At 45.3% G+C, this 144179-nt stretch overlaps 3 protein-coding genes across 4 annotated transcripts in view; 1 reads left to right on the top strand and 2 right to left on the bottom strand.

Annotated features, from left to right (window-relative positions):
* The window catches only part of LOC122932649, an 18282-nt gene extending 10955 nt beyond the window's left edge, over nucleotides 1–7327 (bottom strand). The window contains exons 1-2 of the mRNA XM_044287180.1: nucleotides 7173–7327; nucleotides 5480–5572 (exon numbers count right to left, since the gene is read on the bottom strand). Of these exons, the coding sequence (XP_044143115.1) occupies nucleotides 5480–5486 (7 nt within the window). The 5' untranslated portion in view covers nucleotides 5487–5572; nucleotides 7173–7327. The remainder of the gene's footprint in view (nucleotides 1–5479; nucleotides 5573–7172) is intronic.
* Nucleotides 7328–45020: 37693 nt separating this feature from the next.
* Nucleotides 45021–100049, top strand: LOC122932481 (RH-like protein). The gene is made up of 10 exons (XM_044286914.1): nucleotides 45021–45205; nucleotides 73526–73712; nucleotides 75302–75452; nucleotides 76612–76765; nucleotides 78861–79027; nucleotides 83142–83279; nucleotides 87131–87258; nucleotides 92890–92969; nucleotides 95238–95311; nucleotides 97024–100049. Exons 1-10 carry the CDS (start codon nucleotides 45067–45069, stop codon nucleotides 97048–97050), a joined length of 1245 nt encoding a protein of 414 aa, XP_044142849.1. The 5' UTR covers nucleotides 45021–45066; the 3' UTR covers nucleotides 97051–100049.
* TMEM50A (transmembrane protein 50A) lies at nucleotides 99772–118680 on the bottom strand. Of its 2 annotated transcripts, none has more exons than XM_044286915.1 (7): nucleotides 118561–118680; nucleotides 114859–114961; nucleotides 112858–112970; nucleotides 112247–112314; nucleotides 109336–109428; nucleotides 108816–108876; nucleotides 99772–100043 (listed from the first exon to the last, which is right to left on the bottom strand). In XM_044286915.1, the coding sequence occupies exons 2-7, from the start codon at nucleotides 114949–114951 to the stop codon at nucleotides 99998–100000; spliced, it is 474 nt and encodes a 157-aa protein (XP_044142850.1). In that variant the 5' UTR covers nucleotides 114952–114961; nucleotides 118561–118680; the 3' UTR covers nucleotides 99772–99997. The 2 variants fall into 2 exon arrangements, with proteins under 2 accessions (XP_044142850.1, XP_044142851.1); XM_044286916.1 differs by having other exon boundaries at nucleotides 118484–118619.
* Between the last annotated feature and the right edge of the window lie 25499 nt (nucleotides 118681–144179).

Below are 144179 nucleotides of genomic sequence, written 5' to 3'. Positions count from 1 at the left end.
ATGTACAGATACTCCCCCCCCGCTAGTGATCACTAGCGAAAGAGAGTAAGGCAAGTAGTAAGCACAATGACGCGCAACACTCCGCCTAAGGAAGGATAGTGCGACAGCCGGACCGTATCCAAACTGGCGCCACAGGCAGACACCCCACCAGGAAGGGGGGTTAATACCCACGGTGAAAACTAGTGCATATGGCAATCCTGTACCTTATGGGAGAGCAATTAGCACCCGAGAAAGGAGGTAATGGATACAGTACCCCTTGTAACCAGTGAGAATGGAAACACTCCACCAATGGAAGGAGCTAATGAATACGGCAGGTACAGAACCCAGTGGAGGTACAATTCCGCCACCTACAGAAGGGGGAATGCACTGAAAATAGTGTTATTGTACCTAGTCCACCTATGGCAGGGGACAAAGTATAAAGGTGAAAACCGGATCGTAGTAGTGCAATTACACCGGCTAAGGAAGGGGGTAATGCCCACGACGAGTGCTGCTGGCCACCGTAGACGCAACCTAAGGAGATTGATTCGGATTCACGTCAAGGCCCGAATCAGTGATTCTCCTCACCCCCCCTCCCTTGGGCGGACCCACTCCCGTGAGAGAGGGTGCACCTGAGCGTGACCCTGGGAGGAAGGAAGGGTGAGTGGAGATATCGAGGAGAAGACGACCTGCTGTGGTCCGCTTGCGCGCAGGTATACGCATTAGAAAATCGCCCCTAGCAGTCGCGGACTGCGCAGTTGGGGCTTATCAACCAAACTACCTGGGGGTGGATTGGGAACAGAGGTCCTGTATACAAAGGGAACCTGCGGAGAATTATCAACCCAACAACCCTAGAGGGTGGATTGGGAATTTCCAGTTTTTTTCCCCCACTGGAATCGCGCAGGTGGGGAATTATCAACCAAACGACCCCATGGGGTGGATTGGGAATTCCAGAGGTTCTCCACAGTATGGCTCAGGTAGATGAATATCGACCAAACGGCCCCGGAGGACGGATTGGGATCCCGCAGAGATCCTTAACTGAATTGCGCAGGTGGAGAATTACGGGAATACTTCAGCTGTCCTCCTGTGAGTTGCGAAGGTGGAGAGTTATCAACCAAACGACCCCGGAGGGTGGAATGGGAATTCCAGAGGTTCTCCGCTGTATTGAGCAGGCGGAGAATTATCAACCAAACAACCCCGGAGGGTGGATTGGGAATTGCGGAGGCTCTCCGCTGTATTGAACAGGTGGAGAACTACCAACCAAACGACCCCGGAGGGTGGAATGGGAATCCAGAGGTTCTCCACTGTATTGAGCCGGTGGAGAATTATCAACCAAACGACCCCGGAGGGTGAATTGGGAATTACGGAGGCTCTCCACTGTATTGAACAGGTGGAGAATTATCAACCAAACGACCCCGGAGGGTGGAATGGGAGTTCCAGAGGCTCTCCGCTGTATTGAACAGGTGGAGAATTATGACCAATGACCCCGGAGGGTGGATTGGTAATTGCAGCGGTCCTCAACTGCATTGCACCGGTGGAAAAGAATCAACCAAGCTTCCCCTGAGGGTGGGTTGGGAACTGTCAGAGGTCCTCCACTGGTCCACGCAGGTGGAGGATTATCAACCAAACGGCCCAGAGGGCGGAGTGGGAAACTACGGTAAGAGAGGTCGTCACATGTCCGGGGCATGACACGGGCCCATTTTCGTGCCGCACAGTCAGAGTGGACATGACTGAGTGGAGTAGGGCCTGAATGGAGGCAGACATTTATTTCCAGCTTCATTTAATTTTTTTTTTTTTTTTTTTTTTTTTTTTTTTTACTTTTTAAAAACTGGTCTGCCTAGCCTCAAGTGGATAAGAGGCAGGAAGGAGTTAACAGTGCAATAAGCAATTTTTCTAGGCCATCCAACCCCTGATAATCCGGAGCTGGCCCAACAGAAGTGGCTGGCCGGAAAGGGTTAACCAATAACGACATTAGGTCCAGGGGCGGTGCTGATGGGGGCGGGGCAGCGGCAGCTAGGCGGGAATTATTCGCGCCGGTCCGCCACCCTCCCCCTCTGAGTCGCGGCCTAGCAGGTCGCGAAACCAGGGCCTAAAGTTCCGATGCACAGCCACCCCGGACCCTCCCCCTCTGTACTGAAGTCAGCCGGAGGGTGGAGGGACCCGGAGCGGAGCGCGACACACATCCCGCCTGAGAAGCCGCACCGCGGCCGGGATGACAACAGGGGAAGGAAGCCTATAGGCCCCAAGAGAAGCCGGGGCCTAAATTTGCAGCGGCGCCCGGAGGACCGGGATGCTCACCCCGCGGCCGAAATCGTGACAGCCGGAGGTCCATGTTAAGTAAGTGCCCCGCGGCGCGAGACAACCGCAAGTTGTCAGATGTCCGCGAACGGCCAGGGGCATTAACCCTTTCGGAGCTGCGTGCTTGACGCCTGCTCCCGAAAGTAAAATGAAGGATACTGCAGCAAGTGGACGCCTGCTCCCAAGACGGACTGGGCTCCAGTCTTTTGCCGGAGGTGCCCCGGGAAAAAGATACATTAACCCTCTAAGAGCCGGAAGCAGTCGGCCTAGAGGGCAAGTGAGAGGGGGACCGCGTGTCGCATGGCGCCCGCCGGATTAAACCCCTGCTCTCTTTCAGGGGTCTTGCCATAGTTGAGTAAAGCCCCCTGGCCGTTAACCATAGGGTGACCCAGACTTTCAAAGATGGAGGGAGGGGCAAGGTGTCTTCATACTCACCTAGTCCCATGTACTCACCTCTCTCATCCTCTTCTCTTCACCCTCCCTAAGTGGACCTCAAGGTCACCTTCTCCAGCAGGGTCACCTCCTCAGCAGCTGGCACCGGAGTGGCAGGCGTCTGGTATGGCGGGAGGGTCTTCTCTTTGGCGGACCTAGGTGACCCCTTGGCTGGCGGGATGCAGGGGAGCGAGGCTGCCCTGGTCCACTTTGTCTTCTGTGGGGGAGGCAGCAGTGCGGAATCGGCACTGGCGCAACTCGACCCCGGGAGAACAGGGAGGCGAGGCGACCACTGTTGTCCCATCTGAAAAGGAAGGAAAAAAATAAAATCTTCAGGAGATCCCTGCAGAGCAGGGAGGTCTTGCCTCCTATTGACACTAGAAAAAACTGAAGCTCTCTCTCCAGGCTGGAGGGGGTATAGCTGCCAGGGGAGGAGCTAACAGCTTTATCTAGTGTCAACGCCTCCTAGAGGACATAGCTATACCCAAGGTCTCTGTGTCCCCCAATGAATATGGGCGAGAAAGCAGTAATAAAGATAGTCTGTGTCCTGAAAGGGTTAAGAGTGTATGTAATGCATGTTTACTGACCCAAAGATTGCTGAGACCTCATGATTATTTCTTCTGCCTGTCGTAAATCCACTGTCATCTGAGCTAGGTGCATCTAGGCCACTGTCTGGGATTTAAAGGGGTTTTCCAGGAATTTAATATTGATAGATATCGGTGGGTGTCTGACATCCCCGCCGATCGGCTGTTTGGTCAGAAAACCCTGCAAATCCGCAGCATTTCTTTGTGACGATTTCATTGTACTGCAGAAGCCAAATGTTGCATGGACCCCCAGTTAGATCCTCCAAAAGGACCCAAGCACAATGCGTTGCCATGGCAACTGTAGCACCCAGCATGTAGTATGCCCAATGTCAGGTAGGGCAGGAGGCACACACTACTGGTGCACGCCCTATGCAAGGCAATTTGTCTGGCATTTCTGTGTAAACTTTCTTTCCTCACAAAGTTAATGAAAAGCATATGAAAATGGCGAACACTGCGTTACCACTCCACTTTTCAAGTTGTTCCCATTTCCTAAAGCCTGCATTAGGCCTCATGCACACGACAGTTGTGTTCCGTTCCGCAAAATGGGGTTCCGTTATCCGTTTTTGTTTCCGTGTGTCTTCCTTTATTTTTGGAGGATCTCCAAACATGAAGGAAAGTAAAAAAAAAAAAATCTAAGTCAAGTTTGCCATGCAAATGATAGGAAAAAAAAAAACGGACACGGACGACAATCTAGTGTGCCTCCGTGTTTTTTCACGGTCCCATTGACTTGAATGGGTCCGTGAACCGTTTTCCGTAAAAAAAAATAGGACAGGTTATATTTTTTTGACGGACTGGAACGACGGATCACGGACGACAAACGGTGCATTAGCAGAAAATCACGAAAAAAGGACACGGAATAAAACAACGGTCGTGTGCATGAGGCCTTAGGCAGATCAGCAAGCGATTGTCAGGAGGGAAGTGTTCCCTCCCGGCAACCGCTTACTAGCTAGCGGAAGAGACCGCTGCTATTACATGCATCGATCTCCTCCGCAGCATGGAGTGGAGCGACCGCTTACTGTCTAGTTTGCTGGATTAGACAAGCGCTCATTTTTAAGCATGTTTAAAAATCTGAATTGCCCGATGGACAAGCGTTGTCGCGTTCATCGGCGGCAGTACTATACGAACACTCCTTAGTGATGATCAGCTGAAATATCAACCAGTGTAATACTGCCTTAAGGCCATGTAGGACGGAATTTTACATTGCACATTTCAGCCTATGCAAAGGGCGACATTCACAGTAGAAATCTCCTGCATAAATTGACTGAAAATCCGCTGCAGATTTCTTATACAGCCCATGGGTACTGTTTGTATACCGTATTTTGCAGACTATAAGGCTAAGTCTACACGACGACAATAAGTCGCGTGACAGATAGGGCACAACTACACTGCAACATTTGTAGCACCAATGTTCGCGCAACAGTTTTTATAATGGCAGTCTATGGTGTCGCACTGCAACATGCTGCGACACCATAGACTGTCTTTATAAAAACTGTCGCGCGACAAATGTCGTCGTGTAGACCTAGCCTAAGACGCACCTAGGATTTTGATGAGGAAAGTAAAAAATATTTCTCATCAGACCTCAGAGCACACCCTCAATCCTCATCAGACCTCAGATAAGACCCCAAAAATCAGACTGTTTAGGCTACTTTCACACCTGCGTTTAGGTGCGGATTCGTCTGGTATCTGCACAGACGGATCCGCACCTATAATGCAAACGTTTAGATCCGTTCAGAACGGATCCGTTTGCATTACCATGAACAAAAAAATAAATAATTTTTGTTGTTCATGATAATGCAAATGGCACCGTTTTGACTTATATTGAAAGTCAATGGGGGACGGATCAGTTTGAAAATGGAGCCATATTGTGTCAACTTAAAAACTGATCTGTCCCCATTGACTTACATTGTAAGTCTGGGCGGATCCGTTTGCCTCCGCACGGCCAGGCGGACACCCGAACGCTGCAAGCAGCGTTCGGGTGTCCGCCTGCTGAGCGGAGGACAAACTGTGCCAGACTGATGCATTCTGAGCGGATCCGCATCCACTTAATGCATTAGGGCTGGACGGATCTGTTCGGGGCCGCTTGTGAGAGCCTTCAAACTGAACTCACAAGCAGAGCCCCGAACGCTAGTGTGAAAGTAGCCTAACCCCCATCAGCCTAAGATCAGATGTAAAAAATAAAATAAACTTGCCTCGCATGCTCTGGACGGCGTTGCCACTCACTCACCGCACCCTGGTCTTCTAGCTCGCGCTGCACAGCATCAGGTCGTAGTGAAGAGCGGGGCCTGGAAGAAGACCAGGGAGGGTAAAGGGCCCGTGCAGCACTCTCACCGCTCCCCCCGCATGCGACAACTGATTCCATAATGGAAGCGGCCTTTAGTATTCAGACTAAGACGCACTGCCACTTTTCCCTCACTTTATATTTTTTTTTTTTGGGGGGGGGGGGGGGGGGATACAGTAAATCTCCACTTTACTGCTACTGCAAAAAGCTATGAATTTTCCACACATAATTCCTCTGTGGAAAATCCCCAGCATTTACACCACTAGTGCCCGTACCATAAGGGTACCTGCACATGGTACAGAATATGTGTAGAGAATCCACAGCGTAAGGGTTCATGCAGGCGAATATAAGGGCCCCATGCCTGTGCCGCAAATATTGGTCCACAATGCACAGTCACCGGCCCCATTTAAATGAACGGTCCACACAAAAAATGTGGATCACTTGCGGACTGAAAGTACGGTTGTGTGCATGGGCCCAATACTGACCCTCATCAGCAGGCTTAGGGCTCATGTGCACACAAACATATTTTTTCTGTGTCAGTTCCGTTTTGCGGACCATTCATTTCATCTGCGTGTGCATTTCGTTTCCGTATGTCCGTTCCGCAAAAAGAATAGAACATGTCCAATTATTGTCTGCATCACGGACAAGGATAGGACTGTTCTATTAGGGGCCAGCTGTCCCGTTCTGCAAAATACGGAATGCACACGGACTGCAAAATACATACGGCCGTGTGCATCACGCAAGCGTTCTGGTTGGCAATGTTCTGCTCCATTACAGAAGTACAAAAATAATGGGAATGTCAGATCCAACACATAACTGAAACTACCGTCCTCAGACATACCGTAGGGCTCATGCACACGACCGTATGTATTTCGCAGTCTGCAAAACATATGGATGACACCTGTGTGACATCCGTATTGTATCCGTTTTTTTGTTTGTTTGTTTATGTTTATCTATTGTAACAATTACTAAATGGACAAGAATAGGACATGTTCTATTTTTTGGCGGAATGGACTTCTGAACATACGGAAACGGAATGCACACGGTGTAATTTCAGTTTTTTTTGCAGCCCCATTGCAATAAATGGTTCCGCATACGGGCAGCAAAATACAAACATATCCTAAAAATAGAACATGTCCTATTATTGTCCGTTTTGCAGACAAGGCCAGGTATTGTTACAATGGATCCGCAAAAAAAAATGATGCAATGGGGGATGTCATCCGTTATTAGTTTTTTTGGGTGGACCGCAAAATACATAGTCGTGTGCATGAGCCCTTAGTGTGATCTATCCGACCTCCATTACTGAGTCAAGTGCAGCATATTTTGACACCAGCATGTGGACCCTACTTCATACTTTCTTTAGTGCCATGAAATACACTGGTACTATATGGGCATAAGTATGAAAAGGGATGGGGCAATACAATTATATATATTCCACAAAGGGCACCAAGCAGATGGCAGATTTACACCCATGTGACCCATTGTAGCGGGCTTCCCCCCTCGCTCCCATACACACAGGCGTCCAGGAGGGGACATGGTGTGTCCGCCTTCCTCACACGAGTTTACAAACAATGTGCCGGATTACACGCGATCAGAAAACTTACTGGAAGCCGAAGGTCCGACAGGATAAGGCTTGCGTGCACCACCGAGAATGGCGGGAGAAAGACTTTGTGCTGTCGCGTCAATGGCGTATCGCACGAGAGCCCAGAAAGCAGAGGAGGGGGCCCAGTCAAAAAGAGCGGAAGAGGAGGCAGCAGGAAGAAGGGGGAAGGGAGCCAGTGTCTGCTGCAGGAAGCAGGAAGTGAGGGGACGTCCGTATACAGGGACACACCGCCTTGTATACGGACTCTGCGCAGAAACGTACATAATGGCCTTATGAGAGAAAACTGGTGCGCGGAAACGTGTCATGGACGCCCATAGGACGGGCTCAGAGGACTTTCCACCCTGCAGAAAGCTGCTTCTTGTGGACACTGACGCTTCTTTGTCAGTACGGTTTTAATGCATGAGGCCAATGTTTAGCACAATGTCATAAGCCCCTGTGATGTCTCCTTCCTTCACACTGGGGATTTTTGTATATTTTATAAATATAAATAAAATAAAAATCTGGTTTTCCAGGATTTGGATATTGATAGCCTGCCTTTGGGTAGAAGATCGGTGGGGGGTCTGACGCCTTGCACGCCCACTGATCTACTGTTTTGGGTGGTGGCTGCTGGTGGAAACTGCCTGTGGCACCCTGGCATGGCCACTACATAGCAGACAGGACCCTGTGCTTACGGCTCCGTCCACCGTATAGTTTCCAGCCGCGGCACTACAGTTGATTGGTGGGGGTGTCAGACACCCACAGACCTGATATTGATGAGGATAGGCCATTAATATCGAAGTATTGGAACGCCCCTTTAAATCCACCAGAAAAAAAAAAATGAAGGTACAGGTTTTGACACAGTTTTGGCAACATATGGCAGCAAACGGTAAAAAATGCATGTGATTCTGCCAAAAATTAAAGAGATCGAAACTGTACATAAGATGCCACAAGTATGTATTGTGTGGATAGGAATCAGTAATTTTCCATGAAATCCTATAAGAAATTTCATTTACTTCAATAAAAATGGGAAAAACAATGTAGGGCAGATTTACTAACCCTGTGGACATGTACCTTGTCGGGTAAGGTGCAAAAAGTGTCTGAAACACATAAATTCACAAAGTATGTATGATTCAGCAAATTAGAGGTATTCTGGTTATACAGATATCTACAGCCACCACTGTGAGGAAGTCAGGTTGTTTCTGAATACAGATATATATACACACACAACCACCACTAGGGGGAGCTCAGGAGCCTGCTGCATACAGATATATACAACCACCTCTAAGTGGAGCGCAGGAGCTTACTGCATAAAGATATATACTATCACTAGGGGGAGCTCATGAGCGTATTGTATACAGGTATATACAACCACCACTAGGGGAAGTTCTGTAGCAGACTGCATACAGATATATACAGCCGCCTCTAGGGGGAGCGCAGGACAATACTGCATAAAGATACATACCACCACTAGGGAGAGCTCAGGAGTGTACTGCATACAGATATATACAACCACCACAAGGAGGAGCACAGAAGCTTATTGCATGCAGATATATACAACCATCACTAGGGGGAGCACAGGAGCTTACTGCATAAAGATATATACCACCACCAGTAGGGGAGCTCAGGGGCATACTGCATACAGTTATATACAACCACCACTAGAGGGAGTGCAGGAGCCTATTACTTACAGATATATGCAACCACCACTATGGGGAACTCAGGAGCTTATTGCATGCAGATATATACAGCCACCACTAGGTGGAGCTCAGGAGCGTACTGCATATCGATATATAAAGCCACCATTTGGAGAAGCACAGGAGTGTACTGCATACAGATATATACAACCACCACTATGGGGAGCTCAGGAGCTTATTGCATACAGACATATGCAGCCACCACTATGGGGAGCTCAGGAGTGTACTGTACACAGATATATACAGCCACAACTACGGGGAGCACAGGAGCTTATTGCATACAGATATATACAGCCACCACTAGGCAGAGCTCACGAGTGTACTGCATACAGATGTATACAGCCACCATTAGCGGGAGCTCTGGAGCTTATTGCATACAGATATATATAGTCACTACTAGGGGGAGTTCAGGAGCGTACTGCATATAGATATATACAGCCACCACTAGAGGGAGCTCAGGAGTGTACTGTATACAGATATGTACAACCACCACTATGGGGAGCTCTGGAGCTTATTGCATATAAATATATGCAGTCACCACTAGGGGAGCTCAGGAGCCTATTGCTTACAGATATATACAGCCACCACTAGAGGGAGCTCTGGTGCTTATTGCATACAAATATATGCAGTCACCACTATGGGAATCTCTGGAACCTATTGCATACAGATTTATACAGCCACCACTAGGGAAGCTCAGTATCTTATTGCATACAGATAAATACAGCCACCACTAAGGAAGGCAAAAACCCACAAACAATAGGAAAAAGAGACACTTAACTCCGAAGTATGCGGACGAGCAGGATCTCAGAGAAAAACCAACACCAGCGCTTCCACAACAAAAGGAGCTTTCAACCGCATAGCATGATGGGTGAGGTCAGACGAAATAAAGGAGTAGTAATTACCACTTAAGCTACACCTGAGACCAGAGGTGTGGTCATACCCAGCAACAACACAGAAGAGTGAAACCAGAGAGGGTGTCATCTCACGTGCAGCCAGTCTCCTAGATCTTCTGACCCCTATCCCAGTAGAGCACCGTGACAGTATCCCCCCCCCCCCCCCTCTTTCTACAGGTGGCCTCCGCACACCCAGGACCGACTTTCTCCAAATGAGCTCGGTGAAAGGCTTTCACCAGACGACTAGCATTAACGTCGGCCGCTGGAACCCACATTCTCTTCTCTGGTCTGTAACCCCTCCAGTGAACGAGATACTGGAGGGATCTACGGAGAATTCGGGAGTCAACTATCCTGGAGATCTGAAATTCCAGATTACCGTCCACCATGACAGGAGCAGGAGGCAAGGAGGACGGTACAAAAGGTTCGACACATCTTTTCAACAATGACTTATGGAAAACATTATGAATCTTCAAAGCCTGAGGAAGTCCAAGACGAAAGACTACTGGGTATGGCAGTGATCTTATATGGACCAATAAATCTTGTACCCAACTTCCAAGAAGGTACTTTCAACTTAATGTTTCTTGTGGACAGCCACACAGAATCACCCACTCTCAGGTCCGGACGATTAATACGTTTATTGTCAGCAATACGTTTATACTTGTTGCTCATTTTTTTCAGATTATTTTGAATTTTATGCCAAATAGATGACAAAGAAGAGGAAAATCGTTCCTCTTCAGGTATACCAGAAGTCTCCGTACCAGAAAATGTGCCAAATTGCAGGTGGAACCCATATGCCCCAAAAACGGCGACTTATCAGTAGACTCCTGTCTACAGTTATTTATGGCAAACCCGGCTAAAGACAGAAATGAGGACCACTCCTCCTGGTTCTCCAAGACAAAACATCTCAAATAAGTCTCCAGATTCTGATTAGTGCGTTCAGTCTGTCTGCTCGACAGGCCAGTGAAAGGCCGAAGAAAAGGACAATTGTAGCCCCAGACGAGTACAGAACGCCTTCCAGAATTTGGAAACAAAATGAGTCCCTCTATCAGACACCACATTAGAAGGAATACCATGTAATTTCATGATGTTGTCGACAAACACTTGTGCAAGAGTCTTAGCATTAGGTAAACCAGGCACTGCTATGAAGTGCGCCATCTTACTAAAGCGATCAACAACCACCAAAATCACAGTTTTCCCTGAAGAATTAGGTAAATCTGTGATACAATCTATGGATAAATGAGGCCAAGGTCAGGATGGGATGGGCAACGGAAGTAAAGATCCGGAAGGCCGAGTGTGTGTCACCTTCGCACGTGCACAAGTACTACAAGCAGGGGCGTATCTATCACGAGGCAAACAAGGCATTTGCCTAGGGCGGCACTTGCCAATGGGGCGGCAAAATGCCTTGTTTGCCCCTTATCCCATCAGACGCCTCCGGTATATTCAGAAGATCCGATGGTATATTCTAACCCCCAGGCGTTCCCATGGTGACGGGGACGCTTGCCTGGGGGTTATAATATACCATCGGATCTGAGTTTTCACGCTCTCAGTGAGAGCGTGAAAACACAAATCCGATGGTATATTCCAGTGATGGTGAACCTTTTACAGACTGAGTGCCGAAACTGCAACCCAAAACCCACTTATTTATCGCAAAGTGCCAACACGGCAATTTAACCTGAATACCAATACAGTATATCTTCCATGTACTTTATCATTTATCTATAATAGCCTGCCTACATTCAGTGCCCTGCCTGTGCCGTTCATAGTGCGCCCTGCACTGATGAGTGGCACGAAAAGTCTAAGGCATACTGGTACACCATAGACTTTTTCCAGGGTGTGGGTGCCCACAGAGAGGGCTTCGAGTGCCACCTCTGGCACCAGTGCCATAGGTTCGCCACCACTGGTATATTCTAACCCCCAGGCGTTCCCATGGTGACAGGGACGCTTGCCTGGGGGTTAGAATATACAGGGCCCCGCCGCTCACAGGAGAACATTTAAAAACGAATCAGTAACCTAAACTTTATTCATTAGTGATGTCTTTACTGTATACGTTACTCTCCGGTAACAGAAGGCAGTGCGGGCGGGCGGCGCTCACTCACTGACGTCACGCGCCTGCGCCGCCTAGTGGGAGGAGCAGGCGCGTGACGTCAGTGAGTGTCATGGAACCATGAACCAGACGTACAACAGAGATGAGTGGAAATAAGAAGGCTTTATTGGAAATCAAGCCTTAGCAAAAGTCCAAACGGATGGCTAAACCGAAGCAGGGTCTTGCGTAGACAGAGGTCAGGAACCAGGAGGGTGGTCAGACGAAGCCAGGATCAGGAACCAACGGGGTAGTCAGACGAAGCCAGGATCAGGAACCAACGGGGTAGTCAGACGAAGCCAGGATCAGGAACCAACGGGGTAGTCAGACGAGGCCAGGATCAGGAACCAGAAGCAGCAGCAGTCTTAGAAGCATGTGAACACAGGAGGACCAAGCAAGGAACTGAAGCCACAGACCTTCTATATATGTGAGCTAGGCATCCAGCTCCTCCCAGTGGGAAGGAGGAGCCGCAGGGTGGGAGGCTACAAGAAACCCAGAAACCAAGATGGCCGCCAGCACATGTCAAACGAAGGAGAACAGTGAGAAGGTAAGACCATGACAGTACCTCCCCCTCAAGGGCCCCTCCTCCGCGGAGTAAGGAACGGTTTCAGAGGGAAGCGTGCGTGGAAGGCTCGGAGCAACGCAGGAGCATGGACATCTGCGGAGGGAACCCAGGAACGCTCCTCTGGACCATAACCACGCCAATGGACCAAAAACTGCAACCGACCGCGGACCAGGCGTGAGTCCAGGATATTGCTCACCTCATATTCCTCACGATTGCCCACTTGGACCGGACGGGGCCGAGGAACCGAGGAAGTGAAACGATTACACACCAATGGCTTCAACAGGGAGACATGAAACACGTTGGAGATCCGCATGCCAGGAGGAAGCGCAAGGGCATAGGCTACCGGGTTTACCCTGTGAAGCACTCGGAAGGGACCAACAAAGCGAGGCGCCAGCTTGGGAGTGGGCACTCGAAGGTTGAGGTTGCGGGTGGACGGGCGCTCGTCTGCGATTAGCCTGGAGTCTCTGGCGTTGCGCAGAGACCTCAAGGGACCTCTGGATCTGTACCTAAGAAGTACGTAGGACGGAAAGGTGATCCTCCACAGCCGGAGTATCCTGGGGAGAGAATACCTCCGGTAACACGGCAGGTTGGAACCCATAATTGGCCATGAAGGGAGACGTCCCAGAGGAAGAGTTCACCGCCGTGTTCCTGGCAAACTCAGCCCAAGGCAGGAGGTCAACCCAATTGTCTTGGTGATCGGAGACATAGCAACGAAGGAATTGCTCCAAGGCCTGATTGGATCGTTCTGCGGCCCCATTGGACTGAGGGTGGTAGGCCGAGGAGAAAGAGAGATGAATCCCCAACTGGGAGCAAAAGGCGCGCCAGAACCTGGACACAAACTGACTCCCCCGATCCGACACAATCTCCTTGGGCAAACCGTGCAACCGGAAGACCTCCCTGGCAAAAATCGAGGCCAACTCTTGTGCAGAGGGTAACTTCTTGAGAGGAACACAGTGGCACATTTTGGAAAACCGATCCACAATCATGAGAATGACCGTATGGCCTCGGGATGCAGGGAGGTCCACAATGAAATCCATCCCCAGGTGTGACCATGGACGCTCCCCGGTGGCTATGGGTTGCAAAAGGCCCAACGGAAGGTGCCGAGGGGACTTACTCTGGGCACAAACGGAGCATGCCGCTACATATGCGGCGATGTCGGAACGTAGAGAAGGCCACCAGAACAGACGTGAAACAGCCCAGGACAGCTGATTCTTTCCAGGGTGCCCCGCGGCCTTGGAGTTATGGTAGGTTCGCAACAACCGAGTGCGCAACTCCTCAGGCACAAAACATCTGCCGTTGGGTCTCCCAGAGGGAGCACCAGATTGAGCCGCCAAAATCTGTTCACCCAGAGGAGAGGTCAGGCTGGTGCGAATAGCGGCCAGGATCTGATTCGGGGGTATGACCGTAGTCGGAATCGACTCCTCCCCGGACAGCTCGGAGTACTGCCGTGATAAGGCATCCGCTCTGATGTTCTTGGAACCGGGTAGGTAGGAGACCACGTAATTAAAACGTGACAAGAACAGAGCCCATCTGGCCTGACGTGGTGTCAATCTCTTGGCCTCAGAGAGGTAGGTCAGATTCTTGTGGACCGTCAGGATGAGAACCGGAACCACCGAGCCCTCGAGCAAGTGCCTCCATTCTTTAAGGACCTGCACGATGGCCAATAACTCCCTGTCACCAATCTGATAGTTGCACTCCGCGGAAGACAGTTTCCGGGAGTAAAACCCACAAGGAAGCAGAGGACCCTCTGGTGTTCTACGCTGAGACAGGAGGGCGCCTACTCCCGTCTCAGACGCGTCCACCTCGAGGACAAAAGGCAACCCAGGGTTGGGATGCGACAGAATCGGAGCCGACACAAAGGCGGACTTTAGAGTCTCAAAAGCTCGGATGGCCTCGAGCGGCCAGACCTGAGGATTACTGCCCTTCCTGGTCAGATCCGTGAGAGGCTTGGCTAGCATGGAAAAGTCCCTGATGAACTTCCGATAATAATTGGCGAAGCCCAAAAAGCGCTGCAGGGCACGAAGCCCACTGGGCTGGGGCCACTGTAAGACAGCCGAAACCTTCTCAGGATCCATGGAGAACCCCTCAGCGGAAATGATGTAACCTAAGAAGGTTACCTGGGATCGGTGAAATTCGCATTTCTCAAGCTTACCGAACAGCTTGTTCTCTCGTAAGCGTTGCAACACTCGTCTGACATCCAGAATGTGGGCCTCCATGGATGCAGAATATACCAAGATGTCATCCAAATAGACCACCACACACTGCTGCAACAGGTCACGGAAAACATCGTTGATGAATTCCTGGAAGACTGCGGGCGCATTGCACAACCCAAAGGGCATAACCAAGGATTCATAATGACCGGTCCTGGTGTTAAACGCGGTCTTTCACTCATCGCCCGCCTTGATCCTTACCAGGTTATATGCCGCCCTCAGGTCGAGTTTGGTAAAGACCGTGGCCCCTTTGAGGCGATCGAACAGCTCGGAAATCAAGGGTATCGGGTAAGCGTTCTTGATCGTGATGCGATTGAGACCCCTGTAATCGATGCAAGGCCTCAACTCGCCGCCCTTCTTTTTCACAAAGAAAAATCCAGCCCCTGCCGGGGACGAGGATTTGCGAATGTGTCCGCGTGAAAGCGCCTCGCTCACGTACTCCTCCATGGCCTCATTCTCCGCTACCGACAGTGGATAGACTTTGCCACGAGGAGGAACGGCACCGGATTGTAACTCTATGGCACAATCGTATGGGCGATGCGGAGGTAGGGCAACCGCGCGCACCTTATCGAATACATCCCGGTACTCTTCGTATTCAGGAGGCAACAGAGAGTCCGAGGAAGTACACAGCAACTTGACAGGCCCATGGATGCAACTAGCCCCACACTGCGGTGACCACGAGAGGATCTCGACCGATCTCCAATCGAAAGTCGGATTATGCTTCTGGAGCCAGGGGTACCCCAAGACCACCGAGTAGTGTGGAGACGAAATAACCTGGAGACAGACCGACTCTCTGTGAACGGCACCAATGGCTATCCCCACTGGAAGGGTCTCATGAGTCACGTGTGGCGGCAGAAGGGGTCTGCCGTCTATCGCCTCAAGAGCCAGTGGGGAACCTCGAGGCTGCAGAGGAATGGAATTGGCGGCAACGAACACTCTATCAATGAACAAACCACCAGCACCAGAGTCCACCAACGCCTGGGTCGTCACCGAGCCCCCGACCCAGGAGAGGACAACCGTGATCAGTGGTTTGTCAACACGGGAAACCGGGGACGAGGAGACTCCACCCAAGATCTGCCCCCGACAGGACCTCAGGTGCGAGCGTTCTCCCGGACGGTTCGGACATGCCAACCGAAAATGCCCACCGAGACCACAGTACATGCATCGGCCCTCGCGTCTCCGGAGTACCCTCTCCCCCTCAGACAAGCGAGCAAACCCCCGCTGCATGGGTTCACCCCCAGACAAGTCATCCCCAGGAGGCGTGGGAGGAGAGGGAGGCACGGGTGGGACAGCAAACGTAGGCGCCAATCTGTTAGGAGACCTCCGCAGGCTCTCCTTAAAGGAAGGTCTCTCCCTGAGTCTGGTGTCAATCAAAATCAGGAAAGAAATAAGAGACTCGAGCTCCACTGGTAGGTCCTTAGCTGCAACCTCATCCTTCAAGGCATCCGAGAGACCATGAGAGAAAGCAGCGACCAGAGCCTCATTATTCCAGCCCACCTCTGCTGCCAGGGTACGAAACTCAATGGCGTATTCAGCTACGGATCGTGAACCCTGTCTGATGGACATAAGGAGCTTCGCAGCAGAGGCAGCACGAGCCGGCACATCGAATACCTTCCGAAGAGAAGCAACAAAACCGGAAAACTCGGCAACCACCGGATTGTTGTTCTCCCATAAAGGGCTGGCCCAGGCCAAGGCCTTGTCCGAGAGCAGCGAGATCAAGAAGCCCCCCTTTGATCTCTCAGTAGGAAAGGCATGTGGCAGCAACTCGAAATAAATGCCCACCTGGTTAAGGAAACCTCGGCACTGAGTTGGCTCTCCCCCAAAGCGCTGTGGAAGGGGGGCAGAACCGGTCATACCCTGAGACACCGCAGGCGCAGCAACAGGTGTCGGGGTAGACTCTGGCGCAACAACCGGAGCGGCAGTAGGAGCGGGCCCAGGAGCGACAACCGACCCATCGGCAACGGAAGCGAAATGAGCCGTGCGTTCAAGCAGGGTTTGCAACGCCACAGCGAACCGACCCAACAGGTGATCCTGCTGATCAAGTCTGGCAACCAGCGTAGGTAGCGAGGATGGCCCTGTACCGTCAGAATTCATGGCTTGGTCCTAATGTCATGGAACCATGAACCAGACGTACAACAGAGATGAGTGGAAATAAGAAGGCTTTATTGGAAATCAAGCCTTAGCAAAAGTCCAAACGGATGGCTAAACCGAAGCAGGGTCTTGCGTAGACAGAGGTCAGGAACCAGGAGGGTGGTCAGACGAAGCCAGGATCAGGAACCAACGGGGTAGTCAGACGAAGCCAGGATCAGGAACCAACGGGGTAGTCAGACGAAGCCAGGATCAGGAACCAACGGGGTAGTCAGACGAGGCCAGGATCAGGAACCAGAAGCAGCAGCAGTCTTAGAAGCATGTGAACACAGGAGGACCAAGCAAGGAACTGAAGCCACAGACCTTCTATATATGTGAGCTAGGCATCCAGCTCCTCCCAGTGGGAAGGAGGAGCCGCAGGGTGGGAGGCTACAAGAAACCCAGAAACCAAGATGGCCGCCAGCACATGTCAAACGAAGGAGAACAGTGATAAGGTAAGACCATGACAGTGAGTGAGCGCCGCCCGCCCGCACTGCCTGCTGTTACCGAAGCTGAAAGACAGAGTAAGGTATACAGTAAAGACATCACTAATGAATAAAGTTTAGGTTACTGATTTGTTTTTAAATGTTTTCCTGTGAGCGTCAGGGGGAGGAGGAATCTGTGGATGGCACCGTTTAGGGAAGGGGGGGGGGGAAATCTGTGGATGGCACCGTTTAGGGGAGGGGGGGAATCTGTGGATGGCACTGTTTAGGGGAGGGGGGGAATCTGTGGATGGCACCGTTTAGGGGAGGGGGGGGAATCTGTGGATGGCACCGTTTAGGGGAGGGGGGGAATCTGTGGATGGCACCGTTTAGGGGAGGGGGGGGAATCTGTGGATGGCACCGTTTAGGGGAGGGGGGGGATCTGTGGATGGCACCGTTTAGGGGAGGGGGGGAATCTGTGGATGGCACCGTTTAGGGGAGGGGGGGGAATCTGTGGATGGCACCGTTTAGTGGAGGGGGGGGGAATCTGTGGATGGCACCGTTTAGGGGAGGGGGGGGGGTCTGTGGATGGCACCGTTTAGGGGAGGGGGGGGGTCTGTGGATGGCACCGTTTAGGGGAGGGGGGGGAATCTGTGGATGGCACTATTTAGGGGAGGGGGATCCGTGGATGGCACTGTTTAGGGGAGGGGGATCCGTGGATGGCACTGTTTAGGGAAGGGGAATCCGTGGATGGCACTGTTTAGGGGAGGGGGATCCGTGGATGGCACTGTTTAGGGGAGGGGGATCCGTGGATGGCACTGTTTAGGGGAGGGGGATCCGTGGATGGCACTATTTAGGGGAGGGGGATCCGTGGATGGCACTATTTAGGGGAGGGGGATCCGTGGATGGCACTCTTTAGGGGGGATCTGTGGATGGCACATAGGAAGGGGTGGGGTTTAGAGAGAAAGGGGTTTGGCCTTGACAGGAAGGGGTGGGTCACATTTATATTAGGGGGGTGCCCGAGTTTAGTCTCGCCTAGGGCAGCACAAAACCAAGATACACCACTGACTACAAGCTGACACATAGTTCTCAACACACTTGCTCAATCCCGACCACCAGAATCTACGAGAGATGAGATCAACAGTGGATCGGTTCCCAGGATGACCTGTGAGAACCGTACAGTGATGTTCCTCAAACACTTTGTGACGTATTTCAGAAGGAACAAACAACTTCCCTGGAGGACAAGAATCCGGAGCATCTCCATCACCTCTGCCTCAAGGTCCGGGATATAGGCTGGATATAACTACCCCCTCAGACAATATCGGACCAGGATCTTCCTAATCACCAACCCCCCATTCCCCCCCCCCAAGGAAAGCTATGTGACAAAGCATCACCCTTGACATTTTTGACCCCAGGGCGATAGGTGACGATGAAATGAAATTGGGTACTGACTCCAAGTAAGCCAATTTTTTATGATCGGTAAGCACAGTAATAGGATAAATTGCTCCCTCCAACCAATGATGCCACTCCTCGAAAGCCAACTTGATGCCAGCAACTCTCTATTACCCACGTCATAATTTCTCTCTGCGGCCGAGAGTTTCTTAGAGAAGACTGCTCCTACCCCTACCTCGGATGCGTCAACCTCTACAATGAATGGCTGTGAAACATCTGGTTGCACCAGTATAGGAGCAGAAGCAAAACATTTACCGATGAGAAAGCTTGTAATGCCCCATCAGACCAGGTTGAGACATCAAACCCTTCCTAGTCATGTCAGTTAAAGGTTTAACCACAGACGAGTAGTTCAAAATTAATTTACAGTAGTAGTTGATGAGCCCCAAAAACCGCATAAGCGCTTTAAAATTTTCGGTTGGATCCCAGTCCAGACCTTCTCTAGATCCATACAAAAACCTGAAGATGAGAGTAGGTACCCCAGGAATTGCACTTCCTGAACTGCAAATGCACACTTCTCCATCTTAGCATACAATTTATACTCTCTTAGCATCTGCAAAACCTGTCTCACATTATCCTGATGAGTCCCCATGTTTGGAGAATAAATGAAAGCACAAAGTATAAAAGTTCCGTGACGGTGCTCACCTGGTCAGTCTTGCAGTGGAAGCACGGACGGTGCTTGGAAGGGGCACCAGTTGCAAACTGTATGAAAATAAGACGGGATGTCCAGCTTTCCAAAAAAGACATTGTTCTTTATTCCAAAATAACACAGGATAAAAAACAATCCAACACGGCAAGCAGGTCTACATGTTTCGGATGCTCTAATACTGATCCTTATTCACCATGAATGTCATGAATAAGGATCAGTATTAGAGCATCCGAAACATGTAGACCTGCTTGCCGTGTTGGATTGTTTTTTATCCTGTGTTATTTTGGAATAAAGAACAACGTCTTTTTTGGAAAGCTGGACATCCCGTCTTATTTTCATGGAGAATAAATGAGTATGTCATCCAGATACACAACAACAAACCTCCCCACCAGATGAAAGATGTTATTAACAAAGTGCTGGAATGCAGCAGGAGCATTAGTTAACCCAAACAGCATGACCAGACTCTCAAAATGACCCTCTGGGGTATTAAACACATCTTCCATTCACCCCTTCCTTGATCCTGACCAGATTATATGCCCCCCTTAAATCCAACTTGGAGAACACCTTGGCACGAACAATCTGGTTAAACAAGTCAGGAATCAAAGTAAGGGGATACGGATCACAGACCGTAATTCGATTGAGCTCACGGAAGTCCAGTCATGGCCTAAGAGTTCCGTCTTTCTTCTTTACAAAGAAAAACCCTTCCGCCACTGGGGATGTGGAAGGTCTAATATGTCCCTTAGCCAAACTCTCGGCAATATAACCTCGCATGGCAGCTATTTCGGGTTCAGAAAGGTTATATAGCCTAAATTTGGGCAACTTTGCTCCGGGAATAAGATTGATAGGACAATCATATTCCCGATGTGGGGGTAACCCCTGGCAACCACTCTCAGAAAATACATCTGAAATATCAGAAATGAAGGAGGGAACAGCATTAGTGGTCAAGACAGAAAGTGATGTATTAACCACTTAAGGACCACAGGTTTATACCCCCCTAGTGACCAGGCCCTTTTTTACAAATCGGCACTCCGCAAATTTAGCAGTTTATTGCTCAGTCATGCAACTTACCACCCAAATGAATTTTACCTCCTTTTCTTCTCACTAATAGAGCTTTCATTTGGTGGTATTTCATTGCTGCTGACATTTTTACTTTTTTTGTTATTAATTGAAATTTAACGATTTTTTTTGCCAAAAAATGACATTTTTCACTTTCAGTTGTAAAATTTTGCAAAAAAAACGACATCCATATATAAATTTTTCGCTAAATTTATTGTTCTACATGTCTTTGATAAAAAAAAAATGTTTGGGTAAAAAAAAAATGGTTTGGGTAAAAGTTATAGCGTTTACAAACTATGGTACAAAAATGTGAATTTCCGCTTTTTGAAACAGCTCTGACTTTCTGAGCACCTGTCATGTTTCCTGAGGTTCTACAATGCCCAGACAATAGAAAAACCCCACAAATGACCCCATTTCGGAAAGTAGACACCCTAAGGTATTCGCTGATGGGCATAGTGAGCTCATAGAAGTTTTTATTTTTTGTCACAAGTTAGCGGAAAATGATGATTTATTTTTTATTTTATTTTTTTCTTACAAAGTCTCATATTCCACTAACTTGTGACAAAAAATAAAAAATTCTAGGAACTCGCCATGCCCCTCACGAAATACCTTGGGGTGTCTTCTTTCCAAAATGGGGTCACTTGTGGGGTAGTTATACTGCCCTGGCAATTTAGGGGACCATATGCGTGAGAAGTAGTGTGAAATCAAAATCTGTAAAAAATGGCCTGCGAAATCCGAAAGGTGCACTTTGGAATATGTGCCCTTTTGCCCACCTTGGCTGCAAAAAAGTGTGACACATCTGGTATCGCCGTACTCAGGAGAAGTTGGGGAATGTGTTTTGGCGTGTAATTTTACATATACCCATGCTGGGTGAGATAAATATCTTGGTCAAATGCCAACTTTGTATAAAAAAATGGGAAATGTTGTCTTTTGCCAAGATATTTCTCTCACCCAGCATGGGTATATGTAAAATGACACCCCAAAACACATTCCCCAACTTCTCCTGAGTACGGCGATACCAGATGTGTCACACTTTTTGGCAGCCTAGGTGGGCAAAGGGGCACACATTCCAAAGAGCACCTTTAGGATTTCACCAGCCATTTTTTTACAGATTTTGATTGCAAAGTACTTCTCACACATTTGGGCCCCTAAATTGCCAGGGCAGTATAACTACGCCACAAGTGACCCCATTTTGGAAAGAAGACACCCCAAGGTATTCCGTGAGGGGCACGGCGAGTTCCTAGAATTTTTTACTTTTTGTCGCAAGTTAGTGGAATATGAGACTTTGTAAGGAAAAAAATAAAAATAAAAAAATCATCATTTTCCGCTAACTTGTGACAAAAAATAAAAAATTCTAGGAACTCGCCGTGCCCCTCACGGAATACTTTGGGGTGTCTTCTTTCCAAAATGGGGTCACTTGTGGGGTAGTTATACTGCCCTGGCAATTTAGGGGACCATATGCGTGAGAAGTAGTGTGAAATCAAAATCTGTAAAAAATGGCTTGTGAAATCATAAAGGTGCTCTTTGGAATGTGTGCCCCTTTGCCCACCTTGGCTGCAAAAAAGTGTCACACATCTGGTATCGCCGTACTCAGGAGAAGTTGGGGAATGTGTTTTGGGGTGTCATTTTACATATACCCATGCTGGGTGACAGAAATATCTTGGCAAAAGACAACATTTCCCATTTTTTTATACAAAGTTGGCATTTGACCAAGATATTTATCTCACCCAGCATGGGTATATGTAAAATGACACCCCAAAACACATTCCCCAACTTCTCCTGAGTACGGCGATACCACATGTGTGACACTTTTTTGCAGCCTAGATGCGCAAAGGTGCCCAAATTTCTTTTAGGAGGGCATTTTTAGACATTTGGATCCCAGACTTCTTCTCACGCTTTAGGGCCCCTAAAAAGCCAGGACAGTATAAATACCCCACATGTGACCCCACTTTGGAAAGAAGACACCCCAAGGTATTCAATGAGGGGCATGGCGAGTTCATAGAAAAAAACATTTTTGGCATAAGTTAGCGGAAATTGATTTTTTTTTAGTTTTTTCTCACAAAGTCTCAATTTCCGCTAACTTGGGTCAAAAATTTAAAACTTTCATGGACTCAATATGCCCCTCACGGAATACCTTGGGGTGTCTTCTTTCCAAAATGGGGTCAGTTGTGGGGTGTTTGTACTGCCCTGGCATTTGAGGGTCTCCGCAATCATTACATGTATGGCCAGCATTAGGAGTTTCTGCTATTCTCCTTATTTGAGCATACAGGTAATGAGATTTTTTTTCCCGTTCAGCCTCTGGGCTGAAAGAAAAAAATGAATGGCACAGATTTCTTCATTCGCATCGATCAATGTGGATGAAAAAATCTCTGCCCAAAAAAAAAAGGAGGGGAAAGGCGTCTGCCAGGACATAGGAGCTCCGCCCTACATCCATACCCACTTAGCTCGTATGCCCTGGCAAACCCGATTTCTCCATTCACATCAATCGATGTGGATGAATAAATCATTGCCGGGATTTTTTATATTTTTTTTATATATACAAAGTGTTTGCCAAAGCATAGGAACGCCGCCTCCTCCTCAGCTCGTATGCCTCGGCAAACGTATCTGTCACTGCAGAGGAGAAAATCCCGTCTTGCAGCGCCGCATACACTGACTTTTGTGTAATCTGACAGCAGCGCAATGCTTCTGTCAGAATGCACATCAGTGCTGCAGCTGCTTGATCGCTTGGTCCACCTGGAAGGTAAAAAAAAAAAAAAAAAAACAGGCCGCAACGCAATAAATTTATTAACATTAACTTTTATAAACTTTTGAAACAGAACAATAACTTTTTTGCTTACCGTTGATTCTTTTTTTTTTTTTTTTTTTTTTTTACCTTTATTGAACAAACCTCTCCTTCCCCATGGGACAATGTGCAAAGCGCAAATCGCCCAGAGATGCGGCGAAGTACATTATGCACTTTGTCCCAGGTGAAAGGAGAGGTTTGTGGCAGCTCTGTGTGAAAGGGCCCTAAGACCCCTGTGTGCCTGTCCTGTGTACGCAATCCCTATGATAATAGTGTACCTGAGTGTGGAACTTGCGGAAACACTCCCCTATGCATAGGGCAGGCTGGTCAGGACAGTCAGGACAAAAAAAGGTGGTGTCACGCCTTATTCCACCCCTGCTACAGACACGACATCTTTTTCTTGTGGAACGTTGAGTTGGGGTACCAGGATAGACAGACGGGAAATGTCTGCCATGTAGCCGGCTCACTACATCAGGGCCTTGGGGCACGGACCCTCCTGGATACAGGATTTCCGAAATGATCTCTTCCTGGAATTTTAGGAAGGATCCTGTTCTCCCAGCCTTACTGTAGAGAACAAAACTATTGTACATCGCCAATTGGATCAAATAAACAGACACCTTCTTATACCAGCGTCTGGTTCTGCGGGAAACTAAATAGGGAGCCAACATCTGGTCATTGAAGTCCACCCCTCCCATGTGAAGGTTATAGTCGTGGACAGAGAGGGGTTTCACAATGACTCCAGTTGCCCGTTCAATTTGGACAGTCGTGTCTGCGTGAATGGTGGACAGAAGGTAAACGTCCCTCTTGTCCCTCCACTTCACCGCGAGCAGTTCTTGGTCACACAAGGCAGCCCTCTCCCCCCGTGCAAGTCGGGTACTAACGAGCCGTTGGGGGAAGCCCCGGCGACTAGGTCGCGCGGTGCCACAGCATTGAATTCCGACTAGATGTAAGTGCCGAAAGAGGGCCACGCTTGAGTAAAAATTGTCCACGTATAAGTGGTACCCCTTGTGGAGTAAGGGTGACACCAAGTCCCAGACAATCTTGCCACTGCTCCCCAGGTAGTCAGGACATCCGACCGGCTCCAGTTTTGAGTCTTTTCCCTCATAGACCCTAAAACGATATGTATAGCCTGTGGCCCTTTCACAGAGCTTATACAGTTTGACCCCATACCGGGCGCGCTTGCTGGGGATGTACTGTTTTATGCCAAGGCGCCCGGTAAAATGTACTAGGGACTCGTCTATGCAGATGTTTTGATTAGGGGTATACGCATCTGCAAATCTGGATGACAAATGGTCTATGAGGGGCCGAATTTTATGGAGCCGGTCATAAGCAGGGTGGCCTCTTGGATGACAGGTGCTATTGTCCGTAAAATGCATAAAGCACATGATGGCCTCAAAACGTGCCCTAGACATTGCAGCAGAGAACATGGGCATGAAATGTATTGGGTCTTTAGACCAATATGACCGCAATACATTTTTTTTAGTTAGACCCATGCTGAGGAGAAGGCCCAAAAAAAAATTAAACTCGGAAACGGTGACTGGTTTCCACCGGAAAGGCTGGGCATAGAAGCTTTCCGGATTGGCGGTAATAAACTGTGTGGCGTAGCGGTTGGTTTCTGCCACAACTAGGTCATAGAGATCCGTGGTGAAGAACAGCTCAAAAAACTGAAGGGCCGATCCTAAATGAGCCGTCTCCACGCGAACTCCAGACTGGGCGGTGAAAGGGGGCAATACGGGTGCGGCGGAATCAGGGGATTGCCAATTAGGATTTGCCAGCACCTCTGGGAGACTAAGGGTTCTACGGGCCTGTGAACGCGGTGGCTGCGACGGGGGAGTTATTGCACGTGCCACCGTACCAGCTGGAACTGCCCTTCTGGTGCTCGCCACTTCACCAGGGAATACGGCAGTGCTGGTAGAAGGTCCAGGCTGTGCTGCGCTGCTGGTGTATGCCGCACCATAAACAAGATCAGCGCTAGCACCACTCTGCTGCAAATGAGGATCATCATGCAGGGTAGGCAGAACTCTTACATGGGATCGGGTACGTCTGGCCGTAGCAGGGACCTCTACCTCGTCATCCTCACTAGCCGTTAGAGTGCCACTGCTGTCTACAGGTTCATATTCTGAACCACTGGATTCAGCGGGTGAGGCGTCCCCATCGCTTTCATCCATCACGGCCAGAATCCTGTAGGCCTCTTCAGCGGAATACCCCTTGTTTGACATTTTGGGTTCACTAAATTTAGGGGGTATTCCTCTGAGACTACCCGGGAAAAAGATCAAAACTGCTTAGTAAAAGGGAGTGCTTGCGAAGTAAAGCTGTGATCGCTAATAAAGATCCAAAAAGCTCAAAAGTCATCTTTTATAGCGCCGCAGCGATTTTACGGTGTTTTTGCAGTGATCAGAAAAAATAAATTCTGTCACTGCGGCGGGGCGGACTGAACGCAAGTGTGCGCACAAGATCAGGCCTGATTGGGCGAACACTGCGTTTTTTGTAGAACCTAAGGTGACCCTAATGTACTTATATAGATCTGATTGCGATCAGTATTGATCACTTACAGATACTATATAGTACTAGTGCTGATTAGCGACAGCGATGACGCTAATCAGCGACTAATCGGTGACTGCGGTGCGGTGCGGTGGGCGCTAAACTACCTAGCAAGTAGCTAACTACCTGGCAGGGGTGAGGGACCCTTACAGGGGGGGTGATCAATGACAGGGGGGTGGACAAGGGGGTGATCAGGGTGATCAGGGAGTCTAATATGGGTGATCAGGTGCTAAATAAGGGGTTAATAAATGACAGGGTAATATCTAATGTGTAGTGTGGTGTTTGGTGCTACTTACTGAGCTGCCTGTGTCCTCTGGTGGTCGATCCAAGTGAAAGGGACCACCAGAGGACCAGGCAGCAGTTATATCAGACGCTATTTTCAAAATAGCGTCTGACATAACCATTTCATTGGACGATTCAAAAATCTACAGCCTGCCAGCCAATGATCGCGGCCGGCAGGCTGCAGATGAACTTGTGCACTATGCGTTCCTGTGAACGCGCGCTCCTGTGCGCGCGCGTTCACAGGAAATCTCGGCTCACGCGAGATGACGCCAATCGGCGTTAGCGTAGCCTGGGAGCGCCGCAGAGATGACGCCTTTCGGCGTTAGCGTAGCGGTGAGTGGTTAAGGCAGTTGTCCATGCAATAATCACTCCAATCGAGAATCTGTCTTGCTTGCCAGTCAATGGTAGGATTATGTTTGCTCAACCATGGCAAACCCAGAACCAATGGAGCAGGCAGACCCTCCAGCAAAAAACACGAAATGGATTCCTGATGAAAATCACCCACTCTTAAACGGATGTCCTGCCCCATCTGTGACAAACATTTCTGAGTAAGTGGTGAGGAGTCTATTGCAAACACCAAAATATTTTTCTCTAATGCACTTGTTGTCAACCCATGCATACGAATGAACTGACCATCGACTAGGTTAACCCCTGCCCCACTGACAATGAACACCTCAATTCCCACAGTTTTGGACTCTAGCGCCACCTCGGCAGACAGGAGAAATCGGGTACTACCAGTCAATGACAAAAGTAAGTTGTCTGACTCCCCACCCACACCACCAAGAGTAAGATGGGAATTAGACGTTTTCTTTCTTTTGTTTTCCCCTTGACGCTGAACGTAAGGACAAACATTAACAAAATGTCCCATCTATCTATACGTACAGCAAAGGGACATAGCTGCTTCCAATGATTTGGGATTTTCGTGAAAAGCCAACGCGTCCTGTAGTTTCTCGGATAATCCCTGCCAAAATTGGCTACGGAGAGCTGGATCATTCCACTCCATATCCGTAGCCCATCTCCTAAATTCAGAGAAATAGATCTCTGCAGAACGCCCTCCCTGCCGTAAACCACATAACTTGGTCTTGGCCAGGGAGATCCAAACCGGGTCATCGTAAATAAGACCTAGAGCTCTAAAAAAATTAATCTACCGACTGGAGGGACAGTGATCCAGTCGGTAGAAAAAAAGCCCAAGACTGAGCACCCCCTTTAAGCAACAAAATGATAATATCAACTCTTTGACTCTCATCCCCAGATAACAGCGGATGTAACTTAACCTGCTCACGACTGCCGTACGCAGGATTGCGTCTTCTCGGCGGTCATGCTCTTCTGGGTGGACGCGCCGGTGCGTCCTCTCGCGAGACGCGAGATTTCCAGGGAAGCCGGCCCGCGCATGCGCATAGCGGGCCGGCAAAATTCAAAGAACAAGTTCGTCATCAACCTGCCAGCCACGATCATTGGCTGGCAGGTTGATGATTTTCAAAAAAACGAATCAGCAGCCAGATAACCCATCATATTAGTAAATATGATGTGGTTATATGGCTGCTGTGCTCCTCTGCTCCTTCTTTTGGTCGGTTGGTTCCAGCAGAGGAGCACACATCACTGTGAGTACCCACCAACACCACACTTAGCCCCCAGATCACCTCCCAGCACCCAATTAACCCTTTGATCACCCCTTCTTGCCCCTGTCAATCACTAGTGAAAAGGAAAAAAGTGATCAGTGCAAACTGTCACTTTTTTTTTTCACTGGTATTGACCGTTAGGTTTTAGGTATAGTTTAGGCCCCTTGGTTAGGTAGTTTAGGGATCAGTTAGCGCCCAGCCCACCGCACCGCAGTCCGTTATTCGCTGATTAGCGTATCGCTAATCAGCATTTGTACTTTTATAGTATCTGAAAGTGATCAAAACTGATCACGGTCAGATCTATAATTGTATTAGTGTCACTTTAGTTCGCCCTCCACCCAAAACGCAGTGTTTGCCCGATCAGGCCTAATCGGTCGCCCACACGTGCGTTCGCCCACGCCCGCCCCACCGCAGTGACAAAAAAAATTTTTTTTTTTGATCACTGCACATTCACTTTACACGCACTGCGGCGATAAAAAAATCAGTTTTGATATTTTTTATAAACCGCAGCGGCCTCCGGTACTTCGCTAGCCTCCCCTTTGTAAGACAGGCTTGCTTTTTTTTCTTGGGTAGTCTCAGGGAATACCCCTAAATTTAGTTGCCCAAATGTCTAACAGGGGGTATTCTTTTGAAGAGGCCTACAGGCTTCTGACCCAGTTGGATGAGGAATGGGAACCCTCATCTGACGAATCTAGCGGGTCAGAATATGAACCTGTAGAAAGCAGTGGCTCTCTGACCCAAAGTTCGGACGAGGAGGCTGAGGTCCCTGATAGCACCAGGCGTACCCGGCCCCGTGTCGCTAGACCGCAGGTTGCGCAGGATCCGCTTCAAGAGCAGCAGAGTGGGGCTGGTGCTGTCAGATTACGTGGTGAGGCATACACCAGCAGCCCAGCCCTTCCTGGACCTAGTACCAGCACTGCCGTACAACCTGGTGAAGTGGCGAGCACCAGAAGGGCAGTTGAAGCTGGTACGGTGGCACGAGCAGTAGTGACCCCGTCGCAGCCACCGCAAAGACGTGCCCGTAGAGCCCCTAGAATCCCTGAGGTGCTGGCAAACCCTGATTGGCAGTCCCCAACTTCAGCCGCACCTGTAGTTTTCCCTTTCACTGCCCAGTCTGGAGTTCGGGTTGAGACAGCTCAGATCGGTTCGGCCCTGGGATTTTTTGAGCTGTTCTTGACTGCGGAGCTCTTGGACTTAGTCATGGCCGAAACAAATCGGTATGCCACACAATTTATATCCGCCAACCCGGGAAGCTCTTATACCCAGTCTTTCCGGTGGAAACCAGTCCAAGTTTCCGAAATTAAAACTTTTCTGGGCCTCGTCCTCAACATGGGTCTAACTAAAAAGCATGAATTGCGGTCATATTGGTCCACGAACCCAATTCATCACATGCCCATGTTCTCTGCTGCTATGTCCAGGACACGAATTGAGACCATCCTGCGTTTCCTGCACTTTAGTGATAACAGCACCTCCCGTCCCAGAGGCCACCCTGCTTTTGACCGGCTCCACAAAATTCGGCCCCTCATAGACCATTTCAACCTGAAATTTGCAGATTTGTATACCCCTGAGCAAAACATCTGCGTAGACGAGTCCCTGATACATTTTACCGGGCGCCTTGGCTTCAAACAATACATCCCAAGCAAGCGCGCCCGGTATGGGGTCAAATTGTATAAGCTCTGTGAAAGGGCCACAGGCTATACCCACAAATTTGGATCTATGAGGGAAAAGATCAGACCCTGGAGCCGGTCGGTTGCCCTGACTACCTGGGGAGAAGTCGGAAGACAGTTTGGGACTTGGTGTCACCCTTATTCGGCAAGGGGTACCATCTTTATGTGGACAATTTTTACACAAGTGTGGCCCTCTTTAGGCATTTGTTTCTAGAACGGATTGGCGCCTGTGGCACCGCGCAAACTAGTCGCACGGGCTTCCCCCAACGGCTCGTTACCACCCGTCTTGCAAGGGGGCAGAGGGCCGCACTGTGTAACGAAGAACTGCTCGCGGTGAAATGGAGAGACAAGCGTCACGTTTACATGCTCTCCTCCATTCACGCAGACACGGCAATCCAAATTGAGCGAGCAACCCGTGTCATTGAAAAGCCCCTCTCAGTCCACGACTATAACCTTCACATGGGAGGGGTGGACTTCAATGACCAGATGTTGGCTCCGTATTTAGTGTCCCGCAGAACCAGACGCTGGTATAAGAAGGTGTCTGTATATTTAATTCAATTGGCTCTGTATAATAGTTTTGTTCTCTACAGTAAGGCTGGGAGAACTGGATCCTTCCTCAAATTTCAGGAACAGATCATCGCGAACCTCCTGTATCCAGGAGGTTCCGTGGCCCCATCCACCAGTGTAGTTAGCCGTCTACACGAGCGACATTTCCCCAGTGTCGTTCCTGGTACCTCAAACCGACCGCCACCCCGAAAAAAATGTTGTGTCTGTAGCAGGAGTGGAATAAGGCGTGACACCCGCTATTTCTGTCCTGACTGTCCTGACCACCCTGCCCTATGCTTTGGAGAGTGTTTCCGGAAGTACCACACACAGGTACACCTAGCATAGGGATCATCTCACCAGGACAGGCACACAGGGCTATTAGGGCCCATTCACTCACACAGCTGCTGCAAACGTCTCCTTTCACCTGGGACAAAGTGCATAACGCACTTCGCCACATCTTTGGGCGATTTGCGCTTTGCACATTGTCCCATGGGGAAGGAGAGGTTTGTTCTATAAAGGTAAAAAAAAAAAAAAGAAAAAAAAAAAAAAAACACCAGTAAGCAAAAAGGTTAATGGTTAGTTCAAAAAGTTAAAGTTTATGGATTCTGTTCCAAAGTTAATAAAATGATTGCGTTGTGGCCTGTTTTTTTTTTTTTTTTTTTTTTAGCTTCCAGGTGGACCAACCGATCTACTAGCTGCAGCACTGATGTGCATTCTGACAGAAGCATTGCGCTGCTGTCAGATTACACGCAAGTCGGTGTATGCGGCGCTGCAAGACGAGATTTCTCCTCTGCAGTAACAGATACGTTTGCCGATGCATACGAGCTGAGGAGGAGGCGGCGTTCCTATGCTTTGGCAAACACTTTGTATATAAAGAAAAAAAAAAATAAAATCCCGGCAATGATTTATTCATCCACATCGATTGATGTGAATGGAGAAATCTGGTTTGCCAGGGCATACGAGCTAAGTGGGTATGGATGTTGGGCGGAGCTCCTATGTCCTGGCAGACGCCTTTCCCCTCCTTTTTTTTTTTTGGCAGAGATTTTTTCATCCACATTGATCGATGCGAATGAAGAAATCTGTGCCGTTCATTTTTTTCTTTCAGCCCAGAAGCTGAACGGAAAAAAAAATCTCATTACCTGTATGCTCAATATAAGGAGAATAGCAGAAACTCCTAATGCTGGCCATACATGTAATGATTGCGGAGACCCTCAAATGCCAGGGCAGTACAAACACCCCACGACTGACCCCATTTTGGAAAGAAGACACCCCAAGGTATTCGCTGAGGGGCATATTGAGTCCATGAAAGATTTAAATTTTTGTCCTAAGTTAGCAGAAAGTGAGACTTTGTGAGAAAAAAAAAATCTATTTCCGCTAATTTATGCAAAAAAAATACATTTCTATGAACTCGCCATGCCCCTCATTGAATACCTTGGGGTGTCTTCTTTCCAAAGTGGGGTCACATGTGGGGTATTTATACTGCCCTGGCTTTTTAGGGGCCCTAAAGCGTGAGAAGAAGTCTGGGATCCAAATGTCTAAAAATGCCCTCCTAAAAGGAATTTGGGCACTTTTGCAGCCTAGATGAGCGAAAGTGTCACACATCTGGTATCGCCGTACTCAGGAGAAGCTGGGGAATGTGTTTTGGGGTGTCATTTTACATATACCCATGCTGGGTGAGATAAATATCTTGGTCAAATGCCAACTTTGTATAAAAAAAATGGAAAACTTGTCTTTTGCCAAGATATTTCTCTCACCCAGCATGGTTATATGTGAAATGACACCCCAAAACACATTGCTCAACTTCTCCTGAGTACGGCGATACCAGATGTGTCCCACTTTTTTGCAGCCAAGGTGGGCAAAGGGGCACATATTCCAAAGTGCACCTTTCGGATTTCGCTGGTCATTTTTTACACATTTTGATTGCAAAGTACTTCTCACACATTTGGGCCCCTAAATTGCCAGGGCAGTATAACTACGCCACAAGTGACCCCATTTTGGAAAGAAGACACCCCAAGGTATTCCGTGAGGGGCATGGCGAGTTCCTAGAATTTTTTATTTTTTGTCACAAGTTTTTGTCATGACAGGTGCTCAGAAAGTCAGAGCTGCTTCAAAAAGCGGAAATTCACATTTTTGTACCATAGTGTACCAACGCTATAACTTTTACCCGAATCATTTTTTTTTGCCCAAACATTTTTTTTTTTTATCAAAGACATGTAGAACAGTAAATTTGGTGAAAAATGTATATATGGATGTCGTTTTTTTTTTGCAAAATTTTACAGCTGAAAGTGAAAAATTTAATTTTTTTGCAACAAAAATCGTTACATTTTGATTAAGAACAAAAAAAGTAAAAATGTCAGCAGCAATAAAATACCACCAAATGAAAGCTCTATTAGTGAGAAGAAAAGGAGGTAAAATTCATTTGGGTGGTAAGTTGCATGACCGAGCGATAAACGGTGAAAGTAGTGTAGTGCAGAAGTGTAAAAAGTGGCCTGGTCATGAAGGGGGTTTCAGCTAGCGGGGTTGAAGTGGTTAAAGTACAATTTACACAACTCTCTGAATCATATGAAATTATCGCTTCCCCCAAAACATCGGTCCAGAAGTGCAACCTTAGGTTCATGACAGGCCTGGTAACTACTACGGGCACCAGCAGCCTGTGATCCCTGGATCTGCGTGCGGAGGTCAGCTACCTCGACAGACCCTGCAATTGTCCAGCCAGTGCAGCAATAGGATCCAAAGCCTCACTGGCACAAACAAAAATGATGGTTTTTGGCAGTTGATAATGTCATGGCGCGGTGTGGGGAAAACACTCCACACCGAACACAGGAGGGAGGGGGAAAGGTACTAGGCCTGGAAACTAGGGATAGGGGGATGGTCACCACCTAGTGAGTGCCTAATCCATGCCCTGACTACTAACAGTATGAACAGACCTTCATGGTAGGAATGTTTATACGCCGGAACCTAGGCCCTATCTCATCCTAACAGGGCCCTGGATATAGTGTCAGGAGAATGGATGGCCTGTTCCTTCCAAGCGGAAGGAACAGGAGACCCCCTCAGGCCTAATACCAAAAGGAAGGCAAAAAAACACAAACAAACAATAGGAAAAAGAGACACTTAAAGGGCTTCTGTCACCCCACTAAAGTCTTTTTTTGGCTACTTATAATATCATCTATAATGCTATTACTCATTTTGGTTCAGTAGTTAATTAAATAAACAGACTTTTATAATATGCAAATTACCTGTCTACCAGCAAGTAGGGCGGCTACTTGCTGGTAGCAGCTGCATCCTCCTTTCATAAAGACGCCCCCTCCTCATGTTGATTGACAGGGCCAGCGAGCGCTCTCCTCCTCTGCTGGCCCTGTCTGCATTCAAAATCTGGTGCATGCGCCGTACCTGTCTTCAGTCGGTGCAGGCGCACTGAGAGGAGGACGCTCGCTCGGCCGCTCCTTCCTCAGTGCGCCTGCGCCGGGTGTAGATGTGACGTCATCGGCGCAGGCGCATTGAGGATGGAGCGGCCGAGGGAGCGTCCTTCTCTCAGTGCACCTGCGCCGACTGAAGACAGGTACGGCGCAGGCGCCAGATTTTGAATGCAGACAGGGCCAGCAGAGGACGAGCGTGCTCGCTGGCCCTGTCAATCAACATGAGGAGGGGGCGTCTTTATGAAAGGAGGATGTGGCTGCTACCAGCAAGTAGCCGCCCTACTTGCTGGTAGACAGGTAATTTGCATATTATAAAAGTCTGTTTTTTGAATTAACTACTAAACCAAAATGAGTAATAGCATTATAGATTGATATATCGCAGTATAGGGATTATAAGTAGCCAAAAAATAAAATAAAAAATACTTTAGTGGGGTGACAGAAGCCCTTTAACTCCGAAGTATGTGGACGAGCAGGAACTCAGAGGAGAACCAACACCAGTGCTTCCACAGCAAAAGGAGCTTTCAACCGCATAGCATGATGGATGAGGTCAGACTAAATAGAGGAGTAGGAATTACCACTTAAGCTACACCTGAGACCAGAGGTGTGGTCATACCCAGCAATAACACAAAAGAATGAAAGCAGAGAGTGTGTCAGCTCTCCTCACGTGCAGCCAGTCTCCTAGATCTTCTGACCCCTGTCCCAGTAGAGACCGTGAGAACTGTACACAGATTTATACAGCCACCACTATGGGGGAGCTCTGGAGCTTATTGCATAAAAATATATACAACCACCACTAAGTGGAGCTCAGGAGCGTACTGCATACAGATATATACAGCCACCACTATAGGGAGCTGTGGCGCTTATTAAATATAAATATATGCAGTCACCACTAGGGGAACTAGGGAGCCTATTGCATACAGATATATACAGCCACCACTAGAGGGAGCTCTGGCGCTTTTTGCATACAAATATATGCAGTCACCACTATGGGTATCTCTGGAGCCTATTGCATACAGATATATGCAGCCACCACTATGCGGAGCTCAGGAGCATACTGCATACAGATATATACAGCCACCACTTGGGGGCTTACAGGATCACACTGCATACAGATATATACAGCCACCACTAGAGGGAGCTGAGGAGCGTACTGTACACAGATATATACAACCACCGCTAAGCGGAGCTCAGGAGCGTACTGCATACAGATATACAGTATCTAACAAAAGTGAGTACACTCCTCACATTTTTGTAAATATTTTATTATATCTTTTCATAGGACAACACTGAAGATCTGACACTTTGATACAATGTAAAGTAGTCAGTGTACAGCTTGTATAACAGTGTATATTTGGTGTGCTCTCAAAATAACTTAACACACAGCCATTAATGTCTAAACCGTTGGCAACAAAAGTGAGTACACCCCTAAGAGAAAATAGCCAAATTGTGCCCGATTAGCCATTTTCCCTCCCCGGTGTTATGTGACTCATTAGTGTTACAAGATCTCAGGTATGAATGGGGAGCAAGTGTGTTAAATTTGGTGTTATTTAGTATTCAGAACTGACCCATCACAACGTGTTGAGACACAATACTCTAAACATATTAACAAATGGTCACATGGACCAATAGTTGTCTCTAGATTTACATTTACGTGTGAATATTACTTAATATAAAACATAACGTTTATTGTCTTTTGATAAAACGTTGTACTGGACTCACACTTTAAAATTGTCAGCTATATCTGCGGTCTTTTTACTTGAACTGTAATCCTCCTTGTAGCGCTACAGGGTGGCTGGAGGTTCAATTGTCTACCCTGCCTCGCTATCTCTTCTCCTCTTTACTATAGTAAGTGCTGTAAACTGATACTACCACTGCTGTGTTCACAGTGTGTAACGGCTAGCAGTCTGAGGGGAACACTCTCTAAGGCGGGCCTCTCTGTCTATCTAGCACTGTGTATAGATCGCTGGTTGTTGGCTGCAGACATTAGCTGTCTAAAACACACGCACTAATTCGCTCTGCCCCCCGACAATGTTTCGCCAGACACTTAGCGTCCTCATGGGTTCGGGCAGTCTGCTAGTGAGGTCACGCCAAGTAAAGAGGAGAAGAAATAGCGAGGCAGGGTGGACAATTGAACCTCAAGCAACCCTGTAGCGCTACAAGGAGGATTACAGTTCAAGTAAAAAGATCGCAGACATAGCTGACAATTTTAAAGTGTAAGTCCAGTACAGCGTTTTATCCAAAGACAATAAACGTTATGTTTTATATTAAGTAATATTCACACGTGTAAATCTAGAGACAACTATTGGTCCATGTGACCATTTGTAAATATGTTTAAATTTGATGTTATCACTCTCACACTGGTTACTGGAAATTCAACATGACACATCATGGCAAAGAACTCTCTGAGGATCTGAAAAAAAGAATTGTAGCTGTACATAAAGATGGCCTAGTCTATAAGAAGATTGCTAACACCCTGAAACTGAGCTGCAGCACAGTGGTCAAGACCAGTTTAACAAGACAGATTCCATTCAGAACAAAGTAGTTGAGTGCACGTGCTTAGCGTAATATCCAGATGTTGTCTTTTCAAAATAGATGTATGAGTCCTGCAAGCGTTGCTGAAGAGGTTAAAGGGGTGGGGGGTCAGTCTGTCAGTGCTCAGACCATACACTGCACAGTGCATCAAAGTGGTTTGCATGGCTGTCATCCCAGAAGGAAGCCTCTTCTAAAGATGATGCACAAGAAAGCCAGAAGACAAGCAGACTAAGGACATGGATTACTGGAACCATGACCTATGATCTGATGAGACCAAGATAAACTTATTTGGTTCAGATGGTGTCAAGCGTCTGTGGCGGCAACCAGGTGAGGAGTACAAAGACAAGTCTGCCTTTCCTACAGTCAAGCATGGTGGTGGGAGTGTCATTTTTTGGGGCTGCATGAGTGTTGCTGGCTGCAGGGAGCTACAGTTCATTGATAAAACCATGAATGCCAGATGTACTGGGACATACTAAAGCCGAGCATGATGTCCTTCCTTTAGAAACTGGGACGCGGGGCAGTATTCCAACATGATAATGACCCAAAACATACCTACAAGATGACGACTGCCTTGCTAAAGAAACTGAGGGTAAAGGTGCTGGACTGACCAAGCATGTCTCCAGACCTAAACCTTATTGAGCATCTGTGGGGCATCCTCAAATGGAAGGTGGAGGAGCGCAAGGTCTCTAACATTCACCAACTCCGTGATATCATCATGGAGAAGTGGAAGAGGATTCCAGTGGCAACCTGTGAAGCTCTAGTGCACTCCATGCCCAAGAGAGTTAAGGCAGTGCTGGAAAATAATGGTGGCCACACAAAATATTGACACTTTGGGCACAATTTGGCCATTTTCACTTAGGGGTGTACTCAATTTTGTTGCCAGTGGTTTAGACATTAATGGCTGTGTGCTGAGGTATTTTGAGAGCACACCAAATTTACACTGTTATGCAAGCTGTACACTGACTACTTTACATTGTATCAAAGTGTCAGATCTTCAGTGTTGTGCCATAAAAAGATATAATAAAATATTTGCAAAAATGTGAGGGGTGTACTCACTTTTGTGAGATACTGTATATACAGCCACCAGGAGCATACCGTATACAGATATATACAACCACCACTATGGGGAGCTCTGCAGCTGCTTACATATAGATATATGCAACCACCACTAAGTGGAGCTCAGGAGCGTACTGCATACAGATATATACAGCCACCACTAGAGGGAGCTCAGGAGGGTACCACATACAGATATATACAACCACCACTATGGGGAGCTCTGGAGCTTATTGCATACAGATATGTACAGCCACCACTGAAGGGTTAAACAGAATTAGCTGTATAATCTGTATGAAGGACAGGAGGTTGGGTGACATCATATTGAAGGGTGACTATATATACATTTACCTCCTGTCTGTATAAAGGAAAAGTTTCTTGTCAGCATTATTATAACAAGAGCTGCCTGTCTGTATAAGGAACTGTAATTATTGTAATGAGAGCTGCAGCTATTCTTGTATGTATGCTTGAAAGTATATAAGGCCCTGTATGACAGAGAATAAATAGAACTGTTACTGACATCATTCTGCATTTGTCACTGACACGTTCTCCGGGCCTGTCTTCGGGGACAAAGGAAGGAATCAAGGTGCAAAGAGAAGGATAATATTCTTTCAACCATTAGGGGACATTCAGGAGCTTCTTTACAGGTTAGAAAGAAGCTGGAAATTCTCTTTGAAAAGCTTATGTCACCATGTACCTGAGTAATAAAACAAATAAACTTGTATCATGGTTTCCTAGTTTGTATTATACAAATTAGCTGTTTGGTGAAATGAGGGCATCACCGTTGCACCTCAACAGGCCAATAGCTCCCTTCCATATCACACGTATCTCCCCACTTATTAAAGTTCATTCCGGGGACCTTCTTTAAAGCTACATGCAAATATTATTTGCTCCCACATGGTTGATTATAGGGGTCCTGGCGGTAACCTTGAGAAGGCAGCTCCTTGAGGAAAGAGGATACTGGCTAGCCTGCCTCTGTACCTAGAAGACATCTTAGCCATCGGATACATCTATAATAATAAACCGGGTAGTTTTTTTAAGTAATTCACCCAGTTTTTATGTGAACATAGGCTAGCTGAGATTCTGTATTCTGCCTATGTTTAGTGCAGTTGCAGTACGCCAGTCACAGGGGCAGTTAACAGACCGAGGGTTGCTATTGCTACTCACGGTTTTTATATACCCTGGGCAGGCGTACAGCAATGATGGAGAGGCTGGCACATGGATCCTCTGGGGCACTCTCTATGTATAGGGACCAGGCCGGGTGATAGGTGAGGTGCCCTGGGTGTTGCAAGTTTAGTGTGCTGGTGGCAAGATCTCTTTAAGTTCGTGACGCCAGTGCTGGTAACAGTGGCACACCGATTTGTTGTAGGAATAATTGAGGAACACACGTTGCAGTGAACCAGAACTTTCTTTTACTGAACAGTTCAACTATTTACAGTCTTTAGTTAGTTCCACATGTATAAAGGTTGTGACAGGCAGGCTTTATATAAACGGCAGGCAAAGTCCTTGCAAGATACTCAGAGGGAATAACACTTACAGATCAGGCTGTATTTTCCTCAGTTCCTGTCTGGCTTTCTCCAAGGCCCGTATGCCCTATTGCTGGCTTTATCCTTGGTTAGGGAAATCTTCCTCTCAGTTATGTCTCCTTGCTGTAGAATATCCTTCTGCCCTTCAGCTCTCTGTTTGGCTGGAAATAAACTTGGCTCTGCACTGTACTTTTAAGGGAACTTCAGGAGGCAAACTCTTCCCCTGGATGCACGCTAGAACCCTGGACTATCTAGCTGCCTGTTAGAAGCTGCACCTCAGCTAACCTCTAGCTAAAGTGTCCACTGGCTTCTAACTACACACTCAACTCCCCCCTCTCCTGAACTGGACCTGACTATATATACTAGGGCAGTGATGGCGAACCTTTTAGAGACCGAGTGCCTAAACTGTATCCCAAAACCCACTTATTTATCGCAAAGTGCCAACACTTCAATTTACCCTGAATACCAGTATAGTATATCTCCCATGTACTTTATCATTTAGCTATAATAGCCTGCCTACATTCAGTGGCCTCCCTGTGCTGTTCATAGTGCGCCCTGCGCTGATAAATGGAAGGAGAAGTCTAAGGCATATTGGTAGACCATAGACTTTATCCAGGGTGCGGGTGCCCACAGAGAGGCCTCAGAGTGCCGCCTCTGGCACTCATGCCATAGGTTTGCCACCACTGTACTAGGGGGTTCCCTAGCTCCCTCTACTGTCTAGGAGGAGGAGCTACCCCTAACAGGCCTGGCACAGGAGATAATAGTAAAATACACATTAAAAATACCATATAAAATACAATAAACCTGTTCCACAAAAGGTGGGGAACAACGTGGCCCAATTGACCCTTGTGTAGTGCCAACATTTACCTAGTGGGACACTACACAGTCAGTCTACTGTGTCATGTGCCACTGTGTCATGTGGGTGGAGGACAGGGGGCCCACCTTCCTCAGGGGCACCCCAGTGGATTCACCTGTTCCCCTGTGGGCTAGTCTGAGCCTGGGTGCCTGTCATGGATGGTGTTGCAGAAAACAAGAAGTAAAAAATAAAGATCTGACTGACTTGATCCCAAACTAAGGAACAAAAGGGTGAGCCCTATTAAAGCCCTATAGCTCTCCCTGACTGCTCAGCCCATGCAAAGATCTCTGTGATAAAAAGTTGCATGTCCACGTACCTAGACTGAGTGACACCTGAAAACCCTATAATAGTGAGAGGACACGACCACCGGCTCCCTGCACTAAATACGGAGGGAGTCAGGGTCACCTAGAATCAAGCCAACAGGAAAACACAAATAAAGGGATAAACTTATCTGAGAAACCAGCAGTAGCAAACTTCTAGCAATGAGCACAATCCAGGAAGTAGTATAAACCGCAAAGTGAGGCAGTATGGAAGGGGATATAACGGGAGGCAATCACTGCTAATAGACGACAGCTGGAAGAGGGAGAAGAGATGTCAAAACGAAACCAAAAGAACATCATGCAGGAGGTACTGAAAAACGTCTGTCAGAACTTCTCAGAGATCTGGCGGTGACAGTCCCATGGTGGATAAACTGGATTTTGTTTCACAGAATTGCAGGTGCAATAATTACAGTACCCTCACGATGAAAAAAAATAGCAGCAAAAACTGACCTGTGATGTGGATTTTAAATCTGCAGCATGTCAATTTATGTAGAAGATTTCAAGTTATTTCAGTTTTTGACATTGCTCAGCAGTGGCCTAGCTACCATAGAGGCAGACAATGAGACTGCTATTGGGCCTGGGGGAAAGGAGGTCCCAGCACTGAAATGCTTCTCCTGTTATTTTCCATCAGCTGCCACTAGGGGGAGCTCAATACAAATAAATGATTTACAGCTAAGGGGCTCTCCGGGCATTATAAAAAATACAAGCATTCCTCGGGACTGTTGAAGAAAGATTGTTAGAAATCAGTTATTTTTCATAGTACAGTAAACTCAAAAAAACGGATCTGCTTTGTTTTTCCTGTTCTTCTGATGGATCAGAAGAACAGAAAGCTAAATGGTGATGTGAACTCAGCCTAACTGGTGTATGGGGGCGTTCACATCACAATTATGTTTCCGTTCTTCTGATCTGTCAGAAGAACAGAAAATAATGGATCCTGCAAAAAAACAAAACAAAAAAAAAAACGATCAGTTTTTAAGACAGAAAAAAGTACTACATGGATTGGTTTTTCTACATCTTAAAAAAAAGAATATGTGATGTAAATGACTAAAACGGATGCAATGGGATGTCTTTTTTACAGGATCCATTATTTTCTGTTCTTCTGACGGATCAGAAGTACAGAAACATAACAATAATGTGAACTCTCTCCCTAATTTGTATAAAATTGACTCCAAAAGTGTTAAATTACTAACTGGGAGAGAGGCGTCATTATTTGGTGGAGGAAACATTATTGGAATAAATAGTTATAAGATTAGGGGCACTACTGTGGTGGATGCAAACAGTAACATCTGACTAAACCCTCACACTGATATTAAAAATGAGACTTTAGCCAGTATATCCTTATATTAAAGGGAGTCTTTCACGCTGATTGACCCTATTAACCTATTAACAGACTTATGTCCACGGCATCCCCCCTATTAAAACTGTTCTTACCATATGTTGCTTGCTATCATCGTTCCTCCGAAAAACACTTTTATTCCGTATGCAAATTAGGCTGTGAAGGTGCCCAGGGGTGGTCTTACAACGGCCGGTGCCCAGGCCCCTGGGTCATTTTCATACCAATCCACTCCCCCTCCACCGCGTCTGCCCGCCCCTAGTCTCTGCTCTAACCTCCCTCCTCCCGTCCGTATTCCTGCGCATGCGCCGATGACCACGAAATCGGCACGTGCGCATTAAATGACCACAGTCTGGCCGGGGCATCACAGTTTACCGTGCGCATGCGCCGGCCCCGGCCTAACTTACGCCGTGATGCGCTGTGATAACGGCAAGAACGTAAGTTAGGCCAGGGCCAGCGCATTCGCACAGTAAACTGTGATGCTCCGGCCAGACTGTGGTCATTCAATGCGCACGCGACGATTTCACGGTCATCGGCGCATGCGCAAGGATTACGTTGTAAGGCCGCCCCTGGGCACCTTCACAGCCTAATTTGCATACGGAATAAAAGTGTTTTTCGGAGGAACGATGATAGCAAGCAACATATGGTAAGAACAGTTTTAATAGGGGGGATGCCGTGGACATAAGTCTGTTAATAGGTTAATAGGGTCAATCAGCGTGAAAGACTCCCTTTAAGGACATACCTGAGCCCGCACACCACGCCAAGGTTTCTCAAGTGGCACCGGACCTAACGCTAAACCTACCTGTACTGTATGGATAGTACCAGGAGCCAGTGGGCAAATTACAGCAGCTTAAGGTCCGACTCACAGCAAACAGCTCCCAGTTCCCTCCAGTGTGACCAGCCACACTTACAATGGGAAGAGGTAGGAAGCTTAGAGTCCCACCCATGGCTGGCTGATATGTTGCAGGCCTCACAGGTGCACCTAAATGCTGCCTATGGATGGTAATCAAGGCACATTTAGATTTGAGTTTATACACCTCCACATATACGGTAAATATACGATTTAAATGACAAAAATACGTGGTCTCAAAAGGCAGGAAATGCTGAACCCCAAATGCAATCACATGGCCCCCTTCCCTTTGGAAAAACCTGAGCTGAATTTAGGGACGGGCTGGGCCAGGGGGCAGGGAGGCAATTGCCCCCCAGGCCGCCCTAAATAAACAGACGTTTTATTTTTTATTCTTCAGGGCCGCACCGCCGATCACCACAGGCGGCGCGGCCCTGGATGTAATTTCGGCCGTGCTGTGTGCTGTGGGGCAGGGGAGGGAGAGGTGTGTCCCTCCCCTGTTCTTCTGATAGGCCGGCTCAGGCAGCGCGATGATGTCATTATCATCGCGACGCCTGAGCCGGGCAGCACACACACAGCAGGGACACAGGCCGGAAGAGGCTTGCATCGCTGCTGATGGAGGTATTAGTTGTTGTTTTTTTTTCTTCTTTGCGGGGGAGCTGGCACTATGGGGGGGCTTGCACTATAGGGGGAGCTGACACTATGGGGGGGTTGGCACTATGGGGGGGCTGAGACTATAGGGGGGGCTGGCACTATGGGGGGAGCTAGCACTATGGGGGGAGCTAGCACTATGGGGGGAGCTGACACTATAGGGGGAGCTGACACTATGGGGGGCTGGCACTATGGGGGGGCTGGCACTATAAGGGGGCTGGCACTATGGGGGGGAGCTGGCACTATGGGGGGGCTGGCACTATGGGGGGAGGGCTGGCACTATGGGGGGCTGGCACTATGGGGGGATGGCACTATGGGGGGAGCTGGCACTATGGGGGGGAGCTGGCACTTTTGGAGGAGCTGGCACTATGGGGGCATTTCTTACTGGCACATTATGGGGGGGCACCATGGGGGAGAGGAGCACTATAGGGGTATCTGGGGGCTCTAAAGGGACTTTTTTTTAAATTATTATTGGCACATTCTGGCGGGCACTATAGGGGAGAGCAGCACTATGGGGCATCTGGTGTTACTATAGGGGCATTATTTGGGGGCACTATGGGGAAGTGGGGGCTCTAAAGGGGCCTTTTGTATTGAAACATTATGGGGGGCACTATGGCATTTGGTGGCACTAAGGGGGCATTTTTTACTGGCACATTATGGGAGGCACTATAGGGGAGAGTGGCACTATGGGGGAGTGGAGCACTATTGGGGCATATGGTGGCACTAAGAAGGGGCATTTTTTTACTGGCACATTGTGGGGGAGAGGAGCACTATAGGGGCATCTGCTGGGGGCACTAAGGGGCATTTTTTTTACTGGCATATTATGGGGGACACTATGGGGAAGGGGGAGAGGAGCAGTATGAGGGCATTTACTGGGGCACTATATAGGGGTATTTTATACTGGCATACATTATGGGGACATTAGCTCAACTGCGGGCACTAAGCGGGGGTATTTCATGTACTGTCATATTATAGGGAAAATTAGTACTACTAGGGGGTATTATGGGGAGCTTTACTACTACTGGGGGCTATGAAGAACATGATTACTAGGGCACTATAGGGGCATTATTACTACTAAGTGTGCTCTGGCAGAGAATTATTTCTATTGGTGGGATTTTGGGGAGCACTGTTACTTTGGGGGCACCCTGGCATAGTATCAGCTTAGCACAATTATTTTTGGGGGACATTATGTTTATACTATTAGTGTCTGGGCGCAGTTATTTTTTAGAGCACTGTGTGCCAATAATTGTTTAAGGGGGCACTATCTGTGTGGTAGTAGTATTCCCAGGGGTACTGTTTCTGCAGTATAGTATTGGGGGCATAGCGGGTACAGTATTGGGGGCACTATCTGTGTGGTAGTAGTATTTCCAGGGGGACTGTTTCTGCAGTATAGTATTGGGGGCATAGCGGGTACAGTATTGGGGGCACTATCTGTGTGGTAGTAGTATTTCCAGGGGGACTGTTTCTGCAGTATAGTATTGGGGGCATAGCGGGTACAGTATTGGGGGCACTATCTGTGTGGTAGTAGTATTTCCAGGGGGACTGTTTCTGCAGTATAGTATTGGGGGTGGCAGGAAACTAATGTCTGTTTCTCAATCTCTGCAGAGACGGGAGATGGCTGAAAAATCATCATGGCAGACTGGTCTGAGTTGAGAAGATGAGGAAAGAGAACGTCTACAACAAAGGTGACATCACTGGATGTAAGAGGTATGTGGCGCTATGTAGGAGAGGAGATGCTCTGGCTCCTCCTGCCATTTGCAGAAGGAGGATTCAGAGCTGAGTGAGGATGGCGAAAGGGGGCAGCAGGCCACGGGCGGGTGGCAGATGGTGGGGGGAACCACAGGCCTCGAGCAGGATCTGGGGAGGGAGGAGAGCGGAGGAGCTTCCTGGCTGTAACTTGTTATATAAGCAGGCAGTGCAGCCAGGACAGACCTCCCTCTCCGTATGATGTGTAGACAGGCCTCAACTATAGAATGTCAGCTGTACAGTGTGTGTTGGGAGTGGCCTATTATATGTAGGAGGGGCTTTGATTAATGGGCGGGGCTAAAAATGGGCCACTTGACTAGATTTGCCCCCCAGGACTAAGGCTGCCAGCCCTCCCCTGGCTGAATTAAATTTTGTAGATTTCAAAATGGAGGCTGAAAACGTTTCCTGCACCAAATAATTTCGCCATGTAGCCCTAGCCTTATAGTAGCTCCCCAGGATGTGCCTCTTATAAGTGACTGGTAAGCCCTGGTCAGCAAAGACCTTATGTTGGTGGCCATATGCCACACATCACAAAAACAATAAAAAATAAATAAAATGAAACATAATTTCCAGTCCATGCATTTCAAACCAAAAGTTGGGTGCTGGATTTCTCCTCTTGTCTATGGTACACTTTTTCACTCTGCTGTGCACCGGACGGGGGGTCACCTGCAGCAGCCATTTCATTTTACTAATGTTATATGGGAATAGTGAAAATTCACAATGATCATGTTCCTTTAGGTCACATTTCCAAGAAAGTTTCTGTGCTGACCTATGTTAAACATTTGATGACATTTTTGGCAAATTCTTAATTAAGATAAAAGACACTACTACTATCACTAGGTAAACATGGCAGTTCTTCAACCGATCTTTCCTTCCAAGATGTTCTGAAAACAAAGTTGCTGACAAAGTATGGCACCCTTGTAGTTCCCCAGCATGCAAGAGATAAGGCGTCATCACATCATTTGGTTAACACCCATCAGCGTCATACTTCTCGTGTGTGTCCCTGCTTAGGCTGAGAAAAAGACTTTTTTTATTATTCTTTTGGCATCTAAAAATGGCACCAAGATATTCTGCCAGCCTGAGAGGTCGCCTGCCATGGGTACTTCTTCTGTTACAGTCACTTTTTATACTTGTTTTTATGGTCTTTTTCCCCCAAGGCTACAAATTGGAAAAAAGTGTGAATGGGTATTCAGGTAAGATTTAACTTCTATTGAAATGCATCAGTGTTATTTGTATTTTATTTTCTAATAGCCATATAAATCAAGGGAATTTGTCTGAGGATATAAATGTCTTTAAGTCCAAGTTGACTATAAAGCAGCCAATATATATGTTTTTGCCTTTTTTTTCATGTCATTGGACATTGCATGGTGTGCATTTAGTTAAAGTGTCTCTTTATCATGTGCTTTAAGTTTGTAGAATACTTTTTAATAGACAAATGTTATTTTATGTACTGTATGTATGCCTAAATTCAAGAAACTATTTTGTGCTTGAAAATAATAATCAAATTATATTTGTACATCACTTAGTAAATTGGGTAGATATATTTTCACTCTGATTCCTGTATCAAATATGATGTCAGGACGCTAAAAGATACGGAAAGCCCACTGTGTGCTGACTGCATCAATACGTTCGTTCAGCAGCCACACAAAAAAGGTAGAACATGTCCTATTCTTATCCGTTTTCTGGACAAGGATAGGACATTTCTACAGGAATTAAAAATGAAATGCTGGCATGCACGCGGCGAGATCCGTGTTTTGCCATGTGCACAAGACCTTAATAGAAGAACAGGAGTGTATTAGTTCCAGAGTAAGGAAGGCCAAATTATCTAGGGTTAAAGAAGATTTCAGAAACACGTATGGGGATAAGCGGCTTTTTGAGTCTGAGAATGATTCTGGAGAGTCCAGTAATCCTCAGCATAGGTCATCAATATCTGATCGGTGGGGGGTTGACTCCTGGCACCCAGCTGTGAGGGGGAGAGCTGACCCTCTTCCTAGGCCAGGGACATCACATTCATCGGTCACATGGCCTATGTGCAGCTCAGTCCCATTCAAGTAAACTACTAGTGAACTACTAGGCAGTCAAAATACAAACAGGCTGTATAAAGAAATGGAAGAATGAATATGCCTTTACTTAAAGGCTCCCATTCCAAAAAATAAGTAAACAAATGTTTTCATTATATTTTATTACTTTACCCCTTCATGCTGGTAACTCTGTCCCATTGCCCCTCCACCTTTCTGCTTGATAAATTGCAATTCTGAACAGACAACATTGAGTGATGTTCCTTACTGGCTGTTGAAAGTAAAATAAAAAAATAAAAAAAATGAATGCTTTTTTTGCTTTTGTTTTTACATATGTTAAAAATGACATGTTAACTTTATTCTGCTTTATTCTACTGATCATTATGATTCATGTCATACTAAACTTATATAGTTTATGATATGTTTTCTAATTATGTTTTTTTTTTTCAAAACGAATCTTGCATCTCCATATTCGGACACATATAATGTTATTTTTCAATCAATTGAACAGTGCTAGGGCTTGTATTTAGTGGGTTGAGCTTTTGTTTGATTGATACTAGAAATGAGCGCAGTTTTGAAAAATTTGGTTTGGCAACTTCGCTGAAGTTTGCCAAGAAATTCAATTAGTTCCTAATTAATTTGTCACAAATCAGGGATACCCAGGCCTCTGTGCTTTAGGGTACAGACACATGGAGTGGCCATGCTGTGGGCGGGTTGCGGCCATGCTGCGGTAAAGACCTGCGCAGCCAATAAGCCCAGGGCTGCCTTTAATTTAATAATGAAGACCGCACTGTATAGTCAGTCTTCATTGTTAATGGCTGTGTGGAACCTTTAATGCACCTTTAAACAGGGGCTGTTGCTGGTATGGGGTTTGGCTGATTAGGTGGCAGGACAATATGCATATTATTGCTGTTCTGGCCTGCAATCTCCTGCAGGTTACATGACAGAAACACAGAATATGAATCAGCTCTGGCATACCCACTTCTCCAAACCCGCGCTCACCTGCCCTACAGGTGGGAGCCCTTCTTCTGCCATCTGCTTTTCCCCCTTTTCCACATTATCTAATATCGATGGGAATATGTCATCAAGAACATCCAGCGCTCTGCATCTTGCTGACTTTTCTAGGACATGGAGACTTTGAAGGATGATTTTAAAGAAGTAAAGCCAGCAAAAAATTAGGATGGCCCCCCTAAGGGGGGCAGACTGGATGGGCGCTTGCCATGTCGCTCCCTATGCTCAGCTCACAGGACAATGGCGGAGACCGCACAGGATGAGGGTTTTATAGGGCTGTGACATCAAAGGGGATGGCTATGTGTGGATTGGCTGGCTGCACAGAATTATGGGTGATCTTATGTTCCTTGACTTAATATCGCTTTGTGACATGTGCAGCTGCCATTTTTTTATTTTTTTATCTGATTCATTACCACGAAGAGCGCAAGAATTTGGATTAGTTTAGAATCAAAGTTTTCCTAAACCGAATTCCGCTTTCAATGCTTCGCTCAACACTAATTGATACCACAATGAATGTACAACTTTTTGGTCACTGTTATTCCATTTTTTGTGGGTGGAAGGGTGACCCAAAAAAAAAAAGACATCTTAGCATTGTACAGTATATTTTTCTGTGTTATAGATAGAGATAAATACTAATAGATAAAGAGAAAAAAAATATGGATTTTCTTGCTGTAGTGTAGGAAATATATTCCTTAAAACAATAATTAAAATAGTGTTTAAAAATAGTTTCAATATTGTTTAAAATGTAAAAAAGCATTTCAAAGGTGTGCTACCTTCATCAAACACTGAGAACAACACAGTTCTCTCAAATTATGGTAAATAGAGGAATGTTCAAAAGGAGGAAATACATGGGAGGTGCAATACACAATTAGAATTCAAATCACTGGAGTACAATTAAGATCTGTGTAAATGAAGACAAAACACAAATATTCGTAAGAGGAATAACGAATAACAAAAGTCCAACCTGAGGCCCCCCAGATGTTGCAAAACTACAACTACCAGCATGCCTGGACAGTCTACATTTGTCGGTCTACAGCAGGGTATTGTGGGAGTTGTAGTTTTACAACAGCTGGTGGGCCACAGGTTGGGCATCCCTGTTCTAGTGGATTCTCCTAAAATAAAATCCATATTTGACATGTTAAAATTGATATAAATAATGAAAACAAAAATAATTTAATATATACAGTATATATCTAATATATAAAGCTATATATAAAGCTGAGTGAATCTGTATGTGTGTGTGTGTGTATGTCCGCAAAAGGAATCCGCACCGTCACATTTACAATCACGAAATTTGGAACACAGGTACATCAGGTGTCCGGGAAGGTTTTAGACCAAGTCTCAGCACTCTATATAGTAAGATAGGGCTGTTTTTTTTATGGTAGCTTTCTGGGTTTGCTTTGCAACCCTTTTTGGCTCACTCAGGGATCCGTAGCTCCTTCTCCTCAGCTGTTCCTTGTCCAGCACTCCCAACCTCCTTATATTCCCCTCTCACACTTCTCTGGTTGCCAGATATAGAGCTTCCTGCCTGGACTTCTATACTGACCCACTGGAGCTGTGTTGCTGCGTTCCCTGGTTGTTGTTCCAGAACGTTACCCTCCGGATCCCTGTTGGGCCTTTGTGGTCTGCTGTTGTCGCCCACCTGGGATTATATGTTTGTCTGTATTGTCTGTCCTCTCCTTGGTGTTTTCCTTTTACTGTCAGTGGTGCGGACTAGTGATCCCACCGCCCCGTTCACTACCTAGGGCTCATCTTAGGGAAAGCCAGGGTTTAGGCACGTGATCGGCGTACGGGTGAGGAACCCGTTTAGGGACGCCAGGGCAGTCAGGTGCCAGCCGCAAGGTGAGTGAGGGGTCACCACCTTTCCCTCTCCCTTGGGCAGGGCCCTCCCTTTTCCCTCCCTTTGTGTGACGCCGGTCATTACATTATATCTGGCCCTTATTTTGTGTAGGTAAAAAATAAATAAAAATTTTACCTACTTAGAATCCAGTATGGATCCAATTGCTGCTTTGTCAAACCAATTTCATGGCCTGTCTTTGGAGGTGGCAGGATTGAAGGCGTCGGTCCTCCAGCAACAGCAGCAATTGCAACAGACCGCAAGCCCAGAGGTTGCTACAGGTAACCAGGTTGTTGCGGAACCCAAGGTTGCTCTTCCTGACAGATTTTCTGGGGGAAGGGACAAGTTTGTGACATTCCGTGAGGCCTGTAAATTATATTTTAAGCTGCGCCCTTACGCCTCTGGTAAGGAAGAACAGCGGGTGGGGGTTGTTATTTCCCTGCTGCAGGGGGACCCGCAATCCTGGGCGTTCTCTTTACCCACTGATTCCCAGGCTCTCCGGTCAGTGGATGAATTTTTTGGGGCCTTGGGTCTCATATATGACGACCCTGACCGAGTCGCACTGGCTGAATCAAAATTACGGAGACTCCTACAGGGAGAGCGGTCAGTAGAGGAGTATTGGTACGGATACCCAGTGGAACGACCCGGCTCTCAGGAGTCAGTTCTGCTCTGGGTTATCCGAAAGGGTTAAGGATGCGCTTGCGCTGTATGAGACCCCCTTTTCCCTTGATGCGGTTATGTCCCTTTCTATCCAAATAGATAGACGTCTTAGGGACAGATTGAAAAACCCGGAGCAATTGGTAACCCCTCCCAAGCAGCAGTTAGTCTGTACAGACTTAGACGAGCCTATGCAGCTAGGAGGTACTACTCGTCAGGTCCATCCTCCTGAGGTTCGACGTAGGCGTGGGGTTTGTTTTTTCTGTTGGGAGAGGGGTCATTTCATTAATGTCTGTCCTTCTTTCCTCAAAAAACAAAAGACCGTCGGAAAACTACTAACCCCAGGCTGTGTGGAGGATGTCAGCCGGGGGGGTATATGTTTCCTCCATACGAACATCGCAATTTGTGTTGCCAGCGGTTATTGTTTTTGGTGTTAAGACAGAGACTATTTCTTTCTTCCTAGACAGTGGAGCAGGAGTAAATTTGATAGATGCCCATTTTGCCCACACTATGGGTTTGTCTCTCTGTACGCTACAGAGACCTATTCCCATTTTCGCTATTGACTCTGCTCCTCTGTCTCAGAGAAACCTCACTCACATTGTCCATAACTTACACCTTCGGGTAGGGGACCATCATAACGAGATGCTTTCATGTTATGTTCTGGAGGGGCTTCCCACTCCGGTGGTGCTGGGCCTTCCTTGGTTGGTAGCGCACAATCCAGTGGTGGATTGGCAGGCCAGGGAGATATTGGAGTGGAGTGAGCATTGCAGAGAAAATTGCTTAAATAGCAATTGCTTAGTCGCCTCCATAGCTACCCTACCTACATTTGTGTCGGACTTTGAGGACGTTTTTTCTGAAAAGGGTTGTCAGAAGTTACCACCTCACCGTCCTTATGATTGCCCGGTTAACCTTATTCCTGGCGCAAAATTACCCAAGAACAGGTTATATAATCTTTCGGGTCCGGAGAGACAAGCCATGAAAGATTATATCTCTGAGAGCTTGGCTAAGGGACACATCAGACCCTCTTCTTCACCCGTGGCTGCAGGGTTTTTCTTCGTTAAAAAGAAAGATGGGGGCCTGCGTCCTTGCCTAGATTTTCGCGAATTAAACCGGATAACCATCCGAGACCCATACCCTCTTCCTCTCATTCCTGACCTGTTTAATCATATTGCGGGTGCTAGGTGGTTCTCCAAACTTGATCTTAGGGGGGCCTACAATCTGATTCGTATCAAGGAGGGGGATGAGTGGAAGACAGCTTTTAACACCCCTGAGGGGCATTATGAAAATCTAGTCATGCCTTTCGGTCTAACCAATGCTCCTGTTGTCTTCCAACATTTCGTTAATGACATTTTTAGTCATCTTATCGGCAGGTTTGTGGTAATATACCTAGATGATATTTTATTTTATTCATCTGATCTGAGAACACATGAGGTGCATGTCAGACAAGTACTGCAGGTCCTACGGACGAATAAATTATATGCTAAAATTTAAAAGTGTGTCTTCTTCTTTAAGGAAATACAATTCCTAGGTTATTTATTATCTGCTTCAGGTTTCCGTATGGATCCTAGGAAGGTCCAGGCAATTTTGGATTGGGATCTTCCTGAGAACCTCAAAGCACTGCAACGGTTCTTGGGCTTCGCAAATTTCTATAGAAAATTCATTAAAAAATTATTCAGTTATTGTAAAACCCCTTACTGACATGACTGGGAAGGGGACTGATTTTTCTAAATGGTCTGACGCCGCTAAAATTGCTTTTTCCTCTCTAAAAGAGAGGTTTACCTCGGCACCTGTACTAGTCCAACCTGGGGCTGTGCTGTCTCAGGGTCCGTCTCCTGGCAAATGGCGTCCTTGTGCTTTCTTTTCTAAAAAAAAACTATCTGCAGCAGAAAAGAACTATGATATTGGCAATAGGGAACTATTAGCTATTAAACTAGCGTTTGAAGAATGGCGTCACTTTTTAGAGGGGGCAATCCACCCCGTCACTGTGATTACGGATCACAAAAACCTTCTGTACCTCGAATCAGCTAAGCGTCTCACCCCTAGACAAGCTAGGTGGTCGCTATTTTTTTTACCAGGTTTAACTTTATTACCTATCGTCCTGGGGCAAAAAATACCAAGGCTGATGCATTATCTCGTTGTTTCCCTGGAGGGGGTAATGTGAGTGATTCGGTACCCATTCTACCAAGAGGAGTGGTTGTCTCTGCGGTACACTCTGCTCTGGAGGGGAAGGTGTTAGAGGCCCAGGGGGACGCCCCGGTCTCTTGCCTCTCAGAGGCCCTGCGTTTCTAATTATTAAAGGAACATCATAATTCGGCACTTGCTGGGCACCCGGGTAGTAAAGCAACCTTGGAGCTATTGTCTCGTCCTTTTTGGTGGCCAAGGTTGCGTCAGGATGTAATGGATTTTGTGTCTTCTTGTTCTACTTGTGCGCGCGCAAAAGTCTCTCATATACGTCCTGCAGGGTCTTTATTGCCACTTGTCATTCCCAATAGGCCATGGACACATCTGTCAATGGATTTTATCACTGACTTACCTTTGTCTGCGGGTAAAACAGTTATTTTGGTAGTAGTGGACAGGTTTAGCAAAATGGTACACTTCATTGCGTTACCCGCACTACCTAATGCTAAGACTCTTGCTCAGGTATTCATCAGTGAAATCGTGAAGCTTCACGGGGTCCCTTCCGATGTTGTTTCGGATCGTGGTACCCAGTTTATTTCTAAATTTTGGAAAGCTTTTTGTTCCCATTTGGGGGTACACTTGTCGTTTTCCTCAGCTTTCCATCCTCAGTCGAATGGACAGACTGAGCGTACCAACCAAAACCTTGAGACATATCTAAGATGTTTTGTGTCTGAAAACCAAGAGTTGTGGTCATCATATTTACCGTTAGATGTGTTTGCCATAAATAATCGTCGTCAGGAATCCACTGGCAAGTCACCATTTCTTGGTGCATATTGTTTTTATCCCCAATTCTGGGGATAAAAACAATATGTCTACGGACGTCAGGGCAGTCAGGTGCCAGCCACAAGGTGAGTCAGGGGTCACCACCTTTCCCTCTTCCTTGGGCAGCGCCCTCCCTTTTCCCTCCCTTTGCGTGACGCCGGTCTTTACAAGTACCTTATTTCTAGATGTGCCTTTTTTCTAGCAATAGATGTATTTATCCTCTGAAAATCCAGTTTATTTGGCATGCAAATGAGCCAGTAAGGTGCCCAGAGGGGCGTCACTTTTGCAAGAAGGAGCCCAGACACGCCTCCACCCTCAAAAGACTTAAAACCCCTCCCCAGGTCCCGCTAAGCCAGACCCCTAATCTGGTTAGGCTATGCCCCCTCCCATTCCTGAACTGACAGGGATTGAAAAAATGAAGGTAAAAATCAACTTCTGTCACCTGCAGGGGTGGGAGGGAGGGTGACTTTCTCCCTGCAGCTCACACTCAGACAGTACAGTGCTGCTGTCTTAGGCCTCTTTCACACGGGTGTCACGTGTGAGGGTCGGATAAGATGCGGGAGCGTCGTGGGAAAATGCACAAATTTTCCCCGCGGGTGCAAAGCATTTTAATGCGTTTTGCACGCGCGTGAGAAAAATCTGCATGTTTGGTACCCAGACCTGAACCCGGACTTCTTCACAGAAGTTCGGGTTTGGGATCTGTGTTGTGTAGATTTTATTATTTTCCTTTATAACATGGTTATAAGGGAAAATAATAGCATTCTTAATACAGAATGCTAAGTAAATTAGGGATGGAGGGGTTAAAAAATAATTGAACTCACCTTATCCACTTGTTCGTGCTGCCCGTCTCGTCTTCTTTCTTCTTCTTTGATGACCTGGGAGGAAAAGGACCTTTGGTGACGTCACTGCGCTCATCACATAGTCTATGGTGATGGATCATGTGATGGACCATGTGATGAGCGCAGTGACGTCACCAAAGGTCATTTTCCCCCCAGGTCATCAAAGAAGAAGAAAGAAGAGAAGCCGGGCTGCGAGAACAAGTGGGGATGAGGTGAGTTAAAAAAAAAAAATTTAACCCCTCCATCACTATTTTACTAAGCATTCTGTATTAAGAATACTATTTTTTCCCTTATAACCATGTTATAAGGGAAAATAATAAAGATCAGGTCCCCATCCCGATTGTCACTTAGCAACCAATGCGTGAAAATCGCACCGCATCTGCACTTGCTTGCGGATGCTTGCGATTTTCACGCAGCCCCATTCACTTCTATGGGACCTGCCTTGCGTGAAAAACGCACAATATAGAGTATGCTGCGATTTTCACACGGGCCCCTGTATAGGTCACTATCAAGGGGGTGGTATGCTGTGAAAGTCACTGTTAAAGGGGAAGGCTGCTGTAAAGGTCAAAGTTAAGGGGCTGGGCTGCTGTGGATTTCCAGTTTTAAGGGACGGGGCACTGTGGGGGGGGGGGGACAATGTTATGGGGTGGGGGGCTGTGGAGGTCACTGTTTTGGGGGCGGGGTGCTGTAGATGTCACTGTTATAGTGGATAGTGTTGATATCTTTTAACGACACACAAACATTAAATGAAAAAGATTAAATATACCCGAGCAAATCCGGGTCCTTCAGCTAGTATATATATAAAAAAATCTAGTGTGTCTCCTCATTAATTAAACTGGTAAAAGGATTTCTTACAGTATCCGCAATCTGTTCAATTATAAATAATCTCAAGAAGGAAGCATCTCTACTGTGAAAATGAACAAAATGTCACAAAGCCCTATGATTTCATTTACTATTAACAATATTAATAGCATTGGTGTGTGTCCATGCACATGGTCTGAGTTGTTCTTCCTGCGTACTGCAGGCCACACAGGCACTCCTGTGCATAGATAAACATAGGATGAGGCACAATTTAAAGTACCTTTAATACCATATGTTTCACCCTTAACATAAGAGGTAGTAAAATGTATCCTTGTTGAATGATCCCACAAACATAATAAGATTCTGTATTAAATAATCTATGCGATTGTTGGGAAGAAGTATCAAAAGTATTAAATGATCAGAGACAACTTGGTGCAAGTACAGTATATTTTTTAAGGTGTAAAGCCTGGCTTCTGTGGAATAACATTTTTAAGAACAGGGTCATGTAACACTATATCCCAATGTTTGGAAATTATTCATTTAATATTATAATGAGCATTGTTAAAACTAGTAAGAAAAGGATGCCAATAATGAGAAGTGTCTTTCTTGTCATTAATGGCTACAGTGGATTTGTTCTCCAAACAGCTCTACTGTGGAAGGCCACTTGCCTTTTGATATGCTGAAGTAATCAGCGTGCATTTCCTTATATTTCATCTAAGAGAACTATGTTGTACTCAGCGCCTGATGAAGAAGGTAGCACACTTTTGAAACATGTTACACTGTCTTTAAAAAATATTAGTTGTTCATTTTTAATGACGTTTTCAATTTTTAACATAAAAAACAAGAGGAAAGTTTTTTTAACTTTAAATATTTAATATTTATAATTTTTTTTAATTTTCAATCCAACTTGGAGACCACTAAAAACATCTGCACAGGGTGCCGTCTAATCTAAGGCCCCTTTCACATTAGTGAGTTTTCCACATGGGTGCGATGTGTGAAGTGAACACATAGCACCCGCACTGAATCGTGACCCATTCGTTTCAATGGGTCTGTGTACGTGAGCGTCTTTTTTTTTTTCATGCATCAGTTCTGCATTGTGTTAGAATCACAGCATGTTCTAAATTCTGCGTTTTTCACCCTGGCCCCATAGAAGGGAATGGGGCTTCAGGGAAAAACTATTACATACAGATGCAGTCCTGGAGCAATGCGTTTTTCACTGATGGTTACTAGGAGATGTTTGTAAACCTTCAGGGTTTTTTGCACCCGTGCGGAAAAAACTGAAACACTGAACGCAATCGCAGACAAAACTGACTGAACTTGCTTGCAAAATAGTGCAAGTTTCACTGTATGCATCCTGAACGCATCCTGAACGCATCCTGAGCCAATCAGGGCCGGCGCCCCCTGTAAGGCGACCTAGGCAGCCACCTAGGGTGCAATTTAGCAGGGGGCGCCGGCCCCGTGCGGTTTAAAAACAAAAGCGTTGCCGCAAGTTTTTTTTTGTTTTTTTTAAGTACGTCGGCGGGTCCTCCCCCACACCGGGCGGCTGTCGCACTGCACAGAGAGAGGGACTGACAGGAGGAAAGCGCCTCTAATGTAACATAGTCGAGCTCTGTTCGGTCCGCGGTACAGGAGCTTTTGTTTCCTGTACCTGGCCGGACTGACAGGAAGTGCTCACTTAGTGTGTACTTCCTTTCAGTCTGGCCGGGTACAGGAAACAAATACTCCTGTACCGCGGACCGAACAGAGCTCGGCCACGCTACATTAGAGGCGCAATTTTTATCTTGCCTAGGGTGGCAAAAATCCTTGCACCGGCCCTGGATACCAAATAGAATTTCTCTCTGGCAAGCGAGACTCTAGCCTGGTTCTCCCACTCTCTGACCTCAGGGACTGCACTATCTCCCCAATGTGCTACTATACACCTCCTGGCTTGGAATACATTTTGGATGCTATCTCTCGATACTTAGCAGACTCTATCTCATCTATCCTCCCCAAAATACATGTTTCAAACTCCCAAGGAACTCTAAACCCATGATATTCTTGTATTCTTTCGTGCACCTTCCACCAAAATTCTTTGATCTTCGTGCATGTCCATATTATATGCACATCATCCACCCCTAACTGCCCACAATTTTTACAGCTAAATTCCTTGGTTTTATAATATTTCATAAACTTTTTAGGGGAGTAATATAGCCGATATATTATATTAAGCTGAGTAATCCTTTGGGAGAAATTATCACCTTCTCCCAGAATTCCTCCCGTTGAGGCTCCAGGCCCATTAATTTGAATGGGACTGAAGGGCGCCTAGGCCATGTGACCGATGAACGTGAGGTCACCAACCTAGAAAGAGGCCATGGCACTTACTGGCGCACCATGGCCTCTTTAAGCTGCTAATTAGCGGAGTTGACGGGAGTTGGAACCCTCTAAATCTGAAATTGATGGCCTATCCTGAGGTTTTACTTAAGAAAAACTCTTTTAAAACAGGAGTTGTTTCTGGAAAATAAAATAAACTATAAAGTTGGCCATAGCTATGTTTTTAGCACCAGATCCCATCAGTAATCTCATATCTGTGGGGACAAACCAATTGCTAAGATATTTGTTATCAGGGGAAAATGTGTCAGAAATGTTTAGCAGCCACTTACCTCTGCAGGGGCGGACACAGATAGCAAAGGACCCTTGTGCAAAGAATGTGCCTGGACCCCCACCCCCGCAAGCCAAATTTTCAACCTAACCTGTTCCGTCCTAATATTACTTATAGCAATACAAAACATACAGGGTAAGGCAACTTTCACACCCACGCCACTACGCTCTGGCCACCTGATCCGGCAGAGAATGCAAGGAATTGGCCGGACACAAACTCAGGCATGCAGCGGTTTGTGTCCCGCTGATTCTCTGCATTTTTGCCAGATTGTGGCCGGATCTCTGCCAGACCTCATTATACTTAATGTGGCCGGCGGGCATTCTGTCTGCATCCAGCAGTGCTGGAGCATTCCGGCAGGCTGTCCTCTGCTGGAAGAGCCTACCAGAATCACTAACTCAGATGTGAAAGTAGCCTAACATAGGTCCACATACCTCTTACATCCAGTGATGTCTCCTTTGATGTAGATGTTCTCTGTCCTCATCTTCTCCTTTCATACCAGACCGCCATGATGATTTCCTTTAGCCATCTCTTCTCTCTGCAGTGTTTGACAGACAGACATTTTAGTTTTCCATCATCCTCCCACTTTCTTGAACACCCCATCCTGCCACCCAGAATACTGTGCCTGCTGTGCTCCCTATACTAGTTGCACAAAGATAGTTCCCCTTCAATAATTATTGGCACACAGTGTCCTAAAAAATAACTGCGCCCAGGAAACAGTGTCCCTGACACTAGTAGTGTAAACATAATGTTCTCAAAAAGTAATTGTGCTAAGCTGATACCGTGCCAGGGTGCCCCCCACAGTAATAGTGCTCTCCAAAATCCCACCAATAGAAATAAGAATCTACCAGACAACACATAGTAGTAACAGTGCCCTACAGTAATAATGTCCCCACTGTGCCCCAGAAGTAATAATGCTCCCATAGTGCGCATACTAGTATTCATGTTCCTCATAGTCCCTCAACTGTAAGAAAGCCCATCATAATGCCCCTGGCAGTAATAATTCTCTTTATAATGTGTAACAATAGAAAAATTCCCCATTATAATGTGCACCAGTACATAAAAATGTCCTGATGTGTGGCAGCATAAAAAATACCTCCTCTTAGTGCCCCCTGTAGAGCCAATGTCCCCATAGTGCCCTCATAATGTGTGCCAATGCTCCCTACTGTGTGCCTAAAAAACCCTCTTAGTGCCCCCAGTCGAGCCAAGGTCCCCATAATTTGCCCTATAAAAAATATTCCTATATTGTGCCCCAATAGTGCGCCTCCCCTTGTCCCCATGGTGCCTGACATAATGTATAAAATGCCCCCATAATGTGTGCCAGTATAATACCCCTAAATAATGACCGCAATAGTGCTCCTTTCCTCCTATTCTCCATAGAGCCCCCCATGTGTGCCTGTATATAAGATAGGGTCCCTATTAGATGCCACCATAGTGCTCCCCCCTTCTCCATAGTTCCCCCCATGTGTGCTAGTATATAAGATAGGGCCCCCATAGTGCTCCTCCCCCCTCCATAGTGCCCCCCATGTGTGCCAGTATATAACATTGGATCCCCATAGTGCTCCTCCGCCTCCATAGTGCCCTCCATGTGTGCCAGTACATGTTAGAGCCCCAATATTGCTCCCGTCCTCCATAGTCCCCCCATATGTGCCAGTATATAACATAGGACCCTCATAGAGATCTTCCCCCATCAAAGTGACCCCCATGTGTGCCAGTATACAAGACAGGGCCCCCATAGCGCTCATCCCTCTCCATAGTGCCTCCCATGTGTGCAAGTATATAAGACAGGGCCCCCCATAGTGCTCCTCTCCTCCATAGTGCCCTCATGTGTGCCAGTATATAAGATAGGGCCCCTCATAGTGCTCCTCCCCCTCCATAGTGCCACCATGTGTGCCAGTATATAAAATAAGGCCCCAATAGTACTTCTCCCCCTCCATAGTGCCCCCCATGTGTGTGAGTATTTAAAATAGGCCCCTATAGTGCTTTTCATCCTCCATAGTGCCCCCCATGTCTAACAGTACATAAGATTGGGCCCCTAGTTGATGCCCCCATGAGTGCCAGTAAATGTTAGAGCCCCCATATTGCTCCCGCCCTCCATAGTCCCCCCCATTTGTGCCAGTATATAACATAGGACCCTCATAGAGATCTTCCTCCTCCATAGTGACCCCCATGTGTGCCAATATATAAGACAGGGCCCCCATATTACTCATCCCCCTCCATAGTGCATCCCATGTGTGCAAGTATATAAGATAGGGCCCCCCATAGTGCTCCTCTCCTCCTTAGTGCCCCCATGTGTGCCAGTATATAACATAGGGCCCCTCATAGTGCTCCTCCCCCTCCATAGTGCACACCATGTGTGTGAATATTTAAAATAGGCCCCTATAGTGCTTCTCATCCTCCATAGTGCCCCTCATGTCTAACAGTACATAAGATTGGGCCCCCAGTTGATGCCCCCATGAGTGCCAGATAGGACCCCAAGCAAAGTGTAAATAAAAAAAACACTTGTAATTACCTCCTTGCCACTTTCAGCGATGCGATGCAGGCCTCTTCTGGCCTGTGTCCCGCGCTGCACGGGTCAGGCGGCGCGACAACGCAGGCCTCTGATAGGTTATAGGCACTAGACCTGCAATGTCAGTTTCAATTTAAATCCATTGTGGTGGTGTATAGAGCCAAAAATTTTAGAATTGTGTCGATGTCCCAATATTTATGGACCTGACTGTAGAGATAGCTGTCAATCACTGATAGGACCGCCGTCTTGACTTCAAAGCTCAGAATAAGCAGGAATTTAAGTTATACTGAATCTTTTCCCCAAAAACTATATATATATATATATATATATATATATATATAAAACATGGTACCTGTAGCTCAAACACCATGTTCAACCTAACAGGTTCCCTTTAAAGGAGGCTTTTATTAAGTGATAACCTTTCCTCAGGATAAGCCATAATATCTGATTGGAGCAGCTCCGACATCCCGTAGCCCTGCCGGTCAGCTGTTCAGGTGTATCTCTGGCACCAAAAGTCTGGTTGCTACAGTGCTGCTCCTACTGAAGTCAAACGGAACGGTGCTGCAGTGACAAGCTATGTCCACTACACAGTTGACAGAGCTGCGTAGTTCCAGTGCCGACATCCAGCGATAGAGCTACACCTGAACAGCTGATCGTGGGTTTGGCTGTTAGGCCCTTTAGGAAGCTAACTGCGAAACCTAGGTCGGGCATGTGTCTGCCGGGGTGCAGATTTTTATATGCTATTTTATTACCTGTGTTTGTGAGTAGATTGGAGGTTATGAAGCAGTGAAAATAGCTTATTTAGTGATCATCTGTAAAGCTATAAAAGGATACCCCTTGTCTTCGCCATCCCTTTGATATTTTGGAGGCAGCGAGGATCTATCTTTTGCTAATCATTGTAGCAGCGATGCAGGTTACATTCCCATTCAAGAGAATAGGATGAACCACTGCAATTACACTGCGCTGACGCTACAATGTAAACTCTGCAGGTAAACAGTGAAGAGGACACAGCGCATCTTCAAAAAGCTGATCGGTGGGGGTGCTGAGAGTCGAACCCCTGCCTATCTGATATTGGATAGGTCAATATCATGAAACCGGAAGACCCCTCTAATGAACTCTCATTACAGAAAAAAGTGATAGAGATGGTTACAAAATGACATACGTTTTTTAGAACGCTAATAGATCTGCATTACATACATAAGGAAGGCACTGTGTGCAGCCTGTAACTGTCAAAACCTTCTGTAGAAAAAGGTGTGGTTCCATATCCAAATCAACGGAGTGCAGAGGCATGGATGGCACTGATAACAAGGGCCTCGCTATTTCATGTGCATTTCTACTTAATCACTTGGCTGGCAGATGTAATGTTTTGGAAATGTAACATTATATAAAGGACTGATTCACAAGACCACACTTTCTGCGTGTCGGCCGCATCTCCCGGGCTGACCACCGTGCCCCTGGCCCAAACAGACTGCATTATAGTGTTTTATGATAGAGTCCATTCATACATGATGATGTGGTGCAACATGAGCTATCGGTTTAATATTAGATTTAAGCATCCCTTATTTTATCACTAGAATACACTACGTGCAGAATTATTAGGCAAATGAGTATTTTGACCACATCATCCTCTTTATGCATGTTGTATTACTCCAAGCTGTATAGGCTCGAAAGCCTACTACCAATTAAGCATATTAGGTGATGTGCATCTCTGTAATGAGAAGGGGTGTGGTCTAATGACATCAACACCCTATATCAGGTGTGCATAATTAGTAGGCAACTTCCTTTCCTTTGGCAAAATGGGTCAAAAGAAGGACTTGACAGGCTCAGAAAAGGCAAAAATAGTGAGATATCTTGCAGAGGGATGTAGCACTCATAAAATTGCAAAGCTTCTGAAGCAGGATCATCGAACAATCAAGCGTTTCATTCAAAATAGTCAACAGGGTCGCAAGAAGCGTGTGGAAAAACCAAGGTGCAAAATAACTGCCCATGAACTGAGAAAAGTCAAGCGTGCAGCTGCCAAGATGCCACTTGCCACCAGTTTGGCCATATTTCAGAGCTGCAACATCACTGGAGTGCCCAAAAGCACAAGGTGTGCAATACTCAGAGACATGGCCAAGGTAAGAAAGGCTGAAAGACGACCACCACTGAACAAGACACACAAGCTGAAACGTCAAGACTGGGCCAAGAAATATCTCAAGACTGATTTTTCTAAGGTTTTATGGACTGATGAAATGAGAGTGAGTCTTGATGGGCCAGATGGCTGGATTGGTAAAGGGCAGAGAGCTCCAGTCCGACTCAGACGCCAGCAAGGTGGAGGTGGAGTACTGGTTTGGGCTGGTATCATCAAAGATGAGCTTGTGGGGCCTTTTTGGGTTGAGGATGGAGTCAAGCTCAACTCCCAGTCCTACTGCCAGTTTCTGGAAGACACCTTCTTCAAGCAGTGGTACAGGAAGAAGTCTGCAAGGTAAGAAAAACATGATTTTCATGCAGGACAATGCTCCATCACACGCGTCCAAGTACTCCACAACGTGGCTGGCAAGAAAGGGTATAAAAGAAGAAAATCTAATGACATGGCCTCCTTGTTCACCTGATCTGAACCCCATTGAGAACCTGTGGTCCATCATCAAATGTGAGATTTACAAGGAGGGAAAACAGTACACCTCTCTGAACAGTGTCTGGGAGGCTGTGGTTGCTGCTGCACGCAATGTTGATGGTGAACAGATCAAAACACTGACAGAATCCATGGATGGCAGGCTTTTGAGTGTCCTTGCAAAGAAAGGTGGCTATATTGGTCACTGATTTGTTTTTGTTTTGTTTTTGAATGTCAGAAATGTATATTTGTGAATGTTGAGATGTTATATTGGTTTCACTGGTAAAAATAAATAATTGAAATGGGTATATATTTGTTTTTTGTTAAGTTGCCTAATAATTATGTACAGTAATAGTCACCTGCACACACATATATCCCCCTAAAATAGCTAAAACTAAAAACAAACTAAAAACTACTTCCAAAAATATTCAGCTTTGATATTAATGAGTTTTTTGGGTTCATTGAGAACATGGTTGTTGTTCAATAATAAAATTAATCCTCAAAAATACAACTTGCCTAATAATTCTGCACTCTCTGTATGACGGGAAAAGTGATGTCATCTGTAAGATCATTTTGATGAGTGAGGCATTTCATGTATTGTTTGCCTGTCTTTGCACAGAAAATTATGCATTTTTAATCAATGGGGTTCATTTTCAAAAGTCTTTTGCTGAAAGAAGACAGATATGGACAGAACAAAATTACTGCCTAGACCATAAGGGTATGACCACACACAGCAGATATGTTACATCAATTTCTGTGAGTGGAATTAAATTCCATAAATTTGAATTAGGTAGTTTCTGCAGCATGTTGATGGATTAAGGGGCGTATTGGCCATAGACCCTACAGGGAAATTTCCTAGAGGGCCAATGCCCCAGGGGGCCACCCAAGTCCTCCTCTCTGCCGCTGACTGTGTACATAATGAGCTCTCAACAGTAATAAACGCTGTGAGAATCAGGTACTCATGTACCCACAGCCAGCGACTGCACATGTCCTCCTGAATTCAACTGCTGTGGCCCTCACCTCCTAAGTCCCCTGCTCCATAGACAACTGCAGGAGGAGGACAGAAGATGGTAGCTATTGATGGCCACCACAGAGCTTTTGGAGCATTATATTGTGCTACACTGTGTTACTTGGTTCTGCTGGGATGGTGTAATGACCGGTGTCACGCACAGGGAGGAAAACAGGGAAAGCCCTGCCTAAGGGAGAGGGAAAGGTGGTGACCCCTAACTCACCTTGCGGCTGGCACCTGACTGCCCTGACGTCCCTAGACGGGTTCCTCACCCGTGCGGCGATCACGTGCCTAAACCCTGGCTTTCCCTGAAATGAGCCCTAGATAGTGAACGGGCCGGTGGGATCGCTAGTCCTCACCACTGCACTAAGAGGGAAACACCAGGGAGAGGACAGACAAACACAGACAAACACAAACACCCAGGTGGACGACAACAACTGTCCACAAAGGTCCAACAGGGATCCGGAGGGTAGCGTTCTGAATCAACAGTCAGAGAACGCAGCAACACAGCTCCAGTGGGTCAGGATAGATGTCCAGGCAGGAAGCTCTATCTCTGGCAACCAGAGAAGTGTGAGAGAGGAATATAAGGAGGTTTGGGAGTGCTGGACAAGGAACAGCTGAGGAGAAGGAGCTACGGATCCCTGAGTGAGCCAAAAGGGTTTGCAAAGCAAACCCAGAAAGCTACCATAAGGAAAACAGCCCTATCTTAAATAGAGCATGCAGCCAACCGCTGCGACTTCCTGACCCCGGGTATAACGGAGTCAGGCGTGGTTCTCGATACCCTCGTGACAGTACCCCCCTCTCTACGAGGGGCCTCCGGACACTCAGGACCAGGTCTCTCAGGATGAGAGGCATGAAAAACCCGAACTAACCTGTCAGCGTTTACCTCAGACGCAGGAACCCACATTCTTTCCTCGGGACCGTAACCTCTCCAATGCACCAGATATTGAAGAGAGCGGCGGACCCGACGAGAATTAAAAATTTTGGATATCTGAAATTCTAGATTACCATCCACGACAACAGGAGGGGGTGGCAGCGGTGATGGTTCTAGAGGTGGAACATATTTTTTGAGTAACGACTTATGAAAAACATTATGAATTTTAAAAGTCTGAGGTAACTCCAGGCGAAAAGCCACGGGGTTGATGATGGCTACAATTTTGTAAGGGCCAATAAACCTAGGACCCAGTTTCCAAGAGGGAACCTTCAATTTAATATTCCTAGTAGACAACCACACATAGTCATTCACTCCTAGGTCCGGACCTGGCGACCGTCTCTTATCAGCCATGCATTTGTATTTACCTCCCATATTTTTCAAGTTAGCTTGCACCTTCTGCCATACCGATGAAAGAGATGATGAAAAACGTTCCTCTTCGGGAACCCCAGAAGACCCCCCCTCTTTGAAAGTACAGAATTGGGGATGAAAACCATATGCACCAAGAAATGGTGACTTGCCAGTGGATTCCTGACGACGATTATTTATGGCAAACTCAGCTAACGGTAAATATGATGACCACAACTCTTGGTTTTCAGACACAAAACATCTTAGATATGTCTCAAGGTTTTGGTTGGTTCGCTCAGTCTGTCCATTCGACTGAGGATGGAAAGCTGAGGAAAAGGACAAGTGTACCCCCAAACGGGAACAAAAAGCTTTCCAAAATTTAGAAATAAACTGGGTACCCCGATCCGAAACAACATCGGAGGGGACCCCGTGAAGCTTCACGATTTCACTGACGAATACCTGAGCAAGAGTCTTAGCATTAGGTAGTGCGGGTAACGCAATGAAGTGTACCATTTTGCTAAACCTGTCCACTACTACCAAAATCACTGTTTTACCCGCAGACAAAGGTAAGTCAGTGATAAAATCCATTAACAGATGTGTCCACGATCTATTGGGAATGACGAGTGGTAATAGAGACCCTGCAGGACGTGTATGTGAAACTTTTGCGCGCGCACAGGTAGAACAAGAAGACACAAAATCCAATACATCCTGACGCAACCTTGGCCACCAAAAACGACGAGACAATAGCTCCAAGGTTGTTTTACTACCCGGGTGCCCCGCAAGTGTCGAATTATGATGTTCCTTTAATAATTCGAAACGTAGGTTCAACGGTACAAACAATTTCTCTGAGGGGAAAGAGACCGGGGCGTCCCCCTGGGCCTCTAACACCTTCCCCTCCAAAACAGAGTGTACCGCAGAGACAACCACTCCTCTTTGTAGAATGGGCACCGGATCACTCACATTACCCCCTCCAGGGAAACAACGAGATAGTGCATCAGCCTTGGTGTTCTTTGCCCCAGGACGATAGGTAATAACAAAGTTAAACCTGGTAAAAAATAGCGACCACCTAGCCTGTCTAGGGGTGAGACGCTTAGCTGATTCGAGGTACAGGAGATTTTTGTGGTCCGTAATCACAGTGACGGGGTGGACTGCCCCCTCTAAGAAGTGGCGCCACTCCTCAAACGCAAGTTTAATAGCTAATAGTTCCCTATTGCCAATATCGTAGTTCTTTTCTGCTGCAGATAGTTTTTTCGAAAAGAAAGCACAAGGACGCCATTTGCCAGGAGACGGACCCTGAGACAGCACCGCCCCCACTCCCACCTCTGACACATCGACTACAACAATAGAAGGCTGAGAGACATCAGGTTGGACTAGTACAGGTGCTGAGGTAAACCTCTCTTTTAGAGACGAAAAAGCAACTTTAGCGGCGTCAGACCATTTAGAAAAATCAGTCCCCTTCCTAGTCATGTCAGTAAGCGGTTTTACAATAAGTGAATAATTTTTAATGAATTTCCTATAGAAATTCGCGAAGCCCAAGAACCGTTGTAGTGCTTTGAGGTTCTCAGGAAGATCCCAATCTAAAATTGCCTGGACCTTCCTAGGATCCATACGGAAACCTGAAGCAGATAAAAAATAACCCAGGAATTGTATTTCCTGAACGGCGAAGACACATTTTTCAATCTTAGCATATAATTCATTCGTCCGTAGGACCTGCAGTACTTGTCTGACATGCTCCTCATGTGTTCTCAGATCAGACGAATAAATTAAAATATCATCTAGGTATATTACCACAAACCTGCCGATTAGATGACTAAAAATGTCATTAACGAAATGTTGAAAGACGGCAGGAGCATTGGTCAGACCGAAAGGAATAACTAGATTTTCATAATGCCCCTCAGGGGTGTTAAACGCTGTCTTCCACTCATCCCCCTCCTTAATACGAATCAGATTGTAGGCCCCCCTAAGATCAAGTTTGGAGAACCACCTAGCACCCGCAATCGGATTAAACAGGTCAGGAATGAGAGGAAGAGGGTATGGGTCTCGGATGGTTATCCGATTTAATTCGCGAAAATCTAAGCAAGGACGCAGGCCCCCATCTTTCTTTTTAACGAAGAAAAACCCTGCAGCCACGGGTGAAGAAGAGGGCCTGATGTGTCCCTTAGCCAAGCTCTCGGAGATATAATCTTTCATGGCTTGTCTCTCTGGACAGAAAGATTATATAACCTGGTCTTGGGTAATTTTGCGCCAGGAATAAGGTTAACCGGGCAATCATAAGGACGATGAGGTGGTAACTTCTGACAACCCTTTTCAGAAAAAACATCCTCAAAATCCGAAATAAATGTAGGTAGGGTAGTTATGGAGGCAACTAAGCAATTGCTATTTAAGCAATTTTCTCTGCACTGCTCACTCCACTCCAATATCTCCCTGGCCTGCCAATCCACTACTGGATTGTGCGCTACCAACCAGGGAAGACCCAGCACCACCGGAGTGGGAAGCCCCTCCAGAACATAACCTGAAAGCATCTCGTTATGGTGGTCCCCTACCCGAAGGTGTATATTATGAACAATGTGGGTGAGGTTTCTCTGAGACAGGGGAGCAGAATCAATAGCAAATATGGGAATGGGTCTCTGTAACGTACAGAGAGACAAACCCAAAGTGCGGGCAAAATGGGCATCTATCAAATTTACCCCTGCTCCACTGTCTAAAAAGAAAGAAATAGTCTCCGTCTTATCACCAAAAACAATAACCGCTGGCAACACAAATTGCGATGTACGTATGGAGGAGACGTATACCCCCAGGCTGACATCCTCCACACAGCCTGGGGTTAGTAGTTTTTCCGACGGTTTTTTGTTTCTGAGGAAAGAAGGACACACATTAATGAAATGACCCCTCTCCCCACAAAAAAAAAAACCCCACGCCTACGGCGAGCCTCAGGAGGACGGACCTGACGAGTAGTTCCTCCTAGCTGCATAGGCTCGTCTAAGTCCGTACAGACTAACTGCTGCTTGAGAGGAGTTACCAATTTCTCCGGTTCTTTCAACCTGTCCCTAAGGCGTCTCTCTATACGGATAGAAAGGGACATAACCGCATCAAGGGAAAAGGGGGTCTCATATAATGCAAGCGCATCCTTAACCCTTTCGGATAACCCAGAGCAGAACTGACTCCTGAGAGCCGGGTCGTTCCATTGGGTATCCGTAGCCCACCTACGGAATTCAGAGCAATACTCCTCTACCGGCCGTTCTCCTTGTAAGAGACTCCGTAATCTTGATTCAGCCAGTGCTACTCGGTCAGGGTCGTCATATATGAGACCCAAGGCCCCGAAAAACTAATCCACTGACCGAAGAGCCTGGGAATCAGTAGGTAAAGAGAACGCCCAGGACTGCGGGTCCCCCTGCAGCAGGGAAATAACAACCCCCATCCACTGATCTTCATTACCAGAGGAGTGAGGGCGCAGTTTAAAATATAACTTACAGGCCTCACGGAATGCCAAAAACTTGTCCCTTCCCCCAGAAAATCTGTCAGGGAGAGGGACCTTGGGTTCCGCAACAACCTGGTTACCAGTAGCAACCGCTGGGCTTGCGGTCAGTTGTAATTGCTGCTGTTGCTGGAGGACCGACGCCTTCAATCCTACCACCTCCAAAGACAGGCCATGAAATTGTTTGGACAGAGCAGCAATTTGATCCATACTGGATTCTAAGTAGGTAAAAAAAAAAAATATATATATATATTTATTTTATTTATTTATTTTTACCTACACAAAATAAGGGCCAGAGATAATGTAATGACCGGTGTCACGCACAGGGAGGAAAACAGGGAAAGCCCTGCCTAAGGGAGAGGGAAAGGTGGTGACCCCTAACTCACCTTGCGGCTGGCACCTGACTGCCCTGACGTCCCTAGACGGGTTCCTCACCCGTGCGGCGATCACGTGCCTAAACCCTGGCTTTCCCTGAAATGAGCCCTAGATAGTGAACGGGCTGGTGGGATCGCTAGTCCTCACCACTGCACTAAGAGGGAAACACCAGGGAGAGGACAGACAAACACAGACAAACACAAACACCCAGGTGGACGACAACAACTGTCCACAAAGGTCCAACAGGGATCTGGAGGGTAGCGTTCTGAATCAACAGTCAGAGAACGCAGCAACACAGCTCCAGTGGGTCAGGATAGATGTCCAGGCAGGAAGCTCTATCTCTGGCAACCAGAGAAGTGTGAGAGAGGAATATAAGGAGGTTTGGGAGTGCTGGACAAGGAACAGCTGAGGAGAAGGAGCTACGGATCCCTGAGAGAAAGCTACCATAAGGAAAACAGCCCTATCTTAAATAGAGCGTGCAGCCAACCGCTGCGACTTCCTGACCCCGGGTATAACGGAGTCAGGCGTGGTTCTCGATACCCTCGTGACAGATGGTATTTTGCACTATGGTATTGTTAACCCCCCCTACTTGTGTTGCCATGCCTTCTATTAATTTGGACCTGCCTACAAAATGGGGCCACTTTAAGTTCCCCGTCCACCTCTGGATGAATTGCTGAAAAACTAATTCAGATGAATAGAATAGTTGCAGAAATTTCACTTCTACATTTCAACTTACCCTATACATCTAACCTGGTTACTCCTTAGTACATAATACCAGCACATGATATTCTGGGTATTGCAGTTTGTGAAGGTAGCTCTAATTTGTTAATGCATTTAATATTTTACCTTTATTTCTTCTATCATCCGTTCTGGGCTGTGGTCACATGACCATTTCCATGCATATTTTTCTTATTTCTTGTTATGTTATATCCATGGGTGTGCCAAAGGCAACAGGAGCAGTGATAGGAGAATGTCTATGTAACTAGCTGGGTGGGGGGGAGCTATAAACTAGCTGGGCATTGTTGAGGGTGGTGCTGGAGCTGTGGAAGAGAAAGGTGAAGTGCATCATGGGTTTGGTTGGATACAACAACAGGAAGTTATATATACAGGATGGAAAGAAACCAGAGTGATTTTTCTACATGGTGAAAATGGGCCAGGAGAGTCCAACTTGAAAAAAAAAAATCATGGGGAAGATGTACATGATGTAAAAAACTTCATGAGCATATCTGTTAAAACCATAATAATCCCTGAAAACCTTGTTAAGAGTCAAACTGCCTTATAATTTATAATGTACTGTCATGTCTCCCAGCTTTTGAAAAGCCTATGGAGGGACAATGTTAGCAGTGTGCAGATTTGCGCTGGTAGACAGGCTAGCGGACGCAGTATAGAGGCAACCACAAAGTCTTTAACTTAAAACAGTTCAGTGTTTTATCTACACATTAGGAAAAACAAAAAGTGATCTTTTGCAGTCTAGGTGTTTGTTCACCCCATGAAAAGTCCACAGAACAAAAACCTTCACCTGGTTTGCAGTTTCTCCACCTGTGCTCCACAGCAGGCTTTAGGGGCCTGTTTCTCAGCATGCGGCTCCCAGCCCTTTTGCAAGGCACAAGTTTGCAGATCCCAAAACACACAGGGACTGACAGCGCTCCACTGTTAGAGAGGAGTAATCCACACCCAGCTGAGACTGCTGGCTGGGTTTGATATAGGCCAGTAAAAACTCTGCCTGGAGTGTGGGTAGAAGCCACCCACCCAGCCAGCACTTTGGCTACTCCCAGTAAGAGCCGGCCCGGATCAGCTTACAGCCATACTAAAATAGCAACATGTCAACCAGCACTAGCTGCCACTGCCACTTGAAAATACCGGCTCTTACTTCACAGAGGCCAGGAACCTCGGTGACACATACCTTCCGTCAACGACGGACCCTTGCGCCTTCCTACAGCAGTTATACATGCCTAATCCTGACTAGTCCCCTTTGTACTTTGTTACACACAGTAGTAATGCCCCCTTAGTGTCACTACACAGTAGTTATTCCCCCTTAGGGCTGCCTTCACAATAAAATGCTCCATTAGTGCCCCCACACAGTAATGATGCCCCCTTAGCGCCCCACACAGTAGTTATGCCCCAGAAGTGATTGGAGACCACAGTGTTTGACAGCTATTCTCCTGCACAGATAGCCAACTGCCTTGTTAGCAAAAGGAGGGAGTCTCCTTTTTATCTGCTTTCTCCTGGGTTTACATCATACATGGCCAGTAATTGAGGTATTTTAGTTGGTTGATATTCATTCTATTCCCTTGTGGGCTAACTACAGTATATTAGTATACATCCCTGTCTTAGTTTATATTTAGACATTGCAAAACTGTGTGAAATCAGTATTTTTTTCGACTGCGTTCCATTTGTCCGTTTCTTCCATCCATTTATTATCAATATGTCATCCGTTTTGCATGTTGTCTGTAAAAAAAACTGCTTTCAAGTCAGCGTCTCCTAATACCTATGCCATGGATAGCACAGATAGGAAAACTTGTTGACATCAGCATCTCCTCTTATGTCCAGGTTTTAATTTCCCATCACATACTAAAAATATGCAGTTAAATCAAAGCTGGATAAAAGAGGAGCAGAAAACGTCACAGTGCTTTTTGTATCTGGGCCATCCATGTGCGGTCTGTGTTTCACAGATGGATTATTGGTGGTGATGAACTTATCTACCTTGGTGTTCTGTTGCATTCCTGGCCAGGCCATAACAGGGGTATTCTAGTGCTGTCTCCATGGGGTCTGTGTGCTGTTTATTCTGCACTGGGACAGCACATGTGAACTTGTCTCGTCTGAATGGGTCCTTAAAGAGGACCTTTCACCGATCCTGACATTACCATATAAATTGCTGGCAGGGTAGGGCATACTGATGACATGTGATATCATTAGTATTTCTTCTATGCGCTGCTCCCACGCTGTGCCCCCTGTTCTGGTTTCCCGCAATGTATGCTAATCCATACCATCAGTATGGGGAGGAGGCGATGTCCGTGTTTCTAAAGGGGCGTCTCCTCACAGGCTGTGAGCTGCCCAATCGCAGCGGAGAGCATCACAGCCAGGGAGAAGGAGACGCCCCCTGAGAAACGAAGCCTCCTCCTCCCTGTACCGATGGTATGGATTTACATACCAGGCGGTAAACTAGAACAGGGGGGCGCAGCGCATAGAATAAATAATAAGCTGACAGCTATCTGATAATGTCAGGAACGGTAAAAGGTCCTCTTTAAAGGGGCTGTCCCACAAGTTAATAGAAGGCACTTGCTAATGTATTATTATTATTTGCTGGCTTGATTCATTTTTCCATTGCTTTATACACTACATCCAGCGATGTAATCCAGTGATGGTGGCCGTGCTTGCACACTAAAGGAAAAACACTAGCGTCGTTGGTGGCCGATACCATGGAGCGCACATAAGCACACATGTACAGCAGCTGACATCCTGGCCACTTCGTATCTGCACTGCTGCGGAGGCCATAACTGCTAGTTATGGCGACCGCAACAGCACAATACACTATTAAAGGGGTTGTCCAAGTTATATTTATTGATGACCTATCCTCAGGATAGGTCATCAATATCAGATCAGAGGGGGTCCGACACCTGGCACCCCCTCCGATCAGCTGTTTGAAGAGAAGGCTTGCGCGGTGTCAGCGCTGCCTCCTCTTCACTGTTTACCTTCTAGCCGTTGCATCTGCAGTGGTAAGCAGGTGTAATTACACCCAAGCCTTCCTATTGAAATGAATGGGACGGCTTGGGTGTAATTACACCTGCTCACCACTGCAGATGCAACGGCTAGAAGGTAAACAGTGAAGAGGAGGCAGCGCAGACACCGCGCACGCCTTCTCTTCAAACAGCTGATCGGAGGGGGTGCCGGGTGTCGGACCCCCTCCGATCTGATATTGATGACCTATCCTGAGGATAGGTCATCAATAAATATAACTTGGACAACCCCTTTAAGTGCCTTGTAATAACTTTTTCTACATGATAAATGCCATGTGCTTTAATGTCATAGCTCTCATATTCTTCTTAGGCCACATTCACATGTGTGAGTTTTCCGCGCAGGTGCAATGCGTGAGTTAAGCGCATTGCACCCGCACTGAATCCGGACCTATTCATTTCTATAGGGCTGTGCGTTGCGTGAAAATCGCAGCAAGCTCTATTTTGTGCGTTTTTCACGCAACGCAGACCCCATAAAAGTGAATGGGGCTGCGTGAAAATCGCAAGCATCCGCAAGCAAGTGCGGATGCGGTGCGATTTTCACGCACGGTTGCTAGGAGACGATCGGGACCCGATCTTTATTATTTTCCCTTATAACATGGTTATAAGGGAAAATAATAGCATTCTGAATACAGAATGCATAGTACAATAGGGCTGGAGGGGTTAAAAAAAATATAATAATAATTTAACTCACCTTAATCCACTTGTTCGCGCAGCTGGCATCTCTTCTGTCTTCTTCTTTGAGGAATAGGACCTTTGATGATGTCACTACGCTCATAACATGGTCCGTCACATGATCCATCACCATAGTGATGGATCATGTGATGGACCATGTGATGAGCGCAGTGACGTCACCACAGGTCCTTTACCCAGGTCCTGAAGAAAGAAGACAGAAGAGAAGCCGGGCTGCGCGAACAAGTGGATTAAGGTGAGTTAAAAAAAAAATTTAACCCCTCCAGCCCTATTGTACTATGCATTCTGTATTCAGAATGCTATTATTTTCCCTTATAACCATGTTATAAGGGAAAATAATCCAATCTACACAAACTTGAACCCAAACCTGAACTTCTGTGAAGAAGTTCGGGTCTGGGTACCACATTCAGTTTTTTATCACGCGCGTGCAAAACGCATTGCACCCGCTCAATAAAAACTGAACAACGGAACGCAATCACATTCAAAACTGACTGCAATTTTGTACCTACTCGCTCTTATCCGGACACGCTTGTCTGAAAGAGGCCTTAAATTGTATTGTTATATTCTTTGGTTTTAATACCACAGTCCTGGACATGTACAATTTTTGTATACACAATTTTTTATTTGATTGCTATGTATTGTATAAAATAATGCCCTCCTCACTTTGTATTTTCATGGTTTTTATAGTGATACTTGTGGTAAATGCTGTTTATTGATTTTGATTGTGCTGATATTTGTGTCTGGAATTTAGTAGGTGTTAAATGGCCCGGTAGGTTCTAGCTGTGCATACATTGTGAGACCCTATGGATTTTAGCTAATGTACATGTATAGAAAATGTGTGAAAAACAGCTATGATAATCTAAAAGATAAAAAAGATTTGAACATCAGAATGCAAAGAGGCAAAAATATTTATTTGGGAATGAAATTCAGAAAGGATTCCTCATGGGTTTAAAGGAAACGTCCAAAAATATTATTTGATAGTAAGTTGAGCCTACCGTCCTGTTAGCAGCACAAGCAGCAGCCCATTATTTGCATGCAGTATACCGCTGAAAATGCATGATAACAAATTTGCTAATTTTGTTTGTTTCTGCTGCATATTTTTCATCTTTAGCATTGCAAGATGTGACTGTCATGGTTTTCCTTGGACTTGGATTCCTTTTCGGATTCCTAAAAATGTTTGGATTTAGCGGAATTGCTTTCAACTTTTTGAATGCAGCAATAGGATTACAGTGGGCCATTATTTTAGAAACCTTAATATTTAAGAACTCCGGTGAAATTCAAAGCATTGGCATAAACAGGTATGTTATATAACATTTTCCCACTTTTTCAAATTTAATATTGCATCACTACATCAGACTATAAGGCTAAGCCTTCGTTCACATCACTGTTCAGCCTTTCCGTACTCCTGCTCCGTTTAGGGGCAGGAGAACGGAAAGGACAGATAAGCACATAACTGACGCCAAACTGAGTCAAACGGAGCCCTTAGGACCCCATAGACTATAATGGGGTCCGTTATGTTTCCGCTCAGAAGATGATTTTTAAGCGGAGACAAAAGTAGTGCAGGCAGGACTTTTGTCCCAGCTTAAAAATCATCTTCTGAGCGGAAACCTAACGGACCCCATAATAGTCTAGGGGGCCTAAGGGCTCCTGTTGACTCAGTTTGGCATCAGTTATGTGCTTATTCATCCTTTCCGTTCTCCTGCCCCTAAACGGAGCAGGAGAACGGAAAGGCTGAACAGTGATGTGAACGAAGCCTAAGGATAAACTGCAGCATGCTGCCACCAACAAGCCACAGCAAAATAGCAGGAAAATGTTGGTGAAAGTAGTATGTTTGTGGTAGTTGTTCACATATACCCACTCTTGCGAGTCAGCCTGTGTCTCAAAGGGGCCCTAGCCTTATAGAGGACTCATTTTCTCAAGAGGCATTTGGACCATAAATAAAATTAACCATACTGTTAAAGGGGCTGTCCAAGTTAATTAAAGAAAGGCAGGAATGCTATAAGAATAATATAAAAAGTTATATACACCCTGAACCCCCTCCAGTCCAGCGCTGCTACTCTGTCCTCCCTGCCAAGGCTTTGTTTTCCTGATTGCAGTGGTCCTAATTGTAGCCAATGCCTGGCCTCAGCAGTCTCATATAGCTTTTTGGCCGCCTTTTGGCTGCAGTAGCCAGATGCAGTGTACAGCGTACTGTACATCATTGCTACAGCAAATACATGACATGGAATCGCTGCGGGGACGGGGAGGATAAGTGACAATGTTGAAACATGGGGGTTTCAGGATGATAAGTATACAGGTTTTTTAGGATTATTTTTATATTGTTTTGCCTTTTTTTTCATGTATTTGCATAACCCCTTTATTAGGCTACTTTTACATTAGCGTTTTCAATTCCGCTTTTGAATAGCGGAAGAAAACGCTTCAGTTTTGTCCCCATTCATTGTCAATGGGGACAAAACTGAACTGAATGAAACAGAATGCACCAGCATTTTCCTCTCCACGATGTGGTGCGGAGCAAGGCTGATCGGTCCTGACACACAATGTAAGTCAATGGGGACAGATCAGTTTTTTCTGACACAATAAAAAACGGATCCGTCTTAAAAACCATTGAAAGTCAATGGAGGACGGATCTGTTTTCTCTGACACAATAGAAAACTGATCCATCCCCCATTGACTTTCTATGGTGTTCAAGACTGCTCCCTCATGGCTATAGAAGACATAATACAACCTGATCCGTTCATGATGGATGCAGGCGGTTTTATTATTGTAACGGAAGCGTTTATGCAGATCCATGACGGATCCGCAAAAAACGCTAATGTGAAAGTAGCCTTATGTTTGCAATGAGATAAAAAGTCTTTAATTTACACTTACCATAGTGTCTTATTCACAGCTTAAGAAAAGGCCTAATGAGCATTTTTCCAGTCTTAATCTCATGTGGCGTAGTCTTAGGAAAAGTGAATCCTCTACAGTTGGTTGTGATGACAATGCTTGAACTACCTATATTTACTGCAAACAGATACATTATGATACATTATCTTACGGTAAGAGATGCTTGTGCTAAAAGAATATCTGTCTTGACTTCATTTAGTCTTAGGGTTTGCCTTCGTTCAGGTCATAATATGTCTTGCACTGGTAAGATAAAATCAACTGAGGAAGCCATGTCCTCAAGTTTCTAAACAAATCTTAAAAGAAGTAACTGTTTTCAGTTGGGGTATTCCAAATGTTAACCATTATCACCTAACCATGGGATCTTTTAGATCAGTGTATGTTGGACATCTGGGACCCTCACCAATTACTAGAATAGGGGACTCCAGTCTCACGTCGAGGCTTCTATGCCTCTCATAGGGTTTTATAAAGCAGCTATGCAAATGCTCAACCTCTGCTTCATAATAGCCCGCACCCTTTAAAATTCCCACCAATCAAACATTTATTTAATCTGGTCACTAAAGTATTTTGTGCATATGTAGACAAACAGGCAAAATGAAGAGGGAGTGAGCAGAATAACAACACCAAAACACTACATAAAAATTATAAGGGAGATTTATGAATTTATCTAATGGTATCAGCATTAGTATTAGTCTCAACACAGTATAAATACACGTCAGGAGAATCTGTTGTAGAAATCTGAAACTGTTATCAGTGATTGATAGCATTCTCTGTGTAAGTGTATATACAGAGATAGCTGTTAGTCAGGGCTCATTCAGATGGCCGTATGCTGTCCGCCAAAAATGCGGATCCGTTTTTTTGCGGATTAGATGCTGACCCATTCACTTCTATTGGGGGCCCTTTTCTATTCCACGGCTACGCAAAACAAGTGAAACATGAAGTCTATGGGTCCGCAAAAATACTGAATGCTATCTGTTTTTTTGTGGACAGCATACGTCCGTCTGAATGAGCCCTAAGTGTGTACACAGAGATATCTGTTAGTCACTGGTAAGACTGCCCTTGTGACTACTGAGTTAAAAAATAGCATGTATTGTATTGTATTTCAGTGCAGCTTCGACTAACGCCAGCGTATGAACCCACTCCTTTTTTATTTTTACATATATACTTTTCTTTTTATGTTTTTGTGCACACTGAAGTTCTTATGTGACCCATTGTGTTTCCTTTGTGGATTATACACAATCTAATTAATTGTATTGAAATGCTTTTCTGTAATAATAATTATAAAGAAAATGATGTTTGTTTTGTGCTTTCTAGATGACTAATCATAATAGCATGATGCATGGTCATATTTTTGGGGCATATTTTGGGCTTGCCGTGTCATGGTCAATGATACCACCTTTAACTGGAAACAAGGCTAGTGAAGAGAATGAGAAATCTACACCCATCTCACAACTTTTTTCCATTTTGGGTAAGAGCTACTGTCCAGAAACCACAAAATGAATATGTATTATAAGCGTCACTCCATGGAACACTGCTACACAGTGTAAGAATAGGATTACCAAAAAGACAGGAAACACAAATAAAATTCTGAATAGTAAGGTGTGAGAAGTTTTTATTATGGTGAAAAATGTTTTTCCAAAATGTCCTTTCTTCTGTTTTGGTCCTAAGGTACTTCAATAGCATATTCTTAATTTCTGAAATAATATTAATCCATCTTGTTGGTTGTCCTTGTCCTTTTAACTCTTATGAGCTTAACTGTTGCCTCCACTGAGCCAGGCTTTCTCATAATATACCCAAAATTAAAGAGGGAAAATAGTGTTAACATACGGTATGTCACCTTGAGCTACCATTTGTGTCATAGGTTGGTAAAAACTTTTTCATACCAGAGCATTCAAGGATGTTTGGACAGGCACTGTCAACATTAGAGGTAGACTTATGTAACTAACCATTGGATAGAATTATTTTGTGGTGTATTTTATGATGTACTATTGGCCATAGGCCAGTTTGTTATTATTTCAGGAATCAGAATGAATAGGACACCCTAGATGAAAACTTACGGGCACATATATTAAGACCGGTGTTTTATAAGTTGGTCTTAATAAAGCCCCATAGCTGGCGGCGGATATGCTAAAGTTATGAAGAGGCGCAGGCCTCTTCATAACTTCGGCACATCCAGCACTAGTTCAAAATGGAAGACAGCTTCCGAGCTATCATACATTTAGACAATTTTCTATACCTAAAACAAGCGTAGAAAATGGTAAATAAGATAGGCCTACCGGCTTGTCCCATTCACTGCCCTCACCACGCCCATAATTTTAGACCTTGCGTGAGCGGGGAAAAATCACAGATAGTGGCGCAACTAACCGTTGCACTACCATCTGCGCCTGAAATATAATTTAGGCCTATTTCAGAATAGTAAATGACCTCCTTAGTTCTTCTCAAAGAAATTAGAGATTCTATGAATTCAAATTATAGAATAGAATCCTACAAGTGCCACATGTGACACATAAAGAAGTTTTTACTTACTGTAGATGTTGGCCATATATGTTACACATCAATGGACAACTAACTTTGTCATAGAGAATCTCAAATTACCTCGGTCTGAAGTACGAAACCACTAGACACCAGACACTGAAGACAATAATGCCGATGAAGAGTGTGATTTTCTCCTCCCTCCTAGAGAGGTCGCTCGGGTTCTTTCTTTTCTTCGAACACTCATACACAGCCTGAGTGATTCGTACCCTCTCCCTGCAGACTGCCTTGTCTGTCCTTTCTCCCCTAGCTACACTTTGATACAATTCAGCCTGTGTGATGAGACTCTGACGCGTTCCCCCATGGACCTTCAAAATGGTACGATTAAATAACATTGAAAAATAGTAGTAAATGCAACAGAAGTACAACTTTCCAAGGTATGTGAAGGGAAAGAATATTAAAACCCTTATATTGTGACCTGCTAGCTTCAGTTATGATTCAGGATCCCCATAAACTGAAAACATGTATAAGTGGGGGTACACTTTAAAGGGATATATCCAACTTGAACAATAATGATATGTCCACAGTGACTTACCGTAAACGTCTGATAGATATTGATCTAATTTCTCTCTGAAATCTTTATGAAGCACAAATGGGCCAGACCCACCAGGTTATTGGTCAATGCATCCAGGGAGAGAATGAATGAAGAGGTGGCCATGCACATGCATTACCCTCTCTCTGTTCGCTTTATTGAATAGCTACAAAAACAGCTAAAAATACCAAAATAATAACATGTTGTGTAGTGAACAGTAACTGATATCAAGAGTGGTCAAAGCCTGCTCTTGTACTCTTTCTGGAACCTTAAGGCAATCTTTTTTAATTTTGATTTTCTTTTATCTTTTCTACTGGATTACCTGTTTCTCCATTAACATCCCATTCAGTAGCCATAGCTGGTGCACAGAATGAATGCGGTGATCACATACTGAGATTCATTCATCCACACAGAGATGCATTGCTCAAAGAAGATATACAATTTTGATTAGATTCATTGTTACATTGCTTTGTGACAAATTATTTTCTTTCTTTTCCAGGAACTCTATTCCTGTGGATGTTCTGGCCTTCATTTAACTCTATAACATTGACTGATCCCCACCAGTTAAGAAACGCTGTCTACAATACATTTTTCGCTCTGGCCACTAGCACTGTCACAGTGTTTTCTGTATCTGCACTACTGCACCAGGAGGGGAAATTTAAAATGGTAATAGTTATTACTATGCATATTACATTGCTATGCTCCAGTATAATGTTGTCAAACTCAGACCCTCAAACTAATGCTATTTATAATAATTCTGTCCCCTTATATTATAGAGTGGCCTTTGGCACCCTTAGAAACCGAGGCCTGTTACAGCAATGATAATGGTCATTAGAAAAGTTTGGATGTTGACACTGCTGACATCAGACTTTTAATACAAATGGGATGAGAACAGTAGTAAAGGCTCCTTTACATGGGACAACTGAGCAGGCAGTTACTGGGAATGAACTGTTCTTCTCGATAACTGTCTGCTCATCAGTGGTGGTGAAAGTTGTGTTTACATGCACAGCATGTACAGTCACCTCTACTGTATAACATAGCTGTCACCTCCCGGCTAGGGCAATGGCTCAGTTACTGAGCTGGTGCCATATTTAAACACACAGCGTCTGCCAGACATGTATGACAGATATTACCAAGGTGGTAAAGGTGATCATACACATGAAATAACTCCCCACCGTATAATTAGAGCTGTTACTAAGCCCGAAAAAAAGGGATAGGGAGCAGGTCACCTCCTACAGCCGCCCTAATCCTGACCCTGATCTCCTGACCGTATGAGCGCCCCCTAAAGGTGGGAGGGCTCTCACACTTGAACCTGGATCCTACTGACCCTAATGGTCCCTTGCATAGACGTCAGGGATAGGAGACAACCGGTTCCTCAAGGAAACAGACAAAGTGGAGTCTCCAGCGGCCTAGTAACAGAAGGGAAAAGATAGAATCAGCAGCAACTGGAGAAACAACAGCACACCAGAACATCAAACACTTACCTACCGCAGCAAAGATGGAAAAACACCACCAAAACAACCTGGACCCCCATGTGGACACCGATGCAAGGTGGCTCCAGGCAAGGCTGCTAATATCTTTTAGGTTCACCCCTCTGGGAAACCAATAGGACCCCCTTTCGGAGGTAACAACAGACAGGGGAAAATATCAATCATCCATGCAGATCACAACACCAAACCGACCTGACATGGAACACCAGACATGACATAAACAACTAAACCCCAACATAAACCACACCAAACAACATAACAGGTGGGGAGGGGAAAGGAGACAAAGGGAGACAAACGATGTCCAACTAGGATGCCCTCACACAGGTAAGATGACACATCTAGAAAGGAGCAGAGCTCCTACATATATACAGGCAAACAACCAACTGACCTTCCGGCTCACAACACTGTATAAGAAGAGCCAGAGGCCACACCCAGCTCAACCAAGCACACATCTTAAGGGCTCCTTCACACTTGCGGCAGGACGGATCCGGCAGGCTGGTCTCCCTGTCGGATCCGTCCTTCCACTGTTTCGCCGGACCGCCGCTCCATCCCCATTGACTATAATGGGGACGGGGGCTGAGCTCCGGCGCAGCACGGTGGTGCACGGCGAAAGCCGCCGGACTAAAAGGTCCTGCATGTCCGACTTTTTAGTCCGGCGGCTTTCACCGTGCACCGCCGTGCTGCGCCGGAGCTCAGCCCCCGTCCGCATTATAGTAATAGGGACGGAGCGGCGGTCCGGCGACTTGGCGAAACAGCGGAAGGACGGATCCGTCAGGGAGACCAGCCTGCCGGATCCGTCCTGCCGCAAGTGTGAAGGAGCCCTAACCCTAAACACACCAGGATGGGAAGGGACACACAACTTAAAGGGAAAGTGTCAAAACATGCAAAACAACATGGATGGGAAGGGACACACAACTTAAAGGGGAAGTGTCAAAACATGCAAAACAACATGTTGCCACCAGCAACAAGCATGCATGGCAAAAGTGTCATGGTCCACTACACCAGACCGTGACACAGCCGTGACACTCCCTCCACTCAAAACCCTCACCAAAAAATAACGGGGAATAATAAAAAAAAGTGCAGATTCTGTGTCAGCACATCCCTCAAAACTGCCGCCAGCATGCCAGGACCACCAACTAGGCCCCTGGCAGCCAGCCAACAAGCAGTAAGGCGAAACCATACTGAACACTGCATCCATCTCAGACACAGTGCACACTCTGGGCGGCTATCAGCAAGCATTCCCAACCAGCACACAGCCAGTACACCAAAGGAATGCAACCAGCCCAAGAGCAAGGAACAATTGAGAACGGAACGAGGGGACACACCAACACAAGCAACGGTTCAACAACAATGGCAACACCTGTTACCCAGAACCGCGCCGTTAACAGTAACACACCTTTCACCCTCCCTCCGGAGGATAAGCATGTGCACCAGAAAATGGCAGGCGACACATGCTGAGCCCTCTTTCGAAGGCACCAAGCGGAGAGGCTTAGTTGGACATACTGTCACGGTAGGGAGCGGGGGAAACCCCCCACTGTGCAGTGTCAAAGGGTAAAAAGGGGATCAACCTGGCCAAAAGGAGTAATAAGGGAGACAAACGATGTCCAACTAGGATGCCCTCACACAGGTAAGATGACACATCCAGAAAGGAGCAGAGCTCCTACACATATACAGGCAAACAACCAACTGACCTTCAGGCTCACAACACTGTATAAGAAGAGCCAGAGGCCACACCTAGCTCCACCAAGCACACATCTTAACCCTGAACACACCAGGATGGGAAGGGACACACAACTTAAAGGGAAAGTGTCAAAACATGCAAAACAACATGTGGCCACCAGCAACAAGCATGGACGGCAAAAGTGTCATGGTCCACTACACCAGACCATGACACAGCCGTGACACAGCTATTACTCCAAACTCAATCATAAACATTCATGATGGACTCGGTCGAGCGTGCATACATATTTTTTTTTATGTTTTTGTGTTTCTCACACAGAAGAAAGCATGAGAAAAGATAACACATATTAGTAATTTCTAGTAACAAAAGTCATAGAAAAACGAATTTGCTTATCATCAATGAAGTGATCAAAAGATGAGAACCAATATGAATAGGCCTAACGAATAAGTGCATCATGCAGGTTGCAGAAGACCCTTGCTACCACTTGAATTTAAGACCTGTTATGTTACTACACATAGGGGTATCTCCCTTGAGTGTTTATAAACCTCTCCCAGGTATTGAAGAATGTTATACTCATGTCTCTTTGTGTAGTGAGGTGTTCATTTTAAATATAAAAGAACATTTATCGAAGAAAAAATATGCAAATTAGCATTTAGCAAAAAAGAGGGAAAAAAATCTGTGCCTCTGACACCACCTTTAGTAAGGCAGCTATCCTTTAAGTCAATGTTCTTCAAATAGGTGGAGATAGAGGTACAGCTTTGTTTTCTCTTTTGGAAAGAGAGCTAATTTAAAAGTAATATCAGGAAGTATTACTTTACTGAGAGAGTAGTGAATGCATGGAATAGCCTTCCTGCAGAAGTGGTAGCTGCAAATACAGTGAAGGAGTTCAAGCATGCATGGGATAGGCATAAGGCCATCCTTCATATAAGATAGGGCCAGGGGCTATTCATAGTATTCAGTATATTGGGCAGACTAGAAGTGCCAAATGGTTCTTATCTGCCGACACATTCTATGTTTCTATGTTTAATTGGCATACCTTTTTCTGAGAGAAGCATTGCATTGCCTATAGTACTCCTTACTTCAACAAGACACAATCTATAAGGAGAAATAGTACTCCCCAGGTCTAATAAAAGAAAGAGAGTTGGAAGAGAAGTATACAGCCAGGACTGTAATATAGACAAGGAGGAAATTGTGGAACCTGGGGTACAGTGATATTTATCTGGGTTCGTATTCCTCAAAGATTGCCCACAGAGGGTCCCAGCGAGCAAAGTTGGTCAGATTTGAGCATATATGTTTATTTCAGGAGAGGGTAATAAATAAGCTACTGACAGATGCCTCTGACAGCCAATTATCTCCCATTGGAGATGAGTTTGAAATCTAACAGGTATGATTCATATTTCAATTTTCATCTGCTGTTGGAGCACAGTCAGCATTCCCTCTCTTCCCAAATTCCCTGTACACATTAGAATTTGTCCGTGTCTATTGGAATTCGCATGCTTGACCTCACTTCGCATGACCATTTGTAGATTGTTATAAGCTCTGATGTTTAAAGTTTCTTCAAAATGTATACTCCCAGAATGATCAGTGATTGTTTTTTTTTTTTTCTTAGGCCAATGTCCGAAATGCAATACTGGCAGGTGGGGTTTCAGCTGGATTTATAGCTCATATGGTTCAGTATCCATGGATTTCCATGGCCCTAGGATTAATAGCTGGAATAGTCTCCACAACTGGCTTTACATACCTACAGGTAAGGTTCCTGTTAAGGATACCTCCCCTAAAGTTGAAAATTCACCTTGCTATGCAGTTGTAATTTTCACCTTCATCCTTCCCCCACAGTTAGAACTATGACGCTGTGTCTGCATTCAGTTTGTGGCCATGAACCATTTTACGGGCTATATATAAAATAACTGGCTTTGCTGGGTCCTTTTTATGTTATGATATTAGTAGTCCACAGGATGAAACCAGTCATATTGGGGAGCTATAAAATAAAGTGCGACGATTTTGCATATTACAAACATTACAAACAAACATGTAACGGCACCCCAGGCATAAAAGGGGGTAAAAGCCGTTTAAGAGATATTCCCTTTCCAGATGCAAAGGCAGCTACTAAAGACACTAATCTCCCGAACTGGAAACCATATGAATGCTGCATACACCCGAATAGGAAAAAACATATGAAAGGTTTACACTCCTAGCAATCGAACTGGAACAGCATACAATCTCCCCCCAAGAATGAGACCAAGCTCTGTGTTGAGGATAAAGCAGTGGACAGCCAGAGCTGTGTGTTTATTGTTCTTATATACACATTCTTAGGCTACTTTCACACTAGCGTTCTGCTGTCCGCTCGTGAGCTCCGTTTGAAGGAGCTCACGAGCGGAGCACAACGTTTCCGTCCAGCCCTGATGCAGTCTGAATGGATGCGGATCCGCTCAGACTGCATCAGTCTGGCGGCGTTCAGCCTCCGCTCCGCTCGCCTCCGCACGGCCAGGCGGACAGCTGAACGCTGCTTGCAGCGTTCAGCTGTCCGTCTGGCCGTGCGGAGGCGTGCGGATCTGTCCAGACTTACAATGTAAGTCAATGGGAACGGATCCGCTTGAAGATGACACCATATGGCTCAATCTTCAAGCGGATCCGTCCCCCATTGACTTTACATTGAAATTTTTCTAAATTTTTCTAAGTTATTAATGCAGACGGATCCGTACTGAACGGAGCCTCCGTCTGCATTAATATGATCGGATCCGTTCAGAACGGATCCGATCAAACGCAAGTGTGAAAGTAACCTTACACATTAGTACCACCCACAGGGTTTTGTAAAACAACCAGTAACCCCACACAATACACTCAGACATTCCCACACAAAATCCTCCCCTCTGCCTGTGATACAATTACCTTACACAATGGGTTAATGTAATTATCACAGGCAGGAGAATACACAGTTTTACACAATGTCTTCTGTCCTGGAGACAATTGGGAAGTAATCCAATTTATCTCCAAGGGCAGCGGCAAAACTCCATTAGCCACATGGTAGCAAAAGACAATAAAATACATAAGGATATTTAACTGGGCAGCTATTGCATAAAACATAGACATTTAACATATCCCCAGATAGCTCAGGTCTGAGTGCATTCAATTATTAGGTGAATGGCACTCAGACTACACAAATACAGTTTAATTGCAGTCTTTGCAGGGGAAAATCACGCGTTTCAACATGGGGCCATAGTCTAAAAGAAGCAGGCGGGCAACCAGGCTTCTCCAATGCAATGTGGCGAGATTAGTCTCGTCACATCTCTCCCCTTTTCCAAACAGACTAACAGGGTATCTGACTTCCTGCCAGTCAGTGCCCTTGTTAGTCCAGCAGCCCACCCACAAAACAGAAACAGCAGTACAGCCCACCCACAATAAAGGGTTACTACACCTGAGCAAGGGAGAAACTTGTCCATGTCCATGTGCCTCACTACGGCTGTGTGGGGGACTGTTAGACTGCCTTGGTGGGTTGCTGAGTAGGCAGAGACCAGCGGTACTTTGCCCTGGTGCCAACGCTACCATGGAAGAAGCCTGGTTGGAGCCTGGTTGTTGGAGGGGGATACCGACTGTCTCCCCTTTAGATACACAGCTCTGCTGTTGTAGGGCGAGACCGACTGTCTCACCTTTAGCTAGACCACCATGCTGCTGTGGGGGGAGACCGACTGTCTCCCCTTTGGCTAAACAGCCCTGTTGCTGGGGGAGAGGACCGACTGTACCTACCCCCTGTGCTGTGAGTGCAGAGACCGCGGTCCCATCTGCACTGTTGTGGGGCTTACTGTCTTCCCCTGGTGCGTTAAACTGCCGCTGGGGGATGGAGACTGGGCTCCCAATTCCCTGTAAATCACATTGCCGCTGGGGATTGGAGACTGGGCTCCCAATTCCCTTGAAATCACACTTATTTACAGCCTCTGGGGAGGGAGACCGAATGTCTCCACTCCCAATACAGTGTCCTGTTGCTGGGGGAAGGAGACTGGTCTCTCTATTCCCTGTAGGACACTCTGCCGCTGGGGGACAGGACTGACCCGCTCTGCCCCCTGTAATCAGCCTGCCGCTGGGGAATGGAGACTGGGCTCCAAATTCTCTGCAGGACTGGTGGAGAGACCTCGGTCCCATCTCCACCGGCCACCTGGGGTTCTTCCCAGTAACACTCCACAATATCTGCCCAGCTGAATGGGTCTAGATCCGGGTCTGTCATCTTGCTGTCCTGCTGAGCCTTCCCAATGGAGTGAAAGAGATCTCGGTAGTCCTGCTCCAGTTCCCACTCCAGGGTTGCTAGGTGAGCCAGGTCTTTCTCTACGCGTTTCAACATGGGGCCATAGTCTAAAGGAAGCAGGCGGGCAACCAGGCTTCTCCAATGCAATGTGGCGAGATTGGTCTCGTCACAAAACACATCTAGAAACTACTAGGAATAAGAGCTCCCACTATGCATCTTCCAAAATCAGAATATGGTGGTTTGTACATTTTACTTTATATCCAGATATCAAGGACGTATAGGAAGAGTATTATGAGGATATCCCTGTCAGTCACTATCTTATTGACTAGCTGAATCTTTACAGAATAGACCAATTAGTCTAAGGGTCCTTAAACGTATAGATGATCTGCCAGATTATCGGTAACGAAGCAGACTCTCCTGATCACTGTCAGATCATCAGCGGAGATGAATGCAGCATTTACATGTATCAATCACCTCCGCTGTATAGTGATAAGCGATCAATACAGCGATCAATTCTCCCCATAGAAAATCGTTCTTCTAGGGCAGCGGATCCCTGTTTATACACCACAATTTTCTGTAGAGGAACAATGTTTTTTGTGTGCCACCCAAATGACACGATCACCTAATGAACAAGCTTTTGCTCGTTCATCGGATGATTGCCGGCACCCTTTACATTGGCAGATTATCCAGCATTAGTGTTTATACAAATAGTATTTCCTGTAATCTGACAGATTAATCTGAAATCGATAAGATGTATAAGAACCCTAAGGACCCTTTCACACAAGCGAATTTTGCGTGACGTAAACGCATAGCACCCGCACTTAATCGTGACCTATTTATTTCAATGGGTCTGTGTACATGAGCGGTTTTTTACGCATCAGTTCTGCATTGTGTGAAAAACGCAGCATGTTCTATATTCTGTGTTTTTCACGCAGCCCTGGCCCCATAGAAGTTAATGGGGCTTCAGTGAAAAACACATTGCATCCGCAAGAAAGTGCGGATGCAATGCATTTTTCACTGGTGGTTGCTAAGAGATGTTGTTTGTAAACCTTCAGTTTTTTTTATCACGCGCGTGAAAAACACATTAAAAAACATTACACCCGCGCGGAAAAAACTGAACAACTGAACGCAATCGCAGACAAAAAGGACTGAACTTGCTTGCAAATGAATGCCTATTTTTCCTCTTAGTGAGACCATATCCTTTTATATGTCATTAGAATCTTTCTTAAACAGGTTTTTTGCTGCAAAAATAAACAGCAATACAAAATATATAGCATGAAAATAAATATCTAAAAAAAGGTCAATACTGAAATAATGAATAATGATAATATGTAAATAATGTTTTTTTTTTTTTTTTTCAGAACACTATGAATTTAATCACATTGGTACACGATACATGTGGAATTCACTATACTTTTGGAATGCCGGGACTTCTTGGAGGTATAGCCTATACAGTCATAATCCTAACGGCAGACATTGACATATCAATGTAAGTATCTCAGGGGCAAAAATGCTTGGAGAGGGAGCAGCTAATAGCTTAAAGGGGATGGTCCGGGTTCAACTCTTATTTTCCCTTATTTTCACCCAGGCAGCCCCCCTGAGGCTAGCATCAGAGCATCTCATGCTCCGATGCGCTCCCTTGCTCTGCGCTACATCGAGCAGAGCACCGGCTCTTTTGTTTATCGTAACACACTGCCGGGCGGAAGCTTCCGCCCGGCAGTGTGTTCAGTGACATCACCGGCTCTGATAGGTGGGCTTTAGTACTGCCCTAGCCGTTTTACTGGCTAAGGCAGCGCTAAAGCCCGCCCATCAGTGCAGTCGACGTCACCGGGCTTCCTGGCAGCCCTATGGAGAGCCCGGTTCATCACTATAATTCCTAAAAATGCCTTTGCCCTGCACGATTTAGCGAAGGGTAAAGGAGAGCATCGGAGCATGAACTGCTGCGATGCTCAAGTCAGGGGGGCTGCCTGGGTGAAAATGGGGATATGTCCGGGTTCAGCTCTGAACCCGGAGAACCCCTTTAAGGTAATTCAAATAATGGGTTTCTGCTGCAGACTACTACAACTTGATTGTTAGACATAGGACCGCCAAAATGAAATATATGAGCCCAATAGTAGTTATGCCATGTTCAGGCTGAGTTCAGACTTCAGTTATTTGGTCAGTTATTTCCTTCAGTTATTGTGAACCAAAACTAGGTGCAGGTCAAAAACACAGAATATGTGCAGATCTTTCCATTACATCTGATCTGGCTTCACTACTGGTTTTGGCTCACAATAACTGATCGAAATAACTGATCAAATAAATGAAGTGTGAACTCAGCCTAAGGCCTCATGCACACGACCGTTGTGTGCATCCGTGGCCAGTTGTGCCGTTTTCAGTTTTTTTCGCGGACCCATTGACTTTCAATGGGTCCGTGGAAAAATCGGAAAATGCACCGTTTTGCAGCCGAGGCCGTGATCCGTGTATCCTGTCCGTCAAAAAAATATGACCTGTCCTATTTTTTGGACGGACAACGGTTCACGGACCCATTCAAGTCAATGGGTCTGTGAAAGAACACGAATGCACACAAGATTGGCATCCGTGTCCGTGATCCGTGGACGTAGGTTGCTTTCATACAGACGGATCCGAAGATCCGTCTGCATAAAAGCTTTTTCAGATCTAAGTTTTCACTTCGTGAAAACTCATATCCGACAGTATATTCTAACACAGAGGCGTTCCCATGGTGATGGGGACGCTTCTAGTTAGACTACACTACAAACTTTGTACAAGACTGCCCCCTGCTGCCTGGCAGCACCCGATCTCTTACAGGGGGATATGATAGCACAATTAACCCCTTCAGGTGCGGCACCTGAAGGGGGTAATTGTACTATCATATTCCCCTGTAAGAGATCAGGGCTGCCAGGCGGCAGGGGGCAGACCCCCCCCCCCCCTCCCCAGTTTGAATATCGTTGGTGGCACAGTGTGTGCCCCCCATCGGGTCCCCCGTCCTCCCTCTAGTGTAATAAATCGTTGGTGGCACAGTGTGGCCCCCCATCGGGCCCCCCTTCCTCCCTCTAGTGTAATAAATCGTTGGTGGCACAGTGTGCGCCCCCCATCGGGCCCCCCTTCCTCCCTCTATTGTTATAAATCGTTGGTGGCACAGTGTGCGCCCCCCATCGGGCCCCCCTTCCTCCCTCTATTGTTATAAATCGTTGGTGGCCCATAAAAGAACTCCAGACTTTACATTGAAAGTCAATGGGGACGGATCCGTTTGAAATGGCACCATATTGTGTCAACGTCAAACGGATCCGTCCCCATTGACTTGCATTGTAATTCAGGAAGGATCCGTTTGGCTCCGCACGGCCAGGCGGACACCAAAACGACTTTTTTTTCATGTCCGTGGATCCTCCAAAAATCAAGGAAGACCCACGGACGAAAAAACGGTCACAGATCACGGACCTACGGACCCCGTTTTTGCGGACCGTGAAAAAAAACTGTTGTGTGCATGAGGCCTAAGTTTCACTTTCTAAAACAATAGCCTCAGGGCTTACCTTGGTCTTAACCAGAAGGTACTGCTTAACCCTTTCATGACCAAGGGTCATTGATGCCCTAGTGTCCAGGTCAAAATTTACAAATCTGACATGCGTCACTTTATGTGGTAATAACTTTGGAACACTTTTACTTATCCAAGCCAGATCTCTTGTGACACATTGTACTTCATGATAGTCATATATTTGAGTCAATATATTTCACCTTTATTTATAAAAAAATACAAAATTTACCCAAACTTTAGAAAAATTCTAAATTTTCCAAATTTCAATTTCTCTGCTTCTAAAACAGAAAGTGATACCTAATAAAATATTTATTACTTAACATTCCCCATATGTCTACTTTATGTTGGCATCATTTTGGAAATGTCATTTTATTTTTTTAGGACGTTAGAAGGCTTAGAAGTTTAGAAGCAATTCTTAAAATTTTTAAGAAAATTTCCAAAACCCACTTTTTAAGGACCAGTTCAGGTCTGAAGTCACTTTGTGTGGCCTACATAGTTGATACCCCCATAAATGACCCCATAGTAGAAACTACACCCCTCAAGTTACTCAAAACTGATTTTACAAACTTTGCTAACCCATTAGGTGTTTCACAAGAATTAAAGGAAAATGGAGATGACATTTCAAAATTTCACTTTTTTGGCAGATTTTCCATTTTATTAAAAAAAATTCTTTAACACATTGAGGGTTAACAGCCAAACAAAACTCAATATTTATTACCCTGATTCCGCGGTTTACAGAAACACTGTAAACCGTAAACTGCTGTACGGGCACACGGCAGGGTGCAGAAGGAAAGGAACGCCATACGGTTTTTGGAAGGCAGATTTTGCTGGATTGGTTTTAGATGCCATGTCCCATTTAAAGCCCCCCTGATGCACCCGTACAGTAGAAACTCCTAAAAAGTGACCCTATTTTAGAAACTAGGGGATAAGGTGCCAGTTTTATTGGTACTATTTTGGGGTACATATGATTTTTAATTGCTCTATATTACGTTTTTTGTGAGGCAAGGTAACCGAAAAATTGCTGTTTTGGCACCGTTTTGTTTTTTTACAAGCTTCATCTGACAGGGTAGATCATGTGCTATTTTTATAGAGCAGGTTGTTCCGGACGGAATGATATCAAATATGTCTATTTTCTTTGTTTGTTTCAGTTTTACATAATAAAGCATTTTTGTGTGTCCATTTTCTGAACGCCATGTTTTTTATTTTTCTGCCGATCGTCTTGTGCAGGGGCTCATTTTTTGCAGAAAGTGTTGAGGTTTTTATTGGTACAAATATTGGGTACATAGGATTTTTTGATCATTCATTATTACACTTTATGGGGCAAGGTGAACAAAAAATTGGCTGTTTTGGAACAGTTTTCATTTATTTATTTTTACAGCGTTCATCTGAGAAGTTAGGTCATGTGATAGTTTTATAGAGCAGATCGTTACGGACGTGGCAATACCTAATATGTATACTTTTTCTTATTTATTTAAGTTTTACACAATAATAGCATTTCTGAAACCAAAACAATGATGTTTTAGTGTCTCCATATTCTGAGAGCCATAGTTTTTTCATTTTTGGGGGCGATTGTCTTAAATAGGGTCTAATTTTTTGCGGGATGAGGTGACGGTTTGATTGGTACTATTTTGGGGGTCATAAGCCTTGATTGCTTGCTGTTGCACTTTTTGTGATTTAAGGTGACAAAAATAGCTTTTTTGGCACAGTTTTTCTTTTTTTTTTACGGTGTTCACCTGAGGGGTTAGGTCATGTGATATTTTTATCGAGCAGGTTATTACGGTTGCGGTCATACCTAATATGTATACTTTTTAAAATTGATTTCACTAACACAATAATAGCATATTTGAAATAAAAAAAATATGTTTTAGTGTCTCAATGTTCTAAGAACTATAATTTTTTTATTTTTTGAGCGATTTTCTTATGTAGGGTCTCATTTTGTGGGGGATGAGGTGACGGTTATATTGGTACCATTTTGTTTGATATACACCTTTTTGATCGCTTGGTGTTGCACTTTTTGTGATATAAGGTGACAAAAATGGCTTTTTTTACACATTTTTTATTTTTTATGGTGTTTATCGGACGGGGTCTATCATGTAATATATTATAGAGATGGTCGTTAGGGACGCGGTGACACCTAATATGTGCATTTTATTTTTTCATTTTTTTTTAAAGGAAAAGGCAATTAATTTTTTTTATTTACATTTTTTTTTATTATTTTTTTTTTACTTTTATTATTTTCACTTTCTTTTTTTATCAAGTCCCTCTTGGATCATGAAGATCCAGTGGGGCTGATGGCTGTACTATACTTTGCAATGCTCTTGCATTGCAAAGTATAATACTATTAGATGCCCTGTAGGTGGCAACAGCGGACGCTTTTGCAAAGCGTCCGGTTGCCATGGCAACCACCGGGCGCTGCCATCACAGCACAGCAGCCCCGATGGTTGAGAGAGGGAGCCCCCTCCCTCTATTAACCCCATGGATGCGGCATTTATGGGGTTACAGCAGAGTGTCAGCATTGAGCTGACACTCGCTGCTGATGGCGGCGGCTCAGGAATGGAGCCGCCGCCATAAAACATAGACTAACCAATCGGAAGGATTGCCGGCAAGGGGCCACTCTGAAGTAACAGTTCCACACAGTCTAGAAGATATAAATTCAAAAAACTCAATCCATAATTTTGAACTTAGTCCATGTCAGAAAAAGCCGTTGATGGGGTGGTTTCCTCTCCACACCTGCATCAAATAGATCAAATTAAACAAACAAAAGTCCTTGAACTTTTGTTGGTCCAACACTGTATTTAAATAACACTTTTCAATGGTACCATAGAGGTCTTCTCCCAAAGCCAAATAAACTTGTAAACCCTGAACCTCATCTAATTATCTGTATACTAAGATTAATATTAATAATACTTATACTTCAAAACAAATATACATATTATTTTCTATAAGTAGTAGAGATCTTTATCTTCCTACTTCAACACATTAAACAATAGCAATGCAGCGATCCAATCTCACCCAGGGAGAAAGTGAGCTTTTTTTTCTCCTTGGCTGTGATGCTCTCCGCTGTGATTGGATCACGGCACAGCCAGGGAGAAGGAGACGCCCATTGAGAAAGCCTGGCGTCTCTTCCTCCCTGTACTGATGCTCAGTATTAACATACTAGGCGGGAAAACAGCAGGGGGGCACAAAGGGGCGTAGGAGCGATATTTAAAAAAAACTGGCAGGATGGCAGCATCAGCGGCAAAGAAAGGTATTTAATTAAACTAAAAAAAAAACCTCTTTAAGCTGGTCTTACACATTAGATGTGTATCATGCCAATTTTGGTGGGCTCAGACAACCATCTAATGTGTGTGGTGGCATCTCCGGCTCTTCCCTGATGGATGATGTTGGGGGAGCTGATAACCTGCAGCCAGAGGAGTCTCCCCTCCAACTTTCCCCCTCTTCCGTTCACTACATACAGTATGTGTGCTCGGCCAAACCAAGCACGCATGTATGGAAGGATAGGGAGAAATAACCGATGGACAAACAATTGTGTTGACAGCTATCTTGTATATGGCCAGCTTAGGGTGACACTTCTAATCTTTCCTACAGATCAAGATTTCAAGCACTTGTTGGTGTTGGCTGTATCCTTCTAACATTGATGCTAAGCCTAGGTGGTGGAATTCTTACAGGTTAGTACAATCTTCACTGTAGATAATTTCTAGTCAGTCATCTAAGTAAACAATGTACCGGTATACACCCTGAGAACAATAAATGCATACATAATAACTGAAGCTCACTTTGATACCATGTTCTGGCCAATAGTAAAAAAAACATCTAGACCAGGGGTGCACACCCTTTTTTGGTCTGAGGGCTGCATTGTTACATTGTTTTATTTTAAGGGGCCACATAAAAATGCCAATCAGCGCTCATTTGCATCGACCACTTACACAGAACGGTGCAAAGTGAATGGGGGCGGAATGATTTTTACAGCCGTCGTCCCTCCCTCATTTATTTGTGTTGATTATCAGCAGCGCATCTCTGATTACACAGCGAGATGTGCTTATGATAATTGCAGAGAGAATAGCAGTCAAAAATCCTTAATGTATGGCCAGTGGCTTGCCTAGGGTGTTTGGCACCCAAGGCGGGTCCTTTCTCTTGCACCCCCCACCCCCCAATACTTGACCACATACCTCTTACATCCAGGGACATCTGTCATGTAGACCTTCTCTTCCTCTGTTAGACCACCATGACAAATTCTTTCAGCCGTATCTCGTCTCTACAGAGTTTGTAATACAGACACGTTAGATTTCTCAGTTTTTCCATCAACCTCCCCATCCTGGTGTCCCCACAGTGTCATCCTGCTGCCACCCCCAATACTGTGCCCGTTGTGCCCCCCAATTCCCCAGGTACTATACTGCTGAAAAAATAGTGACCCCGATAGACATAATTAGGGTCATTTATGAAACTGCAGTTAAGTAGAACTGGATTTCCAAAAGAGCTGTAAAAAATGAAAGGTGGAATCTGATTGGCAGCTATGGGCAACTAAGCCAGTTCTACTTTACACCAGTTTGATAAATTACCCCAAATGTCCCTATAGTGTCTACAGCAGTTATAATGTCCCCTAGAGTGCCCCCAGTAATAATCACACCCTATATTGTGCTCCAGGTAATAATCCCTGTATAGTGTCTCCAGAAATAATAGAATTACCCCTACAGTGCCTCCCCAATAGCAACGCCCCCCACACTGCCCCCATAGTAATCCCCACATAATTTCCCCAACACTGCCCCCACATAGTAATTTCCCCCACATTGCCCCATATAGTAATTTGCCCCCCACATAGTAATTCCTCCCATAATTATTGCGCCCACATAGTAATCCTTCCCATAATTTTCCCCCACATAATAATTTGCCCCCACACAGTATCCCACCATAATATGTTTCCCCCACATGTCCTTCTGTGTCCCCCAAAGTTGGCACATAAAAAAACAAAAACAAAATACTCACCTATGTCCAGGCACTTGCTCGCAGAGGAAGGCGCGCACACTTCACTGTGCTGCTGCGTCCCGGCACAGGAGCGCGCAATGATGTAATCACGCACGCCTGTGCCGGGTTTTCACTACCGCATAGGCCTGAGTCCTATTAGGCCTGAAGCCTATGGCGGTGATCGGGGTACTATGCGCTCCCGTGCCCCGCCACAGTATGTGGGCGTCAGCTCTCCAGCAATGAGCGCTTCCATCTGTATTGATGGAAGCGCTCATTGCTTCTCACACCCCCCTGAGAGCCTGCACCCGGGGCGGACCGCACCCCCCCAGGCACGCCACTATGTATGGCCATCTTTAGATGAATAGTTTAGTAATTTTGGAAGTTTGGAGGAACGTTACTGAACTGAAATGTGGAATTCCAAAATAAAGACAAATATATACATTCAGGGGGTCATTTACCGTACTAAGCTGAAATACACCTAAATTAGGCGTATTACAGGCACAGATGGCGGCACAACGGTTAGTTGTGCAGCTATCTGCGACTTCGCCCTGCTCACGCTAGTTTTAAAACTATGAGCGTAGCGTGGACGGGCCGGCAGGCCCATCTCATTCACCATATTCTACGCCTGTTTTAGGCGTAGAAAATAGTCTAAATCTAAGACGGCTAGGAAGCTATCTTACATTTAGAAATGGCGCTGGATGTGCCGAAGGTATGGAGAGGCCGGAACCTCTTCATAACTCTGGCAGATCCACCACCAGCGCAGAACTTTTTTAAACGCCGGTCTTAATAAATGTGCCCCTAAATTTCTAAAATAGCCCAGTGTAATTGGATCACATCACATTCAGAACAAATGTGGTCCCTCACTACCTATCCACAAGAAAAGGACCTGCCTGAGTTTCTAGCCTTTACCGTGTTCATACTCTTGTTTTCTAGAAATTGATGCGAGTTCATATTCCACTTTATTCCTGATACAGGTCTCCTGCTTAAATGTAAGCTACTGAGGCCACCAAAGGAATGGCATTTCTTTCATGATCAGTCATATTGGGAGGTAGGTTATAAAAAAAAGTCTTTAATTTACTGTACTTACACTTATTTTATAGGTTGTCTTTCAGGTTTGTCACAACTTTCAGAATAGCCATGCTGCATGTAAGGGCTCTTTCACACCTGCGTTCTTTTCTTCCGGCATAGAGTTCCGTCATCGGGGCTCTATGCCGGAAGAATCCTGATCAGTTTTATCCTAATGCATTCTGAATGGAGAGAAATCCGTTCAGGATGCATCAGGATGTCTTCAGTTCAGGACCGGAACGTTTTTTGGCCGGAGAAAATACCGCAGCATGCTGCACTTTTTGCTCCAGCCAAAAATCCTGAACACTTACTTGCTGCAAGGCCGGATCCGGAATTAATGCCCATTGAAACGCATTGATCCGGATCCGGCCTTTAGCTTTTTCTGAATGGTTACCATGGCTGCCGGGACGCTAAAGTCCTGGCAGCCATGGTAAAGTGTAGTGGGGAGCGGGGGAGCAGTATACTTACCGTTCGTGCGGCTCCCGGGCGCTCAAGAGTGACGTCAGGGCGCCCCAAGCGCATGGATCACGTGATCGCATGGCACGTCATGCATGGGGCGCCCTGACGTCATTCTGAAGCGCCCCGGGAGCCGCACGGACTGTAAGTATACCGCTCCCCACTACTACTATGGCAACCAGGACTTTAATAGCGTCCTGGCTGCCATAGTAACACTGAACAGTTCACTTGCGTTTTTCCGGATCCGGCGTGTAATTCCGGCAAGTGGAGTACACGCCGGATCCGGACAACACAAGTGTGAAAGAGGCCTAAGGCTACTTTCACACTGCCGTTTCAGGGTTTGCCTGCGAGATCCGTTTCAAGGTTCTCACAAGCGGCCCTGAACGAATCAGTTTAGCCCCAATGCATTCTGAATGGATAAGGATCCGTTAAGAATGCATCAGTTTGGCTCCGTTCCGCCTCCATTCCACTCAGGAGGCGGACACCAAAACGCTGCTTGCAATGTAAGTCAATGGGGACGGATCCGTTTACATTGACACAATATTGGTGCAATTGTAAACAGATCCGTCCCCCATTGACTTTCAATGTAAGTCAGGACGAATCCGTTTGACTTACACTTAGACTTTTTTTACTTTGTTATGCAGACTGATCCGTACTGCGTTTGCATTTAAAGGTGCGGATCTGTCTGTGCAGATACCAGACGGATCCGCACCTAACGCAGGTGGGAAAGTAGCCTTAGCTTCACACACTTATGGGTCAGCAACTGTGCTCAACATAGATGATATAATCATACATGACCACAAACTGAAGATGTGTGGGTGAGCTGCCCCTGAGTCTTCTCCTCTCATAAGGCATGGCATTCTGAATCTTTCAATTGCTCCAAATTTGTTATCTGCTAGTATGAGAATAAAAACAAAATGAAAACCAAAACCCCCTCTAGGCGTTGTTCACATCACGTCTTTATCTAGCCCACATTTAACATACAGTATATGTCAGCAAAAAAGGATGAGAAAGCATAGTATACTAAGTGTTTCCATATTGCAGAGTCCAGCAAAAAAAAAGTATATGTTAAACGGATACGTTCTTTTACAATGGAACCCTTTGATGATGGATCAGATAGCCATCCTAGAAGACCACTTTTCAATGCAATTTTTGGTGGTCGTCTCAAATACTTTTCAATGTATCCAGTTTTGGTTTGTGTATATGTGCTCTACCAATTCTTGTATTGTTTTCTTGCAGTTTCCCCATGTGGACTCCCATATCTGACCAGGATTACAGATGACCCCCACAGCTGTCTATCTTAACAATTTTCTCAATCTATATTTATAATATATAATCAAAAATGCAACTGCTGGGTTTAAAATAACAGTGACTATAATCTAGACTACATTATGTAGGCATTTTTTATTAAAGACGTTTTAGGATAACTTAACAAGGTTTTCCACCTTTTACCCACCCACCACCGCGACCAATTAGCTGTTTCTGCAGAAGCTCCCAGTGCTAGAACCATAACAGCTGATGGATCTGGACGCAGAATGCTCAGTCTACTATGTAGTAAAGTAGCTGTAATACAAAATTGGTTATGTTAGCGGCTCACCCCTTTTCTTGCTCTGGATAAAGATGCTCTGGCTCTATGACTCACCCCGTCAAACCTAGTTATATGTATTATTGTAGACAGGCACTATCCAGAGACATCAGATTCATGTCATCCATATATTCTTTAATTATAGCAAATATAAAGGACTATATATACACAGCACAAGACAGCTGCATATCCTAAGCTGGCCCTGGCCCAGTCTACACAGCAAAGCTGACACAAGAACTGCACGATACAGGAAATAGCCTATGGTGTGTTCTGTTAAGGCTAGGTAAAATAAATAGAAGACAACACAAGACAAGTGGTGTTGTTCACACCAAGTCTTTATGTAAAAAATTATTACTTTCCCATAATTGTGACAAATATAAGGTGGGACAGGTTACAACAGTATACATATACATAAGGAGTACATAGGGAGGTGGCTAGCAGCCATGTGCCTCTGGTGCCTTGGCAGCACATACTGATACAGGCCTTTGTCAAAATCTGCATATTTAGGGCTCATGCACACTACAGTTTGCCCTCCGAGACATACGGTCCATATATCCCGGAGCAGCAAACATCATGCGCACAGCATCATAGGTTACTATGATACTGTGCGCATCGGGCCGCCCGCAGGACTATTGTCCTGCTCTTATATGATCATATGAGTGTAGGACAATAGTCCCACGGGCGGCCCGAAGTGCACAGTATCATAGTAACCTATGACGCTGTGCGCTCCCGTCGCACGATGTATGCCGCTCCGGGACATATGGCCCGCTCACGGACCGTATGTCTCGGAGGGCATACAGTCGTGTGCATGAGCCCTGATTATGAAGGAAAGGCTAGCTACAACTGTACATATATTTATATTCAGATCTGAAAAGAGGAATGGGGTTAATTTTAGTTAGTGTGTGTAGTTGTAGTTTCACAACCGGTGGATTTCCAGAGATGGCTTCCATTCCGTGGCAATAATGCTACTTCCTGTTCATTCTGCTTGCCTTTTTTCATATGGACAGGAGACAAAGTGGCACAGCACTTTCCTAGGACCCCCACCAATCAGACACTGATGATAAATTTCCCCCGACCTATCAAACATCCTGGTGGTATTATCTATGATGAGATAACCTTTTTAAAGAGGCTCTGTCACCTGGTGCAAGCATATCTTACTTAGCATATAGCCAAGTAGGGCTGATAACGCTGACAAAAATATGCTAATGAGCAAAAGGAGCACTCGGAGGAATAAGCACTCCGAGCACTGCTTCTGTGACACCCATGTAATTATACTGCCGCCCTTATTCTAATAATCACACCACCAATCCCTTTCACTGACAGCACTAGACCCCCTGGTCTAGCGATGAGAACCCTCGCCTGTGCACTCGCATCTATGACGGCGTGTGCGCACTAGAGGAATACACTAGCCAAGAGGAATGGGAAATGTCCAGTGCGCGCGCGCCGCAGTGGGTCTAGCGCTGTCAGTCAAAGGGATTGGGGGTGTGATTATTAGAAGGGCGGCAGTATAATTACATGGGCGTCACAGAAGCAGTGCTCGGAAGGCTTAAGCCCGACTCCGAGTGCTCCTTTTGCTCATTAGCATGTTTTTAAAAGTAGATTTTCCTGCCAAACCAGACCTAATAGAAGAAGAAGAAAGGTATGCTTTTTGTCAGCGTAATCAGCCCTACCTGGCTATATGCCAAGTAGGGTATGCTAGCACCAGGTGACAGAGCCTCTTTAAGTAACTTTTTAGCTGTAACTACTTTTCATGCATATAATAGGAATCATTTGTATTATTATTTTAATAACATTTTTTCTATGACTTTATAATGTGTTTGATTTTTTTTCCTTAACATTCACTGTAGCTTTGTTTTTCTCCATGTTGGTCTTTCTCTTGGAATTGTGTATTATATAATGCAACAAAATCTGACTATAATATTATATATATATATATATATATATATATATATACACACACACACATATATACGTAGAGAGTCATAAAACAACTTTTAATAAAAATATCCAAAAGGCCCAAATTAAACTCACACCACAGCAACACAAATTTCTTTAGAGAATTCAGGAACATGTGTATGGTATAGCTCCAATGCAGAAGTCAAAGAGTGGAGATATGCAGCAGGTATAGTTAGTCCCTATGTGGTTTCTAGAAGAACCTAATCTTTTCTCTTAGTCTAGTCCCTGAGGCCTCGGGCAGGAACCTTGCCGTCCTGGTATGTCTATACCAGGCATGCTCAACCTGCGGCCCTCCAGCTGTTGCAAAACTACAACTCCCAGCATGCCCGAACAGCCTATAGCTATGAGCATGGCATTGCGGGAGTTGTAATTTTACAACAGCTGGAGTGCCACAGGTTGAGCATGCCTGGTCTATACTATATCTTTATAATAAGATCCCAAACCAGTTTAAACACCAGTACTGGCTTTTATTAAACACTTTATTTATTCTTACAAAATCCATACATAGAAACCACAGAGTATTTGTGTTAAAACTAAAAGTGCAAGGACTTGTATAAAGTTAATAACAGCTTACAATACAAGTATTCGTCCAACATTCATAGTAGCAAAGAGGTTGGGGTCTGAAAAAAGTCATATGGGAATGTGCAAAGCGATGTAATGTGTGGGTGTTCTTTATTGCCATAAATCTTCAGTCCGACCAAACTTGAAAACCAGCCCCCTGTAACAGAAAATAAATCTAGTTAGGATTATGAAATGTGAAGAATATAATTTCCGTATGAACAGCATGTTATGAAAAGTATTTTCCCTCCTCTAAATGCCCCTTATTATTGCATGTAATTCATGGACACACCAGGTCCCCCACTCATGTCCCGACTTTGGGACTTCTCTCTTAAAAAGGGTTTTCTGGGATTTTTTTTTATCCTCATCAGTATCTGATTGGTGGGGGTCCAACACCAGGGACTCCGCCAATCAGCTGCTTTGAGAAGGCAGCGGTGCTCCTGTGAGCACTGTGACCTTCTTGCATCTTACTAAGCACAGCGCCATACATTGTACAGATCCATGTGCACATGCAGCAGATTTCCTGTAGATGATCTGCAGCAAAGTACTAAATATTGTATATGAATGGGCAGTGGCGTACCAAGGGGGGGGCGGCCCGCCCCGGGTGCCACTCACAAGGGGGGTCAGTGCTCCAGACAAAAAAAAAAATCCTGGTAGCCATTGGCTCCTGAACTGAAAAATTTAGTCGCCAAATCAAATTTTTAGTCGCCAAATCGAAACCGAATCAAAATTTGGGTATCGTGACAACGCTACTCCGATCAGATCGGCATAGGGTTGTTTTGATACCAAAATTTTGATTCGCTTTCATCACCATAAAAAAGTATTGCGATACTCAATACCGCGCAAAAAAAAAAAAGGGTGCACCCCCCCCCCCCCCAACACCCCAGTATAATAAACATTGGTGGCGCAGTGCCCACCCCCCCTCAATATAATGAACTTTGTTGGCGCAGTGGGCTGTGCCAATGAGGGTTAAAAATAAATAAATAATTAACTCACCTCCTCCAATTGATCGTCTCCTGTTCTTTCTTCAGGACCTGTCAAAGGACCTGTGGTGACATCACTGTGCTGATCACATGATACATCACATGATTCATCACCATGGTAATGGACCATGTGATGAGCTCAGTGACATCACCACAGGTCCTGAAGAAAGAACAGGAGACCGGCAGCTACTCGATCAACTGGAGGAGGTGAGTTAATTTTTTTTTTATTATTTTTTTTTAACCCTCATTGGCACTTCCCACTGTGCCACTAATGTTTCTTATACTGGGGGGGCACACTGTGCCACCAATGTTTCTTATACTGGGGTGTTGGGGGCACACTGTACAGGGAGAAAGAATCTAATGAATCACTAAGTCTGATCTTTAGTTCTTTTCACCTGTGACTCATTCGATTCTTTCTCCCTGTACTTGTCAGTGACTCAGAGCTGCTAGTGTTTGCCTCAGCTCTGATTGGTTGGTGGGCGGGGAGGGGAGGGGCTGGCAGAAGCAGCTTCCACTCTAGGATCAGATTACACTCCTCCCGAGCCCCTCCCCTCCCTGCTGCCAGCGTCTCACTCTCCCTGTGTGCTGTGACCGAGCTGCCTCAGACTGAGAAGACCATTGGCGGCGGGGCAGAGAACTATCAGCTCCTGTGCCCGCCGCTGTTCAACTGCAGAGCTGCCGCGGAGGGTCTAGTCGCAAATGGCGACAAGACTAAAAAGTCTTGTCGCCATTTGTAAATTCTAAGTCGCATTGGCGACCATTTTGGTCGCCATCTGGAGCCCTGGGGGTGCCAAGACGGAGTCACCCCTCCATCCACTGCTGCATCGCGACGCGACTCCGCCAGGCGCCGGCTTCTGTGGAAGGATTATTGCGGCTGCGCGCAACATGACGTCACGACGCTGACGCCGCGCCGCCTTCACGGATCTTTTAAAGAAGAGGAAGGATCCATTACCAGCGGTCGGACGGAGCCTGAGGCATCATCAAAATGTGAGTAAATAATTGTGTAATTAAGGGGTGTGTGTGTGCGTAATTAAGTGGGGGTTTGTAATTAAGGGGGGGGGGGGTGTAATTAAGGGATGTGTGTGTGTGTGTGTGTAATTAAGGGAGGGGTAAGGTGGGGAGGGAGGGGGTGTAATTAAGGGGGGGGTGTAATTAAGGGAGGGGGTATAATTAAGGTGGGGAGGGAGGGGGTGTAATTAAGGGAGGAGGTGTAATTAAGGGGAGAAGAGAGGGGGTGTAATTAAGGGGGGGGGGTGTTTAATTAAGGGGGGTGTAATTAAGGTGGGGAGGGAGGGGGTGTAATTAAGGGGGGGTGTAATTAAGGGAGGAGGTGTAATTAAGGGGAGAAGAGAGGGGGTGTAATTAAGGGGGGGTGTGTGTAATTAAGGGGGGTGTAATTAAGGTGGGGAGGGAGGGGGTGTAATTAATGGGGGGTGTTATTAAGGGAGGGGGTGTAATTAAGGTGGGGAGGGAGGGGGTGTAATTTGTAATAAATATTATTGAAAACATTGAAAAAAGTTTGTGCATGTTTTCTTAACTTTCTTGGGGGGGGGTGCCAAATGCTCTAGGTACGCCCCTGTGAATGGGGTTCCTCACAAAACCCTCAAACCAAAATGACCCTATAAGGTGGTAGGGGATTAGAATATCTCCAATTTTGTACCTACAGTTTATCATTTTATTATTTTTACTATTACATATGAGTGAAAATGGGGTTCTCATAAAATCCAATACTTATGTTGCAAAAGAAACATTTCAAATCTGCAGCATGCCGTGTTTGTTAGACTATATGGATTTTTGTAAAACGGCCAACCTCTGAAACATGGATTAGGCTACTTTCACACTAGCATTCGGGGCTCTGCTTGTGAGTTCCGTTCGACGGAAGTCCAGCCCTAATGAATTCTGAGTGGATGCGGATCCGCTCAGAATGCATCAGTCTGGCAGCGTTTGGCCTCCGCTCCGCTCAGCAGGCGGACACCTGAGTGCTGCTTGCAGCGTTCGGGTGTCCGCCTGGCCGTGCGGAGGCAAACGGATCCGTCCAGACTTACAATGTAAGTCAATGGGGATGGATCCGTTTGAATATGACACACTATGGCTCAATTTTCAAACAGATCCGTCCCCCATTGACTTTCAATGTAAAGTCTGGACAGATCCGTCTGAGGCTACTTTGACACTTAGAAATTTTTTTACAATATAATGCAGACGGATCCATTCTGAACGGATCCACCGTCTGCATTATATGAGCGGATCCGTCTCAGACGGATCCGCTCTGAACGCAAGTGTGAAAGTAGCCTTAAAGGGGGTTATCCACTTAAATTTTTTAATTTCATGTCACCCTTTGATTAGAGTGACAACTTTTTCATTGATACTTATTAAAAGATTTTTTTCTCGGCCAGCGCTGCGTTCCCGTTCCAACTATATGCTCCTAGTACTTCCATGCTCAAGTGCCGTACATTTTGCACATGATCCTAGCCTAGTTACAACTCACAGTGCATGTATTAGAATGAATCTCTCGCCGCCACAACGCTAGCATATAAGGGGGCCTTTTTACAAACAGGTGCATAAAGGGAAAATGATTATTGAGTGAGGCACAAAGAGGGCACTATTACAGTTTCAGACACTAATTGGAACGAGGGTACACTATTAATGTGTGGCACCCTGTGTGCTGCCTATAAGACGAGTATTAGGTGGGGAGGGTGCTGAAAAAGCAAGGAGCCAAAGATGTACAGTACAGACCAAAAGTTTGGACACACCTTCTCATTCAAAGAGTTTTCTTTATTTTCATGACTATGAAAATTGTAGATTCACACTGAAGGCATCAAAACTATGAATTAACACATGTGGAATTATATACATAACAAAAAAAGTGTGAAACAATTGAAAATATGTCTGTCACCGCCAGACATCTGAGAAGCTCTGACAGACATTTAGAACCTCCTGCTTGAGGTTCTTTTGTTTTGCTTTCGTTTTGTCCTCTCGTTTCCCACTCTCAGCTGTCATCTAGTTGCACTGATTGCATCCCTTTAAATACCCTCCCATACTGCATCACTTTGCGGTTTATACAACTTCCTGGAGTGTGTGCATGCTGGATGCTACAACTGATGCTTCTACAGATAAGTCTGTTCATTCATTTGTGTTTTCCTGTTTGCTTGATCCTAGGTGACCCCGACTCCCTCCGTATTAAGTGTAGGGAGCCGGTGGTCATGTCCCCTCACTATTATAGGGTGTTCAGGTGTCATACAGTCGAGGAACGAGGGTATACAATCATCTACCATAGAGATTTTTGCATAGGCTGAGCAGTAAGGGAGGGAGCTAGGGCTGTTACAGGGCTTACCCTTTGGTTCCTTAGTTTTGGATCAAGTCAGTCGGATCTTCATTTTGTGTCTTCTAGTTTTCTGTAACACCTTCTGTGACATTGTCATATTCTAGGTTCTTCAAAGTAGCCACCTTTTGCTTTGATTACTGCTTTGCACACTCTTGGCATTCTCTTGATGAGCTTCAAGAGGTAGTCACCTGAAATGGTCTTCCAACAGTCTTGAAGGAGTTCCCAGAGATGCTTAGCACTTGTTGGCTCTTTTGCCTTCACTCTGCAGTCCAGCTCACCCCAAACCATCTCGATTGGGTTCAGGTCCGGTGACTGTGGAGGCCAGGTCATCTGGCGCAGCACCCCATCACTCTCCTTCATGGTCAAATAGCCCTTACACAGCCTAGAGTTGTATTTGGGGTCATTGTCCTGTTGAAAAATAAATGATGGTCCAACTAAACGCAAACCGGATAGAATAGCATGCCGCTGCAAGATGCTGTGGTAGCCATGCTGGTTCAGTATGCCTTCAATTTTGTATGAATCACCAGCAGTGTCACCAGCAAAGCACCCCCACACCATCACACCTCCTCCATGCTTCACGGTGGGAACCAGGCATGTAGAGTCCATCCGTTCACCTTTTCAGTGTCGCACAAAGACACAGTGGTTGGACCCAAAGATCTCAAATTTGGACTCATCAGACCAAAGCACAGATTTCCACTGGTCTAATGTCCATTCCTTGTGTTCTTTATCCCAAACAAGTCTCTTCTGCTTGTTGCCTGTCCTTAGCAGTGGGTTCCTAGCAGATATTCTACCACGAAGGCCTGATTCACACAGTCTCCTCTTAACAGTTGTTCTAGAGATGTGTCTGCTGCTAGAACTCTGTGTGGCATTGACCTGGTCTCTAATCTGAGCTGCTGTTAACCTGCGATTTCTGAGGCTGGTGACTCGGATGAACTTATCCTCCGCAGCAGCGGCGACTCTTGGTCTTCCTTTCCTGGCGCAGTCCACATGTGAGCCAGTTTCTTTGTAGCGCTTGATGGTTTTTGTGACTGCACTTGGGGACACTTTCAACGTTTTCCCAATTTTTCAGACTGACTGACCTTCATTTCTTAAAGTAATGATGGCCACTCGTTTTTCTTTACTTAGCTGCTTTTTTCTTGCCTTAATACAAATTCTAACAGTCTATTCAGTAGGACTATCAGCTGTGTATCCACCTGACTTCTCCACAACGCAACTGATGGTCCCAACCCCATTTATAAGGCAAGAAATCCCACTTATTAAACCTGACAGAGCACCCCTGTGAAGTGAAAACCATTTCAGGTGACTACCTCTTGAAGCTCATCAAGAGAATGCCAAGAGTGTGCAAAGCAGTAATCAAAGTAAAGGTGGCTACTTTGAAGAACCTAGAATATGACATTTTCAGTTGTTTCACACTTTTTTGTTATGTATATAATTCCACATGTGTTAATTCATAGTTTTGATGCCTTCAGTGTGAATCTACAATTTTCATAGTCATGAAAATAAAGAAAACTCTTTGAATGAGAAGGTGTGTCCAAACTTTTGGTCTGTACTGTACAGGTCCTTCTAAAAAAATTAGCATATTGTGATACAGTTCATTATTTTCTGTAATGTACTGATAAACATTAGACTTTCATATATTTTAGATTCATTACACACAACTGAAGTAGTTCAAGCCTTTTATTGTTTTAATATTGATGATTTTGGCATACAGCTCATGAAAACCCCAAATTCCTATCTAAAAAAATTAGCATATTTCATCTGACCAATAAAAGAAAAGTGTTTTTAATACAAAAAAGTCAACCTTCAAATAATTATGTTCAGTTATGCACTCAATACTTGGTGGGGAATCCTTTTGCAGAAATGACTGCTTCAATGAGGCGTGGCATGGAGGCAATCAGCCTGTGGCACTGCTGAGGTGTTATGGAGGCCCAGGATGCTTCGATAGCGGCCTTAGGCCTCTTTCACACTACAGTATGTCCATTTCAGTGTTTTGCGGACCCATTGACTTGAATGGAGCCACGGACCGTGATTTGCGGCCAAATATAGGACATGTTCTATCTTTCAACGGAACGAAAAAACGGAATGCATACGGAACACATTCAGTTTTTTTTGCGGAACCATTGAAATGAATGGTTCCGTATACGGAACGCAAAAAACGGACCGCAAAACGTAAAAAAAAAACGGTAGTGTGAAAGAGGCCTTAAGCTCATCCAGAGTGTTGGGTCTTGCGTCTCTCAACTTTCTCTTCCCAATATCCCACAGATTCTCTATGGGGTTCAGGTCAGGAGAGTTGGCAGGCCAATTGAGCACAGTAATACCATGGTCAGTAAACCATTTACTAGTGGTTTTGGCACTGTGAGCGGGTGCCAGGTCGTGCTGAAAAATGAAATCTTCATCTCCATAAAGCTTTTCAGCAGATGGAAGCATGAAGTGCTCCAAAATCTCCTGATAGCTAGCTGCATTGACCCTGCCCTTGATAAAACACAGTGGACCAACACCAGCAGCTGACATGGCACCCCAGACCATCACTGACTGTGGGTACTTGACAGTGGACTTCAGGCATTTTGGCATTTCCCTCTCCCCAGTCTTCCTCCAGACTCTGGCACCTTGATTTCCGAATGACATGCAAAATTTGCTTTCATCCGAAAAAAGTACTTTGGACCACTGAGCAACAGTCCAGTGCTGCTTCTCTGTAGCCCAGGTCAGGAGCTTCTGCCGCTGTTTCTGGTTCAAAAGTGGCTTGACCTGGGGAATGCGGCACCTGTAGCCCATTTCCTGCACAAGCCTGTACACGGTGGCTCTGGATGTTTCTACTCCAGACTCAGTCCACTGCTTCCGCAGGTCCCCCAAGGTCTGGGATCGGTCCTTCTCCACAATCTTCCTCAGGGTCTGGTCACCTCTTCTCGTTGTGCAGCGTTTTCTGCCACACTTTTTCCTTCCCACAGACTTCCCACTGAGGTGCCTTGATACAGCACTCTGGGAACAGCCTATTCGTTCAGAAATTTCTTTCTGGGTCTTACCCTCTTGCTTGAGGGTGTCAATGATGGCCTTCTGGACAGCAGTCAGGTCGGCAGTCTTACCCATGATTGCGGTTTTGAGTAATGAACCAGGCTGGGAGTTTTTAAAAGCCTCAGGAATCTTTTGCAGGTGTTTAGAGTTAATTAGTTGATTCAGATGATTAGGTTAATAGCTCATTTAGAGAACCTTTTCATGATATGCTAATTTTTTTAGATAGGAATTTTGGGTTTTCATGAGCTGTATGCCACAATCATCAATATTAAAACAATAAAAGGCTTGAACTACTTCAGTTGTGTATAACGAATCTAAAATATATGAAAGTCTAATGTTTATCAGTACATTACAGAAAATAATGAACTTTATCACAATATGCTAATTTTTTTAGAAGGACCTGTATATGTGGCAAAATTCTACAGAGAAATGTCGTGGTTGAGGAAAGTCATCATGGTGATCTGAACCAGATGGAGAAGGAAAGGGGAAGTGAAGATAATCAATTACCAAGGATATAATCTGCAAGCCACATGATATAAATGTACTGTAATTACTTATATAGTCTCCACAGTATATGTGTAAACTGGTATCTACCATTACATGGTCACTGTAGTCTGGTAATATTGGTCTTTCTATAGTGGTTTTTATTCAGTATAAGGACCATAGTAATAGTCAGTCACTCTTTGGTGCTAATATGTGGTCATTGTGTGGTGGTATTATTTGGCACTTGTATAGTGTTATTATTGGTGATGATGGTATAGTGTGCTTTGTTCAGTAACAAGTTATATATATAATTTGCTTCTTGTATGGTGGTATTAATTGGTAACAGTATGTCTATATTTACAGTTTTTTGTTGTCGTACATGGAGTAGTGCTATTGAAGAGATAGTTAATTTGTAGACCCTAGAACACAGATTTTTCATGATACGGAATATTATATCCAAAGACAGTGTACTGCTAAAGTGCTTCATCTAAGGGTATGCTTAGATCTCCACTACTTATTTCCATTGTTCTGCTCCATCCTAGGAAGAGAACATGGAAAATAACTAAAGTACTGGATTAGGCACATAACTGAAAGCCCGATGGTCCTCATTGACTGTAATGGGGTTCGTCAGAGAGTCTAGACAAAATTGTGCAGCATGCTTTTCTTCCCACCATTTGCCATCAGAGGGGACAATAAGAACACCATGAAATTGGTCGGAAAGTTAGGCCAAAATTTTTGAGTTTGGCTGACATTTATCATTCTATTGTATATGACCACCTTTAATTATTTCATTCAGCAGTACAGGTTAAAATATTACATAGGAGAAATCTTTGGCAATATCTACATTACATGCGGTTTTACTGCCGCGTGTGACACACCTCAAAGGGGCCTACTGAGAATCCTTAGCCTGAGGCCCTACATAAACATGGAGCCAAACCAGTAGGATAGTCCTCGGATCCACCCAGGATCCTCTCCCTTATGATTTTGTGACCATGTGGGAAAAATGCTGTGCCACCCCAATCCAATCACCATCAGTTTACAGAATCCCAGTGTACTAGCTCCCAGTGCCATATACTTATGGTGCATGAGACCAAGGGGTTAAAAATAAGAAAAAGTAAAAAGCATATTTACTTACCCGAAAAATATAAAAGCATTTTGAAAAAACACAGCAATCCCGGGATACACCACAGCAGCATCTGCAAGAAAAACAGCACAATTTCAACTGCTGTGTCTTCTCTAAAGAATTCTTTCTGATGCACTGTGATAGTCTTACAGCAGAAGCATCCATAGGACTAAACGGTGCTGCACAACCACATTGAACTTCATAGGAACTTCAACAGGTTTTACAATCACCTATTGTTATTTTCCTATCCAGAAGATAATTCAGCTGTTACTGTCCCACTGTTCTGGATTGATATATGCCCAGTCCTAACATGAAGTGATTTCAGTGACCTGAACTAGGGACACAACCATGAGCTTGGGATAGCAGCAGAATATTTTTGGAATATGAAGGTCTACAATGTAGCTGCCGGGAGAAAATCTGCATTGACATGGTCATGTAGTCAACACACACATTTTTGTGGTTTGGTGTGCAATGTTAAAGTGGTGTAGCTACTTTGTGCAACACCCCAATCTTTGGCTTTGAGCATACTTACTTTGGGCCACATAACCGCCGAACAATATCCACATGGAAGCAATCAGAGAGCCAAAGGCCAACATAAAACCTAGGAAAAGCCAAATTCGAGCACCTAAAAAAAATAACAATGCAAAAAAAATATCAAAGAAAGGTCTTTAAAGATTATAATTATTTATTTTAGGTTACTCTTGAAGGTTTGGATGTTGGGGGAAGAGCCTGATGTGTTGGGGTAGTGATTTCCAGAGTAGGGGAGAGGCACGTGACAAATCTTGTAGTCGGTTGTGTGAGGAACAGATAAGGGAAAGCAGGTCAGAGATGCAAGGAGGGGGGACTGGCTGTGGCATTTTATGTAGTTGTAAGTATTTTAAACTGAATTCGCTGGGCAATGGGGAGCCAGTGAAGATATTGGCAGAGGGGGGGGGAGGCAGAAGAGAAATGAAGGGAGAGGTGGATTAACCTGGCAGCAGAGTTAAGAGTAGATTGGAGGGGAGCGAGAGTGCTTGATGGGAGGCCACACAGGAGGATGTTGCAGTAGTCGAGGAGGGAGATGACGAGAGCATGCACTAGTATTTTAGTTGACTCAGGGGTGAGGAAGGCACGAATACGAGAGATGTTCTTAAGTTGGAAATGACAGGTGGAGGTGAGGGTTTGGATGTGTGGCTTAAAGGGAACCTGTCACCAGTTTTATGGTGTCCTCACTAAGGGCAACATAAATAAGTGACTGATTCTCTTAGCAAAATCCTGGGTCACTTTAATTGACCCAGTCAATCTGCCAACATCTTGTATTAAAAAGCTCCAGCTCATACTGATGAGTCCTGAATATTCATGAGCTCCTGACTCTCCCCGCCCACCTGCTGCTGAATGACAGTTATTTTCCATATGAATCAGCAGCAGGTGGGCAGGGGAGTGGCTATAGCTGTTAATTAAATAAACGCTGGACTCAATGACATCACGCTGGACTCAAATCAGCTCATTAGCATGCGGCATGTGGCATCTTTGTGTGTATATTATGAGGTAACCATCTGTCACACCAGTAAGTGAATACATCTAAGGCACTTTTTAGTAGTTAATGATTGTATATAATCAGTTATATTATAATCAAATATCCACATGACAGGTTCCCTTTAAAGGACAGGGCAGAATCCAATGTTACCCCCCAGGAAGCAGGCCTGCGAGACTGGAGAAAGTGTTGTGCTATTAACTGTGATGGACAGGTCAGGTAGGGGGGCCGAGTGACATGGGGGAAAGACAATGAATTCAGTTCTCTCCATGTTGAGTTTTAGGAATCAGGAAGAGAAGAATGAAAATATTGCTGACAGACAAGCTGGAATTCTGGATAGGAGGGAAGCAACATCTGGGCCAGAGAGATACATATGGGTGTCGTCAGCATAGAGGTGGTATTGGAAGCCACGGGACTCTATGAGCTGTCTCAGGCAGAATGTGTAAGTGGAGAAAAGCAGGAGACCCAGGACAGAGCCTTGAGGGACACCAACAGAAATGGGGCATGATGAGGAGGTAGTGTATGAATTGGAAACACTGAAGGTTCTGTTGGTGAGGTAGGAGAAGATCCAGGAGAGGGCTAGGTATTTGACACCAATGGAAGAGAGGATTTGTAGGAGGAGAGAGTGGTCAACAGTGTCTAAGGCACAGGAAAGGTCAAGAAGGAGGAGCACAGAGTAGTGACATTTAGCTTTGGCAGCTAGCAGACCGTTGGCAACTTTGGTTAGGGCAGTTTCAAGGAAGATATTTGGTCTGAAGCCGCATTGCATCTGATCAAAAAGTGAGTGGGATGAGAGAGAGAGGACAATTTGAGATTAAACCATTGAAACACAGATTCTCAATAACTGAACTTCTTAGGCTGCATTCACATTGAATTTAGCCCTCCTCGGGGGGTATACAACCAAAAACTGTATTCAGACATATACAATGATGGATACATTGGCTTTAATGGTTTAAGCAGAGTTCAAAAGATGCCGCCATTTGACCTGCTTTCCATTCCTTTCCGACACTTTTGCCGGACAGAATAGCACAGTCTACCATGCCATTCTGTCTGTCAAAAATGCTGGAAAAAAACAAAAAGCAGGTCAAACAGTTTAGCCAGTTAAAGTCAACGTAACCATCATTCTATACAACTGAATACTATTTTTGAGTATTTAAATGTATAACCCAAAAGAAAAGCCCTACAGAGGGCTAAAGCACAATGTGAATGCAGTCTAACACATCTGCCGAAATGTGGCTACAGACATTTCCTGTGCTATTCACTTTATGAACCACTGCTTTATCCATAGTACCATCCATGCATGTTTAACCCCTTCCTGCTTCTTACATTTACTGTATGGGATGGAAGTACTTCCCACACTGTAATTGTACGGAATAAAGATGTCACGGGTCCTGGGTTTAGGCATGGAGTCATTTGTGGTAGACACATGAGTGGATACGAAGAAAAATTAAATAAAAAAAATTAAGCCGCCCATACACATAAGATAGCTTGTTCGGCTGACAGCTATCACTCTGGATTCCCTGCTCAGTTTGTCCACGCATGTGTCCTCAGCTGGAAGAGGCGGAGGCAGTTATTACCAGAGAAGTCTGGCAGTGGCTTATCTCCCAGAGAAATTAATGACACAGTAGTTGAAATCCAATTTCCCTATCCTCATCTACCCCAACATCTACCAAGTAGGAAGAGTTGGAAGGCCCTCACAAACATTAGATCGTCCCCTGGTTCTGCTGAAATCAGTGGGGTTCATCTCACATAAATCTAAGGTCTTTGGCCAGCTTTGGACTTGTTCTACAAAGCAGTGTGTGTGTATATATATATATATATATATATATATATATATATATATATATATATATATATTTTTTTTTTTTTTATATTTATATATACACACACATACACAGGAAAATACATCATGCAAAGCCCTTTTTATTACCTGTTTGTCCCGTACATCCCTCGCTATAGCTGTCACCACGAACCTGGCCATTGGACACTGCATTTATCCTAGAAAATAAAGTTATTTGAAATAATTAACTTGCTTTAACTTGCTTAGTACTGCTTATTTAAAACGACTGACGAATTTTGAAATCCCTCTCATTGCTCGGGTAGAGAGGACCTGTCACTCCTGGCATTTCAATTTTGGTAAATACCTGTATTCCATTGGTGCATGAACTGCTGCGATGCTCAAGTCAGGGGGGCTGCAAATAGGGGTATGTCCAAGTTCAGCTCTGAACCCGGACAACCCCTTTAACAGTCATTCCCCTTGCCAATAAGGTGTTTTGCTACACAAACTGAAATAGTCAGCTTTAATATGATAAACTCAGAGAGACACCGATTTGGCAAGTAGAATGGTCACACCCATTTTCAGGAAAAATAACAAAGATAACTGTGTTACAAGAATTTACTAAAATGGACATCATCCTGACAGATCCTCTTTACACAAGCAATCTCCACACGTACTAGGCTGGGTGGTATGTTGTTAATATTTTAGCATGATGTAAAAACTGCTTTTAAAAGAAAAGGTAAAAAGTAAATGTGGTCACTTACATTAAAAAAGCTACAGTAGCTATAACCCCGCAGGCATGGTATGAGTGATTCAGGTCTGTTTCAGAAGGATATTTAACTGCAGCATCAATGATGATCCACCAACCTGTGAAAAACTAGATACATGCCATATTCAAATTAAAGTAGTTTTCGGGCTACAGTGACCAATGACCTATCCTTGGGGGTCCGACATCCGCATACCCCTTCCTCCCATCTGATTAGCTGTTTCTGGCAGCTGCCAGAAACAACAGAATGGATGTAGCTGGACTGCAGCTCAGCTCCCATTTAAAGAGTTTCTGCCTTCTCAAACAGCTGATCGGCGGGGGTCCCGGGTGTCGGACCCCCACCGATCAGATGCTGATGATCTATCCAGAGGATAGATCATCAGTTTAAACAAACTGCAGAACCCCTTTGAGTGAACGGTAGTTAAGTTGCAGTAACCCAGTACGGCCACTACACAGAACGGCGCTGTCTGTTTCCTCCTTCTTTCTCTGTTTTTAGATCCGGCACTGGAGGCTGCCGTGAACAGTTGATCAGCGGAGGGTGTCAGGGGTCAGACTTCTACCAATCAGATATTGATGATCTAATCCTAAAGGATAGATCATTAATATCTGTAGTCAGGATAACCCCCTTTTTTATTATACATGTACGAATGTACCACTTTCTAAAAACAACAGATATGCGACTTTCTATTTCAGTCTTTATCTCATTGCTTTGCTTGTTTTATGCCAGAGCAGAGCATGATTTTTCAGGTTTTCTTTTGCCCGAGTGGCATAGACCTCAAACAAGGCTGTGCATAGAAAGGAAGTGTATTGCATAGCAGATATGGACCTTACATTCACAGAGTATTCAGGAACTAGAATACTCAACACAGAGCCGAATGGTCATGACTCTCAGAATAATGCTACAGAAGGGTATACGTTGGGTTATATAGCTCAGACTTTCACAATACTATCCTCTGAGATGTTTCAATTGCATGCCAGAGTATGAGTGGGGCTGTACATGATATGTTCACTACAGGCATGGCCAGACTGCTGGAGGAGACATCATTTTCTCTAAATTTTCATTCAAAGGGGATCTGTCAGCAGTTTTTTTTTTATATAAAAACTGCTGACACACATGGGTAGGGCCCAAGAGGAGATGCACAGGTCTCGTTTTTTTGGATATAGCGCTAAAAAAAACTTTGGACACTGCACACATGACAATGGCGAGTGCACCGGGGTGTGCTACAGGCGCAGTGTATAAGCCTCACCATAGCCCCTCTCCTCTGCTCTGTGTGATGGTTGTAGAGTTCCACAAGGAGACTGCTACGGCTGTCGCGCATAACAAAGAGGAGGGGCTAATACAGAGCCTGAAGCACTGAAGCCTGCAGGCCCACCACCAGTACACTTCCTGTGCACTTGCTGGAGCGGCACCTTTTTTTTCAGTATTATGTCCACTAAAAACCAAGGACAGAGGCATGTATTACCTCTTGTCCCGGGTCCTCACCTTATGTCTGTCAGCAGATTTGTATCAGCAAAAATGGGTCATCAACACCAGATCGCTGGAGGTCCGACTCCTGGCATCCCAACCAATCAGCCGTTTGAAGGGGTCAAAGAGCTTGTGCAAAAGCATTATTCTCTTTACTGTTTTCCTGCACGCTGTCTACACTGTAGCAGTGGCCCAGGGTAATTACAGCTTTTTGTCCCATTCACTTGAATGGGAGAGTGAGCTGCAATTACCCTGCACGACCACTACAATGTAGACAGCATGTAGGTAAACAGTCAAGTGGATGCAATTCTTGGATGAGCTAACAGCTAATTGATAGGGGTTTCGGGAATTGGACCCCCACTGATCCGATATTGATGACCTATCCTGAGGATAGGTCATCAATATCATGAAACTGGACGACTCCTTTAAAACTACAGCCTCATTTCAATGTATATTGTAGGAGAAACGATTAGCAGCGGCATCAATAATGCACGTTCCTGGATACCTTATTAAATAACAGTAAAGCTAACTTACAAGAACTCCAGCTGCAACTGATGCAATAGCGTTCCTCTTTTCACCCCAGTCTACGCACTCTGAACAGCGTAAAGATTCAAAAATGCCAGACATTTTCAAAAGTCTACAAGAAGAAACACAGCATGTTGGATATTATGTAACTTACACAACATATTAAAGAACTACATGTCTGTATCCACAAAATTACCAAATTGTAAAATTCCCCGATTACTATATTGTATGATCCCTGGTTCGCCTGTGTCACGTTTTCACATTCTAAAATCCCTCCTATGGGCAAATTGAGCCAATCTGTGGGATAAGTGATGGTAAGGGTGCCTTTACACATGGCAGATTTTTACGCGACAAAATCCACAAATGCAGATTTTTTCTTTTTTTTTTGTTGCGGATTCTGCTGCAGATGGTATGTGGATAATCTTACGGATTTCTGTGCACAATACATCTCCATTGAAATGAATGGAGACATTCAGCTAGAGGAAATCTGCAATAAATCTCGCACCTGAGGGGTTAATTGATGGGGTTTGGCGGGATTACCATCATTGAGGCCGGGTGCCGGCTGTGTGATATGGCCAGCACCCGCCGCTTACATTTGTATTACCAGGTTAATTATATTCATTGGTGGCGCAGTGCGCCCCACCCCCTCACCATTAGGGCTCATGCACACGACTGTTATGTATTTAGCGGTCCGCAAAAAGCGGATCCACAAACAATACAGATGACGTCTGTGTGCATTCGGTATTTTGCAGTACGGAACAGCTGGCACTTAGTAGAACAGTACTATTGTAGTGCGAAATGCAGACAATAATAGGATATTTTTTTGCAGAAGAGAAATACGGAAACGAAATGTAGACGGAGTAACTTCCGTTTTCTTTTTGCTGACCAATTTAAATGAATGATTCTGCATTCGATCCGCAAAAAAACCTGAACGGACACAGAAAGAAAATATGTTTCTGTGCATGAGCCCTTATAATCATCGGTGGCGCGGTGGCCCTCCCCTCCCCCTCAGTATTATATTCATTGGTGGGGTCCCGTCCCCTCCTCCTCAGAAATTTAATTGGTGGTGCAGTGACAGCTTCCGATCGGAGCCCGAGCAGTGAATTTGCGGTGCTCCGATCAGTTACCATGGCAGTCAGGATGCTTCTGAAGCCTTGGCTGCCATGGTAAGCTCCCTGCTGGTATGTGCACAAAGCCCAGGACATAAGGGACAGTATAAAGTCCTATTCACCCTAATAGAGCTCTATTAGGGTGAGTAGGACAAGGGTTCTAGACCCTAAGGGGGCTAATAGTTATTAAATAAAAAGTAACAGAAAAAAAAAATGTAAAATGCGCGATTCCCCTCATTTTTGGTGTTTTATTTTTTTTGTGTGGTATCGAAAGGTATCGAGTAGCACAGTACTTTTTTATTGTATCGAAATCGAATCAAAATTTTGGTATTGTGACAACTCTAATTCAGACTAGAAGACGCACTGCCACTTTACCCCCATTTTCTTGCGCCTTATAGTCTAAAAAATACAGTACTTGCATTCCCTATATAATATTAACGATGGACCATCTTTTCTTATGACTGTATGTTGTGCCACTCTGCTATTATTCCTATCAGATGTTAAAGAATGGTCAGCTGTCTGCAACAAAAAGGTCCAACTAGGTGTTACCAGTTTGGAGATATGTCACTGCACAGTCTGACACTGTCCAATCAGTGCTGACAGTGTCGGGCTGTGCAGGGATGCACCACCAATTGGTAAAACCCAGTTGGACCTCTATTGCAGACAGCTGGCACTTCACTCATAACTTGTAGAAGGAATAACAGAGGAATGGCACAACACAGAATCATAAGAATAGATGCTCCAAAATTATTATATGGGGAATGCAAGTACTTACTAAAGCACACATCAGGAGAGGTGACATATCTTCTTCAAATTGGAATAACTGCATTCTAGAAGTTAAAAACAACTGTTCCATCTGGTGCCCTAATGCTGTTAGGCTCCATTCACACGTCCGCAACTAGTTTTTCGGATCCACGGAGCCGTGGATCCACAAAACGGCAATGTGCGTTCCGAATTTTGCGGACCGCACATTGCTGGCACTAATAGAATATGCCTGTTCTTGTCCGCAATTGTTCTATTTTTTGGCGGAACGGAAGTGCGATACCGGAAGTGCGGATACGCAATTCAGTGTCCGGGCAGCACATCGTGCTGCCCTATAGGAATAAATGGGTCCGCAATTCCTTGCGGAACGAAATTGCCGACGTGTGAATGGAGCCTTATATAGTACCTACATAATACCTCCCCCCACTGTCCAATGGCACTACTAATCCCACCATACAGCTCCAAAGAGTGCTCACAGGTTTCTTATTAGTCCCTGATCGGAATAGTTGGGAGGAGGGTGGTAGATGCCCCAGGGTATTTTCCCCGTTTCTCCTCCCTATAAACCATTTCAGGCTAAGGCCTCTCGCACACGGCCGTTCCGGATATTGGGGACCGCAATTTGCGGTCAACAATGCGGGGGCACCATCCATGTGGCTGCCGCAATGGATACAGACCCATTCAACTTGAATGGGTCCGTGATCCGCCCACACCGCAAAAAAAATAGAACAAGTTCTACTTTTTTGGGGTGCGGAGGCAACATTGGCCGTGTCCCATACTGCTTGGCCAAAGAGCGCAGTGGAGTGCTGCCACTGCAACTAATAAAAGGGAATAGAATTGCTTTGTGACTCGCAAGTCGTCTCAAGAAATCCAAACCTGTTGAATTTCTTGCAAACGTTGTGTAGCATCAATTTCTGGGTCGCATGTGACCCCCCTTCGCCTTCATGAGTTGTGATACACTGTGATCTTTGGCTGTGTGACCTGTGACGTTTAATGGTCGCCCTGTAGCCCGGATCTTGGGGGGGAGGAAGCTGGTATACAGTTCCCATAGGTCATCCGAGTATTAGAACATTCCTGGTATAGGAGTGAGGCGCTCACATGATCTCACATGACTATTTCAGAGAAACCAATATGTTCTACGACTATCACACTGAACCGCTATAACGTAACGCGTGCCCTTCAAACATATACAGTCTATAGTGAAGGTAAAGTCACACAAAGTAGTCCATTTATAACAGGGATGGGCATTCGCCCCAGTAAGGGCACATTCACACAGAACCATTGCAGTCTATTCACACTGCGGTTTTTTTAACAACGGCCGTCAAAAAATAGGCCATTTCCTACTTGGTCCGTTTTTATGGACAGACAGCCCCCATACAATGCAAGCGGGGCATTTCTCAGTATGGCATCCATGAAAGAAAACGGCCATTAAAAATTGACTATTTTGCAGTTTTTTTCCGCAGTCACTTGAATGTTGCCTACACAGTCCTAGGTATTTGGGAAATAAAGAGTTAATGTGAAGTGCTCTATGGAAGCTTTACATTACTGTGATACAGATAAACATAAGCAAACCCTGTGTTAACTCTATCCTCTCCAGAGACTGCTGCCTCGTTTATACAGGGATGACTAAACATGCCCACAGACATCTGATCAGGGGGAGAACAGCAGATGTGCCAAATGCAGTCTAATATGAGACCGTCCTCTATGTTTAGCAGTCTCGTGACAAAGAAGCCTGTGGAGCAGGGGATTACACGGGGCGCACTTACCTCGGCGCCCCCGCCCCGCCGCTGTGTAACCCCGACTATATCTATGTAATACACACAGAACTAGGTAGACAACAGACCTGCCCGATCCCGGCGGAGGATAAACAAGCTGCACGGATACAGTGACGCAGGAGCGGCGCGGCCAATTCCCAGCGAAGGAAACTGACACCCGGAAGTCACCGAGCCGCCATATTGGTTGTGGGCATCTACCCTAAAACAGAAACTTGGCAAGACCTCCAGGCCTGAATGGGAATTAGGCTAGGTCTACACGACGACATTTGTTGCGCGACAGATAGGGCGCAACAGTTGTCGCGCGACATTTTGTTGCACCAATGTCGCGCGACAATTTTTATAATGGCAGTCTATGGTGTCGCACTGCAACATGCGACATGTTGCGACTGCGACGCGACAGTCGCAGAAAAATCCATCTTGAATGGATTTTCTGCGACTGTCGCGTCGCAGTCGCAGCATGTCGCATGTTGCAGTGCGACACCATAGACTGCCATTATAAAAATTGTCGCGCGACATTGGTGCAACAAAATGTCGCGCGACAACTGTTGCGCCCTATCTGTCGCGCGACTTTTTGTCGCGCAACAAATGTCGTCGTGTAGACCTAGCCTTAGGCTAGGGCTACACCACGACATTTTGTCGCAGCAATGTCGATCGACAATTTTTTATAATGATAGTCTATGGTGTCGCACTGCGACACGACAGTAGCAAAAAATCCATCCAAGATGGATTTTTCTGCGACTGTCACTTCGCAGTCGCAGCACGACACCATAGACTAGCATTATAAAAATTGTTGCGCGACATTGGTGCGACAAAATGTTGAAGTGTGGTTGTGCTCTATGTGTCACTCGACTAAATCAATGGGGACGGATCCGTTTTCTCTGACACAATCGAAAACGGATCCATCCCCAATTGACTTTTAGTGGTGTTCAAGACGGATCCATCTTGGCTATGTTAAAGATAATACAAACGGATCCGTTCTGAACGGATGCAGATGGTTGTATTATCTGAACGGATCCGTCTGTGCAGATCCATGACGGATCCGCACCAAACGCGAGTGTGAAAGTAGCCTTATTGTCGCGCTACACAACGTCATGTGTCGCAAAACAATTTTTATAATGATAGTCGCAATGTGACAGTAGCAAAAAATCCATCCAAGACACCATAGAAGATCATTATAGAAATTATCGCATGACATTGGTGCGAAATCAATGTCGCGCGACACATGTTGCAGTGTAGTTGTGCCCTTTGTGTCGCATGACATATGTCGTCGTGTAGCCCTAGCCTTAGGCCCCTTTCACTCGAGCGAGTATTCCGCGCTGGTGCAATGCGTGATGCGAGCGCATTACGCCCACACTGAATCCGGACCCATTCATTGTTTTTCACACATCACTTCTATATTCTGTTATATCATGTTCTATATTCTGCGATTTTCACACAACGCAGGCCCCATAGACATGAATGGGGCCAGCATGAAAATTGCATCCGCAAGCAAGTGCAGATGCGATGCGTTTTTTACGGATGGTTGCTAGGAGATGTTTGTAAACCTTCAGTTTTTTTATCACGTGCATGAAAAACGATTCAATGCGCATTTCGCCCGCGCAATAAAAACTGAACAACTAAATGCAATTGCAGGCAAAACTGAATAAACTTGCTTGCTGAATTGCGCATTTTTAACTGAACACATCTGGACCAAATCTGTATCGCCTTAGAGCTTGGGGTGTGCGTGAACTGATTGACAAAATGTTATCATATTCTGGCACAAATATAAATAGGATGATATGTACGTGGTATTTGATCAACATACATAAGTGCTTGTTTCTTTACCTATCTATGTAATATCTGTCTATGTAATATCTATCTAGCCATCATATTATCTATCTCTAATATCGAACTATTTAACACTTATGTAATATCTATCATATTATCTATGTAATATCTATGTATCTAATATCGATCTATCATATTAGCTATGTAATATCTATCTAATCATCTATCTACACCTAGTTCACACGACCGTATGGCTTTTATTGTTTTTTGCGGTCCGTTTTTCACAGATCCGTTGTTCTGTTTTTGAGTTCAGTTGTGTTTCCGTTTCCTTTCCATTTTTCCGTATGCCATGTACAGTATACAGTAATTACATCGAAAAAATTGGTCTGGCCATAACATTTTCAAAAGATGGTTCCGAAAAAACGTAACGGAAGACATGCGGATGCATTTCCGTATGTGTTCCGTTTTTTTGCGGACCCATTGACTTGAATGGAGCCACGACCCGTGATTTACGGCCAAATATAGGACAAGCTCTATCTTTCAACGGAACGGAAAAACGGAAACGGAATGCATACGGAACACATTCCGGTTTTTTTTCGGAACCATTGAAATGAATGGTTCCGTATACGGAACACAAAAAAATGGCCCGTACACTCGCAAAAAAAATGTTCGTGTGAACTAGGCCTTACCCCAATTCCTAAAAAGTTGAGACGCTGCGTAAAATGTAAATAAATGTAAAAAAAAAATGCAATGATTTGAAAATCTCATAGACCCATATTTCATTCACAATAGATCACAGAACACATATTAGATGTTGAAGATGAGACTTTTTACCTTTCATGAATAAAAATAAACTCATATAGAAACTTGATGGCAGCAACGCTTCTCCCTTTATGTCAAGCCTTAAAGGGGTTGTAGCATCTTGGACATTGGGGACATATCTCTAGGATATGTCCCTAATGTCTGGGACTCGCACCTATCATTAGAATGGAGCCCGCAAAGTGCCAGAGGGTGTACCGCACATGCACGGCCACCCTCCATTCATTTCTATGGGACTGCTGAAAATAGCTGAGCCAGCAGCGGTTTTTATCCAGTCGATTCTCTGCTTATTTTCTTGGTTGCGGCTGGATCTCTGTCAGACCCCGTTATAGTTAATGGGCCAGACAGAAGTCCTGCAGCGCCTGGCAGTGACGGGACGGATCCGGCAGGCTGTTCCTGAACACCCTGCTGGATCTGTCAAGCGCAGATGTGAAAAAGGCCTTAAAGGGGTTGTGTCACTTCAGCAAATAGCATTTATTTTATACAGAAAGTTAATTCAAGGCACTTACTAATGTATTGTGATTATCCATATTGCCTCCTTTGCTGGCTAGTAGGGATGAGCGAATAAACTTCGGATGAAACATCCAAAGTCGATTCGCATAAAACTTCCCTAGAATACTGTATGGATCGAGTGCTCCGTACAGTATTAGAATGTATAGGCTCCGATGAGCTGAAGTTATTACTTCGCGAAGTCTCACGAGACTTCGGGTAATAACTTCATAAATTAATTTGTACTGTGAAAAACCTTTTACCGAACTCTGGTTTGGTTCCAAGTGGTACCTTGGAACTGAACCCGAGTTGGGTAATAGGTTTTTTACATTAATTTTTAAGTTATTACCCAAAGTCTCGTTAGGCTTTGTGAAGTAATAACTTCGTTCATCGGAACCAATACATTCTAATACTGTACGGAGCTCCCACTATGTACAGTATTCCAAGTCTTATGCGAATCGACTTCGGATGTTTCATCCAAAGTCGATTCGCTCATCCCTACTGGCTAGATTCATTTTCACTATCACATTATAAAGCTCAATAAATATATAAATGTCGCACTAGGGCACTGAAACTCACCTACGATACTGTTTTTTTGTGATACATTGTTTTATCTATTATTATTGTGCCACACTGTGCTACATTGTTTTATCGACTTTATTTGTTGTAGTAATAAAAGCTAATAATTGCTTCTAATACTTGGTCTCGGCTATCCGTGAGTGCCCTGTTTATCCATTTTATACTATCACATTATACACTGCTCATTTCCATGGTTTCGACCACCCTGCAATCTATCAGCGGTGGTCGTGCTTGCACACTATAGGAAAAAGCACAGGCCTATGTGAACTCCCACAGTCCCGGGCACTTTTTCCTATAGTATGCAAGCATGGCCACTGCTGCTGGAATGCAGGGTGGTCGGTAACATGGAAACGAGCAGTGTATAATGTGATGGAAAAATGAATCCAGCCAGCAAAGGAAGCAATATGGACAATCACAATACATTAGTAAGTGCCTTGTGTTAACTTTCTCTACATGATAAATGCCATTTGCTGAAGGGACACAACCCCTTTAATCAGTGGTGTACATAAAGAAGTAAGGGCCCCATAGCAAGGATCAAACCAGGCCCCTAACACAGGACAGAAGGGTTTCCGCCTAAACCCTTTTCAATGAGCCTTGGGCCATTTTTTCCACTGCCTCCTTTGCTAAAAGTAGTTCCTTAAGGCTAGGTCTACAGGACGACATTTGTCACGCGACATTTTGTTGCACCAATGTCGCGCAACAATTTTTATAATGGCAGTCTAACATGCAACAGTCATAGAAAATCCATTTGAGATAGATTTTTCTGCAACTGTTGCATCGCAGCATGGTGCAGTGCGACACCATAGACTGCCATTATAAAAATAGTCGCGCAACATTGGTGCAACAAAATGTTGCAGTGTAGTTGTGCCCTATTTGTCGCGCGACAAATGTCGTGGTGTAGACCTAGCCTTAGAGGGTAGGGTCCTGACCAAGTTTTCACCTCCAGTAGAAGAGATAATCCCAACTAAGACTGGACCCCCTCTTGCCCTGGGCCCCATAGCAGTCGCATGGTCTGCCGCTATGGTAGTTACGCCCCTGCCTTTAATCATTTACAAAGCAAACCCATCGATTCCTTCCTGAATCCTATGTGTCAGAGACCTGGGAACTTTGAAACCAAGTGTGGTTATCTTTTTACAAGACACACCTAATTTTTATCAGAAAACTAGGTTTATCAGAAAGGTAAACTAAGTCCAAGTTTACTCAATGATTTATTATCATGACACAATCTATTATCTAGTCCTGTACACACACTGATATTATGTTAGCAAGGGAACACCTAAACTTTTGACCTACAACAAAAGGATTTGGCTACCTGCACACATGAATGTGTTTGATGCAGGTTTATGAGCAGATTTCAAAGCGTTTCCATACCAAATGCAAAATCTGCATGTGTTATGCTAGTGTTTAGGAGATCTGGCAGGGATCAGCCTTCCAGATCTCTCTGTATCAAGCCAGCATTGCTGGAAGCTACATGGATGCCATCCGTCGAAAATCCATCTGCAACCCGGCAAATATGCTGAGAATCGGACGGACAAATACTTCTGCACACATCAGTATTTGTCCATCCGATTCTCTGCATATTTTTTTTCAGTTGGGAGCAAAGGAAGAAGAAAAAAAATAAATAAAAATAAAATACTTCCAGAAATCTCAGGTGAAAAATTCAGTTCACTCGATCCTTCCGTCCTCCATCAGATTGTAGGCCGGACCTGCAAAGAATGGTGGGTTCATCTGACAATACACTCTAATGTGCCCTTAAGGCCTCCTGCACACGACCGTTTTTATTTTTAGCTTACTGGCCGTTTTTTGGAGTCCGTATGCGGAACCATTCATTTCAATGGTTGCGGAAAAAAACCTGAATGTACTCCTTATGCATTCCATTTCTGTATTTCTGTTCTGTTGAAAGATAGAACATGTCCTATTATTGCCCACAAATCACATTCCATGGCTCCATTGGAATGGAAAAACGGAACACATACGGAAATGCATCAGCATGTCTTCCGTATCCGTTCAATTTTTGCGGAACCATCTATTGAAAATGTTATGCCCAGCCCAATTTTTTCCATGTAATTTACTGTTTATGCTATACGGAAAAACGGAACGGAAACAAAAAAATGGAACAACTGATCCGTGAAAAACGGACCGCAAAACACTGAAAAAGCCATACGGTCGTGTACAGGAGGCCTAAAGGGCATCTATCAGACTTTTACCTATGACTAAATCGGGTAATAGAATGACTACGACCCCTGCCATTGCCGAGGAATTCTGTAAATTCTATACCTCGCTATAGAACCTAGAGGACGCTTCTAGAAACGCCCCTCCCCACATGCAGGACCACATTGATACTTTCCTTCAATCCATAAAAATACCTACCCTCTCTGAAGCTGGGAAAGCCAGCCTATTAACACCTTTCACTATCCAGGAGATAGAAACAACTCTCCACACTATCCCGTCTGGCAAAAGTCCGGGACTAGAGTTGAGCGAACACCTGGATGTTCGGGTTCGAGAAGTTCGGCCGAACTTCCCGGAAATGTTCGGGTTCGGGATCCGAACCCGATCCGAACTTCGTCCCGAACCCGAACCCCATTGAAGTCAATAGGGACCCGAACTTTTCGGCACTAAAACGGCTGTAAAACAGCCCAGGAAAGGGCTAGAGGGCTGCAAAAGGCAGCAACATGTAGGTAAATCCCCTGCAAACAAATGTGGATAGGGAAATGAATAAAAATAAAAATTTAATAAATAAAAATTAACCAAAATCAATTGGAGAGAGGTCCCATAGTAGAGAATCTGGCTTCCCGTCACCCACCACTGGAACAGTCCATTCTCAGATATTTAGGCCCCGGCACCCAGGCAGAGGAGAGAGGTCCCGTAACAGACAATCTGGCTTCATGTCAGCAGAGAATTAGTCTGCATGTCATAGCAGAGAATGAGGCTTCACGTCAGCCACCACTGCAACAGTCCATTGGCATATATTTAGGCCCAGCACCCAGGCAGAGGAGAGAGGTCCCGTAACAGACAATCTGGCCTCATGTCAGCAGAGAATTAGTCTGCATGTCATAGCAGAGAATGAGGCTTCACGTCAGCCACCACTGCAACAGTCCATTGGCATATATTTAGGCCCAGCACACAGGCAGAGGAGAGAGGTCCCGTAACAGAGGATCTGGCTTCATGTCAGCAGAGAATTAGTCTGCATGTCATAGCAGAGAATGAGGCTTCACGTCAGCCACCACTGCAACAGTCCATTGGCATATATTTAGGCCCCGCACACAGGCAGAGGAGAGAGGTCCCGTAACAGAGGATCTGGCTTCATGTCAGCAGAGAATCAGTCTGCATGTCATAGCAAAAAATCAGGCTTCACATCACCCAGCACTGTAAGAGTCCATTTTCATAAATTTAGGCCCAGCACCCAGGCAGAGGAGAGAGGTCCCTTAACAGACAATCTGGCTTCATGTCAGCAGAGAATCAGTCTTCATATCATAGCAGAGAATCAGGCTTCACGTCACCCACCACTGTAAGAGTCCATTTTCATAAATTTAGGCCCAGCACCCAGGCAGAGGAGAGAGGTCCCGTAACAGACAATCTGGCTTCATGTCAGCAGAGAATCAGTCTTCATGTCATAGCAGAGAATCAGGCTTCACGTCACCCACCACTGCAACAGTCCATTTTCATAAATTTAGGCCCAGCACCCAGGCAGAGGAGAGAGGTCCCGTAACAGACAATCTGGCTTCATGTCAGCAGAGAATTAGTCTGCATGTCATAGCAGAGAATGAGGCTTCACGTCAGCCACCACTGCAACAGTCCATTGGCATCTATTTAGGCCCAGCACCCAGGCAGAGGAGAGAGGTCCCGTAACAGACAATCTGGCTTCATGTCAGCAGAGAATCAGTCTTCATGTCATAGCAGAGAATCAGGCTTCACGTCACCCACCACTGCAACAGTCCATTTTCATAAATTTAGGCCCAGCACCCAGGCAGAGGAGAGAGGTCCCGTAACAGACAATCTGGCTTCATGTCAGCAGAGAATTAGTCTGCATGTCATAGCAGAGAATGAGGCTTCACGTCAGTCACCACTGCAACAGTCCATTGGCATCTATTTAGGCCCAGCACCCAGGCAGAGGAGAGAGGTCCCGTAACAGACAATCTGGCTTCATGTCAGCAGAGAATTAGTCTGCATGTCATAGCAGAGAATGAGGCTTCACGTCAGCCACCACTGCAACAGTCCATTGGCATATATTTAGGCCCAGCACCCAGGCAGAGGAGAGAGGTCCCGTAACAGACAATCTGGCTTCATGTCAGCAGAGAATTAGTCTGCATGTCATAGCAGAGAATGAGGCTTCACGTCAGCCACCACTGCAACAGTCCATTGGCATATATTTAGGCCCAGCACACAGGCAGAGAAGAGAGGTCCTGTAACAGAGACTCTGGCTTCATGTCAGCAGAGAATCAGTCTGCATGTCATAGCAGAGAATGAGGCTTCACGTCAGCCACCACTGCAACAGTCCATTGGCATATATTTAGGCCCAGCACCCAGGCAGAGGAGAGAGGTCCCGTAACAGACAATCTGGCTTCATGTCAGCAGAGAATTAGTCTGCATGTCATAGCAGAGAATGAGGCTTCACGTCAGCCACCACTGCAACAGTCCATTGGCATATATTTAGGCCCAGCACACAGGCAGAGGAGAGAGGTCCCGTAACAGAGGATCTGGCTTCATGTCAGCAGAGAATCAGTCTGCATGTCATAGCAGAGAATGAGGCTTCACGTCAGCCACCACTGCAACAGTCCATTGTCAGATATTTAGGCCCAGCACACAGGCAGAGGAGAGAGGTCCCGTAACAGAGGATCTGGCTTCATGTCAGCAGAGAATCAGTCTGCATGTCATAGCAGAAAATCAGGCTTCACGTCACCCAGCACTGTAAGAGTCCATTTTCATAAATTTAGGCCCAGCACCCAGGCAGAGGAGAGAGGTCCCTTAACAGACAATCTGGCTTCATGTCAGCAGAGAATCAGTCTTCATATCATAGCAGAGAATCAGGCTTCACGTCACCCACCACTGTAAGAGTCCATTTTGATAAATTTAGGCCCAGCACCCAGGCAGAGGAGAGAGGTCCCGTAACAGACAATCTGGCTTCATGTCAGCAGAGAATCAGTCTTCATGTCATAGCAGAGAATCAGGCTTCACGTCACCCACCACTGCAACAGTCCATTTTCATAAATTTAGGCCCAGCACCCAGGCAGAGGAGAGAGGTCCCGTAACAGACAATCTGGCTTCATGTCAGCAGAGAATTAGTCTGCATGTCATAGCAGAGAATGAGGCTTCACGTCAGCCACCACTGCAACAGTCCATTGGCATATATTTAGGCCCAGCACCCAGGCAGAGGAGAGAGGTCCCGTAACAGACAATCTGGCTTCATGTCAGCAGAGAATTAGTCTGCATGTCATAGCAGAGAATGAGGCTTCACGTCAGCCACCACTGCAACAGTCCATTGGCATATATTTAGGCCCAGCACACAGGCAGAGGAGAGAGGTCCTGTAACAGAGACTCTGGCTTCATGTCAGCAGAGAATCAGTCTGCATGTCATAGCAGAGAATGAGGCTTCACGTCAGCCACCACTGCAACAGTCCATTGGCATATATTTAGGCCCAGCACCCAGGCAGAGGAGAGAGGTCCCGTAACAGACAATCTGGCTTCATGTCAGCAGAGAATTAGTCTGCATGTCATAGCAGAGAATGAGGCTTCACGTCAGCCACCACTGCAACAGTCCATTGGCATATATTTAGGCCCAGCACACAGGCAGAGGAGAGAGGTCCCGTAACAGAGGATCTGGCTTCATGTCAGCAGAGAATCAGTCTGCATGTCATAGCAGAAAATCAGGCTTCACGTCAGCCACCACTGCAACATTCCATTGTCAGATATTTAGTCCCAGCACCCAGGCAGAGGAGAGAGGTCCCGTAGCAGAGAATCTGTCTTAATGTCAGCAGAGAATTAGTCTGCATGTCATAGCAGAGAATCAGGCTTCACGTCACCCAACATTGGAACAGTCCATTGGCATATATTTAGGCCCCGGCACCCAGACAGAGGAGAGGTTCATTCAACTTTGGGTAGCCTCGCAATATAATGGTAAAATGAAAATAAAAATAGGATTGAATGAGGAAGTGCCCTGGAGTCCAATAATATATGGTTAAGGGGAGGTAGTTAATGTCTAATCTGGACAAGGGACGGACAGGTCCTGGGGGATCCATGCCTGGTTCATTTTTATGAACGTCAGCTTGTCCACATTGGCTGTAGACAGGCGGCTGCGTTTGTCTGTAATGACGCCCCCTGCCGTGCTGAATACACGTTCAGACAAAACGCTGGCCGCCGGGCAGGCCAGCACCTCCAAGGCATAAAAGGCTAGCTCTGGCCACGTGGACAATTTAGAGACCCAGAAGTTGAATGGGGCCGAACCATCAGTCAGTACGTGGAGGGGTGTGCACACGTACTGTTCCACCATGTTAGTGAAATGTTGCCTCCTGCTAACACGTTGCGTATCAGGTGGTGGTGCAGTTAGCTGTGGCGTGTTGACAAAAGTTTTCCACATCTCTGCCATGCTAACCCTGCCCTCAGAGGAGCTGGCCGTGACACAGCTGCCTTGGCGACCTCTTGCTCCTCCTCTGCCTTGGCCTTGGGCTTCCACTTGTTCCCCTGTGACATTTGGGAATGCTCTCAGTAGCGCGTCTACCAACGTGCGCTTGTACTCGCGCATCTTCCTATCACGCTCCAGTGCAGGAAGTAAGGTGGGCACATTGTCTTTGTAGCGTGGATCCAGCAGGGTGGCAACCCAGTAGTCCGCACAGGTTAAAATGTGGGCAACTCTGCTGTCGTTGCGCAGGCACTGCAGCATGTAGTCGCTCATGTGTGCCAGGCTGCCCAGGGGTAAGGACAAGCTGTCCTCTGTGGGAGGCGTATCGTCATTGTCCTGCCTTTCCCCCCAGCCACGCACCAGTGATGGACCCGAGCTGCGTTGGGTGCCACCCCACTGTGACCATGCTTCATCCTCATCCTCCTCCACCATCTCCTCATCCTCGTCCTCCTCGTCCTCCAGTAGTGGGCCCTGGCTGGCCACATTTGTACCTGGCCTCTGCTGTTGCAAAAAACCTCCCTCTGAGTCACTTCGAAGAGACTGGCCTGAAAGTGCTAAAAATGACCCCTCTTCCTCCTCCTCCTCCTCCTGGGCCACCTCCTCTTCCATCATCGCCCTAAGTGTTTTTTCAAGGAGACATAGAAGTGGTATTGTAACGCTGATAACGGCGTCATCGCCACTGGCCATGTTGGTGGAGTACTCGAAACAGCGCAATAGGGCACACAGGTCTCGCATGGAGGCCCAGTCATTGGTGGTGAAGTGGTGCTGTTCTGTAGTGCGACTGACCCGTGCGTGCTGCAGCTGAAACTCCACTATGGCCTGCTGCTGCTCGCACAGTCTGTCCAGCATGTGCAAGGTGGAGTTCCACCTGGTGGGCACGTCGCATATGAGGCGGTGAGCGGGAAGGCCGAAGTTACGCTGTAGCGCAGACAGGCGAGCAGCAGCAGGATGTGAACGCCGGAAGCGCGAACAGACGGCCCGCACTTTATGCAGCAGCTCTGACATGTCGGGGTAGTTGTGAATGAACTTCTGCACCACCAAATTCAGCACATGCGCCAAGCAAGGGATGTGCGTCAAATTGGCTAGTCCCAGAGCTGCAACGAGATTTCGCCCATTATCACACACCACCAGGCCGGGCTTGAGGCTCACCGGCAGCAACCACTCGTCGGTCTGTTGTTCTATACCCCGCCACAACTCCTGTGCGGTGTGGGGCCTGTCCCCCAAACATATGAGTTTCAGAATGGCCTGCTGACGTTTACCCCGGGCTGTGCTGAAGTTGGTGGTGAAGGTGTGTGGCTGACTGGATGAGCAGGTGGAAGAAGAGGAGGAGGAAGCCGAGAAGGAGGAGGTGGCAACAGGAGGCAAAGAATGTTGCCCTGCGATCCTTGGCGGCGGAAGGACGTGCGCCAAACAGCTCTCCGCCTGGGGCCCAGCTGCCACTACATTTACCCAGTGTGCAGTTAGGGAGATATAGCGTCCCTGGCCGTGCTTACTGGTCCACGTATCTGTGGTTAGGTGGACCTTGCTACAGATGGCGTTGCGCAGTGCACACTTGATTTTATCGGATACTTGGTTGTGCAGGGAAGGCACGGCTCTCTTAGAGAAGTAGTGGCGGCTGGGAACAACATACTGTGGGACAGCAAGCGACATGAGCTGTTTGAAGCTGTCTGTGTCCACCAGCCTAAATGACAGCATTTCATAGGCCAGTAGTTTAGAAATGCTGGCATTCAGGGCCAGGGATCGAGGGTGGCTAGGTGGGAATTTACGCTTTCTCTCAAATGTTTGTGAGATGGAGAGCTGAACGCTGGCGTGTGACATGGTTGAGACGCTTGGTGACGGAGGTGGTGGTGGTGTTGGTGGTACATCCCCTGTTTGCTGGGCGGCAGGTGCCAACGTTCCTCCAGAGGCGGAGGAAGAGGCCGAGGCGGCAGCAGCAGAAGAGGCCGAGGCGGCAGCAGCAGAAGAGGTAGCAGGGGGAGCCTGAGTGACTTCCTTGGTTTTAAGGTGTTTACTCCACTGCAGTTCATGCTTTGCATGCAGGTGCCTGGTCATGCAGGTTGTGCTCAGGTTCAGAACGTTAATGCCTCGCTTCAGGCTCTGATGGCACAGCGTGCAAACCACTCGGGTCTTGTCGTCAGCACATTGTTTGAAGAAGTGCCATGCCAGGGAACTCCTTGAAGCTGCCTTTGGGGTGCTCGGTCCCAGATGGCGGCGGTCAGTAGCAGGCGGAGTCTCTTGGCGGCGGGTGTTCTGCTTTCGCCCACTGCTCCCTCTTTTGCTACGCTGTTGGCTCGGTCTCACCACTGCCTCTTCCTCCGAACTGTGAAAGTCAGTGGCACGACCTTCATTCCATGTGGGGTCTAGGACCTCATCGTCCCCTGCATCGTCTTCCACCCAGTCTTGATCCCTGACCTCCTGTTCAGTCTGCACACTGCAGAAAGACGCAGCAGTTGGCACCTGTGTTTCGTCATCATCAGAGACATGCTGAGGTGGTATTCCCATGTCCTCATCATCAGGAAACATAAGTGGTTGTGCGTCAGTGCAGTCTATGTCTTCCACCGCTGGGGAAGGGCTAGGTGGATGCCCTTGGGAAACCCTGCCAGCGGAGTCTTCAAACAGCATAAGAGACTGCTGCATAACTTGAGGCTGAGATAGTTTCCCTGGTATGCATGGGGGTAATGTGACAGACTGATGGGGTTGGTTTTCAGGCGCCATCTGTGCGCTTTCTGCAGAAGACTGGGTGGGAGATAATGTGAACGTGCTGGATCCACTGTCGGCCACCCAATTGACTAATGCCTGTACCTGCTCAGGCCTTACCATCCTTAGAACGGCATTGGGCCCCACCATATATCGCTGTAAATTCTGGCGGCTACTGGGACCTGAGGTAGTTGGTACACTAGGACGTGTGGATGTGGCAGAACGGCCACGTCCTCTCCCAGCACCAGAGGGTCCACTAACACCACCACGACCATGTCCACGTCCGCGTCCCTTACTAGATGTTTTCCTCATTGTTATGGTTCACCACAACAACAAAAATATTATTTGGCCCAATGTATTGTATTCAAATTCAGCGGGATATAAATTTGAGGCCTACTATTTAGGCGCTGGGTGACCGGTATGGATTTAGTGACAGAATTAGACTTGGAAATGCACAGTAGCGTGTGTGTGAAGTTATTCTGAATGACCCTATGTGCACCTTGAATATTATATACCCTTTTAGGGATAGATTTCAAATAGCTCTGATATAGCAGAAACCACTAAATTATGAAATTGCTAAATTGGGAATTGTATTTCAACCCAGAACAAAAAATGTGCTTTGACGGACACTAAATAACTTTCCCAGCCACAACAGGACAGCGGTAACGAGAGATTTAGCGGGATATAAATTTGAGGCCTAGTATTTAGGCGCTGGGTGACCGGTATGGATTTACTAACAGAATTAGACTTGGAAATGCACAGTAGCGTGTGTGTGAAGTTATTCTGAATGACCCTATGTGCACCTTGAATATTATATACCCTTTTAGGGATAGATTTCAAATAGCTCTGATATAGCAGGAACCACTAAATTATGAAATTGCTAAATTGGGAATTGTATTTAAACCCAGAACAAAAAATGTGCTTTGACAGACACTAAATTACTTTCCCAGCCACAACAGGACAGCGGTAACGAGAGATTTAGCGGGATATAAATTTGAGGCCTACTATTTAGGCGCTGGGTGACCGGTATGGATTTAGTGACAGAATTAGACTTGGAAATGCACAGTAGCGTGTGTGTGAAGTTATTCTGAATGACCCTATGTGCACCTTGAATATTATATACCCTTTTAGGGATAGATTTCAAATAGCTCTGATATAGCAGACACCACTAAATTATGAAATTGCTAAATTGGGAATTGTATTTCAACCCAGAACAAAAAATGTGCTTTGACGGACACTAAATAACTTTCCCAGCCACAACAGTACAGCGGTAATGAGAGATTTAGCGGGATATAAATTTAAGGCCTAGTATTTAGGCGCTGGGTGACCGGTATGGATTTAGTGACAGAATTAGACTTGGAAATGCACAGTAGCGTGTGTGTGAAGTTATTCTGAATGACCCTATGTGCACCTTGAATATTATATACCCTTTTAGGGATAGATTTCAAATAGCTCTGATATAGCAGGAACCACTAAATTATGAAATTGCTAAATTGGGAATTGTATTTCAACCCAGAACAAAAAATGTGCTTAAACGGACACTAAATAACTTTCCCAGCCACAACAGGACAGCGGTAACGAGAGATTTAGCGGGATATAAATTTGAGGCCTAGTATTTAGGCGCTGGGTGACCGGTATGGATTTAGTGACAGAATTAGACTTGGAAATGCACAGTAGCGTGTGTGTGAAGTTATTCTGAATGACCCTATGTGCACCTTGAATATTATATACCCTTTTAGGGATAGATTTCAAATAGCTCTGATATAGCAGGAACCACTAAATTATGAAATTGCTAAATTGGGAATTGTATTTCAACCCAGAACAAAAAATGTGCTTTGACGGACACTAAATAACTTTCCCAGCCACAACAGGACAGCGGTAACGAGAGATTTAGCGGGATATAAATTTGAGGCCTAGTATTTAGGCGCTGGGTGACCGGTATGGATTTAGTGACAGAATTAGACTTGGAAATGCACAGTAGCGTGTGTGTGAAGTTATTCTGAATGACCCTATGTGCACCTTGAATATTATATACCCTTTTAGGGATAGATTTCAAATAGCTCTGATATAGCAGGAACCACTAAATTATGAAATTGCTAAATTGGGAATTGTATTTCAACCCAGAACAAAAAATGTGCTTAAACGGACACTAAATAACTTTCCCAGCCACAACAGGACAGCGGTAACGAGAGATTTAGCGGGATATAAATTTGAGGCCTAGTATTTAGGCGCTGGGTGACCGGTATGGATTTAGTGACAGAATTAGACTTGGAAATGCACAGTAGCGTGTGTGTGAAGTTATTCTGAATGACCCTATGTGCACCTTGAATATTATATACCCTTTTAGGGATAGATTTCAAATAGCTCTGATATAGCAGGAACCACTAAATTATGAAATTGCTAAATTGGGAATTGTATTTCAACCCAGAACAAAAAATGTGCTTTGACGGACACTAAATAACTTTCCCAGCCACAACAGGACAGCGGTAACGAGAGATTTAGCGGGATATAAATTTGAGGCCTAGTATTTAGGCGCTGGGTGACCGGTATGGATTTAGTGACAGAATTAGACTTGGAAATGCACAGTAGCGTGTGTGTGAAGTTATTCTGAATGACCCTATGTGCACCTTGAATATTATATACCCTTTTAGGGATAGATTTCAAATAGCTCTGATATAGCAGGAACCACTAAATTATGAAATTGCTAAATTGGGAATTGTATTTCAACCCAGAACAAAAAAGGTGCTTTGACGGACACTAAATAACTTTCCCAGCCACAACAGGACAGCGGTAACGAGAGATTTAGCGGGATATAAATTTGAGGCCTAGTATTTAGGCGCTGGGTGACCGGTATGGATTTAGTGACAGAATTAGACTTGGAAATGCACAGTAGCGTGTGTGTGAAGTTATTCTGAATGACCCTATGTGCACCTTGAATATTATATACCCTTTTAGGGATAGATTTCAAATAGCTCTGATATAGCAGGAACCACTAAATTATGAAATTGCTAAATTGGGAATTGTATTTCAACCCAGAACAAAAAATGTGCTTTGACGGACACTAAATAACTTTCCCAGCCACAACAGGACAGCGGTAACGAGAGATTTAGCGGGATATAAATTTGAGGCCTAGTATTTAGGCGCTGGGTGACCGGTATGGATTTACTAACAGAATTAGACTTGGAAATGCACAGTAGCGTGTGTGTGAAGTTATTCTGAATGACCCTATGTGCACCTTGAATATTATATACCCTTTTAGGGATAGATTTCAAATAGCTCTGATATAGCAGGAACCACTAAATTATGAAATTGCTAAATTGGGAATTGTATTTCAACCCAGAACAAAAAATGTGCTTTGACGGACACTAAATAACTTTCCCAGCCACAACAGGACAGCGGTAACGAGAGATTTAGCGGGATATAAATTTGAGGCCTAGTATTTAGGCGCTGGGTGACCGGTATGGATTTAGTGACAGAATTAGACTTGGAAATGCACAGTAGCGTGTGTGTGAAGTTATTCTGAATGACCCTATGTGCACCTTGAATATTATATACCCTTTTAGGGATAGATTTCAAATAGCTCTGATATAGCAGGAACCACTAAATTATGAAATTGCTAAATTGGGAATTGTATTTCAACCCAGAACAAAAAATGTGCTTTGACGGACACTAAATAACTTGCCCATCCACAACAGTACAGCGGTAACAAGAGATTTAGCGGGATATAAATTTGAGGCCTAGTATTTAGGCGCTGGGTGACCGGTATGGATTTAGTGACAGAATTAGACTTGGAAATGCACAGTAGCGTGTGTGTGAAGTTATTCTGAATGACCCTATGTGCACCCTGAATATTATATACCCTTTTAGGGATAGATTTCAAATAGCTCTGATATAGCAGACACCACTAAATTATGAAATTGCTAAATTGGGAATTGTATTTCAACCCAGAACAAAAAATGTGCTTTGACGGACACTAAATAACTTTCCCAGCCACAACAGTACAGCGGTAACGAGAGATTTAGCGGGATATAAATTTGAGGCCTAGTATTTAGGCGCTGGGTGACCGGTATGGATTTAGTGACAGAATTAGACTTGGAAATGCACAGTAGCGTGTGTGTGAAGTTATTCTGAATGACCCTATGTGCACCTTGAATATTATATACCCTTTTAGGGATAGATTTCAAATAGCTCTGATATAGCAGGAACCACTAAATTATGAAATTGCTAAATTGGGAATTGTATTTCAACCCAGAACAAAAAATGTGCTTGAACGGACACTAAATAACTTTCCCAGCCACAACAGGACAGCGGTAACGAGAGATTTAGCGGGATATAAATTTGAGGCCTAGTATTTAGGCGCTGGGTGACCGGTATGGATTTAGTGACAGAATTAGACTTGGAAATGCACAGTAGCGTGTGTGTGAAGTTATTCTGAATGACCCTATGTGCACCTTGAATATTATATACCCTTTTAGGGATAGATTTCAAATAGCTCTGATATAGCAGGAACCACTAAATTATGAAATTGCTAAATTGGGAATTGTATTTCAACCCAGAACAAAAAATGTGCTTTGACGGACACTAAATAACTTTCCCAGCCACAACAGGACAGCGGTAACGAGAGATTTAGCGGGATATAAATTTGAGGCCTAGTATTTAGGCGCTGGGTGACCGGTATGGATTTACTAACAGAATTAGACTTGGAAATGCACAGTAGCGTGTGTGTGAAGTTATTCTGAATGACCCTATGTGCACCTTGAATATTATATACCCTTTTAGGGATAGATTTCAAATAGCTCTGATATAGCAGGAACCACTAAATTATGAAATTGCTAAATTGGGAATTGTATTTCAACCCAGAACAAAAAATGTGCTTTGACGGACACTAAATAACTTTCCCAGCCACAACAGGACAGCGGTAACGAGAGATTTAGCGGGATATAAATTTGAGGCCTAGTATTTAGGCGCTGGGTGACCGGTATGGATTTAGTGACAGAATTAGACTTGGAAATGCACAGTAGCGTGTGTGTGAAGTTATTCTGAATGACCCTATGTGCACCTTGAATATTATATACCCTTTTAGGGATAGATTTCAAATAGCTCTGATATAGCAGGAACCACTAAATTATGAAATTGCTAAATTGGGAATTGTATTTCAACCCAGAACAAAAAATGTGCTTTGACGGACACTAAATAACTTTCCCAGCCACAACAGGACAGCGGTAACGAGAGATTTAGCGGGATATAAATTTGAGGCCTAGTATTTAGGCGCTGGGTGACCGGTATGGATTTACTAACAGAATTAGACTTGGAAATGCACAGTAGCGTGTGTGTGAAGTTATTCTGAATGACCCTATGTGCACCTTGAATATTATATACCCTTTTAGGGATAGATTTCAAATAGCTCTGATATAGCAGGAACCACTAAATTATGAAATTGCTAAATTGGGAATTGTATTTCAACCCAGAACAAAAAATGTGCTTTGACGGACACTAAATAACTTGCCCATCCACAACAGTACAGCGGTAACGAGAGATTTAGCGGGATATAAATTTGAGGCCTAGTATTTAGGCGCTGGGTGACCGGTATGGATTTAGTGACAGAATTAGACTTGGAAATGCACAGTAGCGTGTGTGTGAAGTTATTCTGAATGACCCTATGTGCACCTTGAATATTATATACCCTTTTAGGGATAGATTTCAAATAGCTCTGATATAGCAGGAACCACTAAATTATGAAATTGCTAAATTGGGAATTGTATTTCAACCCAGAACAAAAAATGTGCTTTGACGGACACTAAATAACTTTCCCAGCCACAACAGTACAGCGGTAACGAGAGATTTAGCGGGATATAAATTTGAGGCCTAGTATTTAGGCGCTGGGTGACCGGTATGGATTTAGTGACAGAATTAGACTTGGAAATGCACAGTAGCGTGTGTGTGAAGTTATTCTGAATGACCCTATGTGCACCTTGAATATTATATACCCTTTTAGGGATAGATTTCAAATAGCTCTGATATAGCAGGAACCACTAAATTATGAAATTGCTAAATTGGGAATTGTATTTCAACCCAGAACAAAAAATGTGCTTTGACGGACACTAAATAACTTTCCCAGCCACAACAGGACAGCGGTAACGAGAGATTTAGCGGGATATAAATTTGAGGCCTAGTATTTAGGCGCTGGGTGACCGGTATGGATTTACTAACAGAATTAGACTTGGAAATGCACAGTAGCGTGTGTGTGAAGTTATTCTGAATGACCCTATGTGCACCTTGAATATTATATACCCTTTTAGGGATAGATTTCAAATAGCTCTGATATAGCAGGAACCACTAAATTATGAAATTGCTAAATTGGGAATTGTATTTCAACCCAGAACAAAAAATGTGCTTTGACGGACACTAAATAACTTTCCCAGCCACAACAGGACAGCGGTAACGAGAGATTTAGCGGGATATAAATTTGAGGCCTAGTATTTAGGCGCTGGGTGACCGGTATGGATTTACTAACAGAATTAGACTTGGAAATGCACAGTAGCGTGTGTGTGAAGTTATTCTGAATGACCCTATGTGCACCTTGAATATTATATACCCTTTTAGGGATAGATTTCAAATAGCTCTGATATAGCAGGAACCACTAAATTATGAAATTGCTAAATTGGGAATTGTATTTCAACCCAGAACAAAAAATGTGCTTTGACGGACACTAAATAACTTGCCCATCCACAACAGGACAGCGGTAACGAGAGATTTAGCGGGATATAAATTTGAGGCCTAGTATTTAGGCGCTGGGTGACCGGTATGGATTTACTAACAGAATTAGACTTGGAAATGCACAGTAGCGTGTGTGTGAAGTTATTCTGAATGACCCTATGTGCACCTTGAATATTATATACCCTTTTAGGGATAGATTTCAAATAGCTCTGATATAGCAGGAACCACTAAATTATGAAATTGCTAAATTGGGAATTGTATTTCAACCCAGAACAAAAAATGTGCTTTGACGGACACTAAATAACTTTCCCAGCCACAACAGGACAGCGGTAACGAGAGATTTAGCGGGATATAAATTTGAGGCCTAGTATTTAGGCGCTGGGTGACCGGTATGGATTTACTAACAGAATTAGACTTGGAAATGCACAGTAGCGTGTGTGTGAAGTTATTCTGAATGACCCTATGTGCACCTTGAATATTATATACCCTTTTAGGGATAGATTTCAAATAGCTCTGATATAGCAGGAACCACTAAATTATGAAATTGCTAAATTGGGAATTGTATTTCAACCCAGAACAAAAAATGTGCTTTGACGGACACTAAATAACTTGCCCATCCACAACAGGACAGCGGTAACGAGAGATTTAGCGGGATATAAATTTGAGGCCTAGTATTTAGGCGCTGGGTGACCGGTATGGATTTACTAACAGAATTAGACTTGGAAATGCACAGTAGCGTGTGTGTGAAGTTATTCTGAATGACCCTATGTGCACCTTGAATATTATATACCCTTTTAGGGATAGATTTCAAATAGCTCTGATATAGCAGAAACCACTAAATTATGAAATTGCTAAATTGGGAATTGTATTTCAACCCAGAACAAAAAATGTGCTTTGACGGACACTAAATAACTCTCCCAGCCACAACAGGACAGCGGTAACGAGAGATTTAGCGGGATATAAATTTGAGGCCTAGTATTTAGGCACTGGGTGACCGGTATGGATTTACTAACAGAATTAGACTTGGAAATGCACAGTAGCGTGTGTGTGAAGTTATTCTGAATGACCCTATGTGCACCTTGAATATTATATACCCTTTTAGGGATAGATTTCAAATAGCTCTGATATAGCAGAAACCACTAAATTATGAAATTGCTAAATTGGGAATTGTATTTCAACCCTGAACAAAAAATGTGCTTTGACGGACACTAAATAACTTTCCCAGCCACAACAGTACAGCGGTAACGACAGATTTAGCGGGATATAAATTTGAGGCCTAGTATTTAGGCGCTGGGTGACCGGTATGGATTTAGTGACAGAATTAGACTGGGATATGGCCAAAAAATAACCACACTATTGCTGGTTAAATGCACTTGGTGACGGGCGCAGCTTGCCCCTGATGTAGTATATGGCCAAAAAATGAACAGACTATTGCTGGTTAAATGCACTTGGTGTCACAGCTTGACCAACCACACTACTGAGGGTTAAATGCACTTGGTGACGGGCGCAGCTTGCCCCTGATGTAGTATATGGCCAAAAAATGAACAGACTATTGCTGGTTAAATGCACTTGGCGACGGGCGCAGCTTGCCCCTGATTTAGTATATGGCCAAAAAATGAACAGACTATTGCTGGTTAAATGCACTTGGTGTGACCGCTTCACCCTGATGTAGGCTTTAGCCAAAAAACAACCACACCATTGAGGGTTAAATGCACTTGGTGACAGGCGCAGCTTGCCCCTGATGTAGTATATGGCCAAAAAATAAACAGACTATTGCTGGTTAAATGCACTTGGTGTGACAGCTTCACCCTGATGTAGGCTTTAGGCAAAAAACAACCACACCATTGAGGGTTAAATGCACTTGGTCGCAGCTTGTGCTGGCGCACCACAAGACACAAAATGGCCGCCGATCACCCCAGAAAAATGTGACTGACAAACGGTCTGGGCAGCCTAAAAACAGTGAGCAATTGAGTATCAGCAGCTCAATGACCCACAGCTGCAGATCGATCAATAATCAAGTCCTTTGGAGGAGTTAATCTGCCTAATCTCGCCCTACTGTCGCAGCCGCAACCTCTCCCTACGCTAATCAGAGCAGAGTGACGGGCGGCGCTATGTGACTCCAGCTTAAATAGAGGCTGGGTCACATGGTGCTCTGGCCAATCACAGCCATGCCAATAGTAGGCATGGCTGTGATGGCCTCTTGGGGCAAGTAGTATGACGCTTGTTGATTGGCTGCTTTGCAGCCTTTCAAAAAGCGCCAAGAAAGCGTCACAAAAGCGCCAAGAAAGCGACGAACACCGAACCCGAACCCGGACTTTTACGAAAATGTTCGGGTCCGTGTCACGGACACCCCAAAATTCGGTACGAACCTGAACTATACAGTTCGAGTTCGCTCATCCCTATCCGGGACCTGATGGATTCCCGATTGCCTATTATAAGAAAATTCAAGGAGGTATTGTTGCCTCACTTCTCTAATTTATGCAACTCTCTGATGTCAGGTTCTTCTCTCACTCCCCAGGCCCAATTGGCTCACATAACTATTTTGCTTAAAGACGGGAAAGATCCGGAGGATTGCGGTAGTTATCGACCCATTTCCTTGCTCAATACGGATCTGAAGTGGTGGGCGAAGCTCTTGAGCCAGCGCATTTCCAAATTGCTCCCAGATCTAATAGGAGAAGAACAAGTGGGTTTTGTGCCAGGGAGGGAGGGAAGACACAACATCAGTAGAGTACTACACTCCATATTTGTAGCTAAGGAAAGAAAGATCCCACTACTGCTCCTGGGGACGGATGCTGAAAAGGCGTTCAACAGAGTTAATTGGCTTTTCATGAAATCCTGCTTGGTTGCGTTTGGTTTTCCTTTGCAGGTCATTGATGCAATATTTTCATTATACTCTGCCCCTTCTGCCAAAGTGTTGGCTAATGGAACTCCGTCGGACGCCTTTCAGATTAAAAATGGAACTAAGCAGGGATGCCCACTTTCCCCAGCCCTGTTTGTTTTGACTTTGGAGACTCTCTTATTGAAATTTAGACAGTCCCCCGACATTAAAGGACTGAGAAGTGAAGGTGTACATCATAAGATGGCGGCGTTTGCTGACGACCTTCTTTTGATAATTACGAACCCAGAGGAAGCCATGCCTCATGTCCTGGGAATTTTTGAACAGTTTGGAGGTGTCTTTAATTTCAAAATAAATATGGATAAATCTGAAGCCTTAGGATTCTCATTGGATCCTGCCAAAAAGAAGCAGTTAGAAGCTTTGACCCCTTTTAGATGGCCCTCTGAAGCTATAAAATATCTAGGGATCATGGTGCCGGCTAATCCAGCTCTCCTCTTCAGGCTTAATTATGTCCCCTTACTAAATAAAATAAAAGCTTTCCTCTCTAAACCCTCATTACCTAATCTTTCTTGGTTAGGGAGAAAAAATGTCTTGACGACATATGTCCTACCTCAGGTTATGTACACATTTAGGTCTCTTCCAATCACTATCCCAAAGTCATTCCTGAACAAGCTGAAAACACTTATGGGTAGGTTTCTCTGGACTGACAAAAGAGCCAGACTGTCTTATGCACTCTTAACCAGGCGCCGGAAACAAGGGGGTATATCCCTTCCGGATCTGTCTATGTACATTCAGGCTATTCACTTGGAGAGATGGTTGACCCTTTCTAGGACGCAACCTTTCCCCCTACATATTTCTCTAGAAAAGGCCCTTCTGGGGGTGAATCAAGAACACCTCCTATGGAGACACAGTAGCAAGATTCCCAATAGACAGGTAGTCTTAAGCGGCATCACGAGGTGTACAATTGTGCACTATAATGCTACCTCAGCTCTCAATATGGGTCAGGACTGCCTTTCACCCATGGTGCCTCTTCAGCTCATCCCACAAATGCTCTCAACCACGTCACTTAAACGACCCAAGATCTGGGGATTTGTTCACGATCTCAGATTAGGGGACTTAGTTAAAATCGTCCCGAACTCTGACTATTACACTGCCCTAACTGGTAACCCTGTGGATGAGATAGATATGATTCAGAAATGGGACTTTGAGAGTACATGTGCCAGGTTCTTGAGATCTTCGCTCCTGCCCCTTCCAGATCCTACCTGGTTGGAAAATTATGTCCTTCTACCTTCCACTCCCCCAAAGTGCCTCTCTTTGATATATAGACAATTACTGACTGGGAGAGATAAGCAGACCCCAGCTTATTTGAGGGAGTGGGAGAGAGAACTGAATATCACATTGGATGACCTAGATAAGGCATTTATACTAGCTCATTCCCATGGATTCTCAAGGTGTGTGCGGGTCCAAGAGAACTCGGTCAAGATACTGACTAGGTGGTATCGAACACCAGAATTTCTCCACAAAATTAACTTAATCCCTTCCCATGTTTGCTGGAGATGTTCCAATGGGGTGGGTAGCATTTCACACATTTGGTGGGCTTGCCAGTCACTGAGACATTTCTGGCATGAAATTGAAACTACTATTAATAAGGTATGCCATGCCAACATTGTTCTCACGGGCCCATTGGTCCTATTATGGCGTCCAGAGAAAAACTTTAGACCAAATAAATCCTCGCTGGCTACTCATATGATTACAGCTGCAAAACTCCTTATTCCCATTAAATGGAGGGAGGTAGACCCACCTACCTTGACAATGTGGTATGAGAAAATGAATCTAATATGTCGGATGGAGGAGTCGGTGGGGTGGGAAAAACAGGAACTTTTTCCTTAAAACCTGGCAGCCCTGGCTTGTGCATATGGAGGCGAAGTATGCTCAGGGCAAGGGTTAGTGCCATCCCCAATATTGTGGTACAGTAGATAATGCATGTTTCATCCATTCACATCCTTTATATCTCAGAGGTATAGGTACTGTGGTGATAGCCTTAGGATTGAATACTTGACATCCTGACTGACTTGTATTTTTCCCCCTTTGTCCTTTTGTTCAATGGTTTTTATGCATTTCTCTTATACTGCCTTGAGCGGGGTGGAGGCGATGACTGGGAGGGGGTTTGTCTCCCAGCCAATTCTATATCTCGGCCTCAGGATAAAGTAGCGTGAATGGAAGTTAGTTGACTCTGGCCTTTTAGGCTGATACATGACATCTCTTACTTGTGGCTGGAGATGACCCGCCCAACCGGTTGACCCTCTCTCTGCTTTGTATGAAGGTCAAATTGATGCAATAATGTTGACTTTGTCTTTTTTTTATATCTGATGTACTTATTTGAACTCTGTATGTCTTTATGCGGAAAAATTGTCATAAATAAAGATTTTCAAAATCGACTTTTACCTATGGAACTGGCTGACCTGTTACATGTGCGCTCAGCAGCTGAAGGAGTCTATATTGGCCCTATGTTGTTAGTTGCAGAGAGACCCATACAACACCACTACTAAATATTAAACAACGTCTTTATTTCAAATACATGTATTAAAATTGCAATACATAATATAATTAATGAATAAAAATGGATACTAATGTGGCAGTAGGCAGCGGAACACTGTGGGGCCTTACACTAGATTGACTTATGCTTACTTTCTAACTAGAGATAAGTGTGAGGGGCGCAATTCTAAAACCCCTTATCACACTTGCTATTTGTGACAGCCTATACAGTGGTGTGTGAGGTTGCAGGGAGGGATTATATGTATTGCGAATTTGCACCTATACGCATCCCCCTTTTAGAACACCCCCCCCCCCCTCTGTCTGATCATGTGATCTATTTGCCATCTGTTTATTCTGCCAGCCTACATAGTGAAGTTGTGAGGCTTCAGTGAGGTATTGAATGTATTGTGCATCTGCATTTATATGAATTCTTTTTATCTCCTTTTTGTCTGATCATGTGACCAAATTGCAGCTGTTCCGCCGCCTACTGCCACATTGGTATCCATTTTTATTCATTAATTATATTATGTATTGCAATTTTAATACATGTATTTGAAATGAAGATGTTGTTTAATATTTAGTAGTGGTGTGGTGTTGTATTTGGTTGGGGCCACACACTGATTGTGTTACTT

The sequence above is a fragment of the Bufo gargarizans genome, chromosome 3 (genome assembly GCF_014858855.1).
Source record: "Bufo gargarizans isolate SCDJY-AF-19 chromosome 3, ASM1485885v1, whole genome shotgun sequence".
NCBI lineage: Eukaryota > Metazoa > Chordata > Amphibia > Anura > Bufonidae > Bufo > Bufo gargarizans.
The sequence above is the reverse complement of the archived record's forward strand: the minus strand, read 5'-3'. Positions and strand labels throughout refer to the sequence as shown.

Excerpts from the sequence above, each read along its gene's own strand:
- LOC122932481 (XM_044286914.1), top strand. The coding sequence starts at position 45,067 with ATGGCACCAAGATATTCTGCCAGCCTGAGAGGTCGCCTGCCATGGGTA. Across the intron at positions 87,259-92,889 it reads GCAGACATTGACATATCAAT|ATCAAGATTTCAAGCACTTG; the intron begins GTAAGTATCTCA and ends TCTTTCCTACAG. Across the intron at positions 92,970-95,237 it reads AGGTGGTGGAATTCTTACAG|GTCTCCTGCTTAAATGTAAG; the intron begins GTTAGTACAATC and ends TTCCTGATACAG.
- TMEM50A (XM_044286915.1), bottom strand. The coding sequence starts at position 114,951 with ATGTCTGGCATTTTTGAATCTTTACGCTGTTCAGAGTGCGTAGACTGG. Across the intron at positions 109,429-112,246 it reads GGGATGTACGGGACAAACAG|GTGCTCGAATTTGGCTTTTC; the intron begins GTAATAAAAAGG and ends TATTTTTTTTAG. Across the intron at positions 108,877-109,335 it reads CGGCGGTTATGTGGCCCAAA|ATGCTGCTGTGGTGTATCCC; the intron begins GTAAGTATGCTC and ends TTTTTCTTGCAG.